The sequence below is a fragment of the Thalia democratica genome, chromosome 2, assembly GCF_965202585.1.
Source record: "Thalia democratica chromosome 2, ktThaDemo2.hap1.1, whole genome shotgun sequence".
Classification (NCBI taxonomy): Eukaryota; Metazoa; Chordata; class Thaliacea; order Salpida; family Salpidae; genus Thalia; species Thalia democratica.
The window spans coordinates 51134882-51256799 of NC_139166.1; the positions used below are offsets into that span (position 1 = coordinate 51134882).

The 121918-nt window shown below is 28.5% G+C and overlaps 6 protein-coding genes across 7 annotated transcripts; 1 reads left to right on the forward strand and 5 right to left on the reverse strand.

Moving 5' to 3' along the window:
* Nucleotides 1-1665: 1665 nt before the first annotated feature.
* Nucleotides 1666-9325, reverse strand: LOC145849849 (laccase-like). The gene is made up of 12 exons (XM_082954926.1): nucleotides 9167-9325; nucleotides 7785-7969; nucleotides 7543-7647; nucleotides 7176-7307; nucleotides 6761-6948; nucleotides 6325-6468; nucleotides 5480-5678; nucleotides 4870-5120; nucleotides 4367-4578; nucleotides 3351-3496; nucleotides 2627-2741; nucleotides 1666-2206 (listed from the first exon to the last, which is right to left on the reverse strand). Exons 1-12 carry the CDS (start codon nucleotides 9255-9257, stop codon nucleotides 2049-2051), a joined length of 1926 nt encoding a protein of 641 aa, XP_082811052.1. The 5' UTR covers nucleotides 9258-9325; the 3' UTR covers nucleotides 1666-2048.
* A 12946-nt stretch (nucleotides 9326-22271) lies between these two features.
* On the reverse strand, nucleotides 22272-27359 carry LOC145829396 (uncharacterized). Of its 2 annotated transcripts, XM_082937174.1 has the most exons (4): nucleotides 26757-27359; nucleotides 26205-26691; nucleotides 23164-23252; nucleotides 22272-22856 (listed from the first exon to the last, which is right to left on the reverse strand). In XM_082937174.1, the coding sequence occupies exons 1-4, from the start codon at nucleotides 26810-26812 to the stop codon at nucleotides 22622-22624; spliced, it is 867 nt and encodes a 288-aa protein (XP_082793300.1). In that variant the 5' UTR covers nucleotides 26813-27359; the 3' UTR covers nucleotides 22272-22621. The 2 variants fall into 2 exon arrangements, with proteins under 2 accessions (XP_082793300.1, XP_082793301.1); XM_082937175.1 differs by lacking the exon at nucleotides 26757-27359 and having other exon boundaries at nucleotides 26205-26750.
* Nucleotides 27360-27573: 214 nt separating this feature from the next.
* LOC145849848 (histone-lysine N-methyltransferase SUV39H2-like) lies at nucleotides 27574-29661 on the reverse strand. The gene has a single exon (XM_082954925.1). It carries the CDS (start codon nucleotides 29609-29611, stop codon nucleotides 27992-27994), a length of 1620 nt encoding a protein of 539 aa, XP_082811051.1. The 5' UTR covers nucleotides 29612-29661; the 3' UTR covers nucleotides 27574-27991.
* Nucleotides 29662-48453: 18792 nt separating this feature from the next.
* Nucleotides 48454-61175, reverse strand: LOC145828672 (uncharacterized). The gene is made up of 34 exons (XM_082936427.1): nucleotides 61139-61175; nucleotides 60263-60456; nucleotides 59550-59693; nucleotides 58851-59035; nucleotides 58177-58375; nucleotides 57980-58111; nucleotides 57682-57816; nucleotides 57421-57559; nucleotides 57237-57355; nucleotides 56915-57064; nucleotides 56595-56765; nucleotides 56226-56399; nucleotides 55869-56066; nucleotides 55548-55650; nucleotides 55264-55484; nucleotides 54756-54892; nucleotides 54430-54685; nucleotides 53713-53940; nucleotides 53299-53490; nucleotides 53038-53183; nucleotides 52809-52899; nucleotides 52524-52667; nucleotides 51908-52318; nucleotides 51532-51809; nucleotides 51132-51264; nucleotides 50847-51063; nucleotides 50627-50772; nucleotides 50470-50564; nucleotides 50191-50383; nucleotides 49714-50043; nucleotides 49186-49461; nucleotides 48854-48949; nucleotides 48663-48788; nucleotides 48454-48543 (listed from the first exon to the last, which is right to left on the reverse strand). Exons 1-34 carry the CDS (start codon nucleotides 61173-61175, stop codon nucleotides 48454-48456), a joined length of 5886 nt encoding a protein of 1961 aa, XP_082792553.1.
* Nucleotides 61176-70612: 9437 nt separating this feature from the next.
* LOC145849884 (uncharacterized) lies at nucleotides 70613-83993 on the reverse strand. Its single transcript, XM_082954980.1, has 30 exons — nucleotides 83923-83993; nucleotides 81538-81622; nucleotides 80827-81026; nucleotides 80429-80572; nucleotides 80173-80357; nucleotides 79629-79824; nucleotides 79432-79563; nucleotides 79230-79364; nucleotides 78721-78859; nucleotides 78149-78417; nucleotides 77895-78065; nucleotides 77656-77829; nucleotides 77394-77588; nucleotides 77005-77328; nucleotides 76764-76900; nucleotides 76444-76699; nucleotides 75598-75825; nucleotides 75333-75524; nucleotides 75118-75263; nucleotides 74401-75046; nucleotides 73990-74267; nucleotides 73743-73875; nucleotides 73336-73552; nucleotides 73115-73260; nucleotides 72432-73049; nucleotides 72087-72362; nucleotides 71842-71937; nucleotides 71651-71776; nucleotides 71292-71421; nucleotides 70613-71013 (listed from the first exon to the last, which is right to left on the reverse strand). Exons 2-29 carry the CDS (start codon nucleotides 81578-81580, stop codon nucleotides 71323-71325), a joined length of 5901 nt encoding a protein of 1966 aa, XP_082811106.1. The 5' UTR covers nucleotides 81581-81622; nucleotides 83923-83993; the 3' UTR covers nucleotides 70613-71013; nucleotides 71292-71322.
* A 16093-nt stretch (nucleotides 83994-100086) lies between these two features.
* On the forward strand, nucleotides 100087-110034 carry LOC145829361 (matrix metalloproteinase-21-like). Its single transcript, XM_082937130.1, has 11 exons — nucleotides 100087-100409; nucleotides 100848-101155; nucleotides 103426-103641; nucleotides 104684-104900; nucleotides 105223-105391; nucleotides 105715-105902; nucleotides 106177-106324; nucleotides 106726-106855; nucleotides 107828-107976; nucleotides 108300-108472; nucleotides 108756-110034. The coding sequence occupies exons 1-11, from the start codon at nucleotides 100278-100280 to the stop codon at nucleotides 109113-109115; spliced, it is 2190 nt and encodes a 729-aa protein (XP_082793256.1). The 5' UTR covers nucleotides 100087-100277; the 3' UTR covers nucleotides 109116-110034.
* The last annotated feature ends 11884 nt before the right edge of the window (nucleotides 110035-121918 follow it).

The following is a 121918-nucleotide window of genomic DNA, read 5'->3' on the forward strand; positions in this document are numbered from 1 at the left end:
TGCTATAACAGAACAACAAGTAACACAGTTTTCTGTTTGCAGATTGATAGACAAAATTTATATCATAGGTAGCTACGAAAAGCAAAGCGCTTCTAACTCCTGTATTAAGTTTAACACAAGTTACAACGTTTACAAAAAAAAAAAGTTTCAACAACTATAGGACGAGCAGCTGCTTTAAGCACTGTGTTTGAAGGAATAATTGTAGTCGCTGGTGGATGTTATGATCAGATTTAGTCTGAAATAGATGCACATGCAGCTGAAGTTTATGATCACATATCTGACACCTGGACATATTTCCAGATATGATCCCAGGAGCTGCTACGGGTCGATAGCGATTCGGAACAAGATCTTCGTTGTGGGAGGAATAGAAAATGAAACATTTGAGATTTTTGATGGAGTTTCTGAGAATTTGTCCTCCTCTATGACTCGTGTCCAGCTTTTAAGACAGTGAGCATATATCAAAAGAATATACTTTTGTTCGGAAACAAAGTAGGTGTGTTTAGTTCTAAATTGGACTTGGTTATGTTATACAACACCAAGACCGAAACATGGGAAATAGTATGACCGAAAAACGTTGCTAAAGTTCTATCTGTATATTACTGTGCCAAAGTTACTACCTTGAGATATTAAAATTAAAGTTCAACGACAAAAACAATGTATTATGCACTGCTGACTCTGAGTTAACAAAGGACTTTTTAAGCCTGGTAACTTTTAGTTGATAATCTGAATCATTTATTGTGTAAATTTGTTTTTGTTATGAATGTCTTTAGAAAATGTTTTGTTATTACGGTATATTAATAAAATGTAGAAACAAATGTTAGTGTGTTTATATGTGACTTGAATTTTTATCTAGCTGTTTAGGAATTACAATCAACAATTTTTTTACATAATACTGCACATTTCTATTAGGTAACTAGGTTTGAAATTATAAATACTCAAGGCTTTCTGTTTAACATTAAAATTTTCTATAGTGCACTACGTCAAGAATAAGAAACCATAACTTATCTTTTAAATTATTCTTTGTTTAGCATCATAAAACTTAGGAAAATTAGATAGCCATCAGTTAAAAAAAAAATTCTCTTATAAAAACAAAAATAATAATAAATACTACAATTAGTGATCTACCAGATCCGGAACTAATTTTTAATTTAAGGTCCGGCCGGATCAGGATCTGGTTTTTAACTTAAAATCCGGATCCTAAATTTTTAAGTTTTATGTAGATTCAATAGAGAACAAACTTTTAAAATGTAATTGTTATAATACCAAAAATTAAAAAAATTGTTTAATACAAACATTTTGTTCAAATCAACACAATGTTTTTGTTTAAATACTTTATTTGAACGCTAGGAAAAAGAATGTTGTAAAAATAAAATCTTATACGGAATATCAGTTTAAATGTTAAGTTTCAAGCTACTTATAAGACTAAACTTAAATTTTGTACCTTGTATGACGTAATTAAATTATTAGGAAAGAAAAGTTCGTAGAAAAATAAATTAAATGCTACAATGCTTTGTATAATAACAAACTTTATTTGACTTTTTATGATAGGAAGTTACACAATACTTTTGACGTAGTTTTTTTTAAAACTACAAACTAAATTATATTAATAATTAACATATAAATATAAATTTTTAGTAAACTATACAAAAATAGAACCCTATTCAATCGCTTTTTTCTAACGTTTATTGAGTTTTTTCAGGGGTCACATAAGAAATAGAAAACCAATCAAAACACGGCCCTGTTTAGAGCTGTTTTAAATATATAGTTAAAACACAAGGGAAAACAAAATAAAAACCTAAAATAAATCTTTTTTATAACGTTTATAAGTTTTTTTTTTCAGGAGTCGCACAGGAAAAAGGACACCAGTCAAAACACGCCCCTGTTTAGAGCTCTTCTGTATGTTTAATTAAAACTTAAAAGCAAAAACAAAAACAAAAAAACGTCACATAAATGTTTGTTGTAAAAGTATTTAGACAGCTTTCTCAATATTGAAAAATTGACGGTTTATTAAACAAAATAAAAGATCAAAGACAAATGAATTACAATTTTTAGTTTGAATCTTTTCCGTACAATGCAGCTTTCAACTTGTTTAAGTAATGCATCACATAATTATAAGTTCTATTATACTTATAAGTTTCTTTTAGACTGTCTTCCATGCAAGATCCGGGTGCAGCGTTTCCTGATGATTCCGTTGCAGTTTTTGAACCTTTAAATTATAAGTTAGACGATATGGAAATATATATTTTTTAATAATTTAGATAGTAGTTTAATACTGTTAAATATGCACAAAAAAAAAACATGATTTTTGTATATAAAAATTTAAAAATAAATAAAAACGATAATAAGTTTAAATTAAAATAAGTATTTATTTTTGTCGTAGCTATAAGCAATTTCATCTTTTTATCAACTAGTTAATAAAAGCAGCAGTCTACTAAGAACAAAATTTGAAAAATAAAAAATTTCAAATAAAATTGACATGAGAATTTTATTAATTTCATTTGAGCAAGTAATTAACTTAAAAGTAAAAACTACATTCATCTTAATTCAAATCTCAGCTTCATGATTTGTTTACATTTTTTATCGTGTACATCACAGTTTTGTTTTACAAACAAAAGAAAAATAATACTTGTTGGTTCGCCCTCAGTTATCCGGGTCACCATCATCATGCCCTGGTCTTCGTCTCCGGTCAGGTGGCAATGTATTATGACGTCACCGACGTATTTGTCCGCTAAAAACCTCACCTAGATAAAATTACTGTTATGTATGTTATACTAATGTTTATATTTTAATACAATGAATACATTTTGAAATCTAAATGTTTATAAAATTTATTGATATTCTTAATTACTTGCAAGAACTTTTGGATGTTTTTAAAAACAAATTACAGCGTTTGTAAAGTACTTCTATCGGCTAAAATCTTACCTGGATAACGTTTTTATAATCATTATTTTAAACATTATTTTTTTTTTCAAATTAAGTGTTATGTTGAAAAATTTACATGTTTTAAGATAACTGGCGACATTTTCAATAATTTGTTAGAACTTTTGAAATTTATCAAAAACAAAATTTTATAGGTTATTCTAAATACGCTCTAAATAAGAAACGGATTAGTTACAACATTTTGTGTTATAATTAACTTTTTAGTTGAAACTTCTTCGTAAAATTTTCAGCTACCTAATTAATTTCTCAAATAACTTTAATATTACTAGTTGTTAATACTAAACTTAAACATTATCAAATATCATTTAATTATTTTAAAAATAATATAATTAAATTTATTACAAAAATGTCGCTTATTATTAAACAGTAAATTTAAAACTTATGTTAATATTGTTATAAATTAGACGAACTGTGACATTTCCTAAAGGTGGGACGAGCAACGTGTCTCTCCATTCTCCAACTTGAGCGTAGCCGAAACTGGACTGCCTGCGATGGTATTTCACGTGGTGATCACCAAAATCTAAAGCTTCAGCCGGATATTCCACGTCTATTTTTTCTGAAAAAAATGCATGGATAAAAATTTATGACTCTTATACTAAAAAAAACTTTAAATTTTGAAGGATAGTAATCATTTTTGCCGTGAAAGGCTAATCAAATCTTCAGACGGAAATTTTACGTTTGTTTCGTCTGCAAAAGAAAAAAAACGTATTGTTGTGAAAGCTTTGGTACATTAAGTTTTCAAATTTCTCTGCAAGAACTTCTGTTTAATTTAGAACATAATAGATCTAAAAAAAAAACTAATGATTGAATTTTTTATGAACTGTTTGCAAAAGTAAAACTAAATTTCGTCTGCATAAAAAGAGCATTCCAATTTTACTGTGAAATCTTTGGTATGTTAAGTTTTCAAAACTCTCAATTAGACCTTTTGTTTGAATTAAATCGTATTAGATTTAAGATATGAATACTAGAGTTTTTTTAATTGTTTGCCAAACTGACAGTAAACTTTGAGTGTTTCATATTTCGAATTAAAGTTTAATAAAAGAAAACCTACCTTTCGATGGTAAAGAAAGTATAGAAATAAAACCTTACATGTATAGTCAAAACTTAAAATGCAAACAAGCTAGTTAAGTTCATAAAGTATTTAGATTAAATTTTAACAAAAGAAAAATTAAACTGTATAGTGTATAAAAATGAAAAAAAATACAATACTATTAGAATATCAAACAGCAAACCATGGTAGCCTTGATGCTTGTACGAGCAAGTGATGTGTTTTGGTAATATTAAAATAAAAAGTCTTAAAGCATTTGGATATAAATTATACTATCAAAAGTATGTCATATTATATATTTTCCATTTTTGCTTAGAATAAAGAATTAAAAAAACAAATAAAGCATGACAATATAAATAAAAAAATCAAACAGCGAACCGTGGTAGCCTTGATGCTGGTACGTGCAAGTCTCACCGCTCCTGGCGAACAGCTTCCATTCACCGTCATCGTTACCCACGCCGACCGGCCCTGTGTACTCGTTGTAGCTCACCACCTGCATGTGGTTGACGTGCATGTGAATGGGGTGTGAGGTTTCGTACTCGGTGTTCACAAAGTTCCACTCGTGCACCTTGTTCACTTGCGACTCCGTTCTTTTGTTGTTTGGTTTGTTACGGTAGTGATTTTAGTTTAAAGAGTCTAGTTTTCTAGTGCACTGTAACCCACATTTAGTCTAACACTAAATCTAACACCTACGTTAAATAATTGCAAAAAAAACAATAAATAAAATTGTTTAGAAGTTCTAATACACTAAATCCTACATATTTCCAAAGGTTATTAAGGTGTACTAAAATGTACAAAATTGCAAACTAACAAAAAGAAAAATAATTATTTATCTTTTTAGCTATAAATATTTTTTTTTTCTGTACTCTGATGCCACCCACCTTACTCGGTTGGGACCTGAATAGTCTTCCCTTCCCATGGTGTCAGTCGGAGTCACTTCCACGGTGAACCTTCCTGATATTTCGTCAGCTTTGTCTAAATCAGAAAGGAAGAAGGGAAGTTGAGGAAGGTTTAGATCAATTTGTTCATCTTCACTTGTAGATTCGGTCACGTCGATATTCATCAGAGCTCCGTTGAAGGTCGGGTGATCTCCAAGCGATTCAAAATCTGACTCCTTGAATGTCGACTTGAGCTGTTTAGTATTGGTTTTCGTTAGAATACTTTTTAATGAATTTTTAAAAAGAGATATTGTAGTATGTTTATTTTGAAGTAAACAATGTTTTATAGTTTAATGTTGTTTGATTAGTTATGAAACTTTGAAATTATAGAACAATTTGAAAAATACTTATAATCTATTTTGGACTTAAATATTATAAAGTTTCGATTTTAAAACTTTATTCGTTTTGTTTTAATCAGTATAACGAAATGAATTAACCATATTTTATTAAAAATATCGCTTATAAGTTTTAAGTCATTATTTTTACGATAAGTATAAGCAAAATTTGTTGTAATCTTTTTAAAATTTTCATTCTATCTAATAACAATCCGAACCGAATATGATCCTGGAACGTTGCAGACGACTAGCCAATCCAATCTCCCTCCTGAAACTATGAGTGATCTTCCGAACCTGACTCTTCTCGGTCGCGGCAAGTAAACTCCGTCGACCGCTACTTCTTTTATCTCACAAGTGTTGCCCTGAAGGGACTCAATATTCAGCGCTAAACCATGAACTCCGATTGCATTCACAAATCTGGTTTGATAATGTGAATTACACAAATCAAAGAAAATTCATTTTGCGAAATAAACAACGGTAAAAGTTAAGTTTGTCACATATCGCAATTTCGTAAGACATGTTTATTTTTTGGTTTGTTGTCTTACTTTTTAGTATTTTTTTCAAATTTTTGTTTTTTTTTATTTAAAAAACAAGTTTTATTTTGGTATTACACCGATAGTTCATATTAAAAAGTTGTAACAAACTTTAAAAGTTTAAAATCAGTAAAAATTTGTGCAATACTTGAAGGCTTACCTACTTTTAGATTATTTTTACATGTTTAATTTAAAACAAAATGATAAAAAAAACAGTTTTCGTATTAAATTGAATTTAAAACTTATTACATGTAGTCGTACAAAATAACTTTAAAACATATAATTAGAGAATAAAAACTACACGTTTTAAATTTTTTGTATAATAGTTAGTTAAAAAGTTATCATTGAATTATTTTATTATTAAGCTTAAAAATTACACTGACAAAAGAAATTGTTTATCATATCACAACAGGTTTTAAAAATTCAGTGGTCTATATGATAACTTATAAAAACATTTGATTTTTTTCTGTTCTATTAGAAACAAGTATTAAACTTTGAAATAAACATCATGTGGAACTTAATTTTTAAACCTGAAACGGTGTATTTTGCCAGCTTCCATTTGGAAGTTCGGTTGAAGTTTTCCGTTGACAAGAACATATCTAATATCATTAGTAGGATCTTCTAACCACTCTTCTAGATTTCCTTCATTGCTTGCTAATATAAGGTCATCTAACCTATTTCGTATTTATTGTAGTTATAAACTTTCATATATAAGTTTATACAAAATAACATGTTTTAAAACCTAATGCGCATTATCTCCTATGTAAACAAATGTCTATTAGTTCTTCTTTAAAACTTTCTTTCAAGCCTGTTTCACTAGTATCATTTACTGAATAGACAAAAAAACGTTTTATTAAATCTTTGTAATACTTGTAGTTTTATTCTAAATACTAACAATTTCAGCTTATTACTTTTACATAAACTCTACCTTTGTAAACTATACATTAAACATAACATTTTCCACACCTGTTCGACTTGTCGTCGTTGATGTCTTTTTGAAAGCTGGCGAACGCTGCGTCGTCGTCGTTGGCGTACTGAAACGACTGAAACACGATCTGAACTTCCCTGTCGCAGTTGCGCGGACACGAGTATCGAGCAATCTCGTCCTCAGCCTCGTCTTCGACAACCAACATGCCCGACATCCCGCTTAAGATCTGCATTTGCAATTAAATACAAAACGATCTAATGGGTAAATTGGGTCAAAAATGTTATCATTTGAGCTGATCTTAGCACGAATACATGCCTGAAATTATACTTAGAACCTTTATTTTGCAACAAAGTAAAAATAAATGAAAAAAAAAGTACGTTATGTTCTATAGTGTACAAACAAATGAAAGGTTTAATTTAACTTTTTTTTTTTAATAAAAAAACACAGTTCCACCTGAAAATGTGTGCTTCCGTGAGTGTGAGGGTGGTACCAGTAAGTGCCGGCCGGCTGGTCACCATCTATTTCGTACTGGTACAAGTGGGAGGCTTCTGGTGGGACTCGAACGAACGGGTCGTCTTGAGGACTCTGTTGGTAAAAGTATATTAAGTTTGGAACTTTAAACTTATATGGAAAACTTTAGTTAGAGTAGGCTTCATTATGTTAGCGTAGTTACAGTTGTGTTTTGTTTTATAAGCTTCAAGGTAGAACACAATCTTAAACATTTAATATAGTATGGTATGTTTATTAAGTTTAATTTATTAAATCAAAGTTTGCAAACTGTTTTATTTAATTTCTCATAGTTTAAATAAACAAATTTTACTTTGCCACTAATATGTAGCCCATGTGTGTGCAAGTTTGTTGTATTTGGAAATCTGAATTCGTTCATTTTAGCATCTGTAAAATCGGGATCTTGCAAATTGTTAACCTAAAGTTTATAAAATGTGTTAAGTATAAACTTAAGAGTTGAAACTTTTTTGTTAACATAAAAACAAAGTTATTCTATTGCAAGCGTATAAAATTCGTTGAAAATGTTTAGATTTTATGTAACTTTTTCCTGCTTACTAAGTTTAAGTTGACTCTGTCCCCTGCTTTTACCCTTATTGTAGGTCCGGTGAATTCTCCATTGTAGGTTCGTCTTCTTACAGAGAGCCAATCGAAATTAAACTCGTTTATGTCAACTGTAAGACTAGTGTCAAGTTGGCCCTCAGAAGATACCAACTGAGTCTTTTTTGAGTACTGATCACCTCCTACAGTATAAAACGTTTTTGTTACTGATACTAGATAAGTTATCAGCTAATACTTTATATTGTACATTAAACTAATTGTATATAAAAAGCTTATGCACTAACTATAGAGTTTTAAACTATGCTCTTAGCTATATTAATTCTTTGTGTCAAAATTAACTTTAAGTTTATAGTATAAACATTACATTACAAGTATAGATTTTTCGTTATTTACGAAATAATTAAAATATTTAAGTTTTACGCTCAAGTAAAATGAGTTCTAAAAGTACTGAATGACATGTTTGTAAATTTTAGCTTAAAAATTTAGCTGCAGCAATATTATTAAAAAAACAAATAAAGTACATAAATCAGGGGTCAGAAGTCTTTTATAAGTAACAGCAACATTTACTTGTAAAGTTTATCGCAAGCCAGATAAAAAAAAGCTTTTAATAACTGTCGTAGGTAAAAAAAAATATATATTGAGTAGATCAGAAAAACATTTTTAAAAGCAATAAAACCTAGATACTTTTATTATGATGTAAACTACTGGTATACTAAAATTAAAACCATTAATTTTGAACTACTTTAAAATAGTTACGGTTTTAAGTATTTAGTATTTTCATATCTGTTATACTTCTTATGACATACTTGAGTATTTGAAAATGATTAACAAAGTTTCAAATTTTTATATTTACTGCTTTGCTAACTTATGCTAGCTTAAAACTTTTTTTGGGTCAAATAATTTGTTTTTATAAATTTTAAACTATTTTACTAATTTACTTTCATTTAGTTTTTTGTACTTATACTAATAACATTTAAATTTAACTACTGTATTGTATATATACTCTTTATATAAATTTTTTTAAATTAAAAAAGTTTTCGATGCATTCTTAAATCTGCTCATATGTTCAATAAAATCCAAAACCGTGCTAAATATATCTGTTTTATAATTGAATGCATGATTTCTACCTAGAACAGATTAGTATTTAGCTAACGTAAATTAGCTCAAGTTTTTGAACCCTTTCAAAATTAAACTGATTTTGTAATTTTTAAATATTACTTCTATGTTTCTAAACCTGTACTGTTTATTATGTTTTTACAGTTAACTTCTAGTCATTTCATATATACTTACTGACCGAATTAAGCTTGAACTAAAACAAAGCTTGTTTTAAATAAAAAAGAACTCTACATATTGACCATCAAATTCAATAAACTTTAAACCTTTCAAAGGAGTGCAGGGACTTTTCATTGAGCAATCACAATTCGCTTGAGCAACTACCAGAAAGAAGAATAAAACTTCAATATTCATCATCACTTTTACGTATTTGTTAAATATTGAAAGAAAAAGAACTGTAAATATAATATTTTTATTGTTATGTTTTTGAGACGCTATCATATAAATAAAATTGCATGTTTTGAATAAAAAACATATTTAATAACTTAAAAGTATTTTAAAAATAGTTACAATTGTTAAAAACTGTTAAAAAAATATATATATACTTTTTTTTTTAAGTTTAATTTAGAAACAAACTGCTTTAAAAATTTTAAAAACATTTTAACACGTACTCAAATACTTTCTTCGAGAATCGACTTTTATGCAGTTTAGGTTTTTCCTTCTTCTTTTTATAAAAAGTTTTAGTTTCGTTTGGCCGAAGGCCATATTTACACTTTAATTAAAATAAACAACATAGTTTCGTTGGAACTTTACGTAATACATTAAGAGTTGATTACTGTTGTTTATTTTGCAAACTAAAACAAAATTTTTTTGTAAAGCTTATAGTGTTTATTTTAAATTGATTAAGTTTTAAATCACATGAAAATGTTTACTTAACCTGACGAGCTGAGCGGAACATCTTTTTTAGAATAAATAATGTCTGACCACTAATACCATCATACAAAATAATTAATCGAGGTATTTTTTAAAAGATAAATTGAACATTTTTTTTGTAAATGACAAAATCTTTAAAGAGTATTTCGGGCATTTAAATTTTTATATACACATTACAATTTTATACGTTTAAAAGGTATAGAATAATTTTTCAAAACTGTTAGATTAACTTTAGTTTAAAAAAAACTATCCTAAAATTAATTCGGTTATAATTTGTTTTTTCATAGTTTTAGGTTTAATAAACTCATTCGTTTTAATACAATTGTTTATGCGTTAATGTCGATTGTATGTGTTTTCAGAGTATGTATGCGCTAGTAAGAGCTTTATTTCGTTTTTAATATTTCTGTAACATTTGAAACAAAATAACAGTTAGCATTTTTTATACTATTTTTTAAAATAATTCATAGTTAATTACATTTTAATTAATCAGTTATTTTTCTAATTTTTTTTAACGAAAATCGATATAATAATTAGGTAATCAAAAATAATTACTTTAGCAATAGTTTGGATAAGTTCACTGCATACTTATAGAATTAGTATTAAACTTTTATATATATTTTCTATTGAACGATAAAAAAGCGCTCAAAAAGTTTGGTCTAAGGACCTGGTGTACGAAAAAACTTTTCGGTTATCGAGTCGTACACCACATGCTTTAACAATTTCATAAGAGCTAAAAGATTTAATTTTCTAATCTGAAGCTTTAAACCTTAAGAAATAAAACAGTAAATAAAATGAAAGAATAGAAAAGAAAATTAAACTAAAACTAACTAAGTAATGTGTTTACTTAAATAAGTTTTATTCATAATGTACTTAACAAACTTGTCTAATAAGATAAAAATGAAAATACAGTCTAAGCCTAAAACTCAAAAGAATAAAAATAGAAGTAAATAACATTTCTAGACTTAAAAAAATTAACTAAAATTTAATTTATAATTCGATATAAGCAAAACTTATAGCTGACATGAAAAATAGGTCATAATTGTAAAATAAGATAAAATTGTAAAAAGCTGAATTTCTTTTAAGTAGAATTTTATCACTATTTTATGCTAAAAGCTTAACTTTTTTTTAATTGATTGAAATACCGCAAGAAGTTAATATTAGAATTTTTTTTTTTTATTACTTTATAAAAAAGTGAACTTGACCAAAAACCCAATTTAACTTCTATATATAATAATATAAAGCTAACAATTAAAATAATCTAAATAAAGATGTGTAAATTAAATATTTTACTTAAAACCAGATTTCGGTGACAAAAAAATTGCGATCTCTTCAAGTAAAATAAAATAGTAAACAAAGAATTTTACTTGAAGAGGTCGCAATTTTTTTGCCACCGAAACCTGGTTGTAAATAAAATATTTGATTTGCTCATTTTTATTTAAATAAGCTCTTTACATCTCAGTAAAATTAGCAATCTTTTTCAATTAAAACAAATAACTACATATAATAATATAAAAATAAGTACTGTAACATTTATACATGATGCACTTATTGAGAAAAAATAAATAAAAGAAAAATTAAAAATAAATCAATAACTATGAATAATAACAACAACAATAAATTTTCTTCTATTAAATTTTTCATTTACTTTTTTCTTCTGAATACTTCTCTGAGCCCAAAAATGTAACTATAAAGAAGCTATACTAATATAATTATACTTGCAAACATAAAAAATAAAAATATTTTTAGGTTTTCTCAGAAAAATAGATTAGTTGATCATAATTTAACTTGAGATAGTAATCTCAAATGCTTACTTCAAATTTCGGAATACCTGGTTTACATGATTCTCTTAAAAACCGACAAGGAATTGTATCATTAGGTTATTTAACTAGGATATCATAACTTTCATGCAAATTAAAACAGTTGACAGTAAGTTTCATCTATTGAATGTTATTTAATAAGTCAGGGGTCGGCAGGCATTCGGTGGTCGCGGGCCGAATTTCGAAAATAAATACATTCGCACGCCGCAGTAGTAGTTCAAGTTTTTGTTTTCCATAACATACTCCGAAATACATAGTATAAGTTTTGTTTTTTCAATATTTTTTTTCTTCACTTCTAGGTTTGAACCTCTTAGTATCCAATGTAAGCCTCAAAACCTTTTATTATCTGGTCATAATAGCATGTTTGCAGGCCGTAGGTAGTACCATTTAAAATAAAACTATGCTTGCGGATCGCACTTTTACCATTCATAGGCCGCATGTCGACCGCGGAACGCTGTTTGCCGACCCCTCGTCTAAGATAAAGTAAGTTTTGTTACAGCAACAAAAAATTTTACCATGTCTTTTAAAAAAGTGTATAGTTACTTTAGATTTAGATTATACTTCAGTAATTTTAATGATAATCAAGTAAGTTTAATATAAGTTTTTACTTCAACATGTTTGAGTTAACTTCTTTAGTGCAGCCAATAAAACTAGAGGTTGTTTATACTTAATTTTGTTTAGTAAGAACTGTTATAAATGCTACTAAGCGTTTTTTACTTATTTACTTATTGACTGTACGTACATAGTTGTTAAGCTTCTAAAGTGATATATTTTTTGAGTAAAATATGCTTTTTATTTTATTTGTGTTAAAGACTGACTTATTAAATAGAAAAATGATAATTGCTCAGAAAATTTTATGTTCAGTTAAAGCTATCAACTAAAATCTAAATAATCTTTGTATATAAAGTATTGGACAAAATTATTATTTAATTTTTTAAGCTTAGACTTTTTTTCATAAAAAAATATATCATTTTGTGGTCATCAAATCTATAACTTTACTTGGCTTTAAATTTCGAAAACAACACAGACATTGTAATAAAAATAAAAACCTTGGTTCCATTTAAAACAGTATTAGCATTGTTCATATATTTTATCTATATTTCTTGAATCTTTAAAAAAAAACTATTGTTTAAATAATTAATTTTGTTTATTTTCTGTTTGAAAAAATGCACCTTAGTTTTAAAAACAAAAACAAACATTTTTTATGACTTAACAAAAAAATTCTCTTGGTAAATAGGCTTTTGAAATATAAATACATTTAGAAAATAAAACAAAACTTTTACCCCTATACATACAAATTTATTTACTAAACTACTGACAATACTTGGAGTAAAATAATTTACAGTTTAAGTTTAATATTTTTGTAAAAACAGTTCCATTTTTGCCCTAATGGAAAAAATTGTAACACTAAAGAAACAACTAGTTTATGCAACAACTTTTAATCTAAAAAAAACATATAAATTTATCTATCTTTAAAACTTGACTTAAAAAATAGTAAAGCGTAAGTATCATAACACAGTCCTGGACTGTCCTGGACGAGACGTTAAAAGGTAACCCGAATGGTTTTTGGTGCACCAGGTCATAAGATCAAATATTTTTAGCATTTTTTTTCTGTCGTTCAATAAACTACAATAACATAGAAATGTTTTGAATAGATATAGTAATAAATAAAGTTTTTTTTTCTACCTATTTGTTAACAAGTTTTTGTAAAATATTCAAATAGAAGTTGACAAAAAAAAATATTTTAGTTTTTAGAAAAAAATAATTTTCAAAGTTAAATATATTTATTATATCAATTGAAATTCAACTAAATTACGAAAACAATTCAAATATTTTACTTAAGGTATTAATATAGCCACGTTTCCAAACAGCTAAAAATAATGTTTCATAAACAATTAAAAAAACTTCTTTTTAATATTTCAAAACTTTACAAAAATACTTGAATATGGTAAAAAGCATATATTTTACTTAGGAAATCTCAAACTTTCTTGTATACTGTAATAAGACATATAATAAATTGATATTTTTGGATCGTATGTATCTTATTAGGACTATTGTTAAACTTAAATGCTTAAATTATGTGTCTTACTAGTGACAAACATTATAATAATATATTTTTTAATTAGAGCTCTTAACTTAATTATTATTTTATATAATTTAGTAAATTAATAATTATAAATAGAAAAGGCAACTTAAACTTGCATTTTAAATTTTAACACAAATAAGTCTCAACTTATAATATTAAAATCCTTAGACTAACCCACTTTACTCTAGTTCAAAAAAAAGATTAAATCAAATACATTTAATCGTATTTTCAAAACGGTAAAAAAAATATTGAAATGCTCTTACACCACTATTTTTTATTTAATGGTGGAAATGCTTAATTACTAGATGAATTACTGCATTAAAGTAGGCAATGCTAAATTTTCAGATATTTTATTTTGAGCAAAATTTAAAAATAAAAGCTATCAAACGAAAGTAGTGATGCCAAGTTGAAATCAAAATAAAATTAGAAACGAACTTTACTGTAGGTCTAAGGTAATATAAGTTTTGTCATAACCGTGAATTACTTATAAAAATATTTACTCAGAACTTTTCACGAAATTTAATAATAACTTCAGTTGTCACAGATTGTATCATGTTGTCATTAAAACCTCCGCCAGATGGCGCGAGAGTGTCAACATAGCTTGGCCACGTAATCTCGTACTAGAAATTTAAACAACTTTTAAATTCACCTAACTTGTGCTTTCTAGTTTGTCGCACTAACATCATTTTTCGTCATAAGATTTTATTGTTTTTGTTTATTATTTTGTTCGCAGTTTATTCTACTAATAGATTTAGCTGTTTTTTTTTTGCTTGAATAAATTCACTTCATATTAAAACTATAATACTTAAGTTTTTAAATAAATTCACTAAAAATATAATTATGCTATGAGTTCAGGAATTCAGGAAACCCATTTCCTAATATCGTAAGTAATCTGCTAACACTATGTTTAAAAAGGTCCAAGCGCTAAGCCGAAAAAAGAGAGCAGTCAGATCATCTTCACTACCTAGTAGCTCTGGATCAGTACCTCTTAGTATCTAGTCTAAATCAGAGTTTTCCAAAATTGGCTATTTTAAAAAATCAGGGCCAAAATCTGCAAAGATGCTAAAGATTTAGCTGTTTTTTTTTGTTATGTTGGGCATGACTAGTAAAGGGGTCAAAAAAATTATTTTCACCTTTTTAGGAGTCATTAAAGATTACGTTTTTTTTTTGCAACATAAAGTTTCTTATTTGATTTTAGACCCTAGGTTTAGATTTAAATTGCATTTTGCTTAAGTAAGTTCTAAAATAAATGTTAGTGCTTAGGATATTTTTTTTTTAATTAAAATGCAAATTTCTGCTAATATTACTTTCTTTCAATGTTTAGATAGGTCAAATTAATCCTATTTAAAAAGAAATCTTTCAAACCACATTTTAAAACGGTTAGTTTAAAAGTTTTGCTTGAAATAAAGTTAAGCTTCAGCTACTTAGATTTTTAGAATTTAATATATTTCAATTTTTATATGAAATTGTAAATATTACAAACCTTTTGTTTTTAACTTGATTGCAACTCCTAATGAACTATCATGCAACCAGGCATTCTTATCATAAAGTGTGCTTCTTATAATCAAGTATATTTATATATCTTTACATTTTTTAATTAACCTAACATAACACTTTAATTTCAAATAACCAAGTTTAGTAAACAATTTTTATTATTTTTTAAATGTAGATTTAAGCTAAAAATTAACAAAAGTAAGTTTTTTTTTTCTATGCACCAGCAAATATTAAAAGTATTAAATTTTAGAGTATTTAAAAATCAAAAATATTTAATTTGTGTGTAGTTTTGTGCTGAGGTATTACGTGACTGCAAGTTACTTTACTTTTCAGTGCTACTTAAATCACATTTAATGAAATCAAATCACTTTTGATTAAAAGCCGTTTAGATATTAGAGTTTTTTAATTTTTACTCTAGTTTGAAATTTCTGACATACCCTGGTTAACTCAGGTCTTTTAAGGTTAGTTATAAGCAGCTTAGTTTTTCTTTTTTAAACACATGCTGTCCCAGGCTTATTTCAGCTTTTTTTTTAATTTACGACAGTTCGGATCTATTTTAAATATCTTTAAACGTTATTAAACGTAATAATTAATGTTTTTGCTAATTTTTTTAAACAAATCATTATGTTTAAATTAGTGTTTTTTGAGCAGTGTAACTTAGTTTACTTACAGTTTTTTTCCTCAATGTTTGTTCATTACTGCTTTTTTCTCATAAACTCAAGCTGAATCCGACTAGTTTGATCTAACTTAGAGTGGCGACCTTGAAATGGTCTTTCTTTAGAATTAATTTTTTGTAGTTTAACATTTTTCAGCACTTTCCAGTTATTTTACATTTAATGTTCGTAAAGTATATTATAACCAATAGTTATTGTTCGTAGGCAATGCTTAAAATTATTTTACATATATCTGTGTTTTTGCAGTAACTTAGAATATTAACTTTATAAGCTATTTTTTTAGAATTAATTCCTTTTCCTAAATTCTTAAACTTACATTTTGAAAATTCTAAACAAAAAGTATTAGAGATATATACTTAAATTTGTCATTTATAATATGTATGTATATGTATAATGCAGGGGTGTGTCTAGACTTTTTTCAATGGGAGTTCACAATTTTTTTCGTTCTTAATTTGCCGCTTAAGTACGCTATTTTTATGTATCCACTGCCAGTTAAGAACGCAATATTTAGCCGAAAAACTCTTTGTTTAAAATGCTTTTTTCTGCTTAGAAATAGTAATAAAAAACATATAAGTAGTAGTATGATGTTAGTACAGATGGAGTTTTTACAAATTTTTCGTTTAAGTTTTTAAATTTTTACATTTATATATCTTTTTATAATACAAATGTTTTTACATAAGTAATTGAATCTATAAAATTTGAAATTTCACTAAAAAGTGTTTAGATTTATACAATTAAATTCAAATATCCTTAAATTATAATTAAATGTTTGCCTGATGGTTCAGGGATTCTAATGATGGATTTCAAATAATTTTTTAAGTAAAGTTGTACTTACTAGTTGAAAAACAATACTTATTCAAAAGTTATTTACACTAAGTAACAATTTATAATGGGAACTAAGAGCATCTTAGTAACAAGTTTCCAAGAAAAAAAATGCTACTTTAAAACTTTTACCTATTATCATGTCACAACTAAAATTTTATTTGAAATCTATTTCAGCTCGGCAAAAACGAGCATTTTTTGTTACGGAAACTTATAATCTTTCAGTGTTATAAATTCAACATTCATTATTCAAAGTTTATCAAATTACCAAAACAAAGTCAATAAACAACGTTTTTAGTGGTATTCTAAGATTTTTTTTTTCTTTTTTCTTTTCTTTTTTTTCAGGAGGTTCACAGGAAACCAGTCAAAACACGCCCCTGGTATAATGTAAGTTATAAAATAAAATGTTTAAACTTTTATAATTTACCGTTAAATTAGTTTTTTTTTACTGGAAAATTATCGTAGCTTTTTTATATTATTGTTTCTCACGTAAAGATTATTATAGCTTGTTTGAAAAAATCATTAATTATAAACTTTTATTTTATTTCATTGTTTTGTATTATTTTTAGCTTTTTTTTTGCCTGAAAAGCTGTGTTTCAGAAAAACGTCATCATACAAATAAAGTTAAACAACAAAATAGCTTGTGTAATATTTGTAAATATTGAAAGATTTTCAAATTTTTATAAAGTTACTTCTGTAAGCTTTATTTTAAGTTGATTGTTTTTTGATAATAACATTTATAGATGAATTTTGCTTTTTTAGTTTCTTTAAAAAAGGGGGTGTAGGAAGTTTTTCTTTTGGAAAACCTAAATCGTTAAATTGGTACTACTCTTATGACGTCATAAATATAACAAAATAAAAAGTTTAACAAAACAATTACCGATTTCCAACCTTAATAGTATACATTTAACTATGAACTTACATCAAAATAAAAAAAGTGCTCTGTTTTTTTTAATACCTAGTGCAGGGGTCAGCAGGTATTTAGTGGTCGCTGGCCAAATTTCGAAAAAAAAAATTGCGGGCCGCAGTTCTACTTTTTAAATTTTCAAGATTTTTTCTCGAAGGCCGAAATGCATTGTTGCGTGCTGCATTTATACCTTTCATGAGCCGCATTTTATTTAGTCTGAAAATATGCTTGCATCCCGCGTGTAGCCCGCAGTTTGCTGATCCCTGATCTAATGCATAAGTTTCTAGCATAGAAATAATACACCTTTGTTTCAAAATTTTTTTAGAAAATCGGTCTCGCCTCTATGAAGATTCTTTAAACCATCCAAAAATTTGCACAAAGTGCTTTTTGTGATATTTCAAAATATTTTATTTTAGCTGAAAACTCGAAGGTCTATTATTCAGTACACTGCAAGGGTGTGTTTTGACTGGTTTCCTGTTTCCTGTAAACCCCCTGAAAAAGAAAAGAAAAAAAAAAGATTCTTAGAATACCACTAAAAACGTTGTTTATTGACTTTGTTTTGGTTATTTGATAAACTTTAAATATAAATGTTGATTTTATAACACTGAAAGATTATAAGTTTCCGTAACAAAAAGTGCTCGTTTTTTCCCAGCTGAAATAGATTTCAAATAAAATTTTAGTTGTGACGTGATAATAATAAGTAATAAGTATCATTTTTTTTTCTGGGAAACTTTTTACTAAGATGCTCTTAGTTCCCATTATAATTTGTTATTTAGTGTAAATAACTTTTGATTAAGTATTGTTATTCAACTAGTAAGTACAATTTTACTTAAAAAATGTCCAATATAAACACTAAAGTTTTATTTTACTTAGTTGATTGTGTATAATATGTAGTGTGAAGCTTTTAAACCTTCAAAAGTTCAATTCAGAGAGTTTTCAAAATCATCTTTAGACCACTACACCACCTGGCAATTTATTATTTTATCCTTTAATGGTATTTTAATGTTTTTATTTAAACTATCTAATTTTTGTATACCTGTTGGCAACAAAGTTGATTCTTGATTTTTTGAAATTTTCAACTCAGAGAGATTTCAAAGCTATCATTAGAATCCCTCCACCACTAGGCAAACATTTAATTATAATTTAAAGATTTTTTAATTTTATTGTATAAGTCTAAACATTTTTTTAGTAAAATTTCAATTTTTATTTAAGTTGTTTTATTTTTGTATATGTGTTGGCCACAAAGTTGATTCTTGATTTTTTTTAATTTTCAACTCAGAGAGATTTCAAAGCCATTATTATAATCCCTGTACCACCAGGCAAACATTTAATTATAATTTAAAGGTTTTTTAATTTAATTGTATAAGTCTAATCATTGTTTGTAGTGAAACTTTAGTTATAGATTAAATAAATAGAAAAAAATATTTTTATTTGAAATAGATATACAAATGTAAATAGTTTAAAATTAAAAAGAAAAATTTGTTAGAACTCCATCTACACTAACATTTAAATCAAAATTTGTAAGTTCATAACTTTTTCTGGTTCTTTGAGCTTTAATTTATTTAAATTTAATACAATATAATAAATAAAAAAATATAATATTTTTCAATCACTACTTAAATGTTTTCTTTTATTTCTAAGCAGAAAAAAGCTTTTTAGACACAGAGTTTTTCGGCTAAATATTGCGTACTTAACTGGCAATGCATACCTAAGAAATGCGTACTTAAGCACAAAAAATAATTTTGAACCCCCTTTGAAAAAAGTCTAGACACGCCCGTGGTACACACTGATTCTACTTTATTTATTTTGTAAGTTTAAATAAATTAGTAAGATTTACTTAACATTATTAAAGTAAGGGTTGCTCAAAAAGTGCACAAAAATAATTTAACTTTTAAAAATAAACCTACGGAAGAAACACTTAAATTTTTTATCTTGCTTTATTTTTAAAAGCTTTTTTTAAATGAACTACACACAAATGCTACACAATAGCGGTAGTCAATATTCCAATGTTTGAAAAAGTATTCTAGTGTGCACACAAATTTTCTTCAATTATCTCATTTACTTAGTTTGTAAAAATTAAAACCAAAAATTAATAGAACAGTAAAAAAAACATTAGATTGAACAAAACACCATAGAACAAAGCTGCTAATTAAAAGAAGACTATTTAGGTGAGTCTGTCTCAAAAAACCACTCAGGTATCTACAACTTTGTTATCTATTTTGTTCTTTGTCTATCATGATATCTTGTTATTAGATATCTACAACTAATAGAAATTAACTTAAATATACACAAAGTATCAGAAAACAGTTAAAATGTTTACAAAACTTAATTTTAACTGAAAAGTTTTTTTCGAAATGTGAAATTTTTTGAAGTTAGGTATGATAAAAGTTTTTTTGCTTTGAATTTAAAAAAAAGTTAATTATTTCAATTCAATACTAAATAAATTTCTGAAGCTAGTTTTTCGGTTGAGAAAACATCAACTTAAATATAGCAGTCGTCATAATTTCTTATTTCTGAGAAATCTTCAAGTTTTCATAGAATTTTATTAAGAAATTCATTACAACTTATGGTTTTTAGTATTTTTAAAACACTTATCTATTCCCATTTTAAATACTATACTTTTTTTTCTTGTGTACCGCATTACCTTTCAAAATATATTAGTTTTCTTTTCTAATTCTCTGATCGTTTACAATTGTGTTGTATCAAAGCAATTGTTTTAGGATTCCTTTGTATTTAACTCGCTTCTTTATAGCACTAGCTTATATGCCAATTTTTATAAGATATTATTAATAACTTATGATTTATATAATAAAAAATATAAGCAGTTCGAAGTTTACATGGAATAATTAAAATGATGTAAGCAACCAATTGTTGTTTTTCAAACAGTTCTAGCAACTCTTTAAATTATAAGAAGTTATATATAAAAACCTAATGATTTTGATATACAAATAGTACGTAAATATTTTTTTGGTACTGAACTCATGTCTCAGTTAGTAACATGCTTTGAAAATTATAATTTTTTTTTTAGATTATATTGTAGATTGAAACTGCACTGACACTGTATTATGCAGCATTTCAAAATACTTTTTTAAGTTGGAAAAAATTAATCTTAAAATGAACTGTTGTTGTTTGGAACATTTTTACTATTTGTAAACATGATTTTGTTCCAACAACAGTCATTAACTTGAGCGGCCATAATTGAAAAATATTATTTTTATTCGTCGAACTCAAAACAAAACGTTTATATAACTATATATTTTTGCACACGATCTTTAATTAAACTAAAGGTTGCTTTTTAATTATTTTGGTAAACATTTATAAACGTGCAGAACAAAAAATTTTACACACTTTGTATATAATAAGTTTGAAACGAGAGAAGTACATAGGAGAGAAGTAATTTTCATTTTGCACTATCTAGAATATTCTCATTAAATAGTTTTGACAACACTATAAATAAAAAGCTTTGTTTATTTAGTTTGTGAATTTTTATTAGTGACGTCATTAAACTTAGTTATAATGAATTTTTTAATACTATTCGTAGTTTAGTATTCGTTTGATAATTTAAAGGTCTATAAGTTTTATTCTTAATTCTTTTACTTAAAAAACCTCAAATTTATTTGTTTTGCTAATAAAACAAAATACTATTTCGTTATTTACTCAATTTTCTGTCTTTCTACACTAAAAGTTATAATTCAATTCATAGAATGCATCAGCTTAAATATATAGCTGTATAGCTTTTCAAACGAAAATTATAGAGATTTACTTTAGTTTTTATGACAGATTTATTTATTCAAAAGTTTTAAATAAGCATAATCCTGAAATTTTTACCATTATCTTTGAAACTACATTAGAATAGTCAGAACACTCCCAAACTTTTTCAATTTAAAACCAAACTACAAGATACTAAAACACTATTGACAGTTTCCAACATGATCATCTTATCATGTTCGCTGAATACTAGACTAGGGGAGGGCAACATAATACCCGACGTACTTTTACACTTGAAATTTTGATAATCTAACTAATTTTTTCTACTTATTAATAAACATTACAAAACTGACAATTTTTCAACAAGTCTGGCTGGAAAATATTTTTCTTTTTTGTTAATCTGGCCTGCTGGCTCAAAAAGTTAACCACCCCTTAGTTAGGTTTATCATATTTCTTACAATCACTTCTATTCTTTTTTTTTAACTTTTATCCATCTTCAATTTATTTTTCAGGTTCTAACGGAGTACTACTTTTACTGACGATGCCTAAGCCCAAAGATCGAAATGTAAAAAACTTGATAATATATTCCAGTTCATTATAAACTAAAACCCTTAACCTTTATACAGGTATATGCTGGTCAGTTAAAAACTAATAGTTATTAAGTATAAAAAGTTAACTTGAAAGCTTATAACATTAGGTTTAAATTTCGCACTATAAAAAAGTTTTAAGAGGATCAAACTTAAATTAGAAAAGTTTTTGATTAAGGGTTTCTAGCAAAAGCTTTGGATATCATTTTCTTCGTGATAAAACTTACAATTTTTTATTATTTTAAAGTGAATACTTTCCCAAATAAACCTTACTTCAAAAACGATAATTATAAAATAAAATTTTCTTTACTCTTAGAGAAATAAGACCTAAACAAGAAAATAATATACCGAAAAAAAAATAACTTTTCCTATTCAGTACTAATATAAGATTATAAAGTTCTCAGGTTAATTGTCTTTTTATTCAAAATGATTATGAAAGAAACTATAAACATGCAAGAAAATTATTACTTTACATAAAATATTACTTGTTAGCTTTTATAAACAAAATTAATAAATATACTTTTTAACGCTAAAATGTTAAACACATATTTTTTATTCCTATTCAAGTTTTACTTAAAAATAAACAAACAGGCATTACGTAAATCATACGTCAAAACAAAGAAAAAAAAACCTTAAAATATAACTTTTACTTTATTCTGCTTTATACTAAAGACTTAATTGCAACATTGAACAAGTCTAACAATCCCAACAACTTCTTATTATTTTCAAGCGGCCTGATTGATCTTCATCTCATTACTTCATCTTCACCCTCTTCTTGCCCTCATTGTAATCCGCCTCGGTCAGTTCGTATCCCCAATGCAGCAGGATCTGCCTGACCACGGGCGACACCTTGAAGTCGTTCCACTTCTTCCCTCCCCGGCAGATCTTCCCGATCAGGTTGTTCTTCCACCTGCCCTTCATCCCAGTGCAGTTCTTCCACCTTTTGATCTGCCGCTCGTCGTCGCCCGTTCGCCTGCCGAGGTAGAACCTGAAAAAAATATTTTCTTAAAACCTTAGCAGGAAGAAAATAGGTTTCAGGTTTTAGGGACTTGGTAGAATATTGAGTTTAAAACCCTACATATTTCTTTTAATAAAAATGTATTTTTTGTTTTTTCTAAAATGGATACCAGTAGAACCTAAACCAACACTTTCTAATTAAATTGAACTTGATTAATGTTCAAGGTAAAAAACCAGTAAAAATTTATCAAAAAACCTGCAGCTTTGTTTGAAAAGATTTTCCCATGAAAATGCGTTCTAAACAAAAACCAAGCCTGAAAACATAAGTTCATTCAAACCTGCAGTACCAGTGGAACCACCCGTAAGGATCCTGTTTGTTGATCCACCCCGACGACTCCCACATGTCCAAGTCTCCGCCGCACTTCACCTGCAAACAAATGCATCTTAGAAACTGCTAAAAGAGGCACTGATTTTAAAATTATTATATGATATGCCTTTAGTTGTGATGACGTCATTTTTTTTTTTTGAGAAATAGACATATTAATCAGTTTTACTTTACTACCTAAATCTCCGGCGGAATGTGTCATGTAATCTTAATGTTAGTAGTAAAGTGAAAAATACTTAAACTACAATAACTTAAGTCTGAAATATATCAAATGATATTACGATTACCTAATAATTTACTACAAAGATGATGAATAAAATTTTACGTTTATGAATTTTTTTTAAATTGTACTTTCAAGTAGTGATCTACCGGACCCACAAATTTCGGATCCGTTTACTTTTCTTAAGTTAAGATCCAGTCAGAACCCAATATTTTTAAAAACTAAGATCTGGCCAGATCCGAATCTGTTTTTTAGATCAAGATCCAGTCTGATCTAAATCTAAGAATCTTCAAGACTCTTAAAGTGAATTAGACTTCTTAGTTCTATATTAATCATCTAAAACGTATAATAGAAAGAAGAAGCTCTCTAAGACGACAAGTCATATTTACTAGAAAAGGCTTTTCCGGGCGAACATAATAAGATTACTTTTCACGCAAGATTGTAACAACATTGTAATTATTAAGTACTATCACGTACAAAAATCAAATTGATTGCACATTTTTGAAATGTTTAGCCGGTATAAACTTTTAATACTACAAGTTAACTTCAATAAATAACTACAAAGCTTATAATCTCATCAATATTTTTTTTGTTGTTAAAGATACTAAGCCAACTGACAAGTTTATAGAGGTTAAAGCATAGTAATTTATGTCTCCTGCCAATTAAACATCTTGAAATTTCTTCATATGTTCTGTATCGAAATTTCATCATAAATGTGAAATTATTTTACGCAGTATTGTTAAGTCTATAAAGTTTTCTGTGATACTTTTAAATATCCAGTTTACTATCATATTATAATTTTGGATTTTCAACATTAAAAGTAAGACACGTTAAATTATTGTCACAAAACAATAAAGTTTGGTTTAGTAATTATTAAAATTGTTGGTTTTAGTTTAATATTTTAGCTAGTGATCTACCGGATCCACAAGTTCTGGTTCCGGATCTTGTTTTATTTTATGAATATTTGTCCGCCAGATCCGGATGTTTTTTTGCAAACTAAGATCGGACTTAACCTAAGTCCGATTTTTTTTTTCAAAATAAAATCCGGCTGGATCCGGATTCTGACCAAAAAAGGCAATATCATGCCGAATCTGGATATTGGATTCGTTAGACCATTTCTTTAAACTAATGGTAATTTATTACAACAACATTATAAAAACATTTAAAATCCTGACCTAATAACCTATTACAATTTATTTCAGTTTTTTTCGCCTAAATTGTCAAATTCCAAGTTTTTCCAGATTTTATGACCACCCTGTATACTCATAATCTAACAAAGAATACTAATTTCTTTCTTGTTTTAAATTTTTTTCTTAATAACTACCGCTTTAACAAGTGAAGAAAATAAGAAGTTTATGCGCTTTTCAAATATTATTCATAATTTAAATTTGTATAAACAAAGCCTAGTAATAAAGAATTTATTTTGCTATGTTGAAAATGTTGTTGCTTTAAAAGATTTACTGTTTTTTTTTTCGTTTCTTTATTCTCGCGATCATGTTTAACTTTTTGTTTTTAACTTAAGATTTTCTAACTCAATTAATTTCCAAATTGAGCATTTCTAACTCGATTAGTTTCTAACTTGAGCTTTACTAACTCGATTTTTTTAAACCTGGATCTTATCATAACTAAGTATTTAATAATTCGGTTTTTATGAAAATATTTTAATAAACTAACTAAAACAAATAATCGAGTTAGAATTGTTTAAGTAATAAAAAAATGAAATTAATAGGTCTTGTTTGAAAGATTTAACAACAAAAATTGATTTTTAATAGTTATATAATCATGATTGTTTTTTGACAAATTAAATTTAGAAAAATTTAAGTTTTTATAACCCCTAAAATTGCAAAACAAATTATAACATATCTGCTACAAAAATACACTCACATATTGCTTTATATTAGCCGTCAAAAATCCCCTATTACATTGAAAGAAAAAGCTTCAAGTAATTTTGTTCAACTTTACAGTAATCTTCCTGATAAGTACAGCTAAAAATTGCGCACTCAACAGGAAGTGCATATCTAAAAACTTTGTAGTCATAAGGAAATTACTTTACTTTTTTGCCTAGTTATACTACTTCCCTTTAGTTCAAGTATTTAAAAAAGCGATTTGTGTTGCTAAGCGGATCAAAGTTACATCTAAAAGTCTTTAAATGGATTTATTAACAATAAATTCATATTAACAACAATTAATATTATTAAATTAACATAAGAGTTAAGTTATAAAACTATAATGTATACAGTCTTACTTGCTTCGTAACTTTATATCAAAGCTTGTTGCTTACCTGTCAAGTAAACTAATGAAACTATCCGCACTAAAACTTTTTTTAAATAGCTAACTTTTCTAAATAAAAAATAACTATCAGTTACTCAATACAAATATTAATAAGCGGGATACATGTTTATTTCTCTTAAGTACGTGAACATTTTTACGCAAATGTAAAATACTGATTATCAATCTGTAAAAACACCTAAACTTACGTACTTTACTTACTTTTCTTCAGAAAAAACTCAATGACAGTATACTGATGAACTTAGCTTAAGGCTACTATGTTTAAACAAATCATACATATCTGCGTAAATAAAGTGTAATGCAAGTACTATTAGTATTCATGTAAATAGTGTCCTAAAATAACCTTTAACTAAAATTATTTTTTCTTGGACCATAAGTAAAAATTTTATTTTATTGACTTATTGGTCTAGTATAGGTTTTCACAATCCTTTTCTTAAGCATTAAACTAAAGTCGACTAAAAAGTACGTATTAGAAGCCAACAAACTTTGTACTTGTTAAGATCGTTGTTGTACACGGACCTTGATACGCACCGCTTCACATTCAACCCTTTCAGCCAGTCCTGCGGCAGTTCCAGCCACATTTTATCGTAATCCAGCCCGGTCACCTTCGAGTGGATGGGTCGGTAGTACGTTCCGCCGAAACTGCCCGCCTGGAGTACTTCCATGGGCGAGAGGTTGGGCTGAAACTCGGGCTTGTCTTTGAAGGCGAACACTTTGTTTTCCTTGCGAGTAGGTAAGGGAGCGGTGTAAGAGTCGCGCTTTCGAGCTTCCTTCTCCGAGTTGACGACGGTTCCGTCGTACGAGTACTTCCCGTTTGATCCCTTGAAACTCCCTGGTTTTAGGTCTGAAGATTGAGAGGATTTAGGGTCTTTCGGAAGAAGGTCTTTTGTTTTCTTTGGCTTTTTAGTTTTTATTTTTGAAGCGTCGCCCGCTTCTTCCGTGACTCTCTTGCTCATCTTTTTGCAATTTGTACTAAGATATAAATTAGCCCTTGAGAATAAAATTACTTAAGCCCTTTAAGAAAACAATTAACTCACCTAAATTGTTTGTTCAGATAACTTTTTAAGTGCACCCTTACAAACTTCTTAAACATCTAAGAAACTTAAACAATATATAAAAAAGTAGTATAAATTACTCATTTTTGAATAATTTCAGGCAAACAATAGGATTAGGTTCAATTTAACTGTAAAAAAGAAGCTTTGGGAACTAAAAACTAAATATTAATTTTAATGGTTAAACATACAATAATTTTAACAAAGCTTTTATAGATGTTTCAAAACTTAAGTGGCTTTATATCTTTTGCAATAGTTCTACACCACAAGCTGCAAAACATGCGTTATTCGTAAAAAAAATTAGCTAGTGTGTGACACAATGATTGGCTATTTTATTTAAGGACTTCTAGAAAAAAATTCATCATAAAATAGCAAACAAATATAAAATTAAGTTATCAAGAACTAGGCAACTGAAAAATAAATTTGAAAAGTCTTCAGTCAACGACCAGTAATTTAAACATTCGAAATAAAAAAAAAAAGATAAGTTTAAAATAAAACTCTCTAATATTTTCAACATGCTATCAAATTAGAAACAATGCTTTAAAGTATACATTAAAACTGAACAATAATAAATATGTACAACTTCTATCCAAATTAGATTTATTCCGATTTTAAATTTACCATTTCTTATTCTACACTAACAATCTTAATTTGAAAAAATATTAAGATTAAAAAGTGTTAGTATTAATTTATACTTTATTTTCAACTTTTTTCAAATCTATTATCTATAAGCTATATTTATCAATAAAATCAGCATAAACAAGCAAGTTAATTTAAATTTTAAATTCAACAGTTAGGTTAGTATTAATTCTTAAAAATCAGTTACATTATTATCAGATCATTGAACTAACAAAAATATAGTCTACATTGAGATCATAATTCTTGGAACACTTATAAAGATCTTTATAAATAACTTATTTTACTACAACTGTATTTGTTAACCAGAGTATAGAATACTTTTTAAAAATAGCTTTCAAATTTTGCATAAGAATGGAGCAGGTTTATGTTTACAGATTTACATCAGCATGAAAGTCATAAAACTAACCCATTTTACTACAGCTAAGTTATCAATAGTACACAAAAATTTATTACCTTATCAAGTGCCAGAAAATATAATTTATATAAAACACAACATAAACAGTATAAGGCTTTGAGAAGCTCTTAATTTTGAAATATAATTTTTTTAAACATAGTTTGTGTATAAGCCTAGTTTTTTTTTCTCAAATGTAAAATCCGCGGCATTTTTTCGCACCGCAATGGCAAATTTTTCTCTCTTCAATTGACATGTTCAGGGAATCATCAACACCTCCCTGAAGTTGGATCTGATAATCAAAAGTCAATTCTTCGTTTATCTCTATTGCCCTTCTGGCAAACAGCGCAATACGAGGCACAGATGGATCCAAGTTGTCAACAAAAACATTGTAAACTTGGAGATTTGGCTGGCAAGAATGGTTGATAAAGTGAGAGACATTTCCAAAGTTTGTTGCATCAATCACATTGGGATCGTCTTGATTGTCATAGTCAAGATTAAAAAGGTAAGTCATATCTGTATCCCTTTTGTAATTTACACCCCTGTTATTTGCCTCATTGTTTGTACATACCTCTCCAACATACTCAGTCACAAATGCCCCAAGTGGTATTGCTTCTAAAGCTTTAACGCCCCATCCCTTACTGATAGTTTTAAAAATACACAACTTGTACCTGCTACCATTCTGCACCACTCGATTAGGACAAGTTGCTGGACAACTGCATCTTTTGTTACATTCATATATTGGTTTTCCAGCTCCTATAGCTATTAGATCATGTTTTTTGTATGGCATTTTGGCCTGGTTAAACTGATGTGGGCAACAATTGTGGCTCTTCATACAATTTTCACTGCAGCTGCAACCTATCATTGGATCTTCTGGGATAATAATATCCACTGGTATGTTGGCATTCACAAATGTAAAAGATTGTGGAAACGGGTCTAAGTCAACTTCGTTCTCTATACTTACTTGTGGACTACCACTTGTTAAACTGTTAATCTCTTGCTGTTTTAGCATCAGTTGCTTTCGTTGCTGTTTTTTTGATCTTGCATAAGAGCACACAAATTTAAATGATTTTGGTATTGCAGATAACTGTTTTTCCAGTACTCCACCGCTTTTCTTGTTCAAGTCAGCACGAAACTTTTTATGCCTAATTTTGCACCAAGAAAGATGTTCAAACAAGGCTTTGTTAAATTCTTTATGGAAATTCACTAGGTGGCTATCGCAATGTAAGTTGGAAACTGGTTCCCATGTACTTGCTCTGACAGGCCAATTTGTCCACTTGATCTGATAGTACCTAGTGCCATCCATCCATTTTAAACCGCCAATATATTCAACTTCTAAGTATCTGTCCATTTTGCGCTTTGTGTTGGTTAAAGTGCTAATGTGAGCTTGAATTTTTGCTTCTTCTGGACTGAGATTCTCATTTGGTTCAGGTCTGTGGCCACTGTAAAAGTTTGGATAAACTTCCTTTGATACAAGTACTTTTGGTATTTTTGACTTTTTCTGTTTGTTAATTGGTTGAGATATTGTCAAATTTAATTTAAAGGCCTTTTCTATCAGTTCCTCAGGGGTGCTGATTGCACTAACTGTCACTGGTGTTAATTGAACTGTTTCTTGTACACTTAATGTGCTAAAGTTATTTACCAGCTGATTAGCAACTAATTTTGCATTGTTTTCATACAATTTAGCCTGCTTTTTATCAATCCGAGAACCAATAATTCCCATTGGATTTACTTCTGTTTTAACCTTGTTTTTCTTTTTGTTCAGTTGAGAGTCTATTAGACCTAGAGAAGGTGATTTTACCTTACCCATGGTTTTAAGTTATAACTGTAGAATATAATGGTAAAAATACTTATTAAAAATAAAACACTGTAAAGTAATTAATAAGTAACTAGATGATCTAACATTATATAAAATGTTTAATAGAAAATAAAAACTTCAATTAAAAATATAAAGGCACCAGTTAAAAACTGCATTAAGTTTTATTTTAGAATATATTTCTTAACAATTAGTAGTCTATATCTGCTAGTAAAAAAAATAAAATTATTTAAGTATATTGTTACAATTTTCAAAGTTAAAAAAATTGAAACTTTTTGTTGGTATCTTTTAGAGCTGTTAAAAATTTTTGTGAGTTCAATAAGTTAACCGAAAATTGTAAATACTAAATAATTCTAAATGAATATAAATTTGTGACTATTTTTATGTAAAACTTTACATAGTTTAATTTTATTAAAAAACTAAAACTAATTTATGAAGCAATTTTAAAATTGAACACACAACTAAACAATCTTAATTTATTTAAGAAAATAAGTAATTATATTTTCAAAATATCAAATCCAATTAATTTTAACTACATTTAGTACTAAGACAAAGTTCTTTTAGTACATTACATTTAAGATACAAGATTAAATTAATTCAACTAAAAATACAAGAAGCAGTTTATAAAAAAATCTGGTATAAATTTTATATTTTATCATGTCATTTATTTTCAACTCTATTTGTTAATTATTAATTCAATTTTTCTTTCTTAATGAACTTATTAAAGTATTTAGTCATTAAATTATTCACTTTACAATAGTTTTTTTTGTATTTGTACAATTTACATACAAAAAGATAAACGCCTTTGTTAAATTGAACTAAATACAAAGTCACACAAACTTAAATTCATGTAAGATTTATATGTGAAAGATACCTACTGAGTCATCACAATACATTTTTTTTTTTATAATATCAAAAGGTTATCTCTATCAAAGTAGAATGAAATCATTAATTTACAGAATATTTGTTAGTAAAAAGAATTTTTTGAACATAACTAATAGCATCATTTAAACAAGCAATACATTAATACACCAGTTTATAAACAAAACTATATATTTATATACTCTTAGCAGTAAAGTTGTAACAATTTTTAAACTTAAAATATAGAAAATATTTTTGGTAAAAATGTAATATTTTTTTAAGGCACTGTGCACCAACTAAGTAACTTTTTTAATTTTATTTTCATTATAAAATTAAAATTTTTTGACATCAATATGTAAAAATAAACAGATGTTATGCAATAAAAAAATTATGGATGCTACTGTATAGAAATACTTAACTAAGAGCAAGAACCTATGTTCAACAAAACTGATATTTTATTATCTACAAAAAAACATATTTTAATTTTATTCAAATGTTCTTATGTATTGAAATAGATCAAAAAAAAATTACTAAAAGTTGATTCAGTACATTTCAATACTATTAAAATTAAAATATAAAAGTTAACATACTAGTTGAGATAATTAAAACATAAATTTTACACCAGCTAAATTTTTTAATTTACAAAAATTCAAGGTTATTTACAAATGAAGAAAAATAAATTACAAGATTACAGAAATTTTATTTCTATAACTTAATAAATATATTTTGGATAATGTTAAGTTAAACATAAATAATACACTAAACTTCAAAAATTGTAACTTTTCTTTTTTTATGTGTTCAATTTCTTTAATAAACTGGCTGAACTTTTCAAGTTAAATTTTGCTTTAAGTTAATTATAAGTGAGTTCTAGATTATTACTTTGTTGAACCATTATCTAAATGGAAGTGTATTTTAAATTCAATGTTTTATTTATTTAATGATTTTTAACAAAGCTTTTAACTAATATCAGTTTAAAGTTTGACTATTTTATTTAGATTTAGTATAATAAACACCGGTTGTTGTTTGTACAGTACAAGTCAAACGTTATAGTTCACCACTTTAAATAAATATTTAAAACATTTTCTTTTGAATGCTTAAGATGTAATAAAACATTTTTAATGAGCATTAATTTAAGTAGAATTCTGCCTATTTGTCAGTGAGTTAAATTTATACCAATTTTATGTATATGTCAGCGTTGCACTGATTTTTCCATGTTTCTTTAAGTACAAGTTTTGTTTTACTTTTTTAGTAGAAAATTAAGTTATAATATAAAAATATTTTAATTGTATAAAATTACTAAAAATGGTATTGTAATGGAAACCTAATTTTTTTATAATGACAATTTAAATTATAGATAAATTATTTTTTTGTTGTCTATAATTGTTATCTTATCTAAAATTAAATATTTTACATTTTTAAACCTTCAAAATTTTAAAGTCCTATAGGTCTATTTTTGGCATATATTTTCAAATGTTAGGTTTAACCAAGTAAAATGACCATCTGATGACATGTGTCAGGTTTTGATCTTCTCTATGTCTTAATGCCACATATTTCAAAAAAAAACAATTTATATAAAATAATAATATGACAGACGAGTAGTAAAATACCTTTGAATACTAAAATTATGAGTTGAAAAAAAAAAAAGTTCAATATCACTCTAATAATTTCATGATAAACAAAATTTTATAAGTTAAAATTTCTTGGTTAGTTTTTAGTCATATTTACTTTTCAAAGTTTAATACTGTTAAATAATAACCTATAAGCACAAAATAAAATTTTGTCAAAATTAAGAAAAAAATAAGAAGAATCTTTATCAGATCTTAGATAAAAAGTCAGTCTTAGATATCAGTTTCTTGACATAAAAAAGTTATTATTATTTTAATAGTAAAATAACAAATAAAAGATTTAACTTTTACTATAACTTTAATAAAAAAGATAAAGACAAAATCAGTATACAATATAAGGTAAGTTGAAAAATTTGTTAAATAACAAATAATAAATGAATAAAATATAAACTTAAACATAAAAAATTAAATAAAAAGTCCAGATTGGAAAAAAGTTAATGTTTTTTTTATTGAATACTTAATAAAAAAGTTAAAATTATTCTACAGCTAAATGATAACATTCTAGGAATTAATAAAATGAGTTTTTTCAACTGCTTGAATCAATTATATACTTCTCAAGAACATTAGAGGTTTGGATAAGTTTCAAATGTAAGACACTTGAGGCTGAGATTACTATTTTCATATTTAACTGTTCAAAATATAGATTTAATTGTTTGCTAACAAAATATCCTAGTGAAACAAGTTCACTGAAATATAAATAAAAACAAATTATACAGTAATCTTCCTTTATTGTACCAACATATGCTTCTGTGTGTTAACAAATCAACACACATCAACTGGGTTTTAATGGAAAGAATAACTGATTCCCATCAATTTGATTTGAATAATGAAATCAGTTATTCTTTCCATTAAAAACCCAGTTGATGTGTGTTGATTTGTTAACACACAGAAGCATATGTTGGTACAATATAGGAAGATTACTGTATAATTTATTTTCATATTTAAAAACTTTAAACTTTTTTTTTTAATCTATAAGCATTAAATTTTGTATATGCTAGTTTTATTTAACCTTATAAAATTTTATATTATTTTCCTTTAAAAATTCAATAAACAGCCCAATAATTATTTTTGATATGCATTGATTTGTCTAAATCCAACTTAAAAAATCACTTTAACAAATTATTAAAAAAAAATTTTACATCTTACTATGTCATAGTTATTCTTAGAAAAATATAAAGAATTTAACCTACAATAGTAGGTTTTTTCTCTCATTTTTATGCCAATGCATACAGATTTAAATTGGGTAAAGAACTATTTAAAATAGTGCTCCAATGAATAATTATAATACATAACATACTTACAGTAGAAATTTATATATTTATGTAAAGATGAAAGTATTATTAATAAAAGGAGACTTAATTAAAATACTATTTAAAATGACACTTTTAGTTTACATATGAACAAAATAAATATTTATAATTATATGAACCAGTATTTTTTTTCAATTTAATATTTTAATTTATTTCTATAATATTTAAAAAAATTCTAAAGATAAATAAGATATTCATTTTATATACTCTATAGAAAATTTTCATATAAAAAGAAAGCACATTTACATAAGTTATTTATTATATTATACAATTTTTTGTTCTTATTGGTTGTATTATAATTTAACTAAACCCTACCATAAACATTTTCTATCATATGTTACAATCAGTATTAACAAGTTTTAGCGCCAAAAGTACTCTTTTGAAAAGAAACCAAACCATTAAAATCAAAGATGATTTGCTGCAATTACACTTTTCTCAAAGTTTACATGAATAAACAAAACAAATTTAGAATAAAATTGATAAAATAATTTGGCCAAAATAGTTCCTTTTTTGTTAGATAAAAATTTTTGTATAAAACTAATTTTGTTTAAAAAAACGGAACAATTAAAATAAAGCTTTAAACTAAATTAGTATGTAATCAAGTTTTCGCAATATCTTATTTGATAAATACTTTCTTCTTCAACACATTTATCTAAACTAAGGGGCCGACCGCTGTTTTGCAAAACCTGTTTTGTGCTAAAAAAAAAAGGTTTTAGAAACTTTAATTATGGTCAACAACAATTTTGCACGGTCACGCTTCGGCAAGCCTAAAAACCACTGAAAATAAATCAATAATCAGCTATTATTCGTAAAAAAACAACAAACATATGATACTTATATTTTATAATTAGAAAATGCTAATTACAACTGCTTTATCAGGTCAATTCAGTTTATTCAGCTAATAATGGTAAAAAGTAGGATTGAAAACTATTAATGTACTGCTGCTTTATAGCTTGTCCCATTTGTATAATTTTATAAATAAAAAGATGTCAAAAATCTTACTATCGCAGCTGATCAAGTTAATTAGCAACAATGATGTTTTTTATACGTGTCAATTATTGAGAAAATAGTCCACCTAAGTATTTAAAAGATAATATTTTTTTTAAGTTTTATTTATATTTTGTAAGAAGCCTTTTAATAGACTTTAATTTAGATAAAGAACATAATGTTTAACAATCAGGTGCATTTTCTAAATATCTTAGCGTTTTTAAGGAGAAATAACACATCTCAAAGAAAACTTTTATAAAAACGTGCGCATAGATTCAGATTAAGCATTTAAAATTCCCCTATGTAAGAACATGTTTAGAAATCTTTATACAAGCTAATGTAAACATAACATATGATAAAAACATTAAAAAAATTAATTTAAAAATGCTATTATCTGTGTAAATTATCTTATTAAATTGCATAAATTTTTGAAATAAAAAGAAGAAAAAAGTATATTTCTGCAAACAAAATGCATATACTATAAATAAAAAGTATTTAAAACTGTCACATTTTCATCTAAAATAATTTAAAACTCTAAAAAAGTTTGCCACACACACCCTTCTTCTGAAAAAAAAATTCTCAAAAAGAACCTTATTTGATAACATTTCATTTATTTTTAACATAATTTTAAAGACATGCCATTGATGACATAACTAAAAGAAATTTGAGTTTTATCTATTTAGTTGTACAACTTATTTTGTTGTTGTGACGTTATGAGTTACCAATAGATCGAAAAAAGTTAAAAACGTTCTAAAAATATTTAAAATGCCACTATATAAATTTCGTGGTCGAGTAGCTAAATTGACATGGTCAGTTTTAGGCAATCTATTTAGTAAATTCATTATTTCATTCATTTCAGTTAACCTCAAAACTTAACTTTAAAGCATTAAATATATGTGTATAAAATCAGAGGCAGCTCTCTGGGACAGTTTGCTTGAGCCTGTCCTCCGCCGAAAAAAAAATGCTTTATTTAGAAACTTGACATTATTAATATATTTACTTCTGCTTTTAGTTAAATTTTTATACTGAATTTATTAATGTTGGTATTAGGTAAAACGTAGCACAATTAATACTGTAAGTTAACAACTTGAAAGCAGCTGTTTTTAGTATTAAGTCATTAACTTATCATGGTATTACACAAAATCTATAACTAGTGAGAGCTTATTTCAATAAAAAAGTCCTTGATAAAATTTTAGTACTACTTTCAGATAAAAATACTAGTACAAGTATCTCAAACTAGTCATTGTAACTAGTCAACAGTTAAATACGATACATTTTAAAACTTAATTATACAAGCTCACTAATAAAAAATAGACTTATGCGCACAGAAATTTTTATTAATTTTTAGTTCAGCATTTGATAATTTTGCTAAATTAAAAAGTTTCCACCATCTTTTTAGCTTGATATACATTTTTTTTAGATAAGTTTTTTTTAGATCTAAACTTGAGAGATTGCATTTTCTAAAAATTTCGCTCCCTGTTTTTAGATTTTGACATCCTAAACATATTCAAAAGAAGAAAAATCTGCAAATTTCAATAATCTAAAAACATAGGTTTTTAACTTCTTTTGTATTGTATTCAATGATTATAAATACGTTTAAATCAAGCGGAAATAGTTTGGATATAGTTTTTGCACTAAATATCAAAGTTATTTCAAACTTTGTTAACTTACTTTAGGTTTCTAGACCTTAAATACAAGTCATAAGTTAAAACACTTTTGAAGTTGATTTCCTAAAATTTATTTCTTAAAATTTTGCCTAAAAAAATCTGCTATATACATTTATAGAACATTATAACTTTTTAAATAAAAACTTTCAATATTCAATCTGGGTAGATTTTTATCTAACAATGTAATTTTTCAGCTTTTTTAAATTTTAACTGATAAAAACCAAAGCAGAAAATGTCTTAAGGTTTAGAAACGTCATGTAATGAAATGAGTGGTAGTGAAACTAACTACAACGCCACTGAAAGTGATTCGGAACCCATCAAGGAAGAGGTTAAAGGTCCAGCATACCAAGAGCTGACTCAAAGTGACATTCTACAAAGCGCAAAGTTCGAAAAACAAAATTTCATTTCAAATACAGATGGTGTCTGCGAACCAGAGGCCAGACGTTTGCTTCGAAACAATGGGTGGGACTTTAAAAAAGCTTTGAACACGGTAAGTGGAAGAAAAGAAAGTAAGCGAAAAGAAAGAAAAAGAAGAAATCAAATGGAAATAAAAGGAGAAAATAAACAAAAGATTTCAGTCACAGATCTGACTGCTAAAACTGATTCTTCCACTTTAGAATACGAAGTCTGTATGGAGGACCTTTGTCCAGATAAAAAGGCAAACTTGGCATGCGCACACGTGTTTTGCAAAGAATGCTTGAAACTTTCGATCATTGAAAACATAAACAACGAAAAGGGTGAAGGTTGCAGACAGCTTTGAATATCGATGTTATTTTGAACACCTTGGCAAATGAAAACTCCAGTTGGAGTTCTTGCGACTACTCGGCCAGTATTACGTGTACAACAACTAAAACACTGCTTGGTGTCCCGGCAACGACTTTAAAATAGCATTTAGGCGTAAAGATGACAGCAACTACAACGTGGAATGCACCAAGGGACACAAAAGCTGCTTTGGCTGCCAAGGGCCCTGGCACGAACCCTTGGACTGCGAAATGCTCAAAAAGTGGCTCCAAAAGTGCAAGGACGGCAGCGCAACTGCGAACTAGATCGGCGCATACACCAAACAATGCCCGAAGTGTAGGGTTCATATCGTAAAAAAACGTGGATACAATCGGTGGATACAATCGCATGTGGTGTTGGAAGTGCAAGTACGAGTTTTGCTGGCTGTGCCTAGAAGTTTGGGATGCACAGGTGCGAGGCACGCGTTAAATCCAATAATTTTTCGTACCATAAGAGGGTTCTGGAGAGGTGACTGAAGTACCACGCGTTTTACGACATGCAAAAGAAGAGTCTCGAAGTCGGGAGCGAGATCATCTTCGAGAGCGTGTATGAGAGGTACCAGAAAACGCGAAAAGACAAAGATGACACCGATAATTGAGAAGTCCAGTATGACGAAGAAGAAGAAATTCTTGTTACCAATGACAAAGCCGTGGACTGGTTCCAGCAAAACGTCGTAAGGAAAGCGTGCAAAATCTTGCAGGAGTGCCGAAAAACCTCATGTACTCTTACGTGTTCAGTTTCTACGTGAGGGACGGCACCACCACCAAAACGATCTTCGAGGGCATCCAGGGCCACTTGCAGTGCAAAGTGGAACGACTGAGCGCGTTTTTGGAGAGGGAAGTGCACACGCTGAACGAAAATAGCGCGAGGAATGAGCTACAGGCCGAGAAGTGCGAGAAGTTTTCAAAGCAGTTGGTTGAATACGTCAAGGAGCAGAGGTAAAAAAAACGTGGCAGTTTATAGAAAGTTTATAGCTGTCATCAGGGATGTAGCTTAGACTTGTCTGAATCCTTTAAATATTTGTGGTTTATAATTTTGGTTCAAAACTTTATAGTTATCAGCTTGAAATAACTTTAATTACTTTGAGTAAAGTTCTATTTTAAGTAAATTGAACCAGTGCTGAATTTTTAAGGCTATGTCTAATTTCTATGTGTTTGGCAGTGAAAGGTGTGGTCGTTAAACTGCTTGTAAATCTTTGTTTATCACTTGAAATTTTTATCTTGTCTTTTATATGTATACGACTTCATCATACACTTATTTATTTTAGTTTCAAATTTTTTTATATTTTTTTTTGACAAATATTTTATAGATATTTCCCTAAATACAGCATTTTTGTTCGAAAAGAGCAAGGTGATGTTATTATATTGTCAGACTTGAAAATACTTGAATTTATTGTTTTTATCTTTATAATAAAACTGTATTGTTAACTTAGTTGCATTTATAGATCAATAATCTGTATCAAAGTGAAGAGTATATACTTGCATCTAACTAGCTTTTGGCTGGTTTGTAATGAGTAGAAGTCTAATATGCACGAAGATACTTTTGCACGAGGGGTAACTTTTGCACGGGTTGAGACATTTTTATATTAAAAATTAAATTTTTTAATATTTTTTACAATCACTATCACTCCTAACCCTTACCCTAGGTCCGTAACTATTTTTTCTTGTTTCTTTTACTTTTTTTTTGTTTTGTTTACTTTCGTGTCAAAATGCCATTCGTGCAAAAGTGATCTTCCGTGCACAAATGTCCCATTCGAGCAAAAAATTCTTCGTGTAAAGATGTCTTCGTGCGAAAATGACTTTGTGAATATTAGATCTGTTCCCGTTTATTTTAGCATTCGGCAGCAATACACTTTGACAAATGAAATATGGTATCGTATACAAATTTATTTTACATTCAGTTTCTGATAACTTTAGCTACTTAAAACGAAAACCACGGGAGCAAGCCTATTTAAATTCGGTCGATTTTAAAAATGATTTTTTTTTTATGTAGGTTTAATTAATATCTCCAAAAACCTAATCAGTTTTAGAGATGAAGCTAATTAGTTTTCAATTATAGTAACTTTCAGTATTCTTTATTGATCAATTTATTTTACAAAAAGAAAAAAAAAAAGCCTGTATATATTAATTAGACAATCGTACGCAATTTTTATGTTTTTTTGAAATAACTAGTAATTCTTGAGTTATGGATCTTAAAACGTTTTTAAAAATTTGATCCTTTTTGTAATCAAAAAAATTTAAATCTATTCAAGAGTTTAAGACAAGTCTTACATAGCTAAAAACTGTTTTTATTTTAATACAAACAAATTCAGGAAAAATTTATAATGAATTTGTTTCTGATAAAATCATATTTAAATACAGTAGTGTAATCAAGTGGCAGCTTTCTAGTATTACTGTTCGAAGCAAAGCATATAAAGGTGCGGTTAGACACGACACTAAACAGTCAATTTAAAAATAAATGCTTTAGGTTTAAAAAAGAATAAAACTTTTCAATAAAATTAACTACAATAACGAACTATTAAAATACATGACAAAAGGTATTTTATAAATACCTTTAGCTTTCCCGAAGTCAAACAAAACTTAACTATTAAAAAATAAGAGTAAACTGAAGCTTTACAGACATTCAAATCAGATGTTCTAATATTTTTAAAACTTTTTCTCAACTTTGCCCAATTTATTTTATTTAATACCTTTATAATTGTTTTCAAATAACAAAAACATCTTAAGCAATTATTTTTGCTTTGTAGTTATTACAATTTTTTTCAAACAAAAACATCGGTTTTTTTATGACCTTAAAGTCTAAAGTTTTTACGGGTTTTTATAGAAAACACGTTTCCAATAAACTTGGATGAGGTTACAATTCTCATCAATTTAACCGTGAAACATCGCCATAGATTAATGCACTTTAGTTATACCATTTTTTATTTAAATTTAACAAAAACTGTCAAGAAATACTTTTATGACCTCAAAGTCCAACTAAGTTTTATGTGTTTATTCTTAGTAAAATTAAGCACGTTTTCAATAAACTTAATAGAGCTTACAATTACTTTTTCACTTTAAACTATGTAACTATAAACTAAAAATATATAAAATCAAAAACTAATTTGTTTGGAGCCCGGTTGTTTGTTTGTATGAGGTTTTGAGTTTGTCTATGTGCTATTTCTTTACTTTAATGCTTTGTATTGCATTTTTTAAGTTATAAAAATGAAATAGTAAGCTCCGATATTTTAAATAGTTTTTGATAAAAATGAAACGTTACTGGCTACTTATAAAAAATAATACAACGAATAAAATCAAGAAAACATAAAAGCACACAACGGTTTTGTAAGCAACGTATTAAAAAATAAAATAGTATTTTATTGAATAATAAAATTAAATGTTGAAATTTCATAGTTTTTGAGTGCAAAAAACATTTTGGCTTTTCGCAGCATTCAGGTCATACTTAATCATTTAGAGAAAATTCAGTACTATACTTGTCAGATAAAGCAGACAAAGATAAAAATACTTATTTTCTTATTAATGCTAAACGAAATGTTTAGTTGTGTGATCAACTTACAAAACAACCTTTCAATTTTCTTTAGAATTAAAATCACAACAGTACTTCAATATGACCATAGTGAGACAAAATTTAGCTTAAACTAGCTACCAATCTAAAAACAAACAGTTTATAAACATCTTTAGTAAGTTAACTTTCGGATATTTATCCGGTATCAATTTATAATTGTTTCAAATTATAGATTTAAATTTAGATTACTAAGCTTTAAATAACAAAATTGATTTAAGTAATTAAACGTATTTTAGGACGACATTAAACTATTTCCATCATATAATAGTGTTAATCAATATCTTAGCTATAAATATATCAAGCATAGACTTTTATTAGTTTGAAATTTTTTTGATAATTTTTCTCTAAACTAAATCAACTAACTGAAAATAAATTTATTGAGAAAACTAGCAATTAGATTTTGCTTCCACATATAACAAAAAGTTTAAAGTAAAGGGTCAATATTACTACTTATGAACTAAGAAATAATATTTTTATAAACTGAAGTTTTCACTCGTCAAGTGAAGAAAACTGGTCAAGTGAAGTTGGGGAATCACTTTTTTAAAAACTTAATCTTATTTTTTACATTAAAAACCAAGTTACTGGTGATTTTATACCACTTATTTTGAAATACCTTGTAATTTATAAGTTTTAAAAGCAGAAATAGAGTATTTCAATAAAGATCTATTTTCTCCTTCAATTTTTGAACAATTAATTTTCAATTTTTTCTATTCAATATACAATATACTTAAAACAAACTGCAGGAAAGATATATTTTAGTTTTTATCAAAAACTATTTTTATTCTATAATATAACAAAGATCGATTTATCTTAACTTTGGTCATTAACTTTAAAAATATAATTTAAAGGATCTGCTTTCAGCGAATTTCTTATAATATTGAAAAACTATTTCCTGACGATCTGAAAAAATTGCTTTTTTAATGAAAGAAAAGGTAGAATTTTTGTTCATCTTTTGAAATTTTAGAAAAATTTACCCTGAACAACTTATTTTTTATGCATTTCTATCACAAAATTTTATAAAACTTGTTATACCTACCTTTATAGTTAATTGACTTTTTGTTTACAGTATTTATATAATGTTATATAAAAGTAATTTTTTTTTTAGTATGTCATCTTTTAAATTGTTTAAGATAATAATCATTTGTTATAAGATATTATTACCTGTAGTTGTTTTACAAAGTATATGCTAAGTCTGGCCGAACTTTACTTTTTATTTTGTTGTCTAAAAAATATTTAGCTGTTTTATGTAGAAGTTTTCCGTTACTAGATACTAAAAACTTTGGTACTGTTTTTTAGTTACTTGCACTAGAGATTTTTGTTTTAAGTATTTAAGTTGTCGTTTATAACTTACTAGCTAAATAAAAATTAAAAGTTTGTAAGTTTATATTTGTGCAAGTAAAGAAAACTAAATTTTACAAAATAGCTATAACAAAAAATAAAGTTCTTCTTAAATTATTTTTAGCTTAAAGTTCAAAAAATAAAACAGAATAAAAAAACTTTCAAAAATAAAATAGTTTTCATTTGTAACTTAATGTTTTATTCAACCTTATTATTAATTAACTATTTTTTTGTATAAATTTTTTATTAAGTTAGTTACATAATTTCTTCAAGGTTCATTAGACTTAAATGTTTTAATATCTTTATTAATTAATAAAAGTTAGAAACAATATCTTTAAAGAAATACTTTAGTGTTATATTTACAGTAATTAAAAATAAGTTTTGTTTTGTGCATGCTTTGTACACAAATTAGAGCTGTAAATTATAGGCTGAATTATTCTAAAGAAAAAAATATATAGTTTTAATTTGAGGCTACAAAATAAGTCAAAGGTTTACATAATGAAACTATAAAGGTTTTAGTCTAAATTAATTTTGATATCCTCAGTATGAGAAAACCTAGCTTAAAAATATAAACTAACTATTATAACTATTTTAAAAAATTTGTTTACATTTTAGATTAAAAAATCATACTGTCGGGATTTTTGATAGTGATATATTCAATTTGCGACGCTTGTTACCATGTCTGCCTATAGTTGTTAAAAGAGGTTCATGTTTAGAAACAAACAGTTGTTTTTTAGAACAGTAGCTACTGATTTTTATATAAAATTCTTTGATTAAGATTTTTTAAACTTAAGAAAAAAGTTATAAGTTAGGGACTTTTTAAAAAAATAATATTATGCATAAAAAAATACCACACGATGTTACTAGGAGAAGCTGTTTTTAATATAATATGAATACTGTAACTAAAAAAATGTTAGCACATTTAAAAAGTTTTTCTTGCCCCGTTATAATTTATTAACGAAAGGCATAGTTAAACATTTTTTATCAATTAAACAGACTAGTAGTAACAAACAAAAATCATAAGGTATATATTTAAATAATTTTGAGATTAAAGTAAAGATGTTTTTGATCAATTGAAAATTAAATATTACTACATACTTGTAAATATAAAGTACGAAAATTTAAGGGCTGTTGCAAAATAAAAGAAACTTCTTAAACATACCTTTCACTTTTGACGCCTGAGTGTATAATAACAGGGCAATTGTCATCTAAAATAACTTGTAATGAAAAAAATATTGTTTTCAAATCTTGAATTAATTAGTGAGCTGTTTAAAAATAAAGTTAATTTATAGTCATATTCTTAATACTCTATGAAAGTTGTTAATTAAACAATTCAAAAATAAACGTTTTTAGAATAGCAAAATAATACCTAAAAACACATTTTGAAGCATATTTTTATCAATTAAACTTTATCTAACACATAAATAGCTCATAGTGCACTTCATCTAAAAATTTATGAATTTTCGTTCGCCTTTACAGAATTTGTAAACCTGCAAATGCCCACAACACACCAGCGTATCTATGCTAAACATGGCCGGGTTTTTCATAACTTCTGATTGGGTTATAATATTTACACGTGTAACTACATCAGCTCTGTCTATTTAAGAAATGAGTAAGAAGTTTGTTGTGATTACAAGCTGCTAAATAAACTGTTGAGCAGCCTGAATAATTGTCAATTCATTAATACTTTTGGTTTATTGTTTGTTGTGTAATAAGTACGTAGGCGCAAGCTTATTGAGCTCCTTAAATTAAAAAGGTTTTATAATTTAAGTACTTAAATTTCAAGTTTCAAAGCACATATGACACTCTACTAAATCAGTGGCAATCCAATTTTTAAAGCTATGCAGAGTAGACTATAAAAATATTTTTAGTGACACTAATATATTTTTATTATGAACAGATTAATTACTATAACTTTTTTTTTAGGTATTGAAAGTAATTAAAATGTGGTTTATGAAAAAAACAACATTAAATACTTAAAATAGTTACTATAATTTCTGTGCCATAAATTTCTTGTTTATTTAATTTATTTTTAACTGTGATATACTTGTTTAGGTTTACAGTCATTTCTAAATTGGATTAAAGAGTCTACTAATCAAGATAAGTTCCTACTACTACATTATTATTATTTATTGAACGAAAACAAAAAAAGCGCTCAAATATTTTGTCTAAGGATCTGGTGTACGAAAAAACGTTTCAGTTATCGAGTCATACACCAAGATACAGTTTTAAGTCATTTCCAGGACAATTACTAATAAAACAATCAGTTAAACTAATAAAAAAAATAAAAAAAATAAAAAAATGAAAGAAAATAAAATGAATGGAATAAAATAAAACTGAATTACTACTATAGTACTTCTTTATCTTGATTATCAGATTTCACATTTTTAATTTAGAATAAACAAATACTTCTAAAAGTACAAAAAAACAAGATAACCGTTAAGGTAATAAAAAAAAACATTTTCTGTTGTTTTTGTTAGATCTAAATAAAAAATTATATCTACAAAGCAAGAGAAATCGTGTGATGTGCTTTTGTTGGAGTTGAATATTAACTGCAAGCTCAATTAAATTTATTGGAAACGTGTCAGTTTTGTAAAGAATGAACACTTAACAATCAGATAGACTTTAAGGTCATAAAAGAACCATTATTTTTATTCAAAAAAAAAACTAATATCTTTAATGCAAGACGAATCGTTTAAGATTTTTTTGTGTAAATTGAAAAAGATTTTTAAGCTCCATAAAATTTATTGTTGACACTTTAAAGTCATAAACTTTTTTTGTGTCTTTCTTTAAAGTAAATAAAAAAATTGATATCTATAAGGCAAGAAAAAACGTCTTAGATGTTTTTTGTGTAACCTGAAATAGAACTGTAAGTGTAATAGATTTAACTGAATTTAATTTTATTTTCAATGTTAGTAACAAACCTGAGAGCTATAAAGCTTTACAAACCGTCTAAGTTGTTTTCTGTTTAAATTGAACAACATTTTTTAGTTTTATAGACCGGTTTAAAAATTGAGCGAAATTGTAAATAAAGTGTTCAATATCTACAAATATCTGTTTTTGATTGTCTGCGTATTTTTTTTACCAAGAGTAAACACGCTTTTAATTTCAATTCAGCTAAAAATTGTTCAACAAATTAAAAAGCTAACCGAAGTACAGTTTAAAAAAAGTAAAAAGTCATGACATTTATTAAGAGATTTATTGAAAAAGAAAGCAATAAAATCTTTTAATATTGTGGGGTATGATTTATATCAAAAAAGTTATAAATGTAATTAAATTGTTTTTCTAACTGTTTAGATACCTTATTAAAAGCTCTAAAACTTGGCTTACATTTTTTAACTTTAAACATAAAAAGTTGCCAACTAATTATAAACTTAAACACTACAACTAAAACTACGGTGTAGTATGTAAATTAAACTTCTTATGCAAAAATCAAACAGATAACTAGATCAAAAAAGTGTGCAACAAATACAAGCTCAAAAAAGTGTGCAACAAATACATGCTCACAAACACTTGATCATTGAAAGCTATCTGTAATTTTTCAATTAACGGTCAGTAAACTTGGGCTTCTGGACCAAACAGCGCAAGGCAGAACTCTTTATTCGCGAAAGCGTCATTTTTTAGCTAAAAAAACAAAGAAAACTAACATTTTTATTTTCTTCCTATAATTTAAGTGCAATTTAAGAATAATGGTCGTTTAATGATTTAAATTTGCTTGTCTAAGTTTCAAAGTAATGGCGACGAGTGATATTTTTGGTAGGGGGAGCGGAATATTTTTGATTTTCAAAAAGTACAAATCGTAACAAATTAAGATCGAGTTTTTTGTTGTGACGTCATATTTACTTAATAGATTGATTTGAAATTTACAAATCATTTAGTTTATCAAACAGAAATCATTAGTAGGTATAAAACTTTCATACAGTTGGTATGCATGCGTTAAGTGTGCCAAACGAATTGTATTATGTCAAAAACTTTTTTGTGACGTCATAATGACTAAACAAATTGACTTGAAACAAAAAATTGATTTAATTGAGGGTATTTTTTAGTATGTATACAAGTTTACATTGCTATTCATGCAGTAACTTTGCCTAACGAATCGCTTTGCTTTTCAACCTAATATATCCTCCAATTAGAAGTCTAGAAGTCTATCCCTATTCTCAGGCTAAAAGATGCATTAACCCCTTATGGCCTTGAAAATTTATATAATATAAAGAAGAAATATTCTATTGCTATTTTTCTCAATATTTTTTTTTAACTAGCAGAGGAAAATAACTCGAATTTTCTTAAAGTAGTAAAAACTAGTGCTTGGTTTTATATAAATCAAACTGAGTAATTGTAGCAACCAGTAGAGTTAAAAAGTTCATAATTTTGTAAAGCAAATAATTAAACTTAATCTTTTTTTATTTAAACTAACTACAATGGCTCTTTTTTTGTAACAGTGGAATTTAACAATCTAATATTTATCTAATCATTAAAAAAACAACTTGTTAAATTTTAATTCAAACTTGTCTAAAATACTGGTCTTTTAGCAATCAGTAACATTAAAAACATTAAATAAAATCGTTTACGAAACTATACAAATGTTCGTTAAAAATTTCTTAGATTTTTTATATGGTACAAGGCGTTATAAAAGACACTTTTCATCCACATAATTTGACAAATAATCGCGTATATTGAAAAAGTTATAACTTTTTATTTCTATCTGAAAAATAGATAAGTTTAGTATAATAATAAAATTTAAACAGTACTCTTTTTTATTACACCAACACATATTTCTGTGCGTTAACAAGTTAAAACACTTCAACGAAGCTATAAAAGTTCAAGAAATACTATAAATTCTGTGCGTATGTGTGTTAGTGTAATACAGAAAGAGTACTGTTTAAATTTGTTATTATTACTATATATTACAATGAACTTGTTTCACTAGGATCTTTGTTAACAAACGCTTAAGTTTATACTTTTAATAGTTGAGTTTTACTATAAATATTCATTGTACCTAACAGTTGCGTCGCGTGGTCTTTTTGTTAGGGGGTGCTGCAGATTGACAATGTCAAATTAAAAAATCATCTAGTTTGAAACATTTAGAATAAAATCGTAAAGGTAATATGTTGAAACCGCAAATTTTTCAGAAAAAAGGTTGAACATATTTTTTTAATTAATTAATAAATAAAATATAAAAAAACAGTTTGAAAAAAAAATCTTATACCTTTGTACATCATCAACCTTTCCTAACAACTATAGCTACTTTTATTTTTATTTATGTCCAAGTAAGTTTCTGTTTTTGCACAAACATAAATTTAATAACTTAATTTTATGACTTGACTAACAAGTAATAAAAACAAAAAAAAAACATGCAAGTAACATAAAAAAACGAGGTTGCCTTTGCTCGAGTTTTCCCTGCTCAAGTTGCTCCTGATTGAGTTTTTCCTGCTTGAGTTGCTCCTGCTCGATTTTTTTCTGCTCGAATTTTTCCTGCTCAAGTTGTTCCTGCTCGAGTTGCCTCTGCTAGAGTATTCCCTCCTCGAGTTCACTTGTCTTAGTGTTCTCGCGTTGTAGTAAATTTTAACAACGTTCATGATTTAATTCACATGGTGCTGCAAGTTCATGCAGCTCTAGAATTCAACTTTTCAACATTTTTTGTATTGAAAACTTGTAAACATTTAAGATGCAGCTAACACAGATTGAGCTTGCAAGTCCAATATTACGAACATTTTTAACAACATCAAATATAAAAGTTTGAAAAAAAAATTAATTTAGCAGGGAATTAACGACGTTCATGTACACATTTGGCTGTATTTTTTGTACAAGTTAATGATAACATAACTTTCTTATTTTTTAAGCTAATGTAAAATCTTTTAATATTATTTTAAAGCACAATCCCTCAAATTTGAAACAAAGTTACTTTGACGTAATTTGGGGTTGTACAACTGAAGCAGAAGCCCATTTAAAACTGCGTGTTTAAAGGCTTAAACTCTAAATTAAAAAAAAATTAACATAATTTTCAAATTTTTTAGGTGGAGCTACAGCTCCAGCGTACCACCCCACGCGACGCCCCTGGTAACTTATACCTATCTATTTCGTATTATTAATAAAATTTAATGTTTTAAAAGTCAAAGTTTTACATTAATTTTTTTTATCTTAATATTCTTTTAAAACTTTCTAATAGGGTTAGCAATACTTTTTGTTATCTAATCAAAAAGTTTTATTAATAAAAAATACAAACTTCGATTTTTTTTATTAAATTAAAAAACAAACAAAAAACATTTTTCTTTTTTATTTTTTAAGCGATGCATAGTTACAAACAAATAAATAAAGAACATAATTTACACTATAATCAAAAACGTTTCATACAAATATAAATCCAAATTTAATTCCCGCAAGCTTGAATCTCTAACTTTCTTAAAAATATTCAATTAACTTCGAGTATGAAAAAGAATTTGATTATTTGATCAGCTAAGACGTGTCAAGAAAAGGTTCCAGATCCTGAAAAAATACAAACTAAGCACTACGAAATTTTTATTGTTATTTATATTTTAGCATTATTTTCCAATGAAGTTACTTTTTACGTATATGTTTTTATTTCACCTTTTCCATTATTATTGTTTGTTTTTTATTGCATTTATCTAATTAATTCCAATTTTAAATATGTTTCTACTCAGTAAACAAACTGCTAACGGTAGCGATTTGAGCAGACGGCAGAACGATTACTGCGTGGTTGAGGAAGACGAAGAAACCACTTTTCGGGAGATCGACATGGAAAAACCCGCGGCTGAATTTGAGCGTTCGGCGGTTGTCTGTAATTAAAAAAAAGGGTTATTTCAAATGGTTAGGCGCCTAAAAAGGGTATACTGGTTACGTAGCTACAAAATTAAGCAGTTGACTTTGAATTAAACTTTATTCCTGGACATCTTACCATAAAGCGAGACTTGGATCGAACTTTGTTGAGTGCTGATTCGCTCATGTCGGCTCTTTCTTCCGCCTCTTCAAGATCGTGAGTCACTTTCCTGAACTTAGCCAAGTTTTGGTTGGCTTGTTCTTCCTAATATTTAAAAAAAGTGTAAGTAAAGTATTAGGTATCAGACTTTTCAATTGTATTTAACTAACAGCATCCTCAGTCATCTTTTTGTACTGCTTGAGTTTCATTTGAAGTTTTTCAACAAGCTCTTGCATTCTGGTCTGGTTCTTACGGTCCTCGTCAGCCTAAATCATAAGCTGTCTTTAAGATATGGTAAAGAAAGTAAGATATAAGTTTTTTTAAACATGTACCCAATTAGTCCAACTAAACAAATAAAAAAAAAGATCAAGAAAACGTTGTAGAATATAAAACTGTTGTCTGTATGAAAAGCTCTTTAAATGATTACAAAATTGAGCTAAGTAACAAAGCCACTATCAGTAAGTTATAAAAATAACGACATTAAACACTATAAACTGCAAACCTGGAAGGTAAGTTCCTTCAAGCGACGGTCCATCTTTCTGTAGTTCTTGAGGGTTTCGGCGTGGCGACGCTGTTCACCATCCAACTCACCTTCAATGTCCTTCATGCGAGACTGCACTGCTGCAAGTGCCTTTCTGCCTCCCTTGAGCGCGTAAGCTTCGGCCTCCTCAAGCTTGATCGTGAGCTCGTGAATTTGCGCTTCCAATGTCTTCTTGACGCGCTCAACTGAGATGAGATGTTGCTGTTCTTGGCGAAGCTCTTCGGCCATGCGTCCCGCCTGTATATTAAAAAAAAAAAATCACGTGTATGCGCAAATGTGTTAGGTTTTTAAAGCTTTTTAGAGTTTTAAAAAGAGTTGTTAAATAAAAAATTCCTATAAGGACAAAAGTCAAGAAATGTTTTTATTTTTGTGTAAAAGTAAAAAAATAAGTAGAAATTCTTTAAAAAATACTTTAAAAAATTCAAAAAAATAAGTAAGATAAAATAGTGAAGAAAAATTAGTTAAAAAAAAACTTAATAATCAACCCACATCGGAAACAGCTTTCTTGGCGCGCTCGTCCGAAGCCTTGCACTCGGCCACTGCTTCGTCCAGTTCCGATCTCATCTGCTCGTTCTCCGTCTCCAGCTTCCTGCGAGCGCTCGAAAGCGCGGAGTTCTGAGCCGACAGGTTGTTGACGCGGTCGGTGACCTCGAGTAGCTCGGCTTCGGCCTGCTTGCGGGACCTTTCGTTGGACTCGAGAGCGTTTCTCGTCTCTTCGAGCTCGGTCATGACGATCGTAAGTTTCCTCTCCTGGATGCCGTACTGTTCGCGCATTTCTTCATGGGCTCTTTGGTCCTCGTCCATTTGGTCTTGCATGTCCTATTTACCAGAAACAAAGGGCTTAACATTTTTTTTTCATAAGCCTTCTGACTAGGCATTTTCTACAGACTCGTGTGTATAAAAAATTTGAAGTTAAAATGAAAAAAAGTTTTAAATATTTTTTAGTTTACTTTAATTTGAAGTTACCTTCAAGTTGCCCTGAAGCTTCTTGATGACTTTAGTTTGTTCGACAATTTGTTTGTTGCTGTGGTCCAACTGCAGCTCCACGTCGTTTAGCTGAGACTCAAACTTCTTCTTTGCCCTGACTGCGTCCGCACGTGCTTTGATTTCAATGTCCAAGCTAGCTTGCATCGACTCGATGGATCGCGCGTAGTTCTTTCTAAACAAAAATAAACAGGATAATTTCAAACATAAATTCTAAGGAAAGTCAAAAAGTTTGCTTTAAAGTTTTTTATTCTTTATTACCTTGTCGACTCAAACTCTTCATCTTTTTCTTGGAGCTTGCGGTCGATGTCGGCCTTGACTTGAGTCAATTCAAGTTGCAAGCGGAGAACTCGGCTCTACAAGCATAATTTTTTATTAAACCAAGTTCTTTTTTAACAATGAATTTAACTTAACTAACTTCTTCAAGCTCAAGTGCACCCTCGGCTTCTTCAAGAGCAGCTCTCAACTCTTCGGTCTCAAGCTCTGCCTTCTTCTTGGCTTTACTCAGTTCATGAAGAGATTTACCTCCGGTGGTCAATTGATCAGTAAGATCGCTGATTTCATCTTGAATTAATTTAGAAAAAATTAGTACAAACAATTGTTAACACATGTTATACTTTTAACAAGCTTTAACTTACCAGACAAATTCTTGTTTTCGCGTTTGACAATTTCAAGTTGCTCAATGCTCTCTTCGTATGAAGTGCGCAACTTGTAGACTTCGGTCTGGTAGTTGCGAGATTCGCGTTGTGACACATCCAATTCAGATTGAACCTCTTCAACACGTTGCTTCCAGGTGGCAAGTTCCTTGTCGAAGTTGCGTTGCTTTTTGTCCAAAGCGGTCACGGTTGCGTTTGCCTAAAATTATCAAATTGATATATGTTTAATCTCACAAACATTTTATTAAAAGAATTACTCAAACAAACCCTTTCAAGATCGACGTTAAGATCTTCAAGTTCGTTGGTCAACCTAACTTTAGTCTTTTCAAGGCTGGCGCATTTAGCCAAAGCGTTTTCAGTCTGTTCTTCCGCTTCTTGAAGACGAATAGCAAGCTTCTTCCTACAAAGTGTTAACATAATCAATTTTTTTTTAGAAATTTTGTTTTTTAAATGTTTCACAAAACTTAAACGTAAGGTATTTTCTTAATTCAAGTGTCTTTCTATCAAAGTAATTTTTATAGTTAAATATTAACCTCTAAATAACTATATCTACAAACTTTAAAACTTTTACCAAAATAATTTCAATTAAAGTTATTAACTACATTGACTATACCTTTATCACAAAGTGGTAAAAAAAGTTGCTGATCAAAAAACATCAAATAATTACTTTGCTTCTTCGAGTTCTTCCATACGTTGAATGGCGTCAGACTCGTACTTTGTTCTCCATGAAGTAATTTCCGCGTTGGCCTTTGAAAGTGCTCTTTGGAACTCGGCTTTTCCTTCTTGCTCTTCTTCGACTTGTTCGCGAAGCAAGTCAAGATCGTGACGTGCAGCTTGGAGAGCGTGAGTCAAAGACTGCTTGTTCTTTGTTTCTTCCTCGAGTTGACGTTTAAGGTCCTCGATCAGCGAAGTCATGTTCGACTTGGCGCGAGAAAGAGTGCTTACCTGTACAAATTTAATTAGATGGTGATGTACATAGAGCTTGAGAAATTTCAAGTTAGTATTGACTAGTAACCGACAAATTGAAAAATCCGTTTCTATACCTTGCTTTCGGCTTCTTCCAGAAGTTGCATGCTTTCAACGGACTCGCTCTGCAGCTTGTTCTTGGTGATGGTCAAATCGTTTATCAGCCTTCCGTTCTCCTCCACCTTCACCCTAAAGTCCGCGATCTGTTCGTCCATCACCCTAACATTAGCTTCGGCCCTTATCTTTACTTTCGAAATTTCCTCGAGCTGAGAGCTCACATCCAAGAGCTCCATCTGAAGCTGGGACCTTTCCTTCTCGACCTTGGTCTTGACGCGACTGAGGTTCTCGACTTGTTCCACCAGCTCGGTCACGGCGTCCTGCTGCCGCTTCTTCAGCGAGGTGACGTCGGCCTCGTGCGTGACCATGGACTCCTCGTACTCGCGCCTTACCTTGGCCAAGTCCGCTTCGCGTCTCTTGATGAGTTCGGCCTAGAAATGATTTAGTTTTGCATATCTTCTTTATAACTGTCTACTTCAAGCTGATTTATAGTGATTTTCCTACCTCACAAAGTAATAAAAAGGATAGGTTCTTTTGGGTAGCTGAATTTTATTTTTAAAGTATTTCAAAGTTCAGCGAAGATAGAGTAAAAACAACCAATAGAAAAAGATTTCTGATTTAAAAGTTTAATCTTACTTGAGCAGCAGTGGCTCCGCCGGCTTCTTCCAGTTGCTCGGTGAGCTGATCCAATTCGCGGGTGAGGTCGCTGCGAGCGCGTTCGGCCTTGGCGCGGGCGTTGCGTTCGTTTTCAAGCTCGCTCTCCAAATCTTCTACGCGTGCCTACGACAATTTTTGTTAAGTTAATCAATAAAAAATGTCTTAAAACGTTACTTTAAAATTTTAAGCTTCCAATTTATGTTAAACAGCTCAGTAAAAAAAATTATGTGTATATTAAAACAATTAAAATGCATAGAAGCTAACCTGTAATTCTTTTATTTTTCTTGACAGAGTGTAGACCTGATTCTGTTCATCCTCAAGTTGAGTTTGCAAGTTGTTCATTTCAAAGTTCTTCCTAAAGTTTAAGTTTTACTACAAATCAACTCTGTATTTTCATTATAAGTTTTTAGTTTTCAATTCTTTAAACAAAACTTTCTTAGTAAAAAAATATTTAAAATGCTTGTAGCTTAAAGTGTATGAGTATCATTCTTACTTTCTAATGTTTTCTTCAAGTTGAGTCTTGTCTCTTTGAAGATCAGCAATGTTGTCAGTCGCTGCTCTCATGTCAGCTTCGAGCTTTCTCTTTGCCTTTTCCAACTCACTGCGAACTTTACGTTCTTGCTCAAGTGCATCCTCAGTCTATATTATTTGTGTTTTTATAACAACTATTAGCTCAGTTTTAGTACAAACTTTACAAAGGTTATTACTTAATTATAATTTACTCAGTTATAAAAATTACATGCAGTTTACTTACATCCTCGATTTGAGATTCAAGTTTGATCTTGAGTTTACCAAGATGGTTTGCTTTGTCTTCCATGGCCTGCAAGTCTTCAAGAGTCTGCTGTTGGACTTGCTCAATGTGTTTCTTTTCTTTTTGCAAAGTTGCAATGCTGCCATCGCGAGAATCCAAATCAGAAGAAAGACCACGAACTTTGGTTTCCAAATCCTGAATTTTAAAAGTATACTTTAATTAAAATCTTGCTAACAATTTTATTTTCACAGGAACATTTTACCAAACAAACTTTAATTGAACCTGAAAACTTAATTACTATAATCAGGCTAGTGTTATGCACATTTACTCGCAAAAGTTTAACAACTTATAAAACTTAAATTTTGTCTTGCCTCAAGCAAAGTTAGAAAGACAAACAGGAGAGAAAACCAAACTTACGCCCTTTTCTTTATCCAAGCGCTTGATGTTTCCTTCAGCGCTCTCCAGATCCTGCGACAGTTCTTCGTTCTGCTTCTCGAGCTTCTTCTTGGCTCCTGACAGCTTCTCGTTGCTCGACTCCTCGTCGTCGATCCTTTCCTGCATCTCTGCCACTTCCGTCTCCAGCGCCTGCTTCGCCTTGATCAGCTGCTCGTTCCTCTCTTCCGCGTCCGCCAAGTTTTCTTGTTCCTAAAGGATGTTTCTTATGAAGTTCAACTGTGTTTCTGGTTCACAAAACACAATTTTTGTCTTTGCTACAAAATGTAGTTCGATTTCCTGAGTAAGGGGTTCATTTCAATCATTATAATAATAAAAACGATTAATCATAACAATCGTAACAATCGTGATAAGTGACTATTTTATTTGTGGCCGGTTTCGGTGAGAAAAAAAACTGGTTTAAAAAATAGTAAGACTGTTTGTAAAGTAATATAACTGAATCAGTACTGATTCTTTTAAATGTTGCTTGGTGTTTACTGTGAAGATCATGACTATTTTATGCCCTGAATTGTTATATTAACCAAAACTAATTTATGTTTTTAAACTTGAAAAAAAGGACTGGCTATACTAAAATTTAGGAAAAGCGTTTTAAAATTAGTTTTTATGGCTTGTTCTGATACTCAATATAAGTTAATGTAGCGCATAATTCTAAAAAAGAAGTGTTTAGCTTTTTCAACTCACAGCTTGCAGTTGCAGAGTCAAATTGTTCTTCTCTGAAAGCAAGCTGACACATTTGGTTTCGTAGTCTTTGCGCAACTGAGTTTCTTTTTCGAATTTCTCAGCAACATCTTTAATCTGAGCGTCTTTAGCTTTGAGCTCATCCTCAGCTTTGACGGTGTTGAGAAGAGGCTTGACTCTGGTGTAAAGCTTCCACCAGTGCCAATCGCGGAACTGGACGAACTTCCTGATGTTACGCTGGATACATTTGGCAGCACGGCTGAAAAATTAAAAAGTGTTAAGTTATATTATTTTTCAAATACTTACAAAAAACATTTAAATCAACTTACTGTCTTGCAATCATTTTCTGGTATTCAACCCTCATGAGTTTTCCACGAGCCGAAGCCTGCAGTTTGGACATGATGATCGCAAGCAGTTCGTCACGCTTCTCTTCAAGGTCAGCTAATACTCCGGCCTTGAAGAAAACCTGAAGAACAAATACAAATTAAAAAAAAAAAAAAATTTGAGTTTTTAGTAAAGTCATACAAACTTTTGGAAGTTAGAATTTCTAAAAATTTTAGTGTTAATTTTTAAGACCTGTATTAGTGTCATTAAGTTATTTAGGTTTTTATAAAGTATAGAGTAAACTGAGCAAAGTAGCATTTAGTTATTGGAAGGAATTATATTTTTCATACAATGGTAAGCTGTACATTTGAACAAATAAACTTCAAAAAAGTTGAAATTGCATTTAATGAAAGACGATCAATAACAAAAAAACATTATTTTAAAAGTTTTAAATGCAGCTTACAACATAAAAAAGTTTTAGAATAGATAATGTTTTGAAACTTTAAATCTAACCTTAGTGTGACCGATTTTGTACAAGTTAATATCAAGTTCAATTGTAGTAAGAATAGTCTCTGTGGCCTTTTTGCTGTCAACAATTTTCGCAACCTTTTTGGCAGCAAGAATCTGATAACGCTGTTTGAACTCAGGGTATTGCAGCCTGTTGGGGAAACCCTTACGGCAGATACGGATACCTTCGAGCACACCGTTACACCTGAGCTGAGCGATGATCAGATCTGTTTGATTTAAAAATTTAAACTTATTCCAAAAAAAAAAACAAAGAGTAAAGCTAAACGTACCCGGCTCAACCTCACCGCATTTTTTCTTCTCGTTGGGAATAATGCAACGGACGAAATGAGGCTTGGTGTTCCTCAAGTTGGTCATAAGTTTGTTCAATTGTTCCTACAGTTGTGCAAATTTAATTAAAAGTGGCTTTCAATTGTTGATTTTTTATTTTAAGTTTCTCTTAAAAATTTATTCTAAACATAGCTTTAGTATGTGCTTTCTCAGTTCCTACAGTTGTACAAAACAAAGCAGAAGTTATTTTGCAGTTATTAAAAAACTGTCTAAAAGTAAATTTTGCTATGGCAGTTTTTTAAAGTACTTTAGTAGGTGCTTACCCTGTACATAGCCGAAACAGTCTGGAAGCCGCCTCCCTTGGATTTGCCCTTCTTCTTTCCTCCCTTTGAGGTTTCTTCTTTGGGTTCGGGGAACAGCAGAGACATGACGGGGTTGCTTGATTTGCGGAAAAGCTGGATGACAGACTGGTTCAGAGGATCTTTGTTTTTGAATAGCCATCCGTCAACGTTGTAACCGACCTAGGTGGATAAATGCTAAACATTAAACTTGGACAAACGTATGAAATAAAAAATATGAATTTAAATGAGTTAAATACTAAAATTACATCACTGATTAAGAAAAAATATTAAAGTTAGCTGTAATTTAAACAAAGTTATTTTATTTGTAAAACGACTAACATCTCCAGCGTAATGCTTGCAAATAAAATCGGCTCCTCCTTTCTTTACAATCTTAGGTTTGGCAAAAGCAGGTGATTTCTTCTCATGGGTTCCGTACAGCTTGTCTCTGAAAGTTGCATCCGTTGCTTTTGGGACGATCGACTCTTCCTCGAGAATTGCGAATACTCCCATAGGCTGTAATGTTAAAAGTAAGTTGGAAATATGTTTGTACTTATTGTATGTTTTTTGAAGTTAAAGTTTTCAGAAAACTATATTCATTTTAATAGTCAAGTGTACTTAAAATCTAAAATGAAGATACTTTTAACTTTTGTTATAACAAATGGTAGTTCATATATTTTACAGTTATCAATTTTGTCTAGATAAGTTTACCTTTTCAAGAAGTTCGATACATGCCGCCAAATCCATACCGAAATCAATGAAAGTCCAATGAATACCTTCACGTTTGTATTCTTCTTGCTCAAGCACGAACATGTGGTGGTTGAAAAATTGTTGAAGTTTTTCGTTGGTGAAGTTAATACAAAGTTGCTCGAAAGTGTTGAACTAAATTATGATCATTCTCAATAAGTTGTGTAAGATATAGTCGTAGAAAAAATAAGTTTTTGTTGGAATTGAAACATGCATATAAGATTTTGTACGAAAAAAATATAAGCTTAAATATTAAAATGCAATACAAATGTTAAACAACTCACTTCAAAAATTTCGAAACCAGCAATATCAAGCACGCCGACAAAGTAATTTCTAGGCAAGTTGGTGTCAAGTGTCTTGTTCAAGCGGACAACGATCCAGTTGAACAAGTTCTTGTACGTTGCTTTTGCAAGGGCACCAGTCGAATTGTAACACTGTTATAAGAAGCTTAATTTAAAAAAGAACTTTTAAGTAGACAAACTTATCAGTACAAAATAGTTATTGAAACAATGTTAATAAGAAGCTAAACATAAATTTGTACTCTGAAGTACACAGATTTGTTAGTAAAAAGTAATAAGTAAAGCTATGTTTTTTCGGTTTTCAAACCTGTTCCTGATTTTGACCTTTGTTGACAAACTCGTTTCCGACTTTTACTCTGGGACGAGTTATTGACTTACACAGTTCAGGAGAGCTTATGCCGAAGAGGTACGATACTTTGTCCGCAACTATGAAAGTTTAACATAGTTATACTTGGTTTAAAGTATATAAAACAGAAATAAGATTTTCATACCATCAACAGAGTCCACATCGGCTTGTTCGTCACGAGGTTTTTGCTTGTAGGTCATTGAACCGAAAATGCAAACACCAGCAGTGATGCGGTAGGCACCCATCTCGTCCTCCGGGTCGAACCCAAGTACTTCGAAAGCTTCCTGAAAAAGTCCAAGTATAATTTGTCCGTTACGCAAAATTTTATAGTTTTACGTATTAAAATCTTTAGCTTGTTATAGACGCATAGCATTGTTTTTTTTTTCAAAAAGAGTAAACTACTAACGTGAGTCAAATCGAATTCTTCCTTATCGTTCATACCGTCAACTTTTGTCACACCTTGGCTCATCCAGAAGTAGTCCTTGGGGTTCGTAGACAGCTGAAGACTTTCGATCATGTCTGGTTTTTCAGAGGACATAAGCTGTTTGTATATTTGTTTTAATTTATATTTAAAAAAGCTGGTTATTGGCTGACTCAGTAAAGCGATAGACTAATTAAAAAATAAAAACTTCGATAAAAAATTAAAAACTATAACAATTTTCGTAAGACTAATATTACTGTATGTATTATGTTTCTCTACAAACTTGGTAGAAGACATGGTAGTTACGTTCTGCTTTCAATTGATATACAATACGAGATTTTTCAAGCAAGTAAACTTCAATATCACCACCTGAAAGCTTTCCACTAGTGCCGAAATGGATACGGATAAATTTACCCTGTTTTTATAAAAGCTAATCGAATCAGTTTTCTACTCTTAATGAAAACATGTTTAAGAACTTACGAAACGAGAAGAGTTGTTGTTACGAATGGTTTTAGCATTACCCCAGGCTTCAAGCACAGGGTTTGTCTGGACAATCTGATCTTCGAGGGACTGGGACTTTTTACTGTCGTCTTGTTTTGAGGCCTGGCTTGCTGCAATGTTGGCGAAGTATTGGATGACTTTTTTGGTATTCTCTGTCTTTCCAGCTCCAGATTCTCCACTGTTTTATAATTATTAAAAGATGCGACGTAGAGTTAAAAAAAATTAAATATATAAACACTGGATCTATATGTATTAAAAATTTCTGTTAACACACGTTAGTTTTAAATTAAAAAAGTTATATTAAAACAAAAAACTTGTAAGGCTGTAGGGAAGTTTTAAATAACAAAGAATCATATTGATAAAAAAAGTAGAAAATAGTATGTGCTAGTTTTAATTTATTTCCAGTTTCAATCGAAAACAAATCTTAAATTTTTAAAAATAGTTTAACCTAAAATAAAAAAATGGTGTAGCTCATAAGAAAGTATTTTCTGTAGTTATTGGAATACAAAATAAAGTTTTAAAACTTCCAAAAAAAAATTGTGTTATAAATAATGAAATAGACAGTTAAAGAAGTCGTTTAGTATAGACAAACATATCAAAAAAAAGACTATTTTTATGACAAAGTTTATCATAGATAACGACAATAAGCTAACGTAATCAATATAGACTGGTTTTCACGGTCAGTCAACATGGCATGGTAAGCGTTATCAGCAATTGAGAACAAGTGAGGAGGCATTTCAGAACGTTTCTTTCCACGGTACATTTTCACTACCATCGCACCATAAACAGGTAACCACTTGTAGGGGTTGACACAAATACAGAAAAGACCGGAGTAAGTCTAGAGTTTAATGTTTACTTGCTTTCGTTTACATTGATTTGACTCATAATGTTGTTTACAAGTTATCAATTTTCATTTTTTTTCAAATTTATCAAAAAAAAAAAATTAAAGTTTTTTTTATACTTTCACTTAATTCTGCTTATTCAAGTGACCCAATATTGCAATTGAAAAGTTTGTATATTTATACTACTTACTTTTGGTTTTAAAGTGATAAAAAGTAAATGTATAAACATTTATTTTAAAAGTAAAAGTAATCTTTAATGATAGTTAATAACATAATATACAACCAAAAATAAAAACATCATTGTACATTTTTTCAATTTTGACCTTTTCGACAAATTTTATTTATTTATTCTAATATACTATAAACTCGTTTCTCAAAAACTAGTACAAAATAACTCTTCTACATAAATTTTACGGTTTAGAATATCGGAAAAGTGATAAAGAGTAACTGTAATATTTAAAAATTAAACTTTGAAAAAGTTTTAGAAAAGCTTAATAATTTGAAACTAACATAAATACGCATAGCCTTATAACGGGAAGCAAGGTTGTTCAACACACTAGCTTCGTTCAAGAAGGTCATGTTGGCCATGTCAGATGCTTGTTCGAACTTTGGCGGGTTCATTTGCTGGACCAGTTCCTTTTTTACTGTTAGAGTCTGAAAATATTCACAACTAGTTTGTGGATATATAAGACATGATAGATTTTTATTAAAAAATATTGAGCTTACGTATCGTTTTGAAAATTTCAGTTACTGAGTTAGAAAATTTTAATTCATATGAAGTGTATTACTTATTTTTAAGTGAGATACTTTGTAATACGGTTGCAATAATTACCAAACTAAATTTAATTTTGATGATAGTTTTTTAAACTTTAGCGTAACAGCTGTTTATATATAAAACTAAGTTTAATAAAAAGTATCTGTTTAAAATGCAATATATAATTATTTTAAGGATGTAGGTGAGTGTTAAACGTTTTAAAGACCGCGGTAGAAAGGAGAAGTTGTTTTATTCTAATAGCATTCAGCATAATTATGTTTAGAGAAGTAATTTAACGTTTTTGTAAGAAAATTCTTCAACTAAAGAATTAAAAAAAAGTAATTTATAATATATTCAACTAAAAAATATTATTAGCTACTTTCAACACGACTTCTAAGAAAAAAAGTCTGTTTTTCATCATCGAGCCAATCAAAATTTTAAACACAACCCTCAGTCAAACAACGACTACCTCTCCGTTGTCCAGCTGGCAGGTCACCTTCTCGTCCTTGGTCTCCACGATCTCTGCCCTGACGAAGCCGCCGTGCTTCTTGCTGGGGCACCAGCAGCTCTTTTTCGTGTCATACTTGATGTTGGCGAATGCGAGTCGTTCCGCTTCGTTTGGTTCCAAGTAAAACATCGGGTCGTCCCCCGCCCTGCACTCTCCTGTGTAAAATGCTTGTTTGAATTTTATCCTGTGAAAATGCTTGTTTTTTTAAAGTTGAGCCACTTTATTGTGAAAGTATTTGTTTAAAGTTGTGTTTTGTGTGTTTTCGAACTTTAAAGACGGGAACAGGTCACAAAATCACGGAGTCACTTTTGTAACTGTTTTAATTAAGAACTATTACAATTTAAAACTTTTTACTTTAAAATGTTGTTAATCACTAAGTAATAAAATATTTTGTTAATTCATTTATAAATTAGACTTTGTTGATTAAATTAAAGTGCAAAAGAGCTAATTGATGCAAAAAAGTCGTTCCGTGCAGAAGTGACGCTTGTGAATTTCCGACACTTAAATAACAGTAATCTTCTTGTTGAGTGAGCACTTTTAAGTACGCAGTTGCCGTTGAGCACAAGATTTATTTTTCTATTGAATGCTTAATGTGTGAATGCGCAACAGAAAGAATAATTTAGTTTGCGTCTCATCTCTAAATGCTGGTAGAACAGTCGATTGAAATCTTCATTGACAAAAAAGACTTTTTGAAAGTTGTGATTTATTTATTGTAATTAGTTATTCTACGGTAGCAAAGCATTTTTTCTAAAGCACAACTAATACTAAATAACAACTGTTGTTGTTGCAGATAGTTGTATATAAATTACAATAATTATTATTTAAATAAAAGTTAACCTTTGGAGCCTGCTTTTCCAATGGGCCTAGGAGCCATGACTAATCTTCAACTTGATGTAAAACAGTAAAAACCTGTAATTTGTTAAAGGAAAGTAGTAATCAAAATTTTTTGAATAAGTACAAAAACAACAAGTTTGAATTAATTTTTTTCTTTGTATAATAAAATATTCTAACTAGAACTTTGAAAAGCTCTTACAAACTACAAGCAAGTTTATCATATTGTCTACAAAAAGCGTTTAGAAAATTTAACTTTTAATTTTTAAAACATACTTAACTATTCTAGTATTAAAAAGTCAGAAAGTATATTTTCGAACAGACTGTACTTTAAATTTCTACTGTGTTTCCTTTCATATAAACGTAATAAAAAATACTACCCCTAAATTTTAGCACCGAACAAAAATATACACACTGCGAACTACTTTAGTATTAGTTTTAAGAAAATTAATAAACCATGTGTGGTCTTCATCGTTAGGTATGCCACAACTTAAATTATATAGAAGCAATTTTTTAGAATTGTATTAAATAATGAACAAAAATTTGTGTATAACTTATGTTCAAAATATGATGATAATTTTGTTTGGATGCAGTATTTTAAACAAAAAACTTAGTTTAATTATAAAAAAACTATATTTGCGGTCAAGTAGTGTTTCGACAGCTACAATTTTATACTTCATGTAAAGTTTCTCAGGTATTGACTAACTTAACTAATCCAGTTGAACTTTTTTTGGTCCTTGAACAAGTAAATGGTTATTATGACACAACTGCTACAAGTTATCAAACATAAAAAGTGATATTTTCATTATAAAAAGTTGGTTGAAATTTTTGCTCACTTTAAATTTTCGTACGAATATCTTTATTTGATTATGTGAAGTTTAGATATCAGTTAATGTAGAGTCTTTTAAAGAAATATTTACTTTAGGTATGTCCTTAAAAAAAAGCATTAGTTGTGTTGTTTACAAAAAAAAAGCAAGCAACTGACTTGAACTAAAAGTAAATAAAAAGCAAGTTGCCTTTACTATTAGCTAAATAAAATGACATCTTACTCAACTACGTCTAAGCAACGTATAAATTAATTAGTTTGAACTTTTGCCGTTATTAATTCTTCTACTGTTAATAATTAGAAAGTTGTCATTACAATTTAAAAATAGTTTTACATTTAGAAATGCTAATAAAAACTAAAATATCGTTTTATAGGTAGTGTTAAAAATAACATTAACTTTCATTAGGAATAGTGAACTAAATAATTTGAACGATTTATCTAATTCGGTTCAATTTATCTTTACATTGTACATAAGTTACTTTAGCCCATGAACGTTTTAACCATGATAACATAGTAAAAAATACCTAAATAGATGATAGGAAATCTAATTCCCAGACCTTTATTTTATATTAAGTAGTTTATGTATAAAATGTTTTTAAACTGTTTACAGTTTTACAAAGTGCTCTACTTTTAAAAAAATTCTAAAACAAGTATTTTAATGTTTTTGGTCTTTTATAAATTTTAATATGACCTGCCTTGTTGTAAACAAAACAAAAATCAAAAAACTATAGCCGTAGTAAATACATACTAATAAAGCATACAATCATATTCTGAACATAAAAGTAATATGCCGTTTTACACAACTGTCTGGTTAACAATCGAAAAGTTTGTGTCTTTATACAGATTAGTTGTAGAATCATTTCTATTATTATACCTAAAACGTAAGCGAAAAGTGATTTTGTGTTGATAAGCATATGAACAAATTAGGATGCTTAATCCCTGGAGGCTAGCGCCATTCTTTGTTTGTTTATTCAATCAATGTCAAAATAATGTTTCTGACATTTTAAAGGAAATGTCGTCTAAGTTGAAATTAATTGTTTACTAAAAGTGTGAACATTTTAATTGACTGCTAAATGTTTTACTTTGAAAGTAGTAGTTAAAACAGCGTACAACTAAAGTCTACTTATCAGCTTGTTTTGTTAGATGAACCATAAAATCTTTTAAAGTTTAAAACTTTAGACAGAAAACTCTAGAGATAGTTTTGTTGCATTTCTAAAGTTTTTCTTGTATTTTAAAATTCAGAAACTACTGCTATTTCTTTTAGCTACAGAGTATTGTTAACTAGTGCTTGATGTTCGGTACTTTATTAGTTTTTGTAAAGAAAGTATTTTACAAAAAAAGTTGTTAGAATAGGAATTTTGTTAAAACTTTGAAAGTGGAAAATAGTTTACAGAAAAAAAAAATTTATTACTTATTACTAAAGTTTGTTTAGTTTAAATCAAATATAGTCAATCATTTCTGTTTGTATTCCTATCAAAAACTTTCGAAATAAAAAAGTAGCGTAGAAATATTAAAAACCTCGAAGTAAAATTAAGATCGTAAAAACGAAAGCAAACAAACGAACCTGCAAAAATTAAGTTGAAACTTGCTACTCTATCAAGGACTGTCTAAGAAAAATGTGCTCTTCCAAAGCGAAAAGCCCAATTTATACCAAAGCGCCGCTTTCCTTAAACAGGCAAATTGGTGATGGGAGAATTTTGACGGACAAGCCGGCTCCCGGGAGACGACGCACCCTAATCAGCGGCTGATTGACCCCAATCTGTGGCAATTCGCGGGCGAAATGCGCCTGTGAAGTCGCGATTATTTATAAACATCTAATGCGAGTTGCAAAGTCAGCAAGCAATTCGCGCATGAGAAAATATACGTAAAAGTTTGGTTCGGAACTTTTTCCTTGAGAAGCGTTGCAAACAGAAAAGCAATCAATCCGCGCAAACGACCTTTTCTTTTGTGCGTTTGTTTGTTAACCAGCGAAAAGTTTGAAAGAAAAATTCGCTTAATTGTTAAAAAGTTAGTTTTATGTTCATTTGGTTACAGTTTCAGATTAGATTTTGCTTTTCAATCTTTTTTGTGGTTTTTTATGGAGAGATTTGTTTGAAATAAAAGGGTTATTTTTGTTTATGAGTTTAGCACCCAAATACTTTTTTATTGGAAATTTCTTCAAAATTGTCTATTCATAATACTGTTTAGATAAAAAAAATATTAATAGCGGAAGGTCCAAATTGGTTTAGTTGTTGTAATTTTTTTTTTAAAACATCTAATTGCTATAAACAAAAAAATTGTTTTCGAAATAACTTACTCTAAAGTAGTTATAGTAATTGTATATACTAAGGTAGATAAAACTCATCGTAATAAAAATATCATTTAAAATAACTTTTTTTTTTCTTGTTATTGATTCATATAGCTTTGTGAATTAATTTGAGTTTTTAAGAGCGCAGCATTACGTAGGTGTTACTACGTAGTTAAAACGTACGTAGGTGGTTAAAAGATCAAACCTTAAACATTTCATGGTAATTATTAGCATACATGCAATTAAAAAAATGGATGATGTAAACTGGCAGGGTTTTATAGTGAAACTGTCAAGTTCAATTTACAAATTGATTTACTTGAAATTGAAATATAATGTACATGTATAAGCTTTAGTGACTTTTAGTTTTTTTTTTGCACGTATTTCATTTTATAGTTTAATCTTTTTTTCATTAGACTAAAGTTATAGTTTAATTTAAATAAACCAAATTAAAAAATAATAATGAAAAACTAATCTTACTAAAAAATTTAACTTAATTTGAAAAAAAAATCTCAATAATAGTGTACATTACTTGAAAACTTTCTAGTGTTTAATTAAAAATAAATTATATTCAAAATATTAATAAAAGTAATGTTTATCAAACGAAAAAAAAGTGCTTATAACAACTGGTCCAAGAACCTGGGTGTACAAAAAGCCTTTCGGTTGCCGTAAACCACTTGGATACAGTTATACGCCGTGTACAGCATAGAACACAATAATTCTAAATAGAATTACAGTAGAAGTGACGTATGCAAAAGTGAACCTCGTACACTTTTGATACCTACCAACAACTTTTCTATTAAACTTATTTATACTTAAGTATTCCTTTGTATCGTTGTGAAAAATAAAAATTTTAAAAGTTATATCCTAGTGTTTTAATTTTGAAGAAAGAGTTTTTTATAAACTTTTATTTAATAACCGAAAGGGTTTTTTGTGCACCAGGTGTTAGGACCAAATATTTTGAGCATCTTTTTGTCGTTCAATAAACTATAAGCTTTTATTTAAGATCTAGTTATTTTAGCGTAAAGATATTCACCTACATTTGTTGTATATTTTATTGTAAAATAAAAATGCAAATGTGGAATGTTGTTTAATAACAAACTCGATTTGTTATTGGTCGTTAAATTAAGTTCAAGAAATTCTACGTATTTCAATATAAGCATTAAAAATAACTATTAATTACAGTTTTTGAGTACAATCCTAATATTTTATTTTGCATGACAGTAAACCCTAAAAAGAACTACTACAAGTTAAAGTGTTTAGATATTTTACACTAGAAGTAGAAGTAGGTGCATTTTAATTTTTTAAGTTCTAAAACTATTGTTAAGCAGTCAAAAATACTATTTTGAACATTTTTAAAACCCCCTTTTTTTAAAATTCTGTTTATAAGTCACTATAGAATAATTTAAAGAGTTATCATCTTTTTTATTACTATGATTTTTATACCGTAAAAGTTTAACAAAAACATAATTTCAACAAACTTTAATCTAATAAGTTATGCAACTAAAAGGATATTTAATAACTAACTATGACCTTCTTTTACCTTAAAGTAGTTAAAACACAAATACTTATTTTTACTAAAACTTTTTTTCATCAAAATGGTCATAATATTCATCTAGTGTACGTAAATTAAGAGTGAAATTTTTAAAGAATATTGGTCTGTGTAGTTAAGTATACAAAGTTATACTTTTTTTTAAGTCACAAATTACTAGCAATAAAAAAGAAATCTGGCAGTGTTTTGAAAACGTTAATGAAAGATATATTTCAACACGAGGTTTTCAATTAGTTTTAATCATTATGTTAATATGCTAATCATTAATTGTCAACAACCTTTTATCATAGTCAAAGGGTTTGGCAAAGACCTTTTATAATTTAACTAGAAAACCTATGTGACCTGCTATTCTATAATTGAGAAAAGTATTCTCTTTTCCAATTAAACAATAAACAGTCTTTAATAAATATTGAAGTATTTTTATTTATTAACAACTATCTATTATACAAAACTACTCATATTTTACAAAAATTTATACATTAACGACACAAACTAATAAATAATATAACTATTGACAATTTATAGTTAATTGTTTGCTAATAAAGATCCTATAGAACTCCTAAACACACATAATCATGTGTTAGTTTAATAAACAAAGGGTACTGTTTAAATTTGTTATTATTATTTAATACAACAAATTAATAATTCTTAAAATTGTTGTAAATGCTTTTAAAACAACAAATTGAACTAAGAAATTTAAAAAATTACCTTTTTCAATTCTTGTTATGAAGTGTAGTATACTTACTTTATTTTTAAATCTATAATACAGTTTTAAGTAATAAAAAGGTAGTAAACTTTAACTAAAGTTTTTTAGTAGGTTTTAAAAATAGTGTTTTGTTGCTTAAAAAATTAAAAATATTTTTAAATATTTTATTTTTTATAAATCTTTTACTTATTTGTTTAAACGGTTTTGTTAAAGTTTAAAAAAATTGTATACCAGGGTGTCCCAAAAAGTTTTTATTATTACCCCTTGCAGAAAATTAAAAAGTAATTGCCATCCTTCGTTTAGGGATCGGCTGGCATTTAGTGGTCTAGGAAAAAAATCGAATACAAATATCCTCGAGGGCCGCGATTGTAGTTTTCGTCACAAGTTGATCTGTAACAAATTTACCCTGTTATTAAATTAAATTTAAGTTTTAGCCATTTTCGTCATTTGGCGGTTAATGTTTTCATTGTTTTAGAGTTGTTGTTAATGTTTATTGAACGAAAAAAAAGTGCTCAAATGTTTGTCAAAGGACCTGGTGTACGAAAAAACCTTTCGGTTATCGAGTCATACACCAGGATACAGTTTAAAGCCATGTCCAGGACATAATGTATTTTAATTTGAGAATTTGAATTTAAAATTTGCATTTTGAGAAGTTATTCTTTTTGGTGTTGTATTTCAAAAGTATTAAACATTAAAAATTTAAAACTAGTTGTTTTGAATTTATAAAGTTTTACACTTAATTTAAAATTTTAAAATAAAGTTTTGAAGACTACTTATCTATATTATATTTCCTGGTATTTAATATTCAAATTATTAAAGATGGATCAGGGAAATGTTGGTCAGGCTCCCAGCACCAAACGCTCTAAGCGTTTGGCTGTAAAAAAATAAAAATAAAAATAAAAAGTCTAGTGAAGTAGCCTCTTCATACAGGCCAGGGTTATAGACCTTTTCATACTCTTAATTACAAACCTCAAAATGTCTATTATAAGTTAGTTTTTTACCCATTTACTTTTCTGCCGCCTTGCTAGTTAAGGACTAAAATAGTTTATCAAAATAAAAAGCAAAAACAAAGTTATATTACAGCCGAAAAAATATATTTATACTATGTTATAAACAAATAATTTTTAACTAAAACTCAAATTAGTTCTAGAAACGAAATTTTAGTACAAAAATTTTGGTTTTTTAGTCAGTTTCATTGATTAAAATATTTTAAAGTTGACTTCATGTTTTTATTGATTTCTTTCAATTTATGTAAATACAATTCAATTAAAATGCACTTTAGAAATCTCTTTTACAAATACTGTTCATAAAACAGTCTATAAATTTGACTTTCTAAAGTACAGGTGTTTTTTAAGGTCGCATCTAAGTTGACTGTTAAAAAATCTGCGTATTCTTAACCTAAAATTAGTAAGAAATTATTTTTAAGTTGATACTAAAGCTTGTTGTAACTACAAGAATAATTGTAAGATGAACTGTTTCCGTTACTTACTGAAACATTAAATTTAGTACTTAAAAAAATCGATGGTTTATTTCAAGGTTAAATTATATTAAAAAATAACAAATTCTGTCTAACATTTAAAGAGTTCATACTAACATATCAAAAGTATTGTATGAATACTTTTGTGAGTTTTTTAATAAGTAAAGTACTTTAAAACTGTACATTTTTGGAAAAAAGTAAGCTATTATTAAAAAAAACTGTGTACCATTAGTATCAAGAGTTTATCGCCAATGTATAAAATGCTTAGTCTTAATTTACAGTTGATTTAAGAAAAAAACTGAAATATTAAAAATGTGCACATATTTAGGACTTAATTGTTTTTCTTTGTAATAAAATCAACAATTGTTATTTATAGTTTTAGTGTAAAGGGTAATTTAATCCTTTAAGTGATCATAATTTTACATCTGATACTTTTTAACTATTGCTATTTTTCTTGACTATTGGAATATTATAACACAAATTATAATAGTTGAAAATAAGTTTTAAAACTTAACATTATACATGAAATTTGAAGCTTATTATGTAACCAGTTAATTAGTTCATAAGTTTTACACTTGGTTTCTTTCTATACTAAGCATATATTACAGCTTTTACTGTATATATATTTTTTTAATAGTAATTATTCTAAAATCTAATATCTAAGTCCTATGAAGAACATATATTCTAAGAAAAACTCCTGTTTATATAATAAATGTATTTTTTCTAAAACTATACTTTTTGAAAATATAAAGTATTTGGTTATTAATTCGTTTTAAATTGACGATAAAACAATAACACTTTTTAAGTTTTAGTTTAACGATCCTTCCTTAAACTACAGATTTACAAATAGACCATTTAGTCTCAGAATCAAAAAGATCTAAAGTTTGCTTCATCAAAAAGTCAGTCTGAGCTGCCATAAAAAGGTTATTTTTTAAGTTATAAACAAATCATCAGTATGAAAGTTTAAACTTTTGTCAACATTTCAATTTAACAGTAGATAAGAAGTCTTTTCAGTTAAAACATACATTTACTAAATAATAAATAAAATACAAGTAAAATTTTTTTAGTAAAATATAAAATAATTAACTATGATTTTAAACAAACAGGTTAAGTCTGAAAATTTTAACGAAACCAGTAAAATTTTAACCTTTAGAGTTTGTTTCATATATATTGTGCATTGGAAGATAAAAAAAGCGTTCAAAAAGCTTAGTCTAAAGACTTGGTGTACGAAAAAACTTTTCGGTTAACGAGTCGTACACCACATTACAATTGATAAATAGTTTATTATTTTGAAAATATAAAATATTATGTAATAAAGCGTTAAATCTTAGAGTTCTAAACAGGCAGAACTGATTGAAAAACCAAAACAACTGTTTTTACACATACTTTATTTACTTTGTAATATTTTTTTAATACAATTACTTACGCAATTACGTATTGACTCACGGCGTTTCACTGCACATAAAATATGAACAGGTCAATGAAGTCTATGAAATATCAATTTGCGTTGAAAAGCATGCAAAACTATATACTTATGTGACATAAGTTTGACTTATGTTTTATTCACAATAAACATATATCTCTAACTAAGGACTCAAGCAGTAAAATTTACAGACCCCGTAGAGCTGTTTATAGTTTATGAGCAACGTAACGCCGTAAGTCAATACAGTAATTGCGTAAAAAAACAGTTGTTTTCTTACAAAATTATATAAACTAAGCTCTAGCGAAAAACTAAGTTCAGCCAGAGAATCTCAAAAGTAAGTTTAAGAAGTTTCTCATGTTGCTTGTTGGTATTTTTAATAATAAAACTTTATTTAAAACATTAAGACTTTTAAAAATAGACTACGACTGACAACGTATAATGAAGTTTTTGATTGTTAGTTTGACTACTTTTTTTACAAGAAATTTTATTGTTTAATTTGTTTTTAAAGTTTTAAATCTTCGTTTTACCTCTTAAAATTTTAAGATCTAACTTATATTTAAAGTAGTTTTTAAATATTTAGGTAATTTTTTTTGTTAATATTTTAAAGCAGAAAGCAGTTTAGATTTATTAAATAAAAACGGTAAAGTTAAATTTTTTTTTATATAACGTAAAAACGTTTTTATTTTCTATGTTAAAAAAATTTAAAGTCATTTTCAAATTCAAACTTTTTTTTTACTTTATCAAACATTAAGCTGTCAGTTTTCAACAGTACCATATGATTTACGCACTTTATTAAATTAACTTATACAAGACTGGCATTTGAACTCATTGAATTAACTTGCGCCTGCCACTTGCGCTATATAGCGTCACTTGAAAGGTCAAATCCGCTGTTAAGTGCGATTGATTTGACCTTGAAGTCTGCAAAAATTTTGCAGCTGCCACAAGTTTCCTCTCGACATTGTATAATTGCGTAAGTGTGCGAATGTACTTATAAGTACATAGTACAAGTAAACAAACAGATCATTAGAATTAATACAATGTTTCACTGCTATATACAGATTTTTGAGATTTTCAGTTGTTATCTAAATCTTATTCAAATAAAAAAACCTAATTGAATCTTATTCGTCTCCTAATATGTGCATAAGTAAAGAACTTTTTATAGTTCAATTAAAAAAAAAATTACAATATCAAAACTAAATAAAGACAACAGCATTTTTGATGCAAGGGTTTATTTCTGGATTTCACGCTAAAAAACGTATAATTGAGGTAAAGAACAATAAATAAAAAAGATCAAAGTTCATAAAATCAGTAATCAAATTTAAGTGCTTCACCAAAGTCAAGTCGGTAGTTTCTGGGTAATGGCAAGTTTTAAGGGCTAATATCTTTTTATTATTGTAAAACCTTTCTAAAACGCTCATTTAAAATAAACAAAATTTAAATGTTTCAACAACAAAGATGGAATTGTTGTTCTCGTAACCAAAGTAGTTTCATATACACATACAATAAACATTTAGAATGCATTAGTGAGACACGAATGCAAATTCGGTACAAAAAGAACATTTTGATGGTTTAAATCTTGCCAAAACAGATGTAGTCAAACGAACCGAAGAGTCCTGCAAAACAAAACTGTTTAAATTTATTTTTCTAATAGCCTCTTTTATCAAATGAAAATGAGCATAAAACATTCATTAATTTTAAGCATTTTAAAACGTATATAGTCGGGTTCGTGAAACTTTTAACGGATAAAAACACATAATTTTTTAAATCCAATATGTTTTTATATAGTGAATATACAGCAAAGTTCGTATTCACTTAGAAGTTCAAGGTTTACAAAGCCAAAAGTATACGTAACACGTTTAAAATCAAACGGCAAAATATCACAAAAACCCACTGAGGTGAAAGGCACTTGCGGCCGTGAGCGCTTAAGAGGACTTGCTGGTTGATGAGGAGCTCTGCACCACCTTCCTCGAAATCGACATGGAGAATCCGGAGCTCGAAGCGCTCGCGCCTGCTTCACCGGCCTGCAAATGAAAAAGGGGTTGGAAAACGCAAAGCTCTTTTGTTAAAGGGTTTCAATGTGATAACGACAGATGTGAAATATCGAAACCACGGTCAAAAAAAACAAAATAATCAAAATTTGGTTTATATATGTTTAAAACGGCATTTAAAAAATTACAAAGCTTATTTTTATTATCAAAATGATTTAACTTTACCGCTATACAAACTAGAGCAATTTATTAAAAAACTTACAGTGTAGCGAGACTTGGATCGAACTTTGTTGAGTGCTGATTCGCTCATGTCGGCTCTTTCTTCCGCCTCTTCAAGATCGTGAGTCACTTTCCTGAACTTAGCCAAGTTCTGGTTGGCTTGTTCTTCCTAATATTTTTAAAAAGTGTAAGTAAAGTATTAGGTATCAGACTTTTCAATTAAATTTAACTTACAGCATCCTCAGCCATCTTTTTGTACTGCTTGAGTTTCAATTGAAGTTTTTCAACGAGCTCTTGCATTCTGCTCTGGTTCTTACGGTCCTCGTCAGCCTTTAAAGTAATTATTTGTTGTTATAAAATTGCTATAATTTAATTTAATAGAAAATAGCACAACTAAATATAATTGAAATAAGAACTCAAAAAGAGTTTTTATGTTGAAGATTAATAAGTGGTAGATTACAATAGCTAAAACTGCAAACCTGGAAGGTAAGTTCCTTCAAGCGACGGTCCATCTTTCTGTAGTTCTTGAGGGTTTCGGCGTGGCGACGCTGTTCACCATCCAACTCACCTTCAATGTCCTTCATGCGAGACTGCACTGCTGCAAGTGCCTTTCTGCCTCCCTTGAGCGCGTAAGCTTCGGCCTCCTCAAGCTTGATGGTGAGCTCGTGAATTTGCGCTTCCAATGTCTTCTTGACGCGCTCAACTGAGATGAGATGTTGCTGTTCTTGGCGAAGCTCTTCGGCCATGCGTCCAGCCTATGTAATTACTTTTTGGTTGAAAAAAAGTTCTAGAAACAAAAAAAATAGTTATTTTTCTTTACTTACGTCTGAGACTGCCTTCTTGGCGCGTTCGTCGGCTCCCTTGACTTCAGAGAGAGCTTCGTCGAGCTCGGCTCTCATCTGCTCGTTCTCGGTTTCGAGCTTCCTGCGTGCACTGGAAAGTGCGGAGTTCTGAGCGGACAGGTTGTTGACGCGGTCGGTGAGCTCCAAGAGTTCGACCTCTGCCTGCTTGCGAGATCTCTCGTTGGACTCGAGAGCGCTCCTGGTCTCGTCCAGCTCGGTCATGACGATGGTCAGCTTCCTCTCCTGAATGCCGTACTGCTCGCGCATCTCGTCGTAGTTGCGTTGGTCCTCGTCCATTTGGTCCTGCATGTCCTTGATGGTGACCTGGTACTTCTTGAGCGTTTTGGTCTGTTCGCTGAGGTTCTTGTTGGCGTGCTCGAGCTGCATTTCGACATCGTTGAGCTGAGACTCGAACTTCTTCTTGGCTCTGACTGCGTCGGAGCGTGCTTTGAGCTCGATGTCGAGGCTAGCCTGCATCGATTCGAGGGAGCGAGCGTAGTTCTTTCTGGTGCTGTCAAACTCTTCGTCTTTCTCTTGGATCTTGCGGTCGATGTCAGCCTTGACTTGAGTCAACTCGAGTTGCAGGCGAAGAACTCGGCTCTAAAATTAAATAATCATTTAAAAGCTGGCAATTTTATTTGCATTTGTGTCGAAAACAAACGTACTTCTTCAAGCTCAAGTGCACCCTCGGCTTCTTCAAGAGCAGCTCTCAACTCTTCGGTCTCAAGCTCTGCCTTCTTCTTGGCTTTGCTCATTTCGTGAAGAGATTTGCCTCCGGTGGTCAATTGATCAGTAAGATCGTTGATTTCATCTGAAATTTATTAAGCAAATATTTAAATGCAACAGTTTTCAAAATATGTTATAGTTTTAACAAGTTTTAACTCACCAGACAAGTTCTTGTTTTCGCGTTTGACAATTTCAAGTTGCTCAATGCTCTCTTCGTATGAAGTTCGCAACTTGTAGACTTCGGTCTGGTAGTTGCGAGATTCGCGTTGTGAGGCGTCCAATTCAGATTGCATTTCCTCAACACGTTGCTTCCAGGTGGCAAGTTCCTTGTCGAAGTTGCGTTGCTTTTTGTCAAGGGCATTGATTGTTGCGTTAGACTGTTTAAAGTATTTTTGTTTATCACTAATTCTGAAAATATAAAAAACAAAAACTCTTTATTTGGTTATATAATAACATGTCAGTTTTTCTGGTAATTAAAAAAATAACTTTTTTTTTGTCAAAATTTAAATGGTTTAACGAATATGTTTGAAGTCTATACAAAAGTATGACTTAGTAACACAAACTCACCCTTTCAAGATCGACGTTAAGATCTTCAAGTTCGTTGGTCAATCTAACTTTAGTCTTTTCAAGGCTGGCGCATTTAGCCAAAGCGTTTTCAGTCTGCTCTTCTGCTTCTTGAAGACGAATAGCGAGCTTTTTCCTATAATAGAATAACAATAATTTTATTATAATAAGAATCGTCAAACATATTCCCATGAACTTTTCACATACAAGATTAAGTATAAATTTTAATAGAGTTTATGCAATCAATTACTTTGCTTCTTCGAGTTCTTCCATACGTTGGATGGCGTCAGACTCGTACTTTGTTCTCCATGAAGTAATTTCTGCGTTGGCCTTTGAAAGTGCTCTTTGGAACTCGGCTTTTCCTTCTTGCTCTTCTTCGACTTGTTCGCGAAGCAAGTCAAGATCGTGACGTGCAGCTTGGAGAGCGTGAGTCAAAGACTGCTTGTTCTTCGTTTCTTCCTCGAGTTGACGTTTAAGATCCTCGATCAGCGAAGTCATGTTAGACTTGGCGCGAGTTAGAGCACTGACCTATAAAATATTTTGTGAAGTTTTAAACCATGTTTTTAATAAGCATCGCTCTAATTTTAATTTACATACATCTTGTTATTAACAGTGTTTAGCTCAATTCATCAATATGTATGTTATAAAACTTTAAATTTACCTTGTTCTCAGCTTCTTCGAGCATCTGCATGTTCTCAGCGTTTTCGCTTTGCAGTTTGTTCTTGGAAATTGTAAGCTCGTTGATGAGGCGCGAGTTTTCTTCGATTTTTACGCGAGAATCTGAAACTTGTTCTTCCAAGACTCTTACGTTGGCTTCGGCCCTGATCTTAACTTTCGAAATTTCTTCGAGCTGAGAGCTCACATCCAAGAGCTCCATCTGAAGCTGGGACCTTTCCTTCTCGACCTTGGTCTTGACGCGACTGAGGTTCTCGACCTGCTCCACCAGCTCGGTCACGGCGTCCTGCTGGCGCTTCTTCAGCGAGGTGACGTCGGCCTCGTGCTGGATGATCGACTCCTCATAGTCGCGTCTGACCTTGGCCAAGTCAGCTTCACGCCTCTTGATGAGTTCTCCCTGAGCAGCAGTGGCTCCGCCGGCCTCTTCCAGTTGCTCGGTGAGCTGATCCAATTCGCGGGTGAGGTCGCTGCGAGCGCGTTCGGCCTTGGCGCGGGCGTTGCGTTCGTTTTCAAGCTCGCTCTCCAAATCTTCAACGCGTGCCTGAAGTTCCTTGACTTTTCTTGAAAGCTGGTACACTTGGTTCTGTTCGTCTTCGAGTTTGCCGTTGAGAGAGTTGATCTCAAAGTCCTTCCTGTAAAACGAACACGTTGTTTGAGTTTTTGGAAATGTTTCAAAACGTTTGTTAATATAAAATAGATTTACTTTCTAATGCTTTCTTCAAGTTGAGTCTTGTCTCTTTGAAGATCAGCAATGTTGTCAGTCGCTGCTCTCATGTCCGCTTCAAGCTTTCTCTTTGCCTTTTCCAACTCACTGCGAACTTTACGTTCTTGCTCAAGTGCATCCTCAGTCTATATTTATTAGTGCTACTTTTAGTAAGTATTTACTAAATTATAAAAACAATATTGTAATTTGCTTACATCCTCGATTTGAGATTCAAGTTTGATCTTAAGTTTACCAAGATGGTTTGACTTGTCTTCCATGGCCTGCAAGTCTTCAAGAGTCTGCTGTTGGACTTGCTCAATGTGTTTCTTTTCTTTTTGCAAAGTTGCAATGCTGCCATCGCGAGAGTCCAAATCAGAAGAAAGACCGCGCACCTTTGACTCAAGATCCTGTAGAAAGTTGAACATTTAGCATTTAAGTTTCAATCTAGTAAAGATAAACCAGTGGTAAACTCAAACTTACGCCCTTTTCCTTCTCCAAACGCTTGATGTTTCCTTCAGCGCTCTCGAGATCCTGCGACAATTCCTCGTTCTGCTTCTCGAGCTTCTTCTTGTTGGCCGTGAGCTTTTCGTTCATTGTGCTCTCTTCATCGAGACGCTCTGTCATCTCAGAAACTTCAGTTTCCAACGACTGCTTGACTTTTACAAGCTGCTCGTTCCTCTCTTCAGAGTCAGCCAAGTTTTCTTGTTCCTAAATGATGTTAGGTTAAATAAACTGATAACAAAAGATCTTTAAATTTTTTGGTGTAATTACGTATATTTTTAACTTGTTTTAAACATTTCTAAATATTTTAATCTGCATTTGTTCATTAGGTATCTTGGTCTTTGTCAGTAGGTTCGAATTATTAAGATTAATACATATTTATATTTGTTAGTTTTTACAACTTGCTTCAACAGTAATTATTAAATAACAAGGAAAATTTGTTTGCATAGTTTTTAAGCCTTATTGTATAAATACAAAAATATTTCAAAGAAAGTTTTGAATGAAGCATTTAGATCAATCATTATAATACTAAAAAGCTTAAAAAAACAAGTTCTGAGTTTTCTTCCGAATTATCAAAAAGTTTAATTCAACCAAAATCAGAGACTTTCTTTTTATAGTTTGTTATTTTCATTATTTTAAAACAGGTATAACTAGTTCCATTTACTTACATAATATTTATGTAAATTATCAAGTAAAAACTCCTACATAATGTTTCAAGCAAAGTAAAAGGTGATATTTAATGAAATACTTGTATTGATCTACTTTAGCGTTTCAATGTATTGTTGTATTATATTCAAATAAGTTCTAAAAGTTTTAAATGCTCACAGCTTGCAGTTGCAGAGTCAAGTTGTTCTTTTCTGAAAGCAAGCTGACACATTTGGTTTCGTAGTCTTTGCGCAACTGAGTTTCTTTTTCGAATTTCTCAGCAACATCTTTAATCTGAGCGTCTTTAGCTTTGAGCTCATCCTCAGCTTTGACGGTGTTGAGAAGAGGCTTGACTCTGGTGTAAAGCTTCCACCAGTGCCAATCGCGGAACTGGACGAACTTCCTGATGTTACGCTGGATACACTTGGCAGCACGGCTGAAAAATTAAAGATTAAGTTACAATGTTTAGAAAACATATACATATTTTTTGTCTAACTTACAATCTGTCAACCATCTTTTTGAACTCAATCCTCATGAGTTTACCACGGCAACGAGATTGAAGTTTGGTCATGATGATAGCCAACAATTCGTCACGCTTGTCCTCAAGATCGGCCAAAACACCAGCTTTAAAGAAGATCTGTATTGGTAATAGATAATTTTAATTAAATATTTTTAAGAGAGTCTAAGCAACAATTTTTGCTTATTTGTCAATGTATTTTCAAGTTTAAAAGCTTTATTTACCTTCGTATGACCAATCTTGTACAATGCCAAATCTAATTCAATAGTTGTGACGATGGTCTCTGTGGCCTTTTTGCTGTCAACAATCTTTGCTACTTTCTTGGCGGCAAGAATCTTGTAACGCTGTTTGAACTCAGGGTATTGCAGCCTGTTGGGGAAACCCTTACGGCAGATACGGATACCTTCGAGCACACCGTTACACCTGAGCTGAGCGATGACCAGACCTGGATCGACTTCACCACACTTCTTCCTCTCGTTGGGAATAATGCAACGGACGAAATGAGGCTTGGTGTTCCTCAAGTTGGTCATAAGTTTGTTCAGTTGTTCCTAACATTGTAAGGTTTAGCTTATAATTTAGTTTTAAGTTCTTGCTTTCAAGGAGTTTCACTTACTCTGTAAAGAGCTGAGACAGTTTGGAATCCACCTCCCTTCGACTTCTTCTTCTTTCCTCCCTTTGAGAGTTCTTCTTTGGGTTCGGGGAACAGCAGAGACATGACGGGGTTGCTTGATTTGCGGAAAAGCTGGATGACAGACTGGTTCAAAGGATCTTTGTTTTTAAATAGCCATCCGTCAACGTTGTAACCGACCTAAGTGCAGTAAATTTTGTAACAAGAATTAAAACAAATTTATTGATATTCTCATCAACAAACTTACATCACCGGCGTAGTGAGAGACAATAAAGTCAGCACCTCCCTTCTTGATGACCTTTGGCTTGGTGAATGCTGGAGATTTCTTTTCGTGTGTTCCGTAAAGTTTGTCTCTGAAAGTGTCATCAGTGGCTTTTGGGACAATTGATTCTTCCTCGAGAATGGAGAAAACTCCCATAGGCTGGTTAAAAAAAACAAGTGTACATAAGTAGGTTCTATCTAATTACGTTCGAGCACAATACTTACCTTCTCAAGAAGTTCGATACACGCAGCCAAATCCATACCGAAATCAATGAAAGTCCATTGAATACCTTCACGTTTGTATTCTTCTTGCTCAAGAACGAACATGTGGTGGTTGAAGAATTGTTGAAGTTTTTCGTTGGTGAAGTTAATACAAAGTTGCTCGAAAGTGTTGAACTGTGAAAGTAAGTTTAAAGTTATTCTTAAGCAAATGAAAACTTTACTTTCTACTAAGCTTGTGTTTTAAACTTAAAAATAACCTCGAAAATCTCGAAACCAGCGATGTCAAGTACACCGACGAAGTAGTTTCTTGGCAAGTTGGTTTCCAAAGTGACGTTCAAGCGCACGACGATCCAGTTGAACAAATTCTTGTAGGTTGCCTTTGCCAAAGCACCGGTTGCGTTGTAACACTGCTCCATGTTCTGACCCTTGTTGACGAATTCGTTTCCGACCTTCACACGTGGACGAGTGATGGACTTGCAAAGCTCGGGTGAGCTGACACCAAACAAGTAGGCGACTTTGTCAGCAACTGTATTTAGGATTTTGTAAGCGTTACGGCGTTTTGCAGTTCAATTAAGCTATGTAGTAGAACTCAAAATTTATAGTGATTCATTATTTTTTGTAAAACTTAGTTTTTGATTACTCATTTAATCTTTTTTCAAGTAAAATAAAATCAAACTTTGATTAAAAGCAAGCGCTATAAGTTTAGTTGTTTTCTTTTTTCCTTTGAATTTTTATGAAGATACTTTGAACTCGAACATTATTAAAATTACTAGATGCTTTTTCTAATAAAGAAATATCTTGAAAAATTCAATGTAATACAAAAGCTAACCATCAACAGAGTCCACATCGGCTTGCTCGTCACGAGGTTTTTGCTTGTAGGTCATTGAACCGAAGTTACAGACACCAGCAGTGATGCGGAAGGCACCCATTTCGTCTTCTGGGTCGAATCCGAGGACATGGAAAGCTTCCTGTTTTGTTTTGTTTTTGTTGACACAACTCATAGAAATTTTCGTAATGCAATTTCATAGTTAGGTTTAAAAATTACGAAGTTCATAATTGCGTAATGATGTTAAAATAGAGCTTTAAAAAATACTTGCATTTTTTACACTAGTTTGAAGTTGAAAACGTAAAACATCTTTTTGCTTCAAAAAGTAATAGATTAAAAAAATATCTGAAAATTTCTGAAACATTTATATAGAAAATAGTAGTAAATTGAAACAAACGTTTAAGTTACCTACATCATTTAAACAGTATCTAAATTTTTTCAAACACTGTGTTAATCCTACGTTTTATAATTACTGATTAAAATTGCTTAAAAATGCAAAACAAATGAATAACGTCAGTCAAGTCAAATTCTTCTTTGTCATCCATACCATCGACTTTAGTCACACCCTGGCTGATCCAGAAGTAGTCCTTGGGGTTAGTGGTGAGCTGGAGACTTTCGATCATGTCTGGTCTTTCAGAGCACATCATCTATTTAACATTTTGTAGTGTTAATTATGAATTATATTTAAGTGGTCTTAATATTAGCTGCACAAACTTGGTAGAAGATATGGTAGTTACGTTCTGCCTTCAACTGGTATACAATACGAGATTTTTCAAGCAAGTAAACTTCAATGTCACCACCTGAAAGCTTTCCACTAGTGCCGAAGTGAATACGGATAAATTTACCCTGTTTTTATAAAAGCTAATCCAATCAGTGTTCTACTCTTAATGAAAACATGTTTAAGAACTTACGAAACGAGAAGAGTTGTTGTTACGAATGGTTTTAGCATTACCCCAGGCTTCAAGCACAGGGTTAGTCTGGACAATCTGATCTTCAAGATTAGCCTTGTTCGGGTTATCGCTTCGTGCTACAGTGTTAGCAGCAACGTTAGCGAAGTATTGGATGACCTTTTTGGTGTTCTCGGTCTTTCCAGCTCCAGATTCTCCACTGTTTTAAGAAAAAGAAAATATTATTGCATTTAAGTTTTTTAAAAGGATTTTTTTGTAAGTACTACATTTTCTATATAAAACTAATTGTTTAAAGTGTTTGTTTTATTTTGATACTTGCAGCAAAAAAAAAAGACTTAATAATAAGTTTTCAAAATAAAAAGTAAAACTATTGCTTTGTTTTCGAAAAATTTTAAATAGGCTTTGAAAAATTTTTGATTATCAAAATTTATTTGAAAAGAGTAGTTTTTCACTTCTAAAGATATAACTTAAGTATAAGTGATTAACTTAACTAAAACAAAAAGTAACCCTTAAGTCTTTTTCAATACAAAAACGACAATAAACTAACGTAATCAAAATAGACTGGTTTTCACGGTCAGTCAACATGTCATGGTAAGCGTTATCAGCAATTGAGAACAAGTGAGGAGGCATTTCAGAACGTTTCTTTCCACGGTACATATCGACAACAATCGAACCATAAACAGGTAACCACTTGTAGGGGTTGACACAAATACAGAAAAGACCGGAGTAAGTCTAAAGAAACGAAAACGCTTATTTTAAGTAAGCCTTAAGCACTTTTTTGGACGTAAAAAAATTGTACTAACATAAATACGCATAGACTTATAACGAGTTGCAAGATTGTTCATGACACTAGCTTCGTTCAAGAAGGTCATGTTGGCCATGTCAGATGCTTGTTCGAATTTTGGGGGGTTAACTTGTTCAAGAAGTTCCTTTTTGACTGTTACTGTCTAAAAAAATATTCAGATATTGAGTATGATTAGAATGTTTATGAAGTGTAATTTTTTACTCTAAAGGTTTAAATTCCGATTTAAAACTGTCAAAATAAGTTAAAAATATTAAATTGTTAACAAGCATTTGAAATTATTTTTTTTCTTCATAGTTTTAAAAAAGGATAATTATTTGCCTAAATAAAACAACAAATAAATTAAAAAACCTAGTAAATTACCTACTTTTAAATAAGAACTTCAAAAAAACGTTGTACCTCTCCGCTGTCGCAGTCTACAGTGATCTTTCCTTTCGCGTCTACCTCGCCGGAGATCTGACCTCTGTGGAAGCCTCCGGTTTTCTTGTCGGGAGCCCATACGGTCTTCTTTGAGTCGAACTTTAGGTTGGCGAAAGCGAGCCTCTCCTCAGCTGTCGGTTCCAAAAACAGCATCGGGTCTTCTCCGGGTTTGCACTCGCCTATGGAGTGGAGATTGAAAAATCAACAGAAATGTCCATACTATATACTCTACGTCAACAGTTCACCGAAGTCTTAATTATTCTATTAGGCTTATGTTACAGTTTGGAAATGTAAAATATGGTTTTTGATTGTTGTTTAAACTACTGAAAAATTAATGTAGTTATTTAAAATTTGACACGCCATCTGTGTTGGTGAATTTATCGCTAAAAGTATAGAATAAAAAAAAAAGTTGTCGTAATACTTAAAAAGAAAATGAATAATGAAAACGTATATTTTATTTTAATTAACAGTGTAAGAACTTAAAATTAATGTTCGGACGAAAACATTAAGTTTATCGGCCGCCAGTTAATAAAATTTATTATCAAAATCAAAATCATGTTCGGCGAAAACAATTATTTTTTATGAATTGGTTAACACCATTTCAGACAATTTTTTTAAAGTATATCAATACCGTTATATATTTACTAACACAAGTTTAAAATTTTTTTAACAAAGACATTTTTAGCTAACCCTTGGCGGATGCCTTTCCAATAGGCCTTGGTCGTGGTGCCATTGTCTACTGGTTCAAAGTCAATAAAGAAAAGATATGCAAGTTCTGAGAAAGAATAATGTAATATTGAGTTTGATGTTTAGATTTTCTGCAGAGTTTAACTAGTTCCTCGACGATTTTTAGTTTAAATGGTTGCATTAAATAAATTTAAATTTTAAAGTTTTTGTACATTAAAAGTGAAATAATTTTAAAATTTTCCATAAGATTTTTAGTAGCTTTTTTACCGTAGAAAAGAAGTATTTCTGAAACATCAAATTTAAAAAGAGTCTAAGACTAAAACTTTCTAAAAAATTATAACTAATAAGTTATTTCAGTTATCAAACTATTTTAAATTATCTTTTGAATTTAACAAAATTAAAGTTAGTTTCATCAATGTTCAGTATATATTGTTTTGTAAAATAACTAAATTTTAACATGTAAAAAGACAAAAATACGAACAAGTACTTAAAGGTCTTGAAAAATAAAAACTTAATAATGCTTAAGTAGCTGATAAAATATAGTTGTTTAACATATTTTATTATTAAAACTATACGAGATAGTGATCAAGTTTTTTATAAAATGTAAATAAAAAAAGCTTTAAATAGTTAATGTTTAACAAAATAATTTGTAATATAATAATAATGTACAGTTATATAGTATAAATAGTTTTTCTGCATGAAATTTCTAATTTACTAGACTTTAAACCACTCACGAACAAAAATTAAATATATTTTTAAAACTTAACCGTTTATAATCTACCGTTTATTATATAATACCTTTTCAATATTTTTTTTTGTAATTAGATATTTTTTATTGTTTATTAACACAAATATTATCTAAGATGTTATATGTTTTGAATATTGAAGACAAGAAACAGTATTGAGAAAGCTAAAAATACCTAAAACATTTAAAGTAAAAGACCATTTGAAATAAAACAGTAATTATCTTTTTTCTAAACAATTGTACTTGCGTCATTTAAATATTTAAGCTAGTAATATGTTATAAAAAAAATGCAATTTTTCTCTTTATTTTTACCCTTCTATAACTAAAATTTAGAAATTGTTTTAAAATTATTTTTTGAAAAAACTATTTGTGTGTTTTACCTTCTAACTTAATAAAGTATTTACTCTGTTTAAACTAATGTCGATTCTTTTGTAATCTTCCTAAAAAAATAATATTTCTACAAAATAAATGATAATAGTTTAAAAGTTTTTTGCGAACATTAACGTTTTTGAAGTTTTGGTTATACAACATTTGTGAAATTAATATTATGTGTTTTTATTTGTGTTAGAAAATCTTTCGAAAGTAGTATCACAAACTTCTATCGAAATCTTGACTGTTTCTTAACAATGTTTTTTTTTTTAATCAAGTAATGCTCCCAAAATATAAAGTTTACAACATTAACTTTATATACCACCTTTTTGTGAAAATATTAGTCGAGATTTTTAGAAACATAAATAATTTTTTATCTTTTATTTGTCTTCTACTTAAATAATTAGAATCAAACATTGCTGATTCTAGTTTAGAGTTTTTCCTTTATGAAAATAACATTAAAACATAAAAACGTTTACATGAATACTGTAAATAGAACCTTTAACTTTGTAGGGATACATGAACTCCAGAAATAGTTTAAACTTCCTTCTTGAAACAGTTTCTTATTAATTAATGTAAGTAAAACTTTTTTTTCACGTTTTCTCAAAGTTTTTACATTTAAAACCTTTTACTTAAGTTAATAGAAACATCTGTTAAATTTTAAGTGCATAAATTTGCTCTTGTCTGTATGTTTTTAATGTTTTTTTTCAACTTTCACTTTTTAATCCAGACATAAATTATTTTTTGAAAAATACCATAAACCTATCAAAAACATATTATATAATTATTTTGATCATAAGATTGATGTGTTTCTAATTTTTTGCTGAAAAGCTGTAAAACAGTCATATAAAATTGAAAAATCGTAAGACCTTTTTTAATTTAAAATTAAATTTTTTTTTTAATATTAGTGAGAATATTCGAAGGTAATTTAGTTTTGAAAAGTTTTATATACAAAAATAGTATAAAAAAACAAAAATACTGTGCTGTCCTTTTATTAATCATATGCAATTGCATAGAAAAAAGCAAAAAAGAAAAAACAGAAGCAAAAATACTTAACTAAAAAAAAGGGTTAAAAAAATAATTGTATAGTTATGTGTGAAAAAAGCACACAAAAAAAAGAAAACTAAAAGAAAAACCTTTGAAAGTAATAAAAAGTTAATGTTTCTAAAACATTATTGTGTGCACATAAAAAAAGGCACACAAGAAAGCAAAAACATACTTAAAGAAACATATTTTCCCATTCTTTCTAAAGTAATAAAACCACATAAACTTACCGATTCGAATAGACGAAAGTCTTTCTTGCGTCGTTTCTTACCGAAAATTGTAACGAACACTAACAAAAGCTCCCATTATATACTGGATTAAAGATAATTATTATCATTACGTCATTGAGCATGTAATTCGCCTGTGTCCTAATCAGGAGTACACGAGTTGATTGTACAGAGGATAATCAAAGTCAATGCCGCTCCCATGAGACGCATCTATGAATATGTTGCAGGCTTTGTGTCGGTCCCAGGGGAACGTATAGTGGTGCTAATACACTGAAACTTGAAAGAGCGCTTGCATAAGTGTGGTAGAGCTGTGTCATGAAACTAGGTTTTATGGTAATTTTAATGGTTTAAAACAGATGATATACTCTAAATCTTACTGAAAAAACTTGTTTAATTTTTCAACACAAAAGGGTTAACGTTACACATAAACAGTTTTTAGTATTAGTATTAAAAACTAAAAAAAAAAATATCACATCAACTTTTCGGTCATAAATAAGTCATTTGATTGATTTTAATACTAACCAAAAAATAAAATTTTATAAAAAATGTGACCTAACCAGTTTGTTTATAATATAATATATTTAAAAGATATTAATAGCAAAAGTTATTGTACATGGAATAATTAATTAAAAGTGCTTAATTTAGCACTTTTGAAGTACAAAAACAAAATTCTTATAAGTCTTAAATTTGAATTTTTTGTAGTTTTTACCTATAAAAAAGTACTATACTTGTTTTCACTAAAATCATGTAGTTGAGCTATATACATTTCTAAAAAGCAATAGTTTCAAAATAAAGTATACCAGATATTTTAAAATAATTAGTGAATAGAAACGATTAAAGTATTGTATTAAAGTACTATGAAAGTTATTTTTGTATAAAATTTAATCATTTTTATGCAAGCTTTGATTTCTGTTTATTATGTTTATATCGTTTGTATTCTACACATCTTCACATGTAGACAAAGCATAAAAACATATGTTTTATCACACTATTTATCTAATCATGAGTCAAAAAATTTTATAAATAATGTTTGAGGTTGACAAAACATTTCTTTTTCTTAGTTTAAAAATCTCTAAACTCCTTTTTTTTACTTATATTAAATATTAAAAATTTATTAGTATTTCTATTAAGTTAAAAATAGTTTATAGCAATTTTATTGAATTAAATAGTTTTATTAAGGGCCTTATACTTTGATATAGTTTTAAGTTTGTTTTTTAGTAAAACCTATTTAAATATTAAAAACGTGTGTAGTATTGTTTTATTTGTTTAAAAATATTACTAGTATAATCAAAGTTTCACAAAAAGCAAAGCAAAGTCATTAGTATATTACAAACAATGCTGCTAATTATACTACAGTATTAAAAATTTCCTTGCAGAGGTTGTATAAGTTTGAGATTAACTTAATTGCAAATGTTGAAATTATTGTAATTTTGTGGTCTAGTAATAGACTGTGTTGTACTAGTACACTGTCCACAACTAATAAAGTTAACCACAGTTGTTTCAAAAAGCCAAATCGGGTGGATATAGTTTATATGCAATTATAAATCGTAGTTTTAATTTAGGAAAACTTAACTTTTACTTTTAGTGTTTTAATGTTTATGAATTATTTTTAGGTTTAAATATATTTTGTAATTAAGTTTTAATATTTCAAAATTCATTTTTTTTATAATGTTTATAAACTTCTCTAATTAAACTCAGTAGAAAATCTACTAAATATAATTAAATTACAATTTAAAACTAGAATAATATAAAAAAGTATTCAAAAGGGTCAACAGATTTATCAAAAGGAAGACACGATTAATAAAAATTACTCCTACGTCGGTTTTTAATGTCATGGTGACGTCACAATAGCTACTTGCGATCTATTAGAAGCGTCTAAGGTTGTTAAGTTTGTCGTGTTAAATTTATTTTTAACTCTGATCTAAGTAAACAAACTTCAACCAAACTTTATCAAAACTTATTTGTATTAGAAAGATAACTGTTTATAGAATAATAAAATCACAACAAAAAAAATAAATCTCGTTTTGGTTTTTTCTTATTAAATAATTTTAAGAAATACTGTAGTTTGCAAAATGCTAATATGTTTGGATTTTAAATGTTACAAACTTAAAACATTTATATTTAAAATTATGTTTTAATATGTAATAATAATTAATTATACAGTGTATGTTGGATACTGTAAAAAAAATTTTTTATATATTCCAGCGAACTTGTTTCGCTAGGATCTTTTGCTAACAAACGCTTTAATTTATATCTTGAATAGTTTTTTGATAATTTATTTATTTACAGATGACAAGTTATAGGTGTTAAATAACTACAAAGACTAAAAATAAGTAAAGAGCTTATCCAGTTTTTAATTAAAGTTATTCAAATTCGCAACTAATTTTTTTAATTTTAGCAGTTCAAAATTAGCTATCATAAAAGAGTACTCTGTTGAAGGTTCAGTTTGAACAGTTATAGTAATTAATATATTCGTTTTTAAATTAAGTTAACACCTCTAGACTTAATTTGTTCATGTTTTTACAAAGTATATGTTTAATTTAAAAGCTACGATTTAAAATTACTCTACCAGCAATCAGGACGATTAGACATTATTACAAACAGGTATGTTTGTATAAACAATACCCACAGTTTTTATATTGCAACTGATATTAAAACTATTATAATTTAAATGGCCTGAAAATTTACGCTTTTTACTAAAGTTAAATAATAAAACAAACTTATTTTCATAAGCTAAATAGGTAAACTTTGTTTGCAACAGGCTTTTTTTTAAACTACAACCAAGTAAAAACTTTCTTTAGCTACATTAAATTTTGAATTTAAGAAGAAGTAGTTTAATAAAAAAAATATTTTAAAAAGTCAAACTAAAGTAAAAAAAAACAGTACGAACGTCAGTAAAATAGTGATAACTTGTGAAATTAAGGTTTATATTATTAAACTATGCAGAAATCTATACACATTTTATACAAAGAAAAAGTTTCTAACGTAGTTACACTAAAAGTTTTTAAATTAGTTGGAAAATTTGATAGAAATGGAATTAAAAATAATTAAATAAATAGACAATCAAAATTGAAGAAAACTTAAACTTACGTAGTAACTACTACAATCATCTACTCTAAAAAAATATATAAATCAATAACTATATTGTGAGTCTCAGTTATTGATTCTATATTTATTTGTTCTGCCTCAAATCAACAAATCGTAGAAAATTACTTTTAACTATTTGGTTTGATTTTTAAACACTTTAACTAATATAAATAGTACTTAATAAACAACAACGGTATTAGCAAAATTTTAAAATTAAAATATAAAATCAACCCTGAGTTTTTGTTTATATAAAAAATCGTTAGCAAAATAGAGCAGATTAATTAAGAAACATCAATACATCTAATAATAAATCGGTCATTACATAACAGTAAGCTACTATTTTGTACATAAACATTGAGGCTACTAAAAAATTACGTTAGGATTAGTGTTAATACATTTTAGACTTTTTTATGTGTTTGTAATAGTTTCTAAAACTTCAGTAAATAAGTAGAACTTTATAACTTTAAGTAAACTTTTTTTTCTATTGTTACAGCTAACATACCATTAACTAAACATGATCGTTCAAAAACTTTGCTTAAAATATTTAACAAATTAAATAATGAAATAAAATTGAATTAAATACGAATACATCCTTATTAAAGTTCTCTAAAAAACAATAGCTTTTTTATTTTATAGTTTTTTATATTATGTTTAAGTACAGTTCAGAAAATTACTACATCAAAATCTCTACAAATACTTACATAAAAAACAACCGCTACGGTGCACAGTTGAGCATGTGAAAAACTTCTAAATAAATAAAAAACATTTAAATAATTTCAAATTGCATAGACATATACTTTTTTTTAAGTAAGTAACTTTAAATTTATTTCTAAATATTTTTTATATGGATACAACTTATACAGTTTATATTAGAATTTATACCATTTGTTATGAGTTTAAACAAATCAAATTATTTATAAAAAATAAATAATAACAACTATAATAAACATATTTAGTATAAAGAATATTGTTTTTCAAAAGTTTTAAACTTTTATATTTAAAAATAAATACTATTTTTAATTTGTTAAAGCTTAATCTAAAAAACTAAGTTTTAAGTCTTACTTAAAACTTAGCTTTTGTGAATGAAGCAATAATTTTAAACCGATTTTTTTTTACTCTAATAAAATTTTCTTAATAATACTAATCTGTTTAGTGTCGATGTTTCCTGGAAAATATAAAAAAAACTTATTAATACAAAGAAGTACCAGTCTTTAGTTCCTAAACGGGAAAATATGTGGTCATATTTGTGTTTCTTTGGTAACATAACCATTTAGTTTCTAAAAAAATTATGTATTATCATCGAACTGTTTATACTTAATAGTATTTTACAAAAAAAGCACATTTTTGTATTTTATTAAAGTATTCACAAACTTGCAAAACAATTGTACCTAAAAACAGAAGAAATTTTAAATTAAAAGCTTAACTTTGTTTGTGTTTTATTATGAATAAATAAATATTTTTTTGTAAAAACTGCAGTCTTTTAAACATTAGAAGTTATACATTAACGTCAAAAAACATAATGATTATTATAAATAACACACGCAAGAAGATAAATATTAAAGGAAAAACTTGAATCATATATTATGTTTTTCATTTTTAAGTTAGCATAATAGAAACTTCAAATTGTTTTTCTTGGATAAACGGTGTTAAGCTTTCATAGATGTCCTCGAATTTATTTTTTTATGCGCTTTACTTAGAAACTAATAATAAGTTTTAATAAAATATAACATTATTTAAATAAAAAATATAAAAATTGTGTTTGTTTCAGTTATTAATTGTTATGTAAAACCACTGAGAATTTGTGGCTTTTTAGAGGTTTAATTGCTATCAACTAAAAACCTTCTAAAGAAGTGCGATTGTTTACACAAACAGACTTTTATAGCGTTTATCGCGTACTTGTTAATTGATGTTTAATATTAAAACGACCAAAGCAGGACGGCCAGTAAACAAACCGTTTAAATTTTAGCACCTGCTTATTTTGATTTAAACTTCAAAAGTAATATCTTCTCTTTAAAAGGCTTTATGGCGGACTCGATATAACTTAATGTATAAAGTTTCATTACTCTAACATCAAAGCTGTATAGTCGAATTAAATTAAAAATCAATTATTTAGACAATGAAACCGCAATAAAGACATGGTAACTTCCATGAAATTGACTATCAACACTTAAAAACTGAAAACGTTTTTTACAAGCGTATTATTCCAGAACTTTACTTAAATATCTAATTTAGAACTTCAAGACACTAAATTGCTTATTTTAAAATAGTTATAATAGACTAATTTTTTCCTACACTTACGGTAGTAAGTTACAGTTTACCAAAGTATTTCCAAAAAATTATCATTTCTCTTTGATAACTTAAAATAAAAAATACGGGTAAAAACCTTTAAATTTATTTTTTCAACTGTTTTTTAATAGATAAACTTTATTTAAAATTCTGTGCTTTTTTTCCCACTTTAAAAGTAGATTTAAAACTTGTACGTGACAAAAATACAGATTATATTTTTATAAGTAAACCTTCTTTAAAAATGATTACTAAACTTGTTAATCTTTTGTTAGTATTTATCGCTGTAATTTTTTTAGTATGAAGCTTAAAGCTGTAGATTATATTTTATCAAAGGCAGTGTTTTACGTATTAGACTTTTAACATTCTTAATTAAGCTTTTTTAGAATAATTAAGTGATACAATTTTTTCTATTATGCACTAACTGATACCATTTTTGTTTATTGTTTATGCTTATATAAAATTTAAACATAAAATGTATCTAAGTCTCTATTAAAAGTTAAGTAACTTGTTTCAGCTGATAATATTTTTTTTCTATCATTACATATTCAAAATATACATTTACTAAATTCAAGTCAGTAAACAAAAATAATACAACATTAATCCGATTTAACATTAAAATAGTTTACATAAAACTTACACCCTTATTTAAACAGCTTTAATTCTGTAAAAACAACTTTTAAAACACTTAATGTAAAGAAAATTTAGTAACAAACTAATGTTAGTTAATAATCGTTACTTTAAGTTAAAAGCTTTTTTTTTTGTAAATTAAGAGCCATTTTAAATTTTTAAGGGTACAAGCATGCAAAAAAACTTTAATTTAGAACAATTTTTTTAAATTATTTTGCAACACCAAATTTGGTGAAACCTCAGTGTACGCTAGATATCTAAAGTATGCTTGAAACAGCTACTTTTAGTTTGAATACACGAAAAAAAACCACAACAATAGAAATTTGAATTTACAAGTGATACCAAACCAATTCAATTCGCACTTCGACGCGGCTCTTTCTCACGAGTATTATTCAGCATTGTTATTGTTCCTTGTACCCATCAGCAGCATTGATGCTATACCTCGTCGAAACGCATGTGTTTGTTGTGTGTCTGCATGGCAACTGGACCGGGTTCCGTTGCCATGCGCCGCCGCTCGCCTGACAACTGAAGAAAATGACTCGAGGCTCCGAAGCAATTAGCACCTCGAGAAGCGGCGCTTTTGTTTACCTACTGACAAGGCGGCAACAAAAATGTGTGAAAAGGGGAAGGCAAGTAGAGCACATAGACACAGCAGCTAATCTGCTGTGATTAATTTCACGCGCTCGTGTTACCATGGTAGCATTGTTTGTAGCCAAGCTATCAATGAGTTTTGAGCTGTTTCAGAGAGCTTCTTTGTGAGCTTTGAGCTTTAAAGATGTTCAGAGGTAAAAAAAATCTGGATTTTAAAGAAGTTTTTTTTTTTTGTAAGATGTCCGTAGTAGTTATTTTTTCGTTTTCAAATTATGCTTTTGTAGGTGGTATCTAATTATATGGATCAATTTAATTAGTATCAGTTCTGATTTTTAGGAAAGTACTCTCTGTAAAACCTAAAACAAAAAAAATTATTCTCTTAGTAAACTTTCATAGTTCAATACTTAGGTTTTAAAACTTTCAAACTATATCCATTCACACCTAAAACTATCAGAAAATTTTAAGACCCTAAATTCAATTTAGTAAAAATTGTAAGTTGTAATACTTTTCAAAACTTATTATTGATACTTTTTAAATAAAACTAATACTTGTTACGGTGAAAAGTAATTATTTTCAAGTAAAGCCATTAAGAATGTTTTACATAAGTTTTTGAAAAGGCTTTAGGTCGCCGGATTATCTCACTTTACAAAGTTATTATCAGCCTTTAAGTATCGTATTAATAGCAATTTAAAGCTTACAACTTTTTATACTTTTAGAATATTTCTAAATTATTTAAACTGATGTAAAGAGTTTAACATTATGGCTTTAACAGCACACAAAAACTTTCACAGTTGTTTAACTTTTATCAACTTAAAAAACTACTAATGCTGAAGGTTTGCTTTACAACACTTTTGCAAGCACAAACTTATGAAAAGTTACAGTCAACATGTCAGACAGAATTTATTGCAAACAAAATAAAATACCGCGCGATTAAAAGGCCTTTTGAGCAGCGCGATAAATCTCAATTAAAAATATCACTTCACCTCAGCACACCAGACAGGCATCACGGCAGCATTTGTAAAGGTGATTAATTTCCTCAACGGAAGCGACGACTGCGTTTGACACCGGTGCGAAGCGTCAACATTCAGAGCAGATGCCATCAAAAATGCGTTGCCGCCTCGTGTTGTCAAGACATTCGGGATTAAAAATCGATTAGTGACGTGGGGCGTTATCGTTTTGAGGATTTTTTAAAAGTTTCGCTGGTAGAAGCGCGTGAATAATTCGTCCTCGTCGGATTAAGCTTTTTCGGCGGTCGGAACTCAGCCGAACTCGAGTGTTGATTAAAGTTCGCGTCCGCTTTGGTGAAATAATGACATTTGATTGGCTGCTGGTTTTCACGCCAATAATTGTTTTTCAATAAACTTGGAACTTTTTTGTGTTCCTATTTTATACATTTTATTTTGTTATTAAGTTTCAAATTGTGTTTTAGCTAATAAGAATTAAAAACTATTACAAAAACATTTATTCTGCTTACTTTGAAAGTTTTTTGGGGTTAATGTGCTACTTTGAAAAAAAAAGCGAAGTAGATTTTGAAGCTCAGCCTTTTGAAGAATAAAGTATAAAAATTTGTTGCACAATTATTCAAACATAGTTTTATTTAAATAAAAATTCTTTGAAATACTCTCTAAACTTATTTGGTTAAGGTTAAAATATTTTTTTAAATCAAACAAAATAATAATAATAAAATATTTCAAAGACACTTCATTATAATGATTTTATATAGATACCTATTTACATTTAAAGTTTCTACCATTAGCTTCTTAATGTAACTTTTAATTATTTCTTTTACTTTTAAACTTCTCTAAAGTACAAAAGTTTTCATAGTTCTGCTTATTTTCAAAACTTAAAAGTTGTTTAAAAAACTGTTTTTCATTGACCTTGCAGTACCCATTGAAAAATTTTGAGCTTTTATTAATGAAAGATTTTGCAATTTTGTCAGGTTTTTTTAAGCAGTGACATTTGACGAAGACACTTTTGCACGAGCAGACTATTTTGCACGGAGACAATTTTGCACGGGTTAAGTTTTTTTTTATTTACTATTTAATTTTTTTACTAATTTTATTAATTTTGTATATATATTTATATATATTTTTACTACCACTGTTACCCCCAACCCTTACCCTCGGTCGGTAAGTTTTTTTTTGTTCTTTTTTATAATGTTTTTTTTTTACTATCATTGTTATCCCTAACCCTAAACCTCGATCGGTATCTTTTTTCTTTATTAATTTTTTTTTTCTACTTTTTTTTAATTTTTTTTATTATAGTTTATATTAGTTATTTTTTAATTTTAATTTTTACTATCACTGTTACCCCTAACCCTTACCCTCGGTCAGTAACTTTTTTTTTTATTAAATTAATTTTTAGTATTTTTTTAAATGTATTTCTTTTTTTGTAATTTTTTACTCACGTGCAAAATTGACACTTGGTGTAAAATAGTCTTCGTGCAATTTCGTGCTCTGGTGCAAATTTGGCTTCGTGCAATTTTGTGCACTCGTGCAATTTAGTCCCCTCGTGAAATTTAGTAACCTCGTGCAATTTAGACCCGTTCCAATATACTAAATTCTTTGTTGTTACTAGTATATACTTTTTTTAAAGCTCGTTTGTTAAAGTTTAATTAATCGTTGAAAGTTTACTTTATTCTTTATTATTATAATTATTTATTTATTATAGCTATCAATTTCTTTCAACGGTTAAAAACACATTTATTCTTTTTTGTCCAAACTTACTCCACTAAAACTTTAATCGAGTTTGGTAATATCCGTTTTTCATATATAATGGAACTGTTTTTTGTTGTATATTGATGTAATGATTAATTTTTAATTCTTAACATAAGTTTAATTAAACTTTTTGGTACACACGGTATGTCTTTTTTGCACTGAAGACTGTTTAAGCATCAAAAATTTGCACAATTTTTTGCTGGTGATGTTTTCACTCATGACGCATTTACGGTAAGCGTAAGATGAAAAGTCTAAATAAGAAAAGTTACCAGATTTAAGGTATGAAAATACTCTTGTGTCAATAGTACCAACTGGAATGAACGAAGCCTACCTTGTAAAAAAACACTCGTGCAAATCTACTTTCGTTAAAAAATAAGTGACATATTGACACCTACTCAATGCACAAACTCTATTTCTAAAAGTATAATTAATTTAAAAGTTTTATAGAAAAAAAACTTATACAGTTTAAAACTATGTAATCTAAGCATAATAAATTTTAATATACTCTTCAGTTTTATTTTCAAAAAATAATAAACGGACAACACTATTCGTTAATTAACACTCTTCAGATTTTATTTTAAATTATCTTTAAAAAATAAAAAACTTAAATAGAATCATTAGAACTTAAAAAACTAATTAACCCGTCTAGAAAAATCGTAAACTGTAATGTGACTAACTTTATTTATTACAATATTTTACCAAGTTTTTTCTGTAAAAACATTAAAATGTGTTTCTTAAGATTGATAATTTGGTTAGTTAGTTAGTTTAATAATGTATGTAAAACAAGTAGCTTATCTTTTTTTTTTAATTTATTTGGTAATTTTTGGTTATATTGTTTATTAAAAGTTTAATGATCAATTAAGTATCAATAGCGCTTTAAGACATAATATTTAAAAATTAAATCTTAAAGTTGTCATTTTTAATAATCCTAAAAATTTATGTTTGTAATGTAAAAAAAACCTAAATCTTTCAAAATTCAGTTTTCTTTACTTAAAATATGTTGGACAATTTTACATTGCTCTAATACTTCTTTGAGAAAAGTATGCATAACTTTCAAATTAATTCATAACTTAAAACAAACAACTCATAATACGGTAAACAGAGAAATTAATTAGGAACGCCAAAATTACAATTTTCGAATAAGTTTTAATTAGGCACCACACCTTAAAAATAAACATGTTTTTGTAAACATCACTTAATTATGCACTAATTATGACGTAACATCAATCAACTATCTGTACTTTTGTAGACTCTTTGGAAAGCAAAAGTAACGTTATATGAAAGCATAATAAAACTTTAGTTACTGTACAATTAGATAAATGCAAAAGAGAAGAAAATTCAAAAACATTCGACTTATAGGAAAAAAAAACTTGAAAACTCAACTGGCATATTTCATAGGATAATTTTCTTTTACAAGCTTATCTAAAATAAATCTATTTCAGTTCATTCAAAATATTTCAATTAGAATTTAATTTATAGTTTTGGTTAGTATTAAAGTATTAAAAACCCTAAACCCCGCAAAAAAAAAAGCTAACATTTTATGAATAAAACTGTTAAACTTTTTATTTGTAGCTAACTAAATGTATATTATAAACCTTTATTAAAAATTGTTAAATTTCAAACTAAACAAATTTTACTCTGATAGTTAACAAAACGTGTGCAAAATAAAAACTTAATTTATTTTACTCCAGACAATCAAGTTGTTGATAAGTTGCTATGTTCGATTTCTACCGAGCGAAAGCGGTTGAACATTATTACTATTTACTTTAAATGATTAGTACATTTTTTTTTAAATATAATTTAAGTATGTTTAAAAGATCCTAAAACAAACAAAGGGTTATGTACTACTTTGATACGGCAGTCAAACAATTAAAACGAACAGTTTGCGTAGCAAAGCCATTGAATTTCATAGCACGGGCAGGTGATGCACTTAAAGTTATCATTAAAAACAAATAAAAGTCTGCATGTGTTACTTTTTTTAATGTGCTGAGAACCCAAATGTGATTTATTTGGTGTCAATTGAGTTTAGGAGGAGCAATTTCGTATGAGCTCGCCGGGCAATTATGCTTTTAAAATGGGATGCAAAACTAAAATTTTCACACTTGCAAGGGTTAAGATGAAAATTTGCCTAAATTACTTTGTTTTGTGCTGTAGTATGGATAATGAATGTTTGGTAGAAAATTTTATTCATCTTTTTCAGAGTTTTAATCTAAATTTTAGTAAACTACTTGATAAAAACGTTATTTTTTAAATTTAAGCTGTGACTTTTTATAGAAAAATTACTAGTAAGAGGTTTTTTCAAACTTAATTTTTTACGATTTATTTGGTGTAATAGGTATATTTACTTGCTGTTCATTGAATTTAACGTTTAACAGTTGAAATATTTGAGCAGTTTAAATTTTTCGTGATTTATGGGTGCGCGACATATGTAGCCATTCCTGTTAACAAAAAATTCATAAATTAAACAAGGTGAAACCGCAGTGAGGTTTTTGTTGCTGATTTTAAACGTAAATTGTTATTCAACAATGATGAAGCTTGTTCGATGTGACGCTCACACACACCTCCGATAAATTTCGTTCATCCGTCTAAATTGCTTGCTTCTACGGAAAATAAGAACGATGTTTTGTCAGAGACCTTTTGATCAAGGGCGAAAATTTTTGTTGATAGCGTAAAACTTCCTGTTATTAAACAAATAAATGTAGTTTTAGTTATAGCTTATGCTTAATGTTTTTAAACTCTTAAAAAGAATTGTTTTATAATTTTTATTTAAAAACATTTTTAAAATAATTTTTCATTTTTTTATCAAATAAATTTCTACTTAATATGAAATACTTTTTTTTCAAAGTTTTAGTATTTTTTTATAAAAAAAGGTCTTGTTTAATATTTGCAATTTTATAAAATCGAAATACGATTAACCTTTACAAACTTAACTATAATTTACTTTATTTTTTGATTAATTTTATCAAATTAAATTATTTTTGTGAAGTTTTGTCCTGTAACCAAAGTTTTTTATGATTATCTTAAATTTTAACAAGGTTTTGAAGCTTTTCATATAATTTACGTTAAATTGCTATTGTTAAGTTACAAAAAAAACTATTTGTTTTGGTAATGATTGAAAAATAAGTTTTCAATAACTTTATAATTACGTAATACATAAATTAATAAATAATTAATAAGTATTTAAATTTTTAAGCAAACTTTTATAGTATTGATGTTGTAAAAGCACAAAAGTACTTTTAATAGCAATAAGAAATATATAGTTTAAAAAAAAAACAATTATCAACACAGACTTTTAATTGATAAAAATATGATAAGACAATAAAACTTAGTATGTAATTTTTACTTAAGTTTGAGGCTTAAAACAGTCTATCATGAAATTTTAAACTATTCAAACACATATTTTAATGCGGTAGACGAAAACTATAAACAGCTGATGTAATCTTTGAATAAGTGATACACATATTTTCTTAAAAATTCACTTTAAGAAAATTATCACGTATTCTGTTACTTTCTAAATTTTTTGTGGAATATAATTTATTCATTTTTGTAAATCAAAACAATTTACTGTTTTTTCTTATGTAAGACGTTTGAACTACAGTAAACCGATCACTGTTTTGTAAACGGTATAAGTACCGAGTTAAGTTTGTGTTTTGTTGCAAAGTTTGTAAAACATTTAAATGGTCAAGCTTTTTTTTGAATGAAAATTAATCAAACTAATTTAAAGAGCTTGCATACCTTTTTTTACTTACTAGTTGTTTTTTAAGGCTTAAAACTTTATAATCAATTTTGTATAAAGTGTTTCTTAACTAAAAAATATTAAATCATCTTATATTATTTACTAAACGTTAAAAAAACTGAAACAAAAATTTTAAACCCAATAGGTTGCCACATTTAGCGCTATTGAGCAAAGTAATTGTAAAAAAAAAAAGGTTAATGTAATGTTTTGTGTTGCGATAGGTAGAAAACAGTTAAGATTTGACTGAGATATTGCTGAGATGTTTTGTCAAATCGCACTGATAAAATCATTTGTCACTTTGTTACTAATTTTTATTGCTTATTTTCTAGCTTGATAGGTTTGATTACAATCAAAAAACATGAAGTTGTGTTATTTATAGAGTGCTTGTTTATTTAGTTACCATATAGTGTTGCTGTTTTACACTTTGAGTGTTTTTTGTTTACATGAAACTATATATTTTTAATGTTTTAGTTCGTTTTAATTGTTTTTCATGCTTTTTAAACATTTTAAAAATATAAACCATGAAACAAGCTTTTTTTTCTTTACTTTAGGTTTTTTAGTGTTTTTAGATTTTAACATCATCAATGGTGCAACAAAACGTAAGATCTTTTAAAACAGATTTGCGTTAAGTGTAAAGAAAAAGTAGAACGAAAAATGAACACTTAAACAACCAAGTATAAATACTAATATCGTATCAATACTAATATCAACAGAAAGTTACTGGGTGGCTTAGTTTAAAGCGTTCCGTTAATCAGAAAAACTTTATGTTGCGTTTCATGCCTCTCTAAGGTGATTAAAAGCAAATCAGCTTATAAAACAGAAAAGTTCACTCGCCAATCAATCTGCATTGCCAATTTAGCGCTTGTTTTTAGGTGCGAAGGCCGTTTTTAATAGAGCAGAGAGAAGGGCTCAAGTTTAAGCAATTAAGCTTGTTATGAACGTTTCAGACCACCTCCATTCATCTTGAAACAGCGACAGACATATTTGTAAACGTTGCGAACTTTTTGATGTAGCAATTTTGTAGGTAAAAATAACCGTTTAACACAAACAAAACTGTGTTTGAAACATTTTTGACGGTAAATTTTTATGGAGAACTTTAGTTTTTAAACTTTTTCTTCTGAAAAACATGGTTGCGTTTTAGTTTTTTTTTGAAATTTAAATAGCTTACTTTGTAGACTTGAAATTTATGTATTAATAAACCTCTAGTTTTTAATTCTTTGATACTAAAACTATATTACAAAACTTGAAAATAGTTAAGTCAGCATTGTTTCAAACATTAGTCTAAAATTTATCATAAATTCAAATTTTAATAATATGATTTAGTTTGCTTAAAAAAGCTGATTTCGTTATTTCAGCTATCAAAAATTAGTTTTTCTTATCAAAATCGAAGAAACGAAAAAAAACTGACATCATTAAAAATAATTGACTTCGTCACAGAGAATACACTGAAAGGTCACGTGTGTTAAACGGCGTAATTTCAAATCGTTCATCGCTCGTTTGACAATTAGGCAAGGTCACTCAGCTCCAGTCAAAGCGACAATACAAACAAAATGAGATTCACCGGCGCAAAACAATTTTCAATGTGTGCAAAACAAAGGCGCTGAAAAGGTGCAATGAAGGTTTAATTGACCTTTGTTGTTTTGACTCTCACTGGCCATTGTTCGTCGCAACGTGACTCAGTATTTTGACTCGAAGTGACGAATCTCGAATGTTTGCCCGTGAAATCAGAAAAATAGCCGACGAGCGGAAAAGCAGTCGACTTTAGTTTCGCAATGAAAGCTGAACAAGCTTCTTTATGTTATGACTTGATACACATTTTTAAAGCTATAAAGTTTTTGTGAAATTTTAGTTGTAAGAAAGATTTTTATGTAAATTTTAATTGCTGTCGTTGGAAAATTAACTGTCAAACAGTTTATTTTTGATGTATTTATTAAAAAAATTTTTGTTTTCGAAATAACTTTAAATGATTAGATGCATCAAAGATCAAATGAGTTATAAAGTTTATATACATTTTTCAATGTAAGATCAGACCTGCAATCGAAGTTATGCCATTTACAACAACTGTTTGGCGAAACCCTATTCTACATGAGAAAAAAATCGAAAACGTTTTTTACAACCTTGTACTAATTAACTTCTTTTCAGAAAAAGTCAGGTTCATTAAAGGGTAGTTTCGATAATTTACTGAAAACATAACCTCTCTTTCAACCTTTTGCTTCGTGATTAATTAAAACAGTGTAATGATGAATTTTGATGGAATTGCTTTTGCTCTTAAATTAAAAAAAAAACACATATTTACTCTGATCACGTTTTTTCCTTTATCTATCACTTTGCTAAATTGATTTATAAACATTAGTGTTTTTACAATTTGCTGTGTCAAATAATGGGTTGGGAACTGCGAATTTCTACGAAAGTTTACTCTCTTAATTTTTTATCTATCAATTTAGTTATCGAACTCTGTTTTTAAGTTATTGTTGGATCTGGTTATTAACAAGTATCCGTAAATACCGAAGAAAAGCGCACACTTAAACTTTTTTTATACTATTTTTTTCGAGACTTTTTATACAATCTAGAATGTGTATTGTTTTATTTATACAAGTTTATAATATATTAAACTTAAATTAAATGTTGTTTCATAACATTAATAAATACTACGCTTATAAATTTATATGAGCACAACGTTCTAATTTAAAACCTTTTTTTTCTAATAGGATTATAAGCTTGAATGTTAAGTACTTTTTTTTAAACAAAAAAGTTAAAAAACTAGCTAAAGCGAAGTTTCGAAAAAGTAAAAAGATCCGTATTGACAAGTTACTACAAGCTGCGCATAGCATTTACAATATATTGGAAACGTAACTTATTTAATTCCATGTTAAACGAATAGGATCGTTTTATTTCCTATCCTAGATGCCCTTATCATATTTTTTAAACTGAAGAACTAAAATCAATACTTTGTTTGTCTTTAAACTAAAAGTAAATAAAGAATCCAACTTTACTCAGCTATTAACATCTTAAGTTAAATTAAGTGAGTAGCCAAAATTAAAGGTACTTTAAAGTATATTAAAACAAATATAAAAAAATAGCTTCAATTTCTAGCTAAAAAATATAAAAATAAACAGATTTTAAAACAGCTAAAAAGCTTTATCGTACTCACAATCAGAACGAGTCTGAATTGCAACGGAAAGTCTCAAGCAGGCTCGACAGTTCAACATTTCAGCGATTCTTCGAAAAAATTCAAGCCTCCACTTGCTTTGCCGCTTACAAAAAACTCTCTGACGAGCGAATAAAATTCGTGAAATAAAAAAAATAAAAAAACGATGTTCACTGCAAAATCGCGTTTCTTTATTTTCGCCTTGCTCGCTTGCTTCGCAACTTCAAACTCCAAAGTCGATGATATTACTGCAGGAAACTCTGAAAACGAAGATACGATCCCTGAAACTTCTGCGAAGGTCTGATACGGGTTTTGTTTGTCATGTTGTTTGTAAGGTTTTTACGGTAAATTTTAGTTTATGTAAGTGTGTACATGTTTTAACTTTCAAAAAACGTTTTATAAACAATGTTAAAGTATTTTAGTTTTCATTAAATTAAAAAAAAGTAACTCAGTGCTTTTTATAGCTTTGTAACATTTTTGGTTTTGAATTGAACTTGCATAGCTTTTATATAAAATTAATAACTTAATAATAACTTAAACTTTAAACTGTTTTAAAGTTTATAACAATGAATTTAATAACTACCTAGCAAAAAAATTAATAACTTGAATTAAAACGTCCTACACTATCAAAATTTGAAAAAGAAAATTCAATTTATTTTTATTTTATTATGATTTTATTTTTAATAAACCAATACTTCTTTGCATTATTAGCATCAACTTTATTTCAAAACCTCAGGAGTACCTCTCAAAGTTCGGCTGGGTCAAGCCGTCGGTGTGGGCCGAGATCTCCCCCTACTACCGCCACCTCCTCCTCAACCCCAGAATCCCCAACGAGAACGCCGTGACGTCACAATCCCGCTCCCTAGCCGCTTCCTTGGCAGCTCTCACCGAGGGCAACTGGCGGGAGACGAGGTTCGGGCGGGAGATGACGACGGTGGACGAGAAGAGGTACGTGGAAGCGCTGAAGAGCTTCCAGAGGGAGAACTCGTTGGAGGTGACGGGCGTGTTGGACGAAGCCACCTCACTGGTGATGCAGCAGCCGAGGTTGGCAGTTTTTTTTTTGTGCTTTTTGTGTAGTAATTTTTTGTAGTTTTTGATCTTTAGTTGAAAGTTGTAATAGTTAGTAGGTTTTGAATTTAAAGCTGATAGAAATAGACTTTCAGTACAAAGTCACTTCAAAATAAAAGAGTACGTAAGACATAGCGTAGTTGCTATCTGTACAATTAAATTTTTTTATTTACTTCAAGCATAGTTTGAACTTCTATTAAAGTTTTAATTTTCATTTAACCTGGTATAACCATCATAAAATTAATGCTTTATAATTTCTGTTTAAATTTTAAACTTTTATTCGTTCATAAAAAAAGTTTAGAAGCTAAAAACTTAAGTTAATTTGATTTTTTTAACTAGTGTAAAGACAAGTGTATAACTTTATTTTCTCAAAACTTATTTATTTCTTATTTTTAACAACTAAATATAGCAAAACATTCGACACATACTGTAACAAGTATACTAACTTGAAAGTTTTCAGAAGAAATTCTTTATTATGTTCTTAATGTATTGACCATTTAATATTTTTCATTAATAGAAACTGGTTAAATCACGAAAACAAATATTAGTTATTGTTAACATAATTTTAGTAATTTATCTTACTCTTATTTTAAGAAATATTAGCTGACCGGAAAACATAAAGTTTTGTCAGCTTATGATTGAAAATATTTTTTTCAAATAGTTTTTTTAGTAACTCCTTATTTGATTTATTATAAAATACCAACAAAGTACTTTAAAAATATGTTAAGACTTTGAGATAGACAGACAACAACTAAAAATAGTATGATGGGTATTTAAACTTTTTCTTTTAAGTCTTTAGCAATTCATTAATAAAAGAAAGCATATGAATATACTAACGTGCATTTAAGATTTGTATTAATTTAAAAAAGTAACTTAAAATTCAAAACTTTTTATTTAAAGGAAGATAGTCTTACTAAAACGAATAATTAAAGCATCTGTCAGATAAATACTTAAACATACAAATGTCGTTTTGTTTTTAGGTGTTTAAAAGTGTTTAGTTATAAGTTCTTAGTGAACTAGCAGAGCAATTACATAATACTAAATTAACTTACTCTAAATGGTGCCTAAATACAAAATTAAAGATGGTTTTCAATAATACTTTATACAGTACGTAAAAACTTGTTTGTTTTTAAGTCAATTGTTTTAATAAAAAGGTTTATTACTGCGTTAAGTAGGATATATTCTAAGTTTAAACAAGCATGTTAATGAGAAAAGTTTGACTAAAACGAGTAAGTTCTGCGAAATTTTCATTAAACATACAAAACGATGTCGGTTGAAACTTACATTTGTAAAAACTTTACTCACTTTAAAACTATCTGAAAAATTTACTCGCCAATAAACAAGAGCTTCGAAAAGCACTTTCAAACGCTGCAACAAACTCTTTTTCAAAGTGTTTTAATGGCGCCTAGAGAGTAGAATTTCACGCAAAATAAATTGCACATTGTAATCTTGTCATTAAACACAAACCTCAATTTTTGAAACTGCACGTTGCTCGGTTGCTCGGTTACTTTCAAACTGCTCTGCGTTTCTGTTCAAATTTGCTGTTGCTCGCGCAAAAACAAAACACAACAACACAGCCATTTAAAGAGGCGTGAAAAAGACATTTTAATAACGAGCGGTAGAAAAACATCGGATGTGATTGAACAATTACCTCGTTTGAAAATTGTGGTGCGGCGTTTCCCGGCCAATTTGTTCACTTTGTTTAGCGTTTTGTTTGCAATTTCTCAAAGGGGGACCGAAATTGGCATCGCGTGCTTCCCTGGCAACGCACCTGAGATCTGCTTGGCAACGGCCTGCTGGTGGAAACAAGTTTGCGGCGTGTCGCGCCAACCGACGATTACTTCAGAAGTCGCCGACATCAGAAGCCGCACAGGTCGCTACAATTAAGTGACACGGGGTGTTTGTCGAAGTTGAAGTCACGCTATGTAGATACACACGTGTAAATTGCTCTCGTTAGAGCTTGTAACAGCTTTAAATTGTCAGCAGATTATTTTTTTTGTCAGTTTTATAATCGCGATATGTGTTGTATAATCTTTGTAGCATTTAAATTTTTTCGAGCATTAATTTTAATCCTGTAAAGTATAAACATTTTAATGACAATCAGATATTTTAACAATGCATTAATCATAATTTACAAAAATATGACGTCACTTATGAACTCGTAAAATATTTGCGTGAGGCAAAGCTAAAATTCAAGGTCAAGTGAACTCTTTTTTTTTTCTGGTAACTTATTTATTACGTCACAGATGCGGCGTTCCGGACCACACGACCTCGCCGACAGGAACAAAAAATCAAGAGGCCACCAGCCAGATGGGAAGCATCTTTGGAGAGCTTTTGGTGAACCAGACGCTTAAAATGGAAAGCGAGAAACAAAATATCAGGTCGAAGAGAAGCACCGCTACTTTCGAATATCCGTTTGATAGGGTGACCTTGACTGAAAACGAAGTAGACGAATCTATTAGGTTGGTATGAAATAAACTAAACCTTTAAATTGGTTAGGTAGGCTAGTTTATAAAACTAAAGTTTTGTACGATTGTAAAACTATAAACTATTTTAAGTATAAAAACTTTTAAGTAGCCTAGTTGTACAGAGTTGTTTATTTATGTTACTATGCTTGCCGATTGTATAGTTATAAAGGAATAAGTATAGTTTAAACATTTATTACTCTTTCTGTATCTAAGCAGCTTGTGTTTTCTTAACTAAGTAATTTTAAGTAAAAAACTAAAAAAGCTGTTTTGGTATTATAAATGAAACTGAAATTGACTTGAAGACCTTTAGTTTTAAAAATTGAAGCAACTGTTTTAAGAAAATTTCTATTAATGAGTCAATAAACAGTTTATTAAACAAAATAAGCACAGTTTAGTTACCTTTATGTTAGTTGTTACCTTTTTCTAATCTCTACATGTTACAGTTTTGAATTGCCCAACAAAAGTTTTACATTTAAACATACATAAATTGAGTCTTGCATATTCGAAAAAATATATATAAGGGAATAAAACGTTTAATCCTTGAGGTATAAACAAGAACAGCTCATTAAAAAAAAAACAACTGTGTTTGGAAGCAAAAAAAATATTTAATTACAACGTTTCACTGCCTATGAAATATGAATTTTGAATATGTCAATTCTTTTTATGCATAACAACCGCATATATACTTTAAACAAACTGCTCTAAGTTTAGTTCTGTTTTTCAATATAATGGTTTTAAAAAAAGAAGGTTTTTTTTTAAGTTTGTACAGTTTGTTAAAAACTTGGCAAAAACAACAAACTTTTTTTTTGTAAATCAAAAATACTCAATCTTGTTCTAAAAAATAAATAATAAAACGACTAAAGTTTAACTCAGTGAGTATAAGTTCAAAAGTCTAAGTTTTACAATGTACAACAGTTAATAACAATATATAAGCTCGCAATGTAAGTCTTTGAAAAACAGTATGGAGTCGTATACAGTATTTAACAAAGCTTGTTGCGTACTAAAACCAAAATATTAAAATTTTATAAACGTAAAGGGGCGCTGAACTCACGGAAAGCCTCGAAAAGTATCGCGCACAGTGGGCGGCGGAAAGAGGAAAGACTTCAGAAGACGAAGACAGAAGCTCCATGATGGAGAGGATCTACACGTGGCGGAACTTGCAGGGAGCGATGAGGAGCAGGCAGAAGAGGTCCTCTTTGTTCAAGATCGTCGACGGAAAAACTCACGGCGAGAAGGTCATCACGTGGCGACTTGTGAGTGAAACGATTGTTTAATATGACGATCATGACTAAATTCGAAATAGTTTTTGAATTTTTAAACAAAACTCGCTTTTAACATAATCAAAGACTCCCATACTAATATGACGAGAAAATAAACTAGATTAAGAAAAACTCAAGTTGTAGATTTAAGTATTTTCTACTTTTTAATTTAAGTTGATAGATATGTTTGATAGTTCTATATATTTCCAACAATTAAAACAACTAAACTGAAAAAAATACATGCATTCAAAATTAATGTTAAATACATAAACGCATTTATTCGTATTTCTTTGACTTAAAAATTTTACCAAAACAGTCCAAGAACTGGCCGTCCACCAACCCATACATGACCATGAACGAGGTATGGTTCACCCTCCGTCTCGCCTTCCGCATGTGGTCCGAGGTGCTGCCCCGCTTCTTCAGGGAATCCCCCTCCAACGAGGGATCCGACGAGCACGTCGATATTCTGCTTGGCTTTGCCGTCGGTTGGTTGCTTCAAATATTTTAACAGTATTAAGTTATAATATTTAAGTTTCTAAAATCGTCTTCCTGGTCAACCATTATTTGTGACTTTTTCGTTTTTATCATACACTATAACTTTATGCATATAAAAAAATACAGGCTTGTTGATTTTTTTGAAGTGCAATTTATATTCATACATAGTAAAAACATTTTTTCATTCAATTTTATTAATTTCGTCAAAGAACAAAAAAGGAGCATTAAGAGTAAAGTAAACAATTTTTAAAGAGCTTTCTTTTACATTCTGTTTTACAATTTTGTTGGAAGTCACACAAAATGTTTTCATCAGGTCAGCACAATGAGTGTCCGGCCACCTTCAACACCGCCCCCTTTGTGCGAGAGTACGCCCACGCGTGGCCGCTCCCGTGGGCACAGGTTCACTTCAACGACAACGAGATGTTCGTCCCGTTCAGCTGGTCGCAGGACCACCAGAAGGCCGTGCTGGAAACCAACAAGCTGCCCATCAGCCTGCTGAAAGTGAATATTTTTATTTGGTTGTTTTTAGTTTCATTTAAGTGTTTGTTTAACGCTAGTCTCAACAATAAGTATTTTGTTTTTTGGTAGTTTTTTGATTATTTTGCCTGTTTTAAATTTCATTTTAAAGTTTAGAGGAGTAACTCAAAAAAAACCTACAAGTTAAAAGCTAACGTTGCGATTTAAGAGAAGTTCAGTTATTTTCTCAAGTAATTTTATTAGAATTATTTTTAAAGTACGCTTAAAATTCTAAATTCACAAACATTCTATGAAATAGGTGGCGCTGCATGAGATAGGTCACGCGTTGGGACTTAAGCACAGCAACAACAGATCCTCGATTATGTATCCGTTCTACAAGCCGTTCCAGAACAAGGAAATAGTCGAGCTTTCCGACACCGACAGAAACATGGTTCGAAAAATTTACGGTTTGTTTGAGTGTGAGAGTTTTTCTTGAAAATATAATTTCAATGTTAAGTACTATTAAGTTTTTATAAAATTACTGATTTAAGTAAGTTTATATGAAAATGAAAAAAAGTTTGGAACATTTTTATAATTTTCTCTTATTTTAAATAAGCTACAAGTTTAAATAAAAACTAAACTATCATACTATTTTAAAAATAAATAGCTGTATAAGTTAGCAAATCAATATTTGTCATTAACTTTTATACACACTTGAAATGTATCGGTACATAACAGTGTTTTAAGCTATTGGGTAAATAAAAAAATATATATGACTTTAATAGGAAGTTTTAGTTCTTGAAACGTTCAAGCTATTTTTTGTATTTTATTATTAAGTTTCCAATAACTTATAACATACCTGCATTAGGACCATGCAAGAGCTTAATAGACGCGATATTCGATGTCGTTTTCGTTCAAAAGAACAACAAAAACGAGTACTTTCTCAAATACAACACGTTCATATTCCGAAAAGGATACTTTTGGATGTACAAAAACCAGTGAGTTTTTTTTTTCTTTACATAACTGGTATTACAAACGATCTATATCGCCAGTCATAATACGTGTAATCATCTTTGCCAAACATTTTTGCCGTCGATTTAACAGGAGAATTTTCCAAAAACATTAAGCGGATTTGTAAAACGCTCAAAGTAGTTAATTACCATGCTTTGATCGCGCGAGTGCAGAAGTGTTCGTGTAATTACACATTAAGTTTCCTACTTTTTCCCAGTTTTTCACAAATGAGATTAAAACGATTACAAACTTTAATTAGTCGGTTTCGTTTAAATTCAGTTTTCGAACTTATTTTTTTTTCTGACTTTTCGCGGTCGAGTGTTATGAGTTAAATTTTCATTTAATTTCTTTTCCTACTTTATATCTACCGTAAGTATAACTTAATTTTATGCGGCGGTAGCAAACGGAAGGAAGCGAGATAGTTCATATAGAGCTTTATTGTAATCTGTTTATCTGAAAAAGATATTTTTTCACGGTTTTTGCGAAACATTATGAGTTCGCGCGTAGAGGATTAAGAAATTCAGTTTACGGTTTTAATATCAAAAATTGCTTGAGATTAAGTGGAACTTTTCGATTTTCATAAAAAACACAAAATCTTGTGCTATTCTCTTTTCTTTTACACAAATACGTTGCTTGTCAGTTCATTAAACTTAAACCTAATTTGTTTTTTTTTAATAGTTTGGTTAAAAGTATTTTGTGTAAAACTTTTTTAAAGAGACTTCTTTATATTAATTGAGTTTATATGAATATTAGATTCAATTGCTTTTGGCTTAAGAAAATCTTTAATCGAGTAACTAAGTACTGCTTTGACTACTCGACATTAAAAAACTGTTTTGGTAAACAAAACATTTTTGAATTTAAAAAAAGGTACTTTTGTTGAATTTTTTGACAAAGTTTGTGTTTAAATAAACATTACCAATATTGCACATTAACTTTATTTAATTGTTTTTTCTGTTCAGGGACAACAGACCGGTGTACGGTTATCCCAAAATGATTTCAAAGTACTGGAGGGACCTGAGAGTTGAAGCCGGAAACTTCAACTCGGGAATCGACGCTGTCGTCCAAACGAGAGAAACGAACTTGCTCGGAACCATTTTGTTCTTCACAGGTTCGTACGACACAACCAACTGTGTTTAATGGTAAAGTGTTTAAATTATGGACACAATTGTTTTACTGATTTCAAACGATGTAAACTGTTAATTGGTTTAGCGTAGGACAATAAACTTACAGAATAATAATAATAATAATGACAATAATTTTTTTTACTTGGTCGTTGTAATGCATAATTTTTAAATGTGACCAAGTCGCAAAAAAAATACTAATTTAATTAGTTCATGCTGAAAACATTTTTTTTAATATAAAGAAGTTTAAAAATAGCATTTTTGTACCAATAACTAGAACTTAACATTTATTTCAACTTTTACTTCGTAGGAGAGTACTTTTCCGAGTACGACATGAACCAGGAAAGAATGAAAGACAAAGACTCGAAAGGAAACAAGTACCCGCAGAAAATAAAGGACATGTTCAAATACGGACCCACTGCTGTCGACGCTGCCATGTACAACTTTCAAGAAAAACTCCTCTATTTGTTCAGAGATGGACTGGTGAGAAAAACTTAAAGCTTTTTTGTTACTCCAACTTATTTTTCACTTCATTATTATTTGATATTAATAGTTATGAATTATACAACTTGTATTTTACAAAACCACAATTTTTAAAAAAAGCACTTTAAATGACTAATAGTCAACCTAGAGTAAAACTTTAACTTAAAAAACGTAACGTTCGCTATAAGCTATATTCAAACAAATTTCTCACTTTGTTTATTTTTGTTACACAAAATACACATAAATGCTAACAGCTATGACTGAACGTAATTTCAAAACGCAGGTGTGGAGATACAGGTGGCCTTCCAGGCAGTACCACGACTACGGCCTCATCAAGTCCATGTTCCCGGTGGTCAGAAGCCACGGTTACTGGCGCTGGGCGGACCAAGTGGTGCGGGTCTCGGCCGCCTACTATTCCCTCAGCGACAACTCGTACTACTTAATGTACGGCGAGAGGTACTGGCGGGTGAACGCGCAAGAAAGGCGGAAGGCCAGCGAAAATGTGCGGACCTACAGAAGAAACGGGGTGACGGTGAAAAGGTGGGTGAACCCGGTAGACCCCCCTAGGAACATCGCCACCAAGTGGCATCATTTATGCGAGGTGGGACCGGAGGAGATCAACCTTTCGCTGCCTGATGCATAGAAACAGTTTTGACGTTTTAGGACGGTTAAAGATTGCGCTGAGCGTAACTTTTTTTGTAATTTGATGGCAGCGCGCGACTTTTCAAATTTGCAGAGAAATGTCGTGACTGGAATTTGCGTGACGTTTTTAATTCCATATACACAAGTGCCTCTTAAACCCGTTTTGTTGCAATATTTTTTTACATTTTTTTTTTAATACAGGTTTATTTTATGTGCATAAAAAGTTTGACTGTTAAATAAAAGATATTTGATTTTTTTTTTGTTTAATAAGTACTTAATTTAATGATTACTACAGCTGATAGCGCAGTAGGCAAAGCAATATATGTACAGCGTTCTTGTTTAATTTGCATTTTTATAACGCCATGTTGTGTGTGGTAATAATTGATCTGTGGTTTTGCTCGCTGATGGCTCAAGGCAAAACTTCCATACTTGTATGAATTATCTTTGTAATTTTTTGATTGGGCAATTCGGAGTTGATAAGTTATTTTTTTTAATATACAATGGTATTAGACACAATTATTTCACTTGTTAAATTTTTTTTAAATTTTTTTTTTTTTTTAATTTATAAGTAACAAAAACACTAATGTTTAAATTTAATTTATTTAAATAATTTTTATACGATGTTCACCAAAAATTTCTCTTTCATAGCTTTAGATTAAAGTAAACCAATTGATGAGCAGCCTTGCGCAAAATAAAAACTTATTGTATTGTTCGAAACCTAAATTTAACTAATACTTATTTTTTAAATATACTTGAACAACTATTAATAGTTGTTGGAGCCAAATGTAAACATCTAATTACAAAAGTTACAACTTCTTTATTTCAAGTAAACTAAAACTTAATATCTGTTTTTTAATGAAATATTTGTAGACAATTTTTTTTCTCTTACATAAGTTGGTATTTTAAACTTACAAACAGTATACCTCTTATGATCGAAGTACGTTTTATTTATTGTTTTTTTTTTACTTTTTTTTCTAGCTAGTTCTAGAGGTTCTAACTTAGTTTATTTCATATAAAGCATTTATTGTAATGTTTAGTTTCAATTTTTTTAGTTTTTGACGACTGTATACTTTGCATGATTCATAATATTTCAATAAATGTTTTCCTCAAAACCAAACCGCTTTTTTGTTTTATTTACTTTATTCCAGTTATTCATCAAAAATTTTCAACATTAAAATTAAACATATTTTAAAACTTTGACATACAGGAAATATATGAAAATATTAATAATTAAATACAATAGATATAAAGAAATTGTTTTAAGCTCGATCCGATTTAAAAAAAATAAAATTACAAAGCTGTTACACATTAAAAGTTTCTCTTAATGTTATTTTATAGTTAAAAATAGCTTATTTCTTATGTTAACAAATGTTATTTAATATTTGCATACTATCTCAATGTTTACAAATTAGCTACATGTTAAAAGTTTTAATTACTAGATCTTTTTTTTTTTAAATACCGTGCATGCTTAAACTAAGTGTTAGTTAGGTAACTGGTATTAGGCATTAATATCCAGTGTTATTTTTAATTTTACTATATTTTTGATTAATTTCTTTAATAAATGGGATATCACTAAGTTTAAAGCATAACTTATTAGCTATAAGTATTACAGCATTTAAAGTTGTATTTACAGATTGTCAAAGCTATGTTGTTACAAGGAAAAGTTTTAACATCCTATACAATTAAGTTTGTAAATTGTTTAGCTTTGTTTTTAAAAAGCTTAAAACTATTTATACAAGGAAATAAGGATTCTATTTTTTTATTGATTAAAGTAACAAAAATTGGTAGTAGTTAATTTACAGCTACTTAAGGTACACTTTGTGTTGTTAATTTCCAAATGTTCTCTAAAGCTACTGTTGTTCGGTTAAAAATTAGCTATTATATTAAATAGTAAATTCTAATTTTCCCTAATTGAGTTTATTTAACTGTTGTTAAAACTAACATAACAAAACTATTCACTTGCATTTTAAACTGAAACCACCTTCGACCAAAACAGTTGTGTGCAGCCATCATTTTAAAGATCTCGAACTTATAAAAAGCTTTCAAAATTAAAAAAAAAGTTTAATTTTAGCAATCAAAGGATAATCCCATCAGAGGAACGACACAGCTTGGCAAGCTCTCTTGTAACTTTAATCATACAGCAAATCATGGGAGAAAAATGGTAATTTCGCCATTGAAAAACTTGTAAGGCGTAATTAATATTAATTTGGCGTTTCTTCTGCATCCAGACAAATCACCATTCTCTCAGAGCGACCGGTCGATGCCATGGTAACGAGTTCGAATAATCCGAAGGACATCCCTGTGCAAATTAATTACAACCGGCTTAACTTGTACGGGGCCCGATTATGTGTACCTGACATGTTGTTAATACCACACATAATACAAACTGAATGTTATCTAACTAATAGCGGATCCTTCGGTTAATTTTCAATATCGTGCATGCAATTAACAAGTATTAGACGTTGTTTTCCACCGTTCGTACATGGAATTTCGACCTCTGATTAATTAAAACTCACAGCATTAGCAATTTGTCACGTTTAAGTTTGAATACCAAAATCTAAATTTAACTGGTTGTGTATGAGTAATGTATGAACGATTTTTCAAGTTATCAAGTTTGGTTTAAAAAAGTCATTATAAGTTAATGCACGTTGACAAGGTTTAATTGATAAATTATAATATTACTTATTTGTTGCAAATTTATTTGTTTTTCTACTAAAAGTTTATTGTTTTTACTCAGATGAACAGCATTTAATAAGATTAAGTCTTATAGCTAACCATATTTTAAAGTTAGTACTATTTAAACTTTAAATCAACAACTACTTAAGCTTTTTGTGTATCATTTATGGTTTGTTTTCAAAATATTTTAAATAAAGTTATACACTATTAATTTTAAAGATAACAAAACTATATGATAAAAAAAAAAAATATTAAAAAAACTCATGTTTAAAATTTACCGAAATATAGTTTAGTAGTTAGGTTATTTTCTAAAGCAAACAAAATCATATACACAAAAGGAACTTCCTACGTATCATAAATTATTAATTTTAATTAAGTTCTACATCTAAGAAACATACTATAGCAATATTTCTTACCGAAAAAAGCAATGTGGTCTAACTAACACGTTAGTCTTAATCTTTTGATACTTTAATACAGTAAGCTTGACAAAAGTGTTTGTAAAATAAAATTTTATGCATAAAGACTCTTCAGTAATACGTTATCTCGAAAATTAAACGAATTTTCTCTAATTTTTAAACTAATAAAAAAAAAACATAAATTTTAAAATTTATGTTGACTTAGTTTTTTTTGTTAAATTAATCTTTTAGTTACAGAATCTTTAAAGCAAGTGTCTACTTTTGCATTTATATTTATCTTTTTTTTAAATAAGCACCAGAAATTTTTCATAATTAAAATAAAATGATATTTTTTTAGTTTTAAAAACAATGCTAAGCGGTGTTTCTAGAACTAAATACATGCTTTTGACACTATATTGTTTAAACTCAAAATATTTTTACAACAATTAGTGTAGAAACATACGTATCGTTCTTAATTCGGCTAATATTTCAAAATATATACTGGAATTGCAACAAATTAATAACAATACTCTTATTCAGAAAAAAAAAACAGTTTTATTTTGTAGTTAAATATTATACAACTTTGAAAAATTTTAATAGCTTCACAAAACAAACATTCTCTGTTCCGGCTTAATAATAAGGTTTTTGATGATTTTTCAAACACTTGACTGATTTTTTTTTGCAAAAATAAATACTTTTTTCACACAACAATATTCATTTAAAAGAAACTAATATATTTTTGAAAACTTATGCTTCAATATCTTTTAAGAATAAATTAAGTATATTTTTCTTATATGAATCTTTGCAGCGAGAGGTATATGTCAAACAAAAATTAATTAATTAACCAATGATTTTTGTATTTGTATCATAAATTAAACTACCAGACAATTTTTTTCAAGTCTGGTTTCTCACTTTACATTTTAATACATTTGTAAGGTGTTGAATGGTAAGTAATTTTTAAAGTAAGAACTCTTTATCTGATTAATTATGCAAAAGTTAGTGAGAATTTTTACTGTTTTTCACAAAATGTTTTCATTTTATCGTTATTCTGAAGTGCAATTTCGTAGAACCATTAGGTAATGTCTATTAATTATCAAATCACTTAATCTTGCTCTTGAGGAATTAGTTTTTAAGTAAGATAACTTTACAAGTTTTTATAGTTTGACAAAGACTAACATGATAATTTTTTAGTATCTTTAAAAGCAAAAGTAAACTTTTAGTTGTAATTGATTTTAAAATATAAATCAAAACTTTTTGAGATAATTTTCATATATATTAAAAAAAAGCAGTTCAAATGTGTTTTTTTGTTCTGTTAACATAGTTTATCACGTTATATTTAAAACTAAAATATATTATGTATAAAAAAAGTTGTAATAATTTATTAGCTAATCTCAAAATATATAAAAAAATATTTTTTTTAAACACATTTTTTTTAATTTCAAAACGTTATGTAATTTTCGCAGTATTTTACAAACAATACACCTAAGCTTAACACTTTAATAAAAGTTTATACATAACTAACACTTTTTATAATCATGTTAAGTGAGTATTAGTTTTGTGTCTTGTTTTGTATTTAGCTGTAAACTTTAAATTTTTTTTCTTTATATGAAAAATATAATGGTTTTCAACAAAAAATATAGAAGTTTTGCGCCACAAAATTTTTAGTATATCAGTTCAGTGGTATGTAGTTTGATAACCTAAAAGAAATTCTACACATAAAGTTTTTTTTACCATATTTTTTAACACCGATTTCTTTGTGTAGTTTCTAAATTGTTATAATAAATAAACAGTTTGACTTTTTTACAATTGTCTTCTACTTATTTTTCTAATAAGTTTTTAATGCTGAAATATAAAAATAAAAACGCTTTTTTCATTTAAATCTATTTTTTACAATTTTTTTACTTTGCTTTTTAAAATTCAAAAACTACTTTAGATTATAATTTTTTTTTGATATATATAAAATTTATATTAAACTAAAATATTTTTTAAGTCTTTTTGATTTAAACCTCAACTATAATTAAGAATTTCAAAGCTTTTCTAAAAAAGCCTTGTTTTTAGACTAATTAACATGTTTTAGGGTATAAAAGTAAAAGTATTAAACATTATACGGTCAATAATTGAATTAAAAAAAATAGTATTTGAATTTGAATATTTTAGTATTTAGCATAATTTTATTTAGACTATATACTTTAATCTTTAAGTGTTTTTTACTATTAAGAGCTGCTCAACAACTCAAAAAAAAAGTCCCTGGCTACAAGACATATATTAATAAATTTTATGATAGTACAATTAAATAGTTGTTATTGTTTTGAAATCTTATTTACAAATTCTATTTCAATGGTTATACCTAAAACTGAACTTTATGAATTGAATCTGTACTATCAATATAAAATATGCAAACTATATATTTTATAAGAATATTTGAATAAACTTTAAAATATATTAATTTAAGTAGTTTGATATAATTCGTTAATCAATTTAATTTTAAGTAAAGTTTACTAAATGAACAGTTTGTAAGAGTACAATACTTTAATAAAATTTTTAAATTTTACTTTTAATATATTAATTAAGTTAATAGTTACTTTTTACCATCTAATAAAGTTAAAAATTGCTTATGATTTAAAAGCATAGAAAGCTTCAGCATTTCATAGGTTTCATAATGGGTTTCTAAGGCCCAAAAATACTATTTATATAAAAATCTATCTTCTATAATTTCAAAATAATCCATTTAAAGCTTTTTTAATCTAGTTTTTTTTAAACTTTTTTCTCAAAAACAAAATTTTTATTTTTTTTGGCCGTAAATTTTTATTTTTTTCTAATAAAATAATTATTGTTTTGAAAGGATTTTATTAAAATTGCAGTAAAAAAAAACAATACAGCTCAAAAAGAAAAGACATAAATTGTTAATTAAATTAATGGTTGGCAAAAACCCTAGAGTTTGACTAATTAGCTAAAAATAAAAACCTAGAAAAGCTTTCAGAAAAGAATTTCAAACAAAAATCACTAAAATACCTGTAAAAACCTGGAAGTTTCACTATTTTCACCTAATTTTCACTTGTAAAGTAATAAAATTTGGATATGATACAAAAACCTGCCATTTTTTTAATCACAGCTTTTTAGTATCTTTCCAATGTTGTTACACTGTTTAAGTCAGCTTTAACATTAAATCCAATTTTATAATAAAAATATACAAATAAACTTGTTCATTAAAATACTAAAATGTAATTCGAAAAACCTGGAAAGAATTTGAAAAATACTTCTTTAGCAACCCTGGAAGTTTTAAGTTTCTAAAAATAATTGAATGAAAAAATTGCAGTCAATAAGTTTTTAAGGGTGGCCATTTTACCTTGAAAACCTGGAGTTTGTTTTTTTTTTTGTAAAAAAGCTTAGACATATTTTTTTACTAGTTTTGACCACTACGTTTAGAGTTTTAAAAGCAATCATTAGGACCCCTATGCCACCAGGCCCAAGCAAAAATTGTATAAAACCCATGAATTAAACAAAATTTAATTTAAAACTAAATGAAATTAATATAAATTAAGAAATAAGTTAATTATAATAATTTTTTATATTTATCAGAGTTTTATTTGTTATAAAACAAATTTATAATAGTATAACAGTATATTTTTATAGTTTAATTTTATCTCAAAGGGGCTAAAAATTTTGTACTTTAAAAAACTTGGCAAATAAAGAACTAATGGTTACTCTGAGTTTTTTAATTGCCTTTCACAGTGTTCTCACAACTAGATAGTGCAAAAAAATATTTGAAAATCCGTGGCTAGAGAGTCAAGATTCTTAAGCAAAAGTTTTGCTGTGAGTTGATTTGAAGGGTTTTTGCTTGATAAAATTTTGATGTAATAGAAAATAAATTTTAGTCAAATGAAATACTGTAATAAAATATTTTACATTAAATTTATTTGTTACATTTTTCTAAAAAAAAGTATTTTAATGCTTTGTTAAATATATTTATATAATAATAATATATAATAATGAACTAATTAGTATATGTTTTTCAATTAGTAGTTTCTTAATACTTTTGTCTATGTAATTTTGCACGTTTTTGTGACTTCTTAATAAATTTTTTAAGATTAAGGTACTTTCTGCACAAACAGAATATATATGTATTTGGGTGCATCTTCTGCCGTGACTTTGGAGTTAAGCCTAGTGTAACTTTTAGTGCTGGCAAATCGTATAGAAAACAATACAAAAATATTAGCTTCCTAGCATTTACCATATTTGCAACTTTTACATTTTTCTGAAAACAACTCCTATGTAATTTGTATGGGACCTTTAAAGTTTGACCTTCTTAAAGTTTTTGACTGAAAATTTTCTTACATGTAGTAATCAACACAAAAACATTTTCAATGCAAAGAAAGTTTTATATTAAATTTAAGATTCTTTCAAAAAAACTTAAAAATAACAAAAAGTAAGAAAAAATACAGAAAATAGAAAAATTCCTCCATAAAACTTTCTTTAAATTATCTGTGTTTTAAAAATTGTTTCTGTTTACAAAAAACTGTTTCTGTTTTTAAAACATTTTCAGCTAAAAACTTGAAGGTCAAATTTTTAAGATCCCATACAATTTACATAAAGGTTGTTTTCAGAAAAATGTAAGTAGCTTAACGGTGGTAAAAGCATAGAAGTTTTCTTTTTGTGTTTTTTATGTATGTGATTTGTCAAGCACAAAAGTTTAAACTAAGCTCTACTCAAAAATTATCACCTTTGAGGGGTAACAAACAGACCCTAATGCTATAATATTTCTAAAACTCTCAGGTTTTATAGATTCAAAACTAAATAGTTAATCATTTTCTGTGTATGCGGAAAATTAAGTTAGTTACATATTCCAAAAGTATTCTTCAAAACCATCATATAGAGTTTATCTTTTAGTTTTTCACAATTTAAGTAGAATTGTTCTTTTTTATTATCAAATATTTATACTTTCCACTAAACATTTACAAGCTGTTACAAAAAAGAGCAAAATGTATGTTTAATTTGCTTAATGTTACAAAATCAAAATAATTAGAGAGCTGTTAGATAAAGTCTGATAACTTTTGTTCTAACAGAAAATTCTATAATTATAAAAAAAAAAATAAATATAATCTTACCTACTACATAAAACTTTACTATTTGAAACAGTTTACAAATATTTATTTTATACTTCCCGTTTAAAAGCAATTTTGACCCACTGTGCGTATAATGTTATATTATCTGTATACTCAGTAAATTGTTATTGTATACAAAAATTAAGATAATTGCATCAAATTTACTAAAAAAATTTTTGTTTCTACTATTCCAAATATTCAAACTAAATTAAGCATTTTTATCAACAAACACAAAACATTTGTATACATGGTTTTTGACTTTCAATGATTAGTTATTATTTAATTATTTACAGTTTTAATTTATATATCAGTGATTTGGTCAATTTTGAAGTTGTGTTAGAAAAAAAAAATGTTAGCTGTAATATCAAAGTTTATAAGAGTCACTATTCCAGATTACTTGGAAAGTGTTCCTATTCCCAGAAATAATCGGGAACTTAAAGAAATGTCAAGTATGTTTTTCTTACACTTATAATTTTAAGATAATTTTTTAATATTGTGTTAAGTTTGTCAAGCTTTGCAAGAATTTTTATTTATTTATTTACACTGGTTTTGATTAAGGCTTCATTATTTTGAATTATATTGCCTACTATTAAAATTGGGTAGCTGTCAAAGTTGCATGAGGGTATAAAATTGCACAAAGACATTTTTGCACAAAGATACTTTTGCACAAAGACACCTTAGCACGAGCAGACAATTTTGCATTGAGACAGTTTTGCACATGTTAAATTTTTCTTTTTTTTTAGTTTTTTTTTTAATTTAGTTTTTTTTTACTTTCACATTTACCCATTACTCTTGGTCGGTAAGTTATTTTTTATTACTTGATTTTTATTTTTTGTTTTTTTTTTTTTTACTCTCACTGTTACCCTAACCCTTAGCCTCTGTCGTAACTTTTTTTTTAATTTAATTTTTTTTTAATTAACAATTTTGATTAGTTATTTTTCTATTTTTATTATCACTGTTACCCTTAACCCTTGTTTTTTTTAATTATTTTTTTTTTTTTTCTGTTTTTTTTATATATTTAGTTTTTTTCTGTATTTTTTTTACACTTGTGAAGAAATGTAACTCTGCAAAATTGACCTTTGGTGTAAAAGCGTCTTTGTGCCCTTGTGCAAATTTCGTTATGTGCAATTTTGTCTTTGTGTAATTTAGACCGATTATATAAAAATTATTTAAAAAGAAAAAAAAAATCAGTGCATCTTACTTATCTAAATTTATAGTTTTGTACCACACAATAATAAATTTAAATATTCCTTTTAGAATATGATAATTAACTTAATTATCTCTAGGATTTACTTTGTATTCATATTTTATAAGAAAAAATTATAATTTAAAAGTTGTAGAATTAGTATTAAGATTTAAACAAATGTTTCTTTAGATCCAAGTTACTAATTTAATAATTTAATTCTATGCACAGTTGGTAAATGAAGACTGTTTTGTAAGCTCTTTTTGAAAGAAAAAATTATGTTTGTTTGTGTAAAGTTAGAAATAATTTGCTTAATTTTCCTGTTAGTTCAAGTTATACTGTTAAAAGTTAAGAATACACCAATAAATTTAAAACTTAAAATAATGTTTAAACATGTATAAAGAATTAAACTATATAATAGTTTTTTGTATTTAAAGTTGTTAGTGTTTGTTGAAATAAATTGGATAATTGAGTAAAATTTGACTTTAATAAAATTTAAATGCCCGCCAAAGACTAAGTTTTTTCACATCTGGTCCTTCACTAAAAGCATTGACCACCTCTAGAATAGAAGCATAGCTGTTACAATAACTTGCTATGATATTTATTAAGTTTAAAATATGAATTGTAAATTAATTTTGTAGAAGATAACTAGTAGGGAAGCTGAAATGTTTTGCCATCATTTAGTAAGTAAAAAATGATAAAAATTTCTAATCAACTTTTGAGACATACATTAAAAAAAGTCTTTTTTACATTGATACCATAAGAAAAATTTCTAGTAATTGTTTTCACAAAAAAAATTTATAATAGTTTAAAGTCATTCTTTCTTAGGTTTTATAAGCTAAGATGTAACATTTTAAGGAACTATTTTTGTATGATAATGAAAAAGATATTAAGGCACTTTGAAAGTAAATAAAAAATATTTAACAACTCAAAAAAGTTATATTTTTTATTATAAAATAATTTACTTAAATTTTCATAATTTATTAAGTTAATTTAGTTATAAAGCTTTTACTAAAGAAATAAATTCAGAATTATTGATTCCTATTGCGATTAAAGAATGTTTTTTATAAAATTTTCTTTTTTTTTGATTTTTTAATCTGCTTATTAACTTTACGCAAACCTAGTTTAAATGTAGACACCTATGATACATTTATTCTTTATGTTGCAAATCACTATTAAGTTGTCTTGTATCTGCTTTATCATTAATTTTTTATATTTTTGATTTAATGTACCCTCCTATCTGCTAAAAGTTTTTAAAGAAAGCACTTGAATTTGCAGGATGATAAAAGATCAATCCCAAATAGATGCTTTAAATCTTTACAACTTACTAGAAACTAGTGATCTACCAAATCCAAGATTTGGACTTGGATTCATACGGATCCGACCTTTTTGGATTTGAATTCGGCCTAATCCTAATTTCAAAATGAGACTCGGATTTGGCCAAATCCAAAATTTTGGATTTGGTAGACCACTTTAAACTTTTTGAATTTTACTTAATTGTTTGTCAAAAGTTAAATGAAATGTAAGATTTCACGCTTAAGTGGAAAAAAAAGGTTTTTCACACTTATAAAAGCCTTATCAACTTTGATTTAGAGTTTTGCACACAAAACTATACATATATATATATTATTTTTGTTAGACTCTCAAATAAAATTAAGTACATAGTTAAGACGTTTAATCTCAGCTTATTGGATAACCGCTAGTATTTATTCATCATGTGTTTAGTTTTTTATGTTTGCTCATTGTATTGAACTGTTGCATTATTTTTTAAAAGAAAAAATGCTGTAACAAAATTAAGATTTCATTTTAATATTTTAAAGCTCAGGAATAAATATGGAATTTTTTGTAACAATAAAAGCGTTTGTTAAGTTTTCTCAAAACAATTTTTCCAAAACAAAAGGAGTTAATTTATTTTCAATAAATACGTAAGAAAAAAGAAGTTTTCTTTGCTTTTGATATAACACAAACAACATTTTGAAAGTTATGAGCATTTGGCAGGACATTGGACAGTAATTAGTGTGCTTAAGTATGATGCATTACAAACACGTTAAATTTAAGATGCTTTCTTGACTAAGTTCTAAGATACTTATTAGTATTTTATTATCATTTGTTTTTAAATGTAGTTTTAGTATAGTGTGATGTAGTTATAATGTATCTTTGTGTTTTTTTAGTCCATGTAAACAAAATATAAGTTTTGTTTTGGTTGTTGTACTAATCTGCTATACTTTACTATTCCCTATTACCCCTTAAGAACATCTTGTAATGAGATAATGCAACTTAAATTTGTAAAATTACAGCAGATGCTTGCACTTTTAGCTATATACTTTTTGTTAAAATTTTATTATTTATTTAATTGATTATTTAAGTTTATGAAATATATGTTATAACTTGTTTATCTAATTATTTAAAAACTTATAATTTATACAGCTGTTTTATACATGAAATATAAAGTTTCATGTACTCCTCAGTAAGCTACAGTTTATTATAACAGTAAACAGAAATTTAGATTTTGAAAATTTTTATAATAATTGTGACATAGTAATGATACAGTTTATTGTACAGTTAGCTGAGTTTGAAAACAATGCACACACTATATGTTGCCTATCAACCAGAACTTTTTATAAAACCTTTAATATGTTATAACATTTTATACTTTATTTTAAAAACAATGTTCCAAAAAAATTTTTAACTATAAAGTCTTAATTAACTAGTAGTGAAGTGCTGCAACTACTTGCATTATTCATTGTTGAACTCTGAATATTAAGAGAATATTTAGAGCTTGCTGCAGTTAATAGAAATAATCTGCTTAGAATCGATGATGCAACGTTTCATCAAAAAACATTTGGCTAGTGATTTATAAAAGTTTTAAAAGCAGCTTATATTTTTTGAGTAAGAAATTTTGTAATATTGTTGTGTTGTTCTTTTGTATAATAGATACATCACCAAAAATATCTAGCTTAATTTATATAAAGTAGTCTAGAATAGTCTTTAGTATTGATATATAAAGTTCACCGATACATTATAATAAGTTAGTATAAAAAAATTTATGTTTATTATGTCCAATTTAAGAAATACAAATACCAAACTGCCCACAGAGAGTCCTAAGCACAAACTTACTAGAAAGTCTCCCCGTCTGCAGGAAAAGTATAAGCAAAAAGGTCAGGCTGACAATCTACCCACAGACAGTCAACCAGACCTAACTGAGACTTTGGATGTTGGCCCACCAACATCCATAGCTCACAAATTTTTGATAAATTTTTATTTTATTTAGTGTTCTATTTTTGGAGTGAAAGATTGTTATAAAAACAAAATCTTAAAATAATTGAAGTTATATCATTCTCTTTACAGGGTTGCCAAAAAACCTGGATCCCTGGAATTTGAAAATTTAAACTAAAAAACCTGGAAAAATCTGGAATTTGATAAACTTTGAAAAAAAAAACTGGAATTT

Coding starts and splice junctions, on each gene's coding strand:
- LOC145849849 (XM_082954926.1), bottom strand. CDS start 9,257: ATGATGAATATTGAAGTTTTATTCTTCTTTCTGGTAGTTGCTCAAGCG. Junction 6,949..7,175: donor ACGGAAGCACACATTTTCAG/GTGGAACTGTGT, acceptor TTGCAAATGCAG/ATCTTAAGCGGGATGTCGGG. Junction 3,497..4,366: donor CCAGCATCAAGGCTACCACG/GTTCGCTGTTTG, acceptor CATTTTTTTCAG/AAAAAATAGACGTGGAATAT.
- LOC145829396 (XM_082937174.1), bottom strand. CDS start 26,812: ATGTTTAAGAAGTTTGTAAGGGTGCACTTAAAAAGTTATCTGAACAAA. Junction 26,692..26,756: donor TATCTGAACAAACAATTTAG/GTGAGTTAATTG, acceptor TTTATATCTTAG/TACAAATTGCAAAAAGATGA. Junction 23,253..26,204: donor ACGATCTTAACAAGTACAAA/GTTTGTTGGCTT, acceptor ATTTGTTTGCAG/GTGAAGTGCGGCGGAGACTT.
- LOC145849848 (XM_082954925.1), bottom strand. CDS start 29,611: ATGGGTAAGGTAAAATCACCTTCTCTAGGTCTAATAGACTCTCAACTG.
- LOC145828672 (XM_082936427.1), bottom strand. CDS start 61,175: ATGGCTCCTAGGCCCATTGGAAAAGCAGGCTCCAAAG. Junction 59,694..60,262: donor GCCAGCTGGACAACGGAGAG/GTAGTCGTTGTT, acceptor GAATATTTTCAG/ACTCTAACAGTAAAAAAGGA. Junction 56,766..56,914: donor CTGGTTTCGAAATTTTTGAA/GTGAGTTGTTTA, acceptor ATCATAATTTAG/TTCAACACTTTCGAGCAACT.
- LOC145849884 (XM_082954980.1), bottom strand. CDS start 81,580: ATGGCACCACGACCAAGGCCTATTGGAAAGGCATCCGCCAAGG. Junction 77,589..77,655: donor TCTCTCACTACGCCGGTGAT/GTAAGTTTGTTG, acceptor TACTGCACTTAG/GTCGGTTACAACGTTGACGG. Junction 73,876..73,989: donor GAAGAACTCGAAGAAGCAAA/GTAATTGATTGC, acceptor ATTCTATTATAG/GAAAAAGCTCGCTATTCGTC.
- LOC145829361 (XM_082937130.1), top strand. CDS start 100,278: ATGTTCACTGCAAAATCGCGTTTCTTTATTTTCGCCTTGCTCGCTTGC. Junction 107,977..108,299: donor AACCATTTTGTTCTTCACAG/GTTCGTACGACA, acceptor TTTACTTCGTAG/GAGAGTACTTTTCCGAGTAC. Junction 108,473..108,755: donor ATTTGTTCAGAGATGGACTG/GTGAGAAAAACT, acceptor TTCAAAACGCAG/GTGTGGAGATACAGGTGGCC.